We start from the raw sequence: 144,179 nt of genomic DNA, 5'->3' as shown, positions 1-144,179 counted from the left end.
CACACACACACACACAAAAAAACTTGAACATTTTCCAATTTTAATCATTCTGTACCCAGAATATATATTTAGTTTCATGTAACGTATCTAAAATTGTTTTATTTACACTTTATCTATAACTTTCTAGCAGCAGGTTTTTTTCTTTCCAACCGGTGTGAAATTAACCCTAGGACCTCCATTAGAGTGGATAAGATGTTGTTGTCTGAGTGGGCAGCTCGGCTCATTAAAGTGCCATTCTTCACAGACTTGTCACCATACACAAATCAACACCAAGGCTGCTGTATATTCATAAACAGTTAATTTCCAGCATATTCATATCATTACACATTAGGTTATTAAGAGAACCATATTTAAATCAGCTACAGTGGCATGTGAAAGTTTGGAACCCCTTGCAGAATCTGTGAAAATGTGAATAATTTTATCAAAATAAGAGAGATCATACAAAATGCATGTTATTTTTTATTTAGTACTGTCCTGAGTAAGATATTTTACAAAAAATATGTTTATATATATAATCCACAAGACAAAAAAAAATAGCTGAATTTATTAAAATTACCCCGTTCAAAAGTTTGTGAACCATTGGTTCTTAATACTGGGTGTGGTTACCTGATGATCTACGACTGCTTTTTTGTTTTGTGATGGTTGTTCATGAGTCCTTTGTTTGTCCTGAGCAGTTAAACTGAGCTCTGTTCTTCAGAAAAATCCTTCAGCTCCTGCAGATTCTTCAGTTTTCCACCATCTTTTGAGTATTTTAACCATTTCCAGCAGTGACTGAATGATTTTGAGATCCATCTTTTCACACTTAAGAGAACTGAGGGACTCAAACACATCTATTAAAAAAGGTTCAAACATTGACTGATGCTCTAGAAAGAAACATGGTGCATTAAGAGCCAGGGGGTGAAAACTTTTAAATTTGAAGATCAAGGTAAATTGTACTTAATTTGTCTTCTGGCAAACATTTAAGTGTCTTATGTTGCTTCTGAAGGGCAGTACTAAATGAAAAAAAAAAAAAAAAAAGAAAGAAAGAAATAAAAAGAAAAAGAAAAAATTGGACATCTTTATCCTGTTCAAAAGTTTTCACCCCCCGACTCTTAAAGCATCGTGTTTCTTTCTGGAGCATCAGTGAATGTTTGAACCTTTTTTAAAAGATGTGTTTGAGTCCCTCAGTTGTCTTAAGTGTGAAAGATGGATCTCAAAACCATACAGTCACTGCTGGAAAGGGTTCAAATATGCAAAAGATGCTGGAAATCTGATGAATCTGGTGAACCTGGAGGACTTTTCTAAAGAACAGAGCTCAGCTTAACTGCTCAGGACAAACAAGGGACTCATGAACAATCATCACAAAACAAAAAAGCAGTCGTAGATCATCCAGGTAACCACACACAGTATTAAGAATGAGTGGTTCCCAAACTTTTGAACGGGGTCATTATAATAAATTTTGCTATTTTTTTTGTCTTGTGGATTATATATAAACATATTTTTTTGTAAAATATCTTACTCAGGACAGTACTAAATAAAAAATAACATGCATTTTGTATGATCTCTTATTTTGATAAAATTATTCACATTTTCACAGATTCTGCAAGGGGTTCCCAAACTTTCGCATGCCACTGTATATGGGATTTTGGGAAGGGATTGCAATTGCAATATATTATTCATCAAAAAAAAAAAAAAAAACGTACACGCAACTATGTCAACACAACACGCATGTGTCGTGGTGCTCTCTTGAACATGCATTGGAGATTAATATTTTGTGGTAAAATAAAAATTGTGATTACTTTAATTTACCTTTCTGGGTAAAGTTCTCAGATTTAAAAAGATCTTCATTTGTGTTCTGAAGATGAACGAATGTCTTATGGGTTTGGAACGACATGAGGCCGAGCTATGTTCACACTGCAGCTAAATTCAGTTGTCAGACCAAAAAGCTCAACAAAACCCACCCAAACCAACAAAAAGCCACATAAAACTTTACCTGTCAAAATAATGTGATAGAATATTATTACCATATTAATCAAGGTTGCTATGGGCCATCAATAACCACTAAAAACTAAATAATGATGACAAAATAATAAACAAATAGCTAAATGTCCATGCAGGAAAAGGATCGAATCCAGGCAAATACATTAAAAAGAATTGACCCTTCACCGGGAGTTGATTGACAGGTGATCTAACCAATCATAACACCGAATCCACCATTTCGTCTGACAAAGCAGTCAGGGGATTTAGTAGATTAATGGCGGTGGACTTGAACTTGAAAAAAATGGTGTCTACTGACCTTATGATGTTTGTTCATGTTTATTTGATGCTATAAATTAACTAGTAGGAAGAAATGATTGGTTCACGAGCTGCTTGAACTGAGGTGCTACAGTGATCTGTCATGACACATTAAAGAGCCACAAAATGAAATTTATTGTTTAAATTTCTTTAAAAATTACAAAATGTGAAATTTGAAACTTTGTTTCATATCAGAAGTAACCTGCCTTGTCTTGCATGTTGATGCACTGTCAGTATCCTCTTTGCTCTGCAATGTATTTTTCACTGCGTGAGAACATGATGTGTGGCGTGAGAGCGGCATGGCTTGTCGGACGTAGCAACAGTAACTAAAGGGGGCAGGTCTTTACAAATGGTCAATTACCAAATATGACTAAAATGTCCAGGTAGACACTATGTCAAAACAGCAAAGAAATTAACCGATACCTCAGAAAAACACATGCATCATTTTCAGTGTCAACAGCACTAATCTAGGCCTATATTATAAAAATAATAATAATATAATCTCTATATAGATCAGTGGTTAACAGTCAGAATAAGCCAATTTAAACGCAAAAAGTGCCCAACACAGGTGATCGGAATAAGGAAGTAATTAACATGTCTTTTATATTTGTTCATGCACACACCATGACAGATTTGACTGTCATTCATTGATACTGTACATACTGTACGATAACCGGACAACAGAAAATTAACAACAAGGCACTTACCTTCGTGTTGCACTTCAACTACAGCACGTCTTTTGTGAAGTTCATATTGCAGAATGTAATACAGAACTTGGCACAGTCACAACTAATCAAGTCCAGCAGCTTTCAAGGATATCAGTCTGGACAGTTTAAAAGATGTCCTGATGCAGGACAGGATCGTGTAGTCCCATATTCAGTTTCGATTTTGATAATATTATGCTTTGATTTCAGAGTTACACTGCTATTAACAAAGAGCCTTGCGTCATTTCCCTCCACAGGTGTAATTCACGTTTTGAGAATAGAGTCACTCTCCTACTCTTTGGCCACTCTGGCATTGTGATCACTTGAATATCAGCTATTCTTTCAAAATCTGATCCCTTTTTGCGCTAAAAACCCATCACTTAGGAATCATCACATCCAACGTGATTGGCTAAAAGTAAGCGGACGACATCAATGCTAGCACCTGGAGAGGGTGCGTGTGTTAATATCATGGTGACTGATTGGATGCAGCTAGTACATCCACTTAGGTTTTGTTTTTTAACCAATTAGCCTATACAATTTAGATGTTTTGAAACCGTCCAACTGAGCCCAAACCTGGCCAAATTTTGTTCAGCCGCCCAAACCATTTTTTACCCACACAATCAAATTCAAAACTGGCCAATCTGGCATCACTGAACTCCATAAACCCAATCGCTTTATGAGCCAAGCTTAAACAACAAGCCCAAAACGCTTATAATGAGTGATCATGGCAACACAGAAAGATGCCTCCGTCAACTGTGCTTTAGTTAAATTGCTGAAAATAACAAGCATTTTGTCACTGTAATCCCAGCAAACATTTGGACATTTAATGGTCGTTGAAAAGACGTCCCTCTGACACGTACCATCATGACTGAAAAATAGTTCCAAAATGAAATTTGAACGGGCATCTTATATATTAACTTATTAAAGTATTATATATTTAACTACACATAGCTAAAAGTCAAAGGAACAATTATAAATGCAACCCCAGAGAATTGTAGTTATGTACAAATGTATCTGAATGCATTTTTTGGAAATTTTCTGCATTACATATTTTTACCGATTTATGCCGTTATACCGTGACAATTTTTGGCCAGGGACATAACGTTGCCGTCGTACCAATGTTTGCTAGGATATTACTTTGGTCACAATAACGGACACTAAACACACGAGACGGCAGAATGTTTATATAATGGTTTCCAAGCCATCAATCATTGCAGTTTCGAGAGTAACGAAACACGTAACGATAATTTAGGTGATTCACTCCTGAGACTTGCTCCTGAGAATTTTCATTTTGGGGTAAACTAACCCTTTAATCAAACAACAAAAGACAAAGAAATCACTCACTGATCTTAACTGAATAACCTTTGGAACTTTATTAAGGATTAATCTTTAATTTATACAGTGAAGATTATATGAAGTGTTATATGATTGTGATTACTTTATTCAATTTCTGTACCTGAAAACTACTGTTAGACTTACCCAAAAAGCACTATTTATTGCTCTTTTCTCTATTGTATTTATTTGTTCTACTGCTTATTTGTTCTCATTGTCCTTATTTTATATTTGACAGAAGTCCTTTTTTCTGAACATAGCATATACTGAACCGTAATGAAACCATGACCCTGAAACCGTGATACAAACCGAACCAAATCTCTAACATATAAACATGGAAACCCAATGTGTGTGTTACATACATAAACACATATAACACAAAAACTTGCACGTTGTTTGTTGAACACTTCAAGAATTATATGGAGGGAAATGAAGCACAAAGCTATAAAAATATCACTGAATCTTCTAGCGGTGAAACAAATACTGAAATAACATCAGCTCATATAAACCCACCGACAACTGATTTTTTTTGCCTCAAGACTATTTCCCAATATTCCTCCAACATCGGAATTAATAGCACGTTATAAAAACTAACAACCCCTCATATGAGACGTGTAACACATGCACTAAAAACCAGGTCAACCTAGATATGACTGCAACCATAAATCAGAAACAACTACAAACTGCACTGATTTATATGATGGATTGTGCTTTTTGTGCAGAATGAGATGAACTAATCACTAATCTTTTAGAGCAATATTTATGAGGTTCTGTCAGAAGTTTGATTTGTAAACATAGGTGGCTGGTGTGGAAGCAGAGGCCGGATTCATCCGGGCAGAGCTGATTTTCTGTGATGACAGGTGAAAGCTACACAGTCCGATCAAGATCTGTCTTACGGAAGATCTGCCAGACCACAAAAACACTCAACTGAGAACCAATCCTCTGCTACATAGCAACGGAGCTCTGCTGATATGAGCTTACAGCCTTTTTTACTGCCATTCTATTCAGACGGCTGCCATTTCCAATACAAAACGTCATAATGAAGAAACAGCTTTCTCTAAAGTTGGATAGGACACAAAAGAATAAATACATCAGGACAGAAGAGTCAAAATGAGAAGATTAAAATAGCTTATTTTCTACTAAAGAGAAAATCATGACGTAGTAGCTTATGTACAAAAATGACAGCATAGAAAACATTAAAAAAACAATAACTAGCATTCATTTTGGCTGCATCATAATAAATCAAGAGTGAAATAATTGCTTAAAATAGACCGGTAATGGCATACATTTTCAACTAGTCAACTATTTAGGTGCCCCATTTTCTATCAAAGAGAATTCTTCTTTTTGCATGTCTGAACAGGTGAAAACAGTTACATTATCATCTGTCTGAATCTTGTCTGCTCTGACATGAAACATTTAGCAGGCGTGAGTTACCTATCTGTTCTATTTCTTAATTGAATGTGTCCTGTCTAATCTTCTGTATGCATTCCAGGTGCAAAAACACAACTGCCTTCCCACAGCTGGGTACGATATGCTCACGGACTGCCACCATGTTCTGTGGAAGAGTGATGCCGCAGACGTGTCGCTAGGCATAATGTTTTTATAGACGCCTTGGGAGGTGAGAACCTTCTGACAGGAGAATGCATTCAACTCGACATCAGATCCCTAGGCTCCAGCAAACAGCTGCTCCGATCACCCTAACGCTGAGAAGCAACACCAGTGAGTCTGGCATTTGCCTAAAAATATAGTTTAATTACACAAGCAGACCTCCTTTGGGACATGGAATGCTTTTAAAAATGCCTGATTGCTGAGTGAGAGTATTCTCGCTCAATTTAGAGAATATGTTCCATGTAAAATTCAAGCTTTTCTTTTCTAATAGCGAATTTATTTGCAGGGTGTCAGCTCACACCCTGGGTACTGCATATGGGATATTAAAGCTCTTAAATCAAAAGTTTTCTTTTGGATCCCTTATGAATTTAAGAACATAAAGAAAAATATGTTTTGAAATTCATTTCAAATGACTACAACCAACAAATTTAATATAAAGTAAATGTAATAGCACTTTTCCTTTTTAGGAAAAGTGCTGGGTTTTAGGTTGTTCTTTTCTGTTAGGTTTTAGTCTGTTCTGACCCAGCTAAATAGAACCCGTCCAAAGTATGTCAAAATAAAATGTTGAAGGCGGAGACAATAAATAATGAATAAATACTCCTCTGTATAGAAAACTGACATAAACATGAAAATCTATCAATATTTCTCCAAATGTGCATGCTTTTAAGCTAAAAGTCTATATGAAATGCCATAGAGGTAACATAACTGTTCAGAGACTTTGTATCATAGAAATGCATTATATTTTAATAATAAAATACCATTATTTTAAATTGTAATAATATTTCACAGTATTGCTGTTTTTTCTGTATGTTTGATTTACATTATGATGAGCTTGAGACATGATCAACAGAGGGTTTTTTCACAGACTATCTGACTGAAAGGCCTCATTAATATGCAAGTCATTTCAGGTCATTATTATGTGATTCTTTTGTCTTCACTGGTGAGAATCACCCATTATTCATGATTATTCACACCTCCACAAATACTGTGTTTCTTGACCAAAGATGTTTTAGAAAATTTAAATCTCTCTATTGTTTTATATGAAGGAGTAGGAATGATAATTTTTACATAATTTTGAAGCAAAAACTCTAGTCTACAACCTCCAATACCCAGAAGTCTTGTGAACACAGATTTATATTTTTTGGCTTTATTTCAGTGACTTAAGTTTTTTGTTTTTTCAATAACCACACATAAACGTTCATTCCTTCAAAAATACAAACATGTGCATACATGTTCCTTACATATTATTGTAGCCTAGTTTGTGCTGAATACAGTGTAATGACACTTTTTCCATTAATATGTTTATGAACAACTGAAAAAAGCACAAATGTCAGGGCATGTCAAAACTTCTCCAGGCCCCAAATCAGCCTCAGACCTCTGAGGGTTAAAAAGTACATATCCTAGGAATCAATTTATATGCAAGTATTTAATTATATTATAGCACATGTTTTACCACTGGCCAAATTATACTTAATATTATTGTGTCCACATAATTAAGCTTGACAAGCTTTTAAAATCATGAAAATACATATATTTTTCCTTTATTTGCTTATTCACCAGTATAATTTAAAAAACGCTTGTAATTTTTACAGAAAAATAATACTACAGTAAAAACCTGTTAATTGGTTAACTCTGTTACCTTACCATATATGGTAAAAACTGTAAATGGTTTAACATTGAATTATATGCAGTTTCAACTTAAAATACAGCCCAGACAGCAACATAAGTGTTGGCCCAGATTCAGCCCACATCTGGCCCGCGTGGAATCCACACATACCAGATTTGGGCCGGATATGGGCCAACACTATGTTGCTGATTTGTGTTTTGAAAGTAAAAACTATGAATTACCCTATAATTTACAGTGAAAAATAGTAAAAGGACATTCCCAGAAGTCCCTGTGTCACACATCACAATACATTTTCAGTAATTTATTTACATTATATTTAATAATGTAACTTGTTCACACCAAGAACGATAAATATAAAGATAACGATAAAGATATAGTTCTAAAAAACTTTCTACATATAAAAGAATAGTGGAGTTCACACCACAGCTATAACGATAACAATATCGAGAAACAATATCATTAGGATCACTTTCAGACTGATTCTTCTCCAGCTGTTGAACGATAAAACACTGACAAACAAGCAGAATCCATTTGAATTGAAGGGCTTGCGTGTTTAAAATGCCAGATGACATTGCAGAGAAATTAATCGCAGAGGTCCAGAAAAATCCACCACTGTTGACAAGTCAAACTCCCTTTTTTAAGGATACTTTAAAGAAAAATGGATATATGGAAAACAATCGGTCATACCCTCGGAATAAATGGTGAGAGAAGTATTAACGGAGATGAGACCATTATGCCAGGCTAGCAAACAGTGTAACATAAAATTACCTCAGATATCCAGCTCTAGTTTTGACAACATTTTCACTGCAACTTCAAAGGAAGCAAGACAAAGACTAGCCGTCGTTTTTATTCCACTATATTGACTTCGTCAGCTAAATTCTCCATTAGGTTAGATTGATTACACTAGCTAGATTCACTCAAAACACAGCATGCTGAGGACATCACCTGGTTAAAGCCCTGTAAGTGCAACAAGAACAGCAACACATGTTTGATGTTGTACACACTTTGAAACCACAGCACACAAGCTTAGAATCATTTGTTGGTGTGGACTCAAACAAAGTTATCATTATAGATATCTTTATAGTTATCATTCTTGGTGTGAACAGGCCTTAAATCATTAATGTATATCAGTGTTTTGTGTTACATTTTCTGTCAAGGGGAAAATTCCTCCTGCAGTCAATAATTTTATCCCTTAATTCTCATCTTTGGTAATCAAAATGACATATTGTATTTAAACATATTTTCCCCCCCATGAAAATAACTTCTTCATGCCTTAAAATAGCTTGAATGTAACTCTACAGCATTGCTTCATTTAGTATAAGTGGAACCATGAATATACAAATTAGTCCTGTCTCCACTTAGTCACACCAGCTCAGAATAGGCATATCTGATCCACACTTTACTGTAGTAAACGCTAAACAATGGAAAGTGGAAATATTGGTTTAATTTACCCATATATGTTTGGACCAGAAATTTTTTGTACCCGATTTTTCCTGTCCTTTATAATAATAATAATAATAATAATAATAATAATAATAATAATAATAATAATGCATTTTATTTAACGGTGCCTTTCAAAACACCCAAGGTCACCTTACAGGTAAACAAGCAAAAACAATATATATATATACATTATATATTACAACAACTTAAAACACACATGCATCATAGAGACAATAAAATAAGTAGTAAATCATAAAAAAGCCTGGGTAAAAAGGTAGGTCTTAAGACGGGATTTAAAAGTATGCAGACTGTCACTATTAGAGATATCGAGAGGGAGAGAGTTCCATAGGCGAGGGGCTGCATGGCTAAAAGTTCTAGCTCCCATGGTAGTTAAGCATACACGTGGTAAGACAAGAGAGAGTGTGAGTGAGGATCTTAAAGTGCGTGAAGGGGTATAAATATGAAGAAAATCAGTAAGACATGGAGGAGCGAGACTGTGAAGTGCCTTGAATGTGAGAAGCAGGATTTTGAAGTCAATTCGATATTTCACTGGTAGCCAGTGAAGTCGCTGGAGAGTTGGTGAAATGTGCATGGTAGAAGGGGTTCTAGTAAGAACACGAGCCGCAGAGTTCTGAACCAACTGAAGTTTATAGAGAAGTTTGGAAGAAAGACCAGTAAGAAGAGCGTTGCAGTAATCAATACGTGAAGTAACCAGTGCATGGATGAGAATCGCAGTATTGTTCAATGAAAGGGAGAGACGAAGGCGATTAATATTACGCAGATGAAAGTATGCAGTACGTGTAATATTATTAACATGGGCTTCAAATGAAAGTGTGCTATCCAGAATAACACCCAAACTCTTAACCTGTGAAGAGGGATAAATGGGATGTTGATCGATATCCACAGAAAAACAGCGGATTTTGTCCCTACAAGTAGGACCTCGGTTTTATTACTATTAAGTTTTAGAAAGTTAGCTGAGAGACAGTCTTTAATTTCAGCTAAACAACGGGACAAAGAAGGTGGAGGAAAAGAGGGTTTGGAAGACAGGTAGAGCTGGGTGTCATTGGCGTAGCACTGAAAGTGAATACCATATTTCCTGAAAATGTGACCAAGTGGAAGTAGATAGATAATGAATAAAAGCGGGCCCAAAACAGAACCCTGAGGAACACCGGTAGTGACTGTAGATGATCTCGATCGAAAATGCTTTAATTGGACAAACTGAGTGCGACCAGAGCGATACGATGTAAACCAGGACAGGGGTGTGCCAGTGATCTCAATAGAAACTAACCTGTCAAGGAGTATCTTGTGCTAGATGGTATCAAAGGCCGCACTCAGGTTGAGAAGGACAAGTATGGTTAATAAACCAGAGTCAGCTGCCAGCAACAAGTCGTTAGTGATTTTGACAAGAGCTGTCTCTGTACTGTGGTGAGGATGGAAGCCAGATTGAAAAAGCTCAAACAGTTTATTATTGGAAAGATGGTCATGGACCTGTGTTGCAACACATTTTTCCAGGATTTTAGAGATGAATGGCAAATTAGAAATTGGATGGTAATTATCTAGGTTAGATGGATCAGCCCCTGGTTTCTTAAGGATTGGAGTAATAATAGCAGATTTGAAAGAGGAGGGTACAGAGCCAGAAGCAAGTGAACAGTGAATAACTTTAGTAATTAATGTACATAAAGATGGTAAGCAGGCTTTGACTAAGTGAGTTGATAAAGGGTCAAGCCAACAGGTAGTAGACTTGGATTCACGGATAAGACCCAGTATCTCCACATCAGTTGGTAATAAAAAAGTAGAGAAAACAGAGTGTGGGGACACTTGAAAAACTGAACAACAGAAATTATAACCTGTGTTACTAGCAAGTAATTGTTGGTGAATTCTTGGAATTCTTGTTGGTGTTCTTGTGCTCACTGTGGAAAAGCCCCACCCTGCACGTTGACAGGATTGGTTACATATTTGTAATGGTATAGGAAACGGGGGCGGTTTCAAACCACGTTTTTGAGACTGTCTTTGGTAAACTGCAGTAGAAAATAATCAGCAATGTGGTTGACTGATGAATTTGCACATGGTTTGTCTGAAAGTATATATATATATATATATATATATATATATATATATATATATATATATATATATATATATATATATATATATATATATATATATATATATATATATATATATATATATATATATATATATATAAAAAAAACCCAATAATAATAAAAACAGATATAAACAACATTAAAAACTTGAGGGTCTGCAATGGACAGGTGGCTTTCTCTTTTACCACCTGGACTTTTATTATGGTGGTTATATCAGTACATTTTAATTTTGATACTTCAGGTAGATGGCACAGCTGCCATCATTTAAAATCATGATTTTATCAGGATATTTTTAATAGAGTAGAACAGTCACTAATTAAGGTTTTAGGACTGTGTCCATTTTGTGGTGCCATCAGCCAATCAGTGCAACCTAGGTTATTTGATCTGCGACTACAGGTCCAAAGTATCGACTAACGAGAGAACCATTCAACTAGTCCGCACAACTGTCTTGTGCACTGGTTAATTATAATAAGGTGTTAATGAATAATAAAGATGTTAATGAACAAGCGTCAAGCCAGGATGTATTCCAAGAAGGCATATAGAAAGCCACAATGCATCCATTGTAGCCTCTTCCTAGAGCTGGAATTAGCACTTTCATTAGTAGAGATTACAATGTGTTTGTTTGAACTGGCTGGGGTCACATCAAATAATATGTTTGTTTGGAGCAGAAAGGGCTAGGGCACAGGGGACGAAGGGTCCTAGTTATGAGGAGCAGTGCTTATCTGCACAGCAAACAACCCGAGTGTATCAAAGATACACACATACACACTCACAATTTAATCTAGGTTTAATCTAAATTTAATCTAAGTGCAGAGCGACAGTGCTCGCTTGTAAACAAGTCTGTCCTCGGTATATTAACATTTAAGCTGTATCTGTCCTTGTCTACGGAATCTAAGGGGTAATTTCCTTTGCTGCAGTAACACACTCGGGCTATACACATCAAAAAGTGACTGTAATATTTGATCATATACCCCCTCCCCACCCCACTGAGAGACATATGAACATATTAATCTGCTGCCATATGTCTGATTCTCACAAAGCACTGGATTGTAAGGTCTTTACAAGCTAAGCCAAGAATAGGATTAAATGGCTGAGACCATTTGGAAGTCTCAGATCATATTAACTAAGTATGGTGGTCCCATGACTGCCATCTTCGCACACACACACACACACACACAAAAAAAAAAAAAGAGAGAGAGACAGAGAGAAAAAAATAGCATTATATCTGCATATAGAATACAGAAGAAGCTAATATGACAGGTAATATTAAAACCAACCCTATTATTACAGGCAGAATGGTGATAGATTTTCCGCCACTGTCTTTGAAAGTCACTGAGGAAATTACCCATCTCACATTCCTGAAGTATTTTCATTTGCAGAACATTGAGAAACTATGCATCAAGGAGTTTGGGTGTATTCTCTGATCCACTGAAAAATATGCTGAAAAGCTTGCCATTACTCATTCAGAAACTGTCCTAGTTTTTCATACAGGACTCCTTGAAATATGCAGCACCACATTTGTTGGCTTTTTACTAAAAAAACTCGCTGAATCTCAGTGCACTTTTCAACAGCCACAACAGAAAAAGAGAATAATGCAAAGTGAACTTTTCCCCATTCAGTCGCATTAATTAATATAACTGGGTATGAATCTCATTTTCAAGGTTAGACATTATTTCCTCACTTTGCCTGTTCTTAAAGTATGAATGCCTCATTAAAATTACTAAAATATTTAAAAAATAAAATAATAAAATAGCTCCGAGAAACAGACTTGAAGTCCTATTTCTCCATTAACAGAAAATTGATTAACACCAGAAGGAAAACACTTCCAGATTCAGCTCTCTTTCCCCACACGTTGGCTCCCTGAAGAATTTATTAGACGTAGCTTCTCTAACAGGAGGCTCAAGCGACTCCTCCTCACTGAATTATAGAGATCATTTCCCATTAACCAATGTAATTAAAAGCAAAAATTCAAGGGCTCTCTCAATGTTAAGATTATCACTTCAAAGACAAGCTGTTGACACACTGGAAACAGTTAACTCCTTAATGAATGATTCATGAGGGTGTGATGTGGTTGGAGAGAGCGTTCACTCCCTCCACCACTGCAGCCCAGACCTCACTCATCGCGGTCATCATTAATACAGTCAAAAGAGCGCTTTAGTGCGTCTTCATTCTGCCTATGTAAGAATAGATAGATCAGTGTTCTTCGCACACTCTGATAAATCAGGCACAAATCTTGGGTATGGCTCTGTTATCCTGAGCAATTAGGGTGGGATTCAGGGCGTCAGTTTCTAAAATGCAAGAGATCATTAACCTCTCATTATTTGTGAACGAGGCAGGAGAACACAGAGGACGTAATGATGAAAAAGATTAAAAAAAAAAAAAAACGCACACAGTCAAAAGCTGGGGAGTGACTGCCTGAAACTAGGTCTTGCTCACTGGATTCATAATGTCTTTAGTCAGCAAGCAAATGGAATTCATGAATTGGACATTTGTTTTGGTCCTGAAAGCCTGTTATGAACTTAATAAATGTTCTTCAGCCTCTTGTATGTGAAAGAGAAAACATAAGTTGTTGTGAGACATATAGTACAGGATAAAAGCACCGTTGTCAACCTGGCAATGGATGGAATATTATGTTTTTTTGCTTTTAAAAGGACTGTGTCTACTCATTCTACATACAAGTTGTCATCTTGAGTCATCTTTCAGCAGCTTAATTTAATCTAAAGTGTCTTCTGAATGCGTTATTAACCAATATTTGACTGGGGAGTTGCCAATAGCAACAGTTTCTGGCTTTGAGATAAAGAGAACACTTCAATGTAACAATGTAAAGAACAACTACTTCATATATATATACACACACACACACACACACACACACACACACGAAAGACACTCCAGACCAGCTTCTAACTTGTGTAAGAGACCAGAATGAGTCTTCATCTTGAATGCTCTATAAGAGTAAACAGCGGAGGAAGGTATAAATACTAAATTGATTTTGATGATAGAGACCCTTGTTATTTCTGTCCCATAGCTAAAACAATATAAATGCAATATAAAAGAGTCACAGTGAATGAAAGGGCCTCATTTTGTGGAGTGGGGTTTTCAAATGAAATTGACCTATTAGGAAGCATTTAATGAGCAAAAAGTCTGTGGGTGATCAATATGTGGCCATCAATTTTAAATTTTAAATAGAATCTGCACAACGTGCCCTCCATTAACTACAAAAACACACAAAAGAATCCTGCTATTCCTTAAAGAAGGAATCTAGCTGATTTTCATGACTTTATTCAAGGTGAAATAAGCTTTTCTTTATGAGCAAAATCTAAACTGCCCAAAAAGATCTAAATTGAATATTAATGAGGTCTTAATTAAATCATTACAATTACAGAGCTTTTTGAAACAAGCTAAGATAATAACTGCACATGAACAGATGCATTATCTTGGGAGTTACTGATCATTTTCTTCAAAGAACACCCGTGATTTGTAATTCCAGACATCGCTGCAACAAGACAACTTGCTTGTTTGAATCCTTGAGGAACGATAAAACACGGCTATGAGCGCTTCACCCTACGGTTCTGTGTATCACTTCTCAACACTCTTAGCAAAGTAAACTTTATAGTCTCAATTGATATTGTTCATTGACACTTACTGTATTATGTAGAAGAGTATTGTGAGAAAAAGATCGAGTGAGCGAGTTTATTACCTGCATTCAGATTCAGCATTTTCCTTCAAGTCAGTCCTATGTTCATGATAAAAAATCTGTTTTTGTCCGATGTATTATCTTTGCCTTTTATTAGTTAAGGGGTTTTCCCTTGACAGCGCTAATCAAAGCATTTGTCAGCTGCGTATTGTTCCGTGTTCACAACAATTCAGCCTTTTCAAAGTAAAAGTCTTTGCTAACTGACACACTCATAAAGACAGTCTTTGCTGTCATCTAATGGCGTAATAATGTAACTTCTGTTGCTGTTCACGGTCAGGGACTATTTTTTCCGGCGGAAGGAAGGCTTTAGTGAAAGTTTACTTCATGAAAGTTGCATTAATACTAGGGTGACCAGACGTCCCGTTTTTCCCGGGACAGTCCCGTATTTCAGCTCTATTTTTAGTGTCCCGACTTATTAAGAAAAAAATAATGTTTTGTCCCGTATTTCATCTTTCAACTGGGTGATGGAGTTCTGTCACACAAGAACAGCCTAATCAATTCGTCATAGAACAAAGTTACCATTCAATCACAATTCGTTATCGATTAGCGAAGGCGGGATAGGCGGAATCACGCTGAATAACACAGACCAGAAACCTCTCTCTCACGCACTCTCTCTCTCTTTCGCGCGATCAGTTCTCCTCGCGCCCGAATGGTCAAATGCACACATAGTTTTTCAAAATGTCCATCGTGTGGAGTATCTCACGTAAATACAGTCGGTTAAGTGGACGTAAACAGGTGGGTAAAAACAGGAAATGTGTCAGTAGCCTATATTACATCCATGGATTCGGTCTTAAAGGGACAGTAGCCTAATTAAATATTTGTCAGTATATTCAAATGTGAAAAAACAAGTTTAATCTTTAGTCGTATTTGTTGTATTGTTTGTAACTTGTTTGTAAATTTCTTTTTATATAACAATATATAACAAATATTTATATCTACACTGCCCTCCAAAAGTTTAGAAACACCCTAGAAAAGTGGGGTTTTGGACAATATTGGCATGAATCCTTTTTAATTTGTGATAATTTTGCACAGGTAAGGGACAACACAAATTATAAAAACACATTTTATTACATAAACAGTTTATACATAGAAAATTTTTGATTCATCAAAATATCCAGCATTAGCAGCTATCTGACCTAAACTGGGTTCTAATTATTTCATTGTATTCTAAACTTAATTGGCAATCAATTGTTGAAGCTATTAAGGTGTGCTGACCCAAAAATCTTTTACAAACCGGGGCCAAGTTTAAACCAGTAACCAGGCATCACAGCTGGCAAAGGGGCATGTCTGATTTTGACATGTATATACTGCCATTATTATGTAATGAAATGAAATGAACACATGAAAATTATTATTGCTGGATAATGTCAAGTTACTGTAATGTATTTGCACCAAAAAATTATAAGGATTTATGCTGATATCGTCCAAAACCAGACTTTTCCAGGGGTGTTTTCAAACTCTTGGAGGGCAGTGTATATATATATATATATATATATATATATATATATATATATATATATATATATATATATATAATATAGTGAAATAAAATTTCTTATATCATGGTCATATTGCGCACTCGTCCCGTATTCCACCATGAGAAATCTGGTCACCCTAATTAATACATATTTTTGGCTTTAATATTTGTATTATGTGGTAACTGTTTTATAAAAGCAATAAGGTACTCGATGCTAGTGCTGTATCATGAATAAGTCACGGCTAAAGGGCATGGCCGTATCTACCATTGAGGACACCGAGGTCATGTCCTCGGTATTTTTTCCCTAAATTTCAAATTAGTCAAAGCTGAAATCCAGCAGTGATGATAAATGCCAAACACAGAACCTGGTCCGTGTCCGAATCCATATGTCGTCTGTATTTTCCATGGGCGTTGGAACCATTGTATGTGGGTGGGACAAGACCCACCCGCTTTTTAAGACCAATGATATTGGACCCACTCACTTTTACCGTCTCTAATCCCCCCAGGTGTTGCTACTCCACAAACCACCAACAGAGCATAAAAAATATCACAAATAAAAATATTTTTTAAAACATCGCCAAGTAAAACGCTGCATTTATAAAGAAATGTCTCTTTACGACCACAATTACGGGACAATTTCAGACGCGCATTCCACCTTCGGCTCAGCGCCAGGCGCAAGTCAAACGAGCGCGGAAAATGTAGCTTCATTTGAACAACAGTGAACTGTGGTCAGATGAGATGTTGTCAGGCTATGTCAGTAAAACTCCAATCAGTTGTTAGGCTATAGCCTACTGTGCTCGAAGCGTGATCTCAAGAATTGCTCGCGCAAATGCGCGGCGCGTGCTGCATATTACTGCATTATAGTTTAACTAAAGCGCTAAAGAAACTACGGCCATGCACCATCATTATTCTGAGGTAAATGAAGTCATGGAATTACCAAACATGCGATTAAGCTGCCTCAAAACTGTGCATGCATGTATGTATTTGTTGACATGGTTTTAAAGCTATTGTTATCCACTTTGTTGGCCTTAAAACGTCTTAAAATGCATATATGTACATCAAGGAAATCAAAATGTTCAAGGGGGAGCATGCCCCCGAACCCCCCTAGCAAATTTTGTGACCTCGGTAAATATAAAACCCTGCGTACGGCCCTGCTAAAGGGGTTGCAGGCACTCTGCTTCGCGTCGTGCCTAATAACACCCTTCACCCTGACTTATTCATGATACAGCACAGCCTCGAGTACCTTATTGCTTACATATAATATTATAACATGTAGCTACTATACAGGGGAGACAGGGGCTTGTTGACACATAGTTATGTTGAACACAATAAATCTACACTGGCAGACATTCATCCAAGGAACAACTATATATAATGAAGATCTGTATTAACTGAAAGAATGACTGTTCTCAGGATGTTTATGGATATTTTTCATTTTTCCATTTTATGAATTTGCTTTACTATATGGTTTAATTTACTGTGTTAGTGTTTAAAGTGGTCATAATATTTGGTAGACAAAACAACATTTTAAATTAGTTTACCTTTTAAATGTAAATGAAAATATGCTGGTCATATTGCGACAACACTATAAAATTATTTTAATGATATATACATTTATTTTAAATAAATGTTAGGTTGTAACAACATTTTCTGGATGAAACAGCATTTTGATACAACTTATGGATAATTTTTAATAATTGTTAGGTCTGGGCAAATTGTCACAACATTGGTTTAAAATGTAAACTTAGCTGAAAAGTCTATTATAGGCTGTTTAATGGCAGGCTCCATATACTGTGACAGCATGCCCTCATTACTCATTCAAGACATTATGTTCCACATGCAGTGCATCTCAGATTTTGCTGATTCATTAAAACAAGCATCAAATCTACATCAGAATTCGAAACAAAATTCAGCCTCATTGTGTCTGGAGTCTTTAGGATTGGTGAGTATGACACCATGACAGACGGTACCGCCACTGCTAAGGTCAACAGCAGCTTGATGTGCACTGTTCTCCAGAGTTCCCAGAGCACAAAGTGGATCCAGCCACGTCCCCACTGACCGCTGTGATCTCTGGCCAAGCGGCGGCTCCCTCTGCCTGATCAGACGCCGCACCTCTTGTTGGATGGCCAACTGGCCACTTTCCCTGCAATCCAAGGCCAGGGCTCCTCCTGCTTCCGTATGCTCTCTCTTTTTTTGCCTTTTGACGGCCGTTGACCAGCCGGCCGTGTCTGTGCCCTGTCAGAGGCAGCCATGGAGACTAGGATTAAAGAGATTTTCCAAACGAGAACGGCTGAACATAATCACTTATAATCTCAAATTCTGGGCCTCTTGATAATGAAATTGGGACGCTTGTTGGCTGTGACGGTGGTCCCTTCAGTGTCCAATTTAGGAAGTTGGAGTGCTTCTACAACTGGCAAGAAACCCCAGAGGTCGAAAAGCCAGAACGGAGGCCACGTGACCGCTTAGTTGGAAAAATGCCTAATAGCAACCTTCAATCTAGCCGATAAAGGTATAATTTATTGATCTGCACAGCTGTTAGGGGTGTGGATAAAACGGAAACCGGAGATCTGCCGCCCCACGTAATGGAGTAGGGACAAAGTGGGTATATTAAATCAGATTGGCCCCAAAAAATAAATAAAAAATTCGGTGGCGCCCCATCAGAAGCGTCTCAAGCTGTCCATCTTTTACAAACTAGGAACTGTACTCTGTTTTATGCTGTTAGTCCTCCAGCATGCATGGTAAGTCTTCATTTGTGAAAACTCTCGGGGCTGAATCAGTTACCACATATGCCAATCGATGTGAGTCACTGACCACATGCAAGCGCTCAGAGGTACATGTGACCTTAGCGCTTTCCAGTGACCTCTGTTCGGTTAGCCATCATGAAAGTAACAGAGACTAAAGGGTGAGAGTGGGAGGACTAAAACGGGTAAAGACTTTCCAGACTGTCAGAGGTATCGATATCTGCATGACAGCCCAGGGTTGGGCCTTGGGTTGCCGCTGTTCTGGGAAGAAGAAAAAAAAAAGAGGGAAAAAAATCATAAAGAAAGGCTATGTAAGAAGTAGAGGTGTGAAAATTAAATGTCATTTCTTGACAGCAGTGTCAGAGAATGGTGGTGCTGGTGAAGTGTGACACGGGATTGTTGGCTGACAAGGCAAGAGGGGGGAATTGTCAACATTACCTCCTTCCCAGCATGCACAGCAGAGTGTGGTCTGGAGGAGGGGGGGACGCACCCACCACAGTCACATGCTCCAAGAGAGATGAAAAGAGTCTCTCTTGCACTCTTGCTATCTCTTATTCTCTCTATATATCTCTCAGAGTCTGTGTGTGTGCAGACAACGTCAGTCAAACTGAAAGATAAACAGAATCAGACAAAGAATATTTTCTATAATGTTTATATTTAGTTGAACACAATGGAAAAAATGCAAGTTTTCCATCTCCATTATATTTGCAAGCACACTAGTAAAAAGCCATAAAAAAAAAAAAAATATATATATATATATATAAAAAACAAGTGTGATAACAGTCTCAGCCTGGATTGCATCGGTTGGCATCAGCTTGAATAATGCGGCGGTGTCTCTCAGAGGTGTTGCTACATGCTAGATACTAAAATTCTGAGATTCCCTGTCTGTCCTGACCTGCTGTGTCTCCATGCAGAATTGATGTGACTTTTACCATGTCTCCTCGCTGCACTGCAGCCGTGCGATAGCCTGACTTTCCTGTACACTGTGGTTTAATTAAGCCGTACTCCACTGCGCTCTTGAACCTTCTCTGCTTTAGACAGGATGACAGGGATGATCTAAAGCGAGTCTGTTAATTAAAGACATGCTCCCTGAGTTCAGTGTGGGAAGTAGTATGTGTGTAAAGGACTAAAACCAGACAGTGTTGGCTTTTGCGTTCCTTTCCTTTAGTTATAATCAGCATTGTTATCAAAAGAGAAAGTCTGTGGGAGTTTGCAGCCTGCTAGGGGACGGAGTGGGATTCAGGAGAGACGGCAAGCTCGAGCGACGCTCCCGAAATGGGACGGCTCTCTTCTTCCTTTCAAAGATATGCTAATAGCACCAAGGCAGCACCTTGATGTCGTGCCTCGCCATCACTTCCTCTGATGCATCGCATGCCAATCAGAGGCGAGATCAGCTTTGATCAGTGGGCCACATTAACTGCCTCGGCTCGCCAGAATGGCTCCACTCAATTACAACTAGAGAAGCAGCTACTCCATTACATCCCCTATTCATGAATCATTAATCTGCAGTTATGGTCAATATGGGTTATCATAAAGCGCCAGGGGGGAAATGCATTCAATTGCTTCAGAAAGGAATCTTTGAGTCCCGAAACTGGACAATGAATGACCCTAGTAAAATAAAGAAACATATCTTGTTTTGTGCATTTTTCTCTCTAAATAACCCAATGGAAAATTGAAATCTTTATTAAACAACATTTCGGTCACATCTCGCCACCTCTATTTACATTAAACAATTATTATTATTATTAATATTTTTAAGGGGGCTAAGGAGAGTCTCTGCTCCAGTGCCTTGCTGTCTATCTGCCTCTTGCTCGCCTCATCTTCCTTGTCAAGTACATTCTTCATGACATTGACATGCCGCCTGTCACTGCTCTCTTACTTCCAGGACGCTTATTGCCTGCCCTTTGTTATTCACCCAGCATATTCATACACAGCAGGACTGACTTTTGTATTTTAAAGCACATGCGTACTTTAAGCGCTGATTTTGGATTGATTATAGTGCTCATCACTGTGTACTGTGTTTAAAGCAATTGTCTGAAATGAGCACTCTTAACTATTTTTCAAACAAAACCTTCCATAGAAAGAGAACAGAAATATGCCCTCTCAAAATGTCTGCAATCAACAATAGAGCAAGAGGGGAGTGATACACAATGTTTCAACAGTATTGTTTTTTTTCTTGGGGTGAATGACAAAGGGCAGGCAATAAGCTTCCTGGAAGTAAGAGAGCAGTGACAGGAGGCATGTCAGTGTCGTGAAGAATGTACTTGACAAGGAAGACGAGGTGAGCAGGAGGCAGATAGACAGGGAGGCACTGGACCAGAGCCACTCCAGTCTCAGCCCCCTTAAAAATATGCTAAAGCCCCGTTCCTCACTGGCTGCACATGTGTCTGCTTTAGCACTTCCTTCACACATAATGCACCAGAGAGAGAGAGAGAGAGAGAGAGAGAGAGAGAGAGAGAGAGAGAGAGAGAATACACACAATGAGGAAGAGACAGAAAAGCAAAGGAAATATAAAGAGAGATGAGGGCTCGTCTATGGGTAATATTAGAGAAAATTAAATTGATGAGTTCATCTCTGGCTCATTATTGCAGTGATGAATCAGATTGCAGGCTTCCCTCAAAGGCAGCTTAATGACTTGGTGACACACATCAGAATGACTTGTCTTCCATCACTGAGTCTTGCTCGGCACTGTGATGTGCTTAAACAAAATTGATAATTACCAAGTAGTTTTATCAAAGTAATGAATGATATCAAATGAGAGGCCATTTATGCTGCATTTTGCATGTTGAGTCTCATGATAGGTTATAAAAACCTGCTGTCAAAGTCAGTGTGAATTGCTGATTGTAAATCATTTTACTATTTCAAAATAAAATAGAAAAATGTGATTTGGAATTTAAAAGTAGATGTAACATAATGCAGGCTTAACTAATGAGTTTGCTAATGTAATATAATATTCATATCCAGGTTATTTTAGTGTTATTTATGTACTATTATAACATTTTGAATGAGCTGTTATTTTTTATTTCAGTTTTCATTTTAATTTTAGCAATTTTTGTTATTTTTCAATTCCCATAAATCATAAACAGTGTTTTAGAACAAGCCCGCCTATGACTGTTGACAGACAGACACTTATTAGCATAGACCCCGCCCTGAGGGAGTTGTACACAGTCTGCCATTGTCTCGACGCCGGAGAAGCTGTAGCAACAAGAATGTCTCGTAAGCGAATGAGGTGTTTTGTTGTTGGATGTAAGAGTGACAGTCTTCATTTACTCCCGACATCTGAGCCACTGAAGATGCAGTTGATTAGTTTTATTTTTGAAGGGAATGTGCCACAGATCTAATATACACATGCTATTTCTGTCCCTGCTGTTTACGTTCACAGACATAACCTACTGTTTATGTGAACTTTGTGTGCATTTGACAGTTTAAGCACAATAAAATGTGAAAGAGAAGTTAGTTTAATATTCATGAGACGTGCCGTCTGACAGCCAGTTTTCTGGGCGTGTGCTTCAGATGTGTGTGCTCAGAAAATGGTGTGGGTACAGTAGCTGTGGCCTATTGGTTAGAGAGTCGAACTTGTATCCTGAAGGTTGCAGGTTTGAGTCTCAGTACCGGCAGGGAATGTAGGTGGGGGAAGCGAATGAACAGAGCTCACTTCCACTCTCATTACCCACAACTGAGGTGCCCTTGAAGAAGGCTCCAAACCCCTAAGCCCCTAACCCCCCAATCACTCCCCGGCTGGGGCTCTCGGTTTGTGTTCAATGTGTGTGTTCAATACTCACTGCTGTGTGTTTGCACTTGGATGGGTAAAATGCCGAGCACAAATTCTGAGTATGGGACGCCATAGGCCCTGTCCCAAATGGCACTCTAAACACTCGCAGTCTTCCTACGACTCCGCACTTTTGTGACGTAATGCCGCTTTGACTGTCTGGAAGAAGTCACCAGCGTGGGCTCTGCAAAAGTGCGCATTGAGGACGCATATCGACCGCAAAGGGGGCGTTTGTGAGCACCCTTCTGAAACCTGAAATTGACAAATGGGTTAACCTACGGTCTCGTGGACTTAACGGACATATGCGCACCGCACCCACTGCAAGTCCAAAAGACCGAAAGTGCATTTGAAGTGTACCATTTGAGACAGGGCCATACTTGGCCACAGATTACGTCACTTTCACATAGCTTTAAAATGCATGCACATAATAAACTTTCATGATGAAGAACTACATTGTCCCTGAGCATGATCGTGATATGATGATAATCAAAACCAAGCAGATGTCTTGTTAGTATTTGGTAGAGTATGCGATGCATACAGGAGCTGCGAATGAAGGAAGAGCTATTCTGAGCAGCAGCTCATTTGCATTTAAAGACACATGCAAGAAAAGAGCATGTTTTTTCTAGCACTCAAAAAAAGAGTGTTTAAATGATCTGTAAGGTATTTTGAACTGAAACTTCACAGACACATACACTTAAATTACATCTTGTAAAAAGAGGCATAATAGGTCCCCTTTAAAGGTGCCCTAAATTCAAAAATTGAATTTACCTCGACATAGTTAAATAACAAGAGTTCAGTACATGGAAAAAACATACAGTGAGTCTCAAACTCCATTGTTTCCTCCTTCTTATATTACACTCATTTGTTTAAAAGACCTCCGAAGAACAGGCGAATCTCAACATAACACGTAACAGTCGGGGTGTACACCCCAATATTTGCATATGCCAGCCCATGTTCCCAACATTTTAAGAAAGGCATTAGACAAGGGCAGAACGTCTGGATCTGTGCAGAGCTGAATCAACAGACTAGGTAAGCAAGCAAGGACAACAGCAAAAAAATGGCAGATGGAGCAATAATAAGTGACATGATTCATGATAACATGATATTTTTAGTGATATTTGTAAATTGTCTTTCTAAATGTTTCATTAGCATGTTGCTAATGTACTGTTAAATGTGGTTAAAGTTACCATCGTTTCTTACTGTATTCACGGAGACAAGAGCCGTTGCTATTTTCATTTTTAAACACTTGCAGTCTGTATAAAGCATAAATACAACTTCATTCTTTATAAATCTCTCCAACAGTGTAACATTAGCCGTTAGCCACGGAGCATAGCACCTTTAAAATGTTGTCATTATTTATTCACCTTCATGATGTCCCAAACCTGTATGAGTTTCTTTCTTCGGCTGAACACAAAAGAAGATATTTTAAAGAATGTTGGTAACCAGACATTTGATGGTAGCCATTGACTTCCATAGTATTTTTTTCTTCTTCTTCATACCACAGAACTCAATGGCTACCGTCCATTGTTTGATTCTTTAAAATATCTTCTTTTGTGCTCAACAGAAGAAAGAAACTCATACAGGTTTGGAACAACTTGAGGGTGAGTAAATGCTAACAAAATTTTCTTTTCTTTTTTTCTTTTTCTTTTTTCCCCTTTAATACTTAGGCAACATTTCTAATTTTAAGATTTTTTTAAGAATCTTAACTTTTTCGTCTAATTTTTACATTTCATTTCAGCTTTATTTCAGTTAACAAAAACTATTTTTAATAGCTTTAGTTAACAATAACATTTATTCATGTTATATTTAGATTAGTCATCCAAAGAATACCATGGTCCTTTTTATAGGTAAGCAACATATATTTTACAGAAACTATAGCTTCCCCTTAGAAGTACAGTCATACAAGTTTACTAAACTACCCCTATGGCTCCCTTTGGATCCACACCATCATCATGCACATGTTCAATCTGAAGTTAGATGGCAGCATCACTGTAATTACAGTTGATGCTCATGGACCATGTCCCACAAAACATGCCCCCCCATCCTTCTTCTATCCCCTCTTGTTCTCCTCTCCTCATTTGTGTCGCTGACGTTGTTAATGCCTTGCCGCTAATGGGAATGGCGTCTATTCCGGCTGGCCTTAAAACTTCTGTCTGCCTCCTGTATCCTCTTACTTATCCAATAATGAGACCACATAAGGCGGTGTCTCTATTCATAATGGAGTCAGCGGAACTGTCTTGTGCTGTGTACACATCATAGGAGACAGTGGTAATATTAAGAGATAGATCTAATTGAGAGATGATTAAGGCCTTGTAGCTGACGGACTTCAGAAGCCATGGAGTTCTGTCTCTCTCTCAATAACATGGCAGTTAAGGAGTCTTTGAGGACATCTGAGGCTCCAGACAAGTTATGTATACTCCAAATGCACACCCAGATCCAGTTATTTAAAGCACGGGCTTTAGGGCAGTTAATAGTTTTGGTCTTCTGTTTTTTTTTTTTTTTCTTTTTTTTTTTCTGAGTGCTTTGTCTCAGATAGTAGTTGGCTCCATCCTGCCATTATCTTTCTTTCAGAGTCAATCATGCAGCAGACATTTGATTTGCTTATTTGAGAATGCCTCTAATTTCAGGAACAGATACATCAGCACTTTGAGCTTGTAATAATTGAGCTCATGCGATCTTGGTAATCATGAGGCCAAACATTCAAAAAGGTCAGTGACATATAAGGGTGTCCATGATAACAAAGCAACACATTTTTAAAAGGAAGAAAAAATGAAAACACATATGCTGAAATGTATTCATTGGAAAATGTTTGTTTTATATGGTTTCATGATTAGTTTACATGTCGGAAAATATTGGTTAAAATGAGTCATAAACTTGTGCAATGCACACACCTACCGACTTTGATCTACCTTTTAGGCTCTACTGACTGAGTTAAATCACTGAATATATTTCCTGTCACCTAGAGGCCCTGATTTGCATTATACTTGACAAACACTAGGCTCCAAATATCTGCTATATCTCTGCTATTAATCAAAAGGCACAAGAGGTTCCATGAAAGGTTTATTTGCATTCAACTAAAGCTCCCTCAGTACAGCCCATGCACCGGGTCCTTCAGTGAATTAGTCCGTGATATCATATGAAGGAGGAAGGCAGGAGTTGTTAAGTGGACTGACTCATCTCTTTATAAAGGAGATGTTAAGGGTCTTTTTAAGAAGGTGGAGGAAGGCCAGTGCCTGGCCGTGGGGACACAAACCATCTCTCTGCTTTGGACCATTTGAAATTGACCTCCAGCCCACATCTGCGAGAGCAGAGCAGGCATTTAGCAAACAGGCGATCAATTACAGCTTTTTAATTGGGCAGTTTTTTAATGAGGCTGCTGAATGCGGGAGCTACACCTCTGTCAACGCGGGTCTCACATAAGGGTGGACCCCATCAAAGCCATAGCGACTTACTGGACTTACATAACAACCATTATGCAAAAAGACACAGTGGAGCTTAAAGAAGCCGTTGTCCTTATGAATGCATCCTCTATCCTCTGTAAAGCTATGTTCTCATCCCCTTAGGGATTTTAGATTGCTTCAGTACAGTTATGGCAAAAGCCCTATGATGGAGACTAGGTAAAATCCAAGGCCATAATTTTTACATTTATTGCTGCTCTGAACTTTGCAAAGTTTAAAAATTTAGCTTAAGGTGTCTTTCAAAAAATGTTGTCAGTGGTCGTGTCTTCATGATTATCCTGGTTCTGCTGTTAATTCTTTGAAAACTCACTAAAGTTAATCTGAGGAAAATGCATTTCTTAAAGCAGTGGTTATCAAACCTGTCCTGGAAGACCCCCAACCAGTGGCGGCTGGTGCAAAAATCTTTTGGTGGGGCGCAATTTATTTTTTTTTTAATATATAAATGCAGGAATGAATAGGCTAATTGTTAAATAATCATTTAACAAGTGATATAATCATGTATCATTATTGATTATCTAAAAAGTGGAAAATTCAATATTTAAAGCATGCCATAGGGCTGGGATCTAAAAATACATATCTGTATTTATTTATTTATTTATTTTTAAATTCACATTCTGCCCAAGGTTGTCTTAGAAACAATGTTCATATTGAAGGCTATAAAAACCAAACATGAATGTAACTGTGTAGTATATGATATATTATGTGCAAAAAAGTGGGTCAAATCACATTAGGCCTAGGCTATATTCTAATATTCTAACTTTACAATCTAAAAACAAAATGTTTTTTAAAGCAGAAGTTAAATACACTAAACTAAAAATGAAAATAAATAAAAACAATAGAACAGACTAATTATTATTATGTTGATTACCCTATTAACAGTCACTTTACACAGTTAACTGCTATTGTACAAATACACTGTTGTATTTTAGAAATTCTACATATGGCATAATTATGTTTGCCAACAAAAACAAATTTTCAACAACAAATATTTTTAGCAAAATGTATTTGACTCAGATTGAACTCCGTCTGTTTGGCGTGCATACTCGCGGCGGCGCTCGTTCACGGAAGTTTGTGCTTGCTGAAGGCTCGTCCACGCCTGGCTGCAAAATGGAAATATTTTCTCGACTTTCTAACATTTGCAGATGGAGAATATACCTGTGAAATGTAAACATGCACAGAGGAAATTATTGGATGTCACTTCAGCTTAAAAAAATATTATTAATAGCGGTATGTTTGTTTCCAACAATCGCTGCACAAGTTAAGGTTACGTATGATGACGAAAGCACGTTAGTGCGAGCCCTCCCGGAACCCATAGAGAATGCATTGCAGTGCCTGCAGTTCGAAAAAAAAGTTTTTTGAATGGAAGTCTATGGGAGCACTCGGGGCAAATCTCGACCAGACTGAAATCGCCCAAAAAGAGGCGGTACTCCACAGAGCGTTACTCGACGCTGATTGGACTACATCCAGAGCATGATCCAGAGGCAGAACAAACAGCCTAGCAGTGACAGCTAGCGTAACTGTGGTTGAATGTGATTGAAAAATCCGTCCCTTTCTCACTTTGGTGGTGCGTTGCCCAATTGCCCTAATGAAGAAACCACCCCTGCCCCCAACCCTGCACATTTTGTATGTCTCCCTCATCTATCACACCTGATTCAACTCATGATGAGCTCATTAGTTGAGACAGCAAGACCTGAAATGGGTGTGTTAGATAGGGAGACTTACAAAATGTGCAGGGCTGGGGGTCCTCCAGGACAGGTTTGAAAACCACTGTCTTAAAGGGTTAGTTCACCCAAAAATAAAAATTCTGTCATTAATTACTCGCACTCATGTCGCTCCACACCCGTAAGACCTTTGTTCATCTTTGGAACACAAATTAAGGGACTCTGGCCAATACTGAGCTGATATTCTGATGTAAACATGAAAGGCTGCATAAGGATAATGACAGGGAAGAGATTGTTGAATAAAGTCATTATTTTTGTTTTGTTTTTGTGCACAAAATGTATTCTGATCACTTGCAGTCACGTTGACTATTTTAACAATGTCTTTAGTACCTTTATGGACTTTGAAAGTGGTGATTATATTACTGTCTATGGAGGAGTCATAGACCTCTCGGAATTCATCCAAAATATCTTAATTTGTGTTCCGAAGATAAACGAAGGTCTTACAGGAATGGAATGAGATGAGGGTGAGTAATTAATGACAGAAATTTAATTTTTGGGTGAACTAATATTCTAAAGGTTTTCAATGTAGGCTATGAAAGTATGAAGAGGACACAATGATACTCACACTTTTGAATGTGTAGCATTCATTCATGATAATAGAATGTACAAAGGGAAAAAAAGAGGAAGAAGAAGAACAACATTAAACATTTAGTACTGAATAATAATGATAATAATAAAGTAATAGTAAATAATAGTTTGTCAATAAAACAAGCTTGTTACTCAATTATATGTAAGCAATAAGGTACAAGAGGCTGTGCTGTATCGTGAATAAGTCACGGCTGAAGGCTGTTGTTAGGCAAGAAGCGGAGTGCCTGCAACCCCTTCAGCCGTGACTTAATCACAATACAGCACTAGCCTCGAGTACCTTATTGCTTTTTTAAAACGGTTACCACACAATACATATATTAAAGCCAAAAATATGTATCAATGCAACTTTCATGAAGTAAACTTTCACTAAAGCCTTCCTTCTGCCAGAATAAATAGTCCCTGACCGTGAACAGCAACAGAAGTTACATTATTACACCATTAGATGGCGGCAAAGACTGTCTTTATGAGTGTGTCAGTCAGTAGCGAAGACTTTTACATTGAAAAGACTGGATTGTTGTGAACATGGAACAAGACGCAACTGACAAATGCTTTGACTAGTGCTGCGTTCCAATTCGCCTACTTATACTACGCCCTAAAAGTATGTACTCTTTCTGTGAACAAAAAGTACTTACTTTTGAGTGTGTAGCAAAAGAGTAGACAAGCTTTGGGACATACTAACACGTCATATGTCGCATCCTGTCACCGTGAACTGGCCTGTCAATCATCTTACATCCTCCACATTTGATTTAGTTCATTTCCTATCGTATCGGAGAGAAATGCAGCACGTTGATCTGAAGTCGCGGGTCTTTCATGTGGAGAACTCTCCTCATTTTAATGCATAATGATGCATTTAAAAGTTAATGGATATTCGGATATTTATAAAAGTCCACATTGGTATTTGCAGATGAAAAATAGCACGGGTAACATTAAATATATATTTTCTATCAGGTTAAACTAATTATTAGTCACTCAAACCTCTCAGCGTCGAACGCGCGTATCCGCCATGTTTTGTAGTTTTTTTTACACTTTTTAATCGTGTTTGTAGTTCTGAACTGAATCCTCGTCCAATGCGCAATGGCTTGTGGGCAATATTAGCTTTTATAGTGTGCACGGATCTACACTTCAAAAATCTACCGGAAATAGTAGACCATCCGGGGACTTTTGGCATACTCTTTTCAACATACTATGCTTTGGGACACACTTATTTTAATCTCACATACTAATTAGGATGGATAGTATGGACATTGGAACGCAGGGTAGCTCTGTCAGTCAAGGGAAAACCCCTTAACTATTAAAAGGACAGGATAATACATCAGACATTTAAACAGATTTTTTTATTATGAACATAGGACTGACCTGAAGGAAAATGCTAAATCTGAAACTCGCTCACTCAATTTTTTTCTCACAGTACTCTTCTACATAATACAGTAAGCTTCAATGAACAATATCAATTGAGAACATGCAGTTTATGTTGCTAAGAGTGATTGCTAAGGGTGTTGTGTAGTGATACACAGAACCATAGGGTGAAGCAGTCATAGCCTTGTTTTATTGTGAATAAAACAGCTATTGACCAATCAGAATCAAGGACAGGAACTAACAGTTTTATAATATCTAATAATAATAATAATAATAATAATAATAATAATTAAGTTAACAGTCAACAACTTATGATAATAAAAACACAGTGTGCTAGTGATTTAACTGTCTAACATGACATCAGGAGATAACAAGGTGCATCTATGAGTCTCAGTTGTTTTACCAGAACTACAGATACAGATCCTAGTTAGTTAGGCATAAAAAATTCCTGGGATGCACTGCAGATATGTCTTTCCAGGTCAACACTCAACAAGATTGAAAAACTGAAATAACTCCATGTACACCATTTTTCAAGTTCAGTCCAGCATTGGTTTTATTACTTCAAAAAAAAAAAAAAAAAAATTTCCCCATGAAAAATTAGGATAATTACATACAAGGCCATAAAAGTAGGCAATGTAATTAAAAGTCACTGGCCAGTGTCTGTCTCCTCATTCATTTGAACAAAGTATGCTGGTCTCCATCACACCAAACAGTAATGGATATGGACAGGCATATTTGCATAGTTTGACAGAGAGTCTCAGACAAAGCAGATGAACAAAGAGAAAAAATGTAAATGTGCCACACTTAAACCAACTCTTCAGACCGCCAAAGTTAAAGCTCCGGCCTCATCTGCGCTTGACCAAAAGAGCTTGAGCATTTATTTATTTAAAATCAACCTGAATAAATGGTGCTGTCGCTTCATGTCTACTGAGCCAAAAAGTTAAAACCATGGAATTTCTTTGAAACCGTCTACACACCGGATGTTTTATGGAAGGTTTAACAGTAAAATGTAAAAGGCTCATTAGGTGCTTCTTGGTGCCATTCTGCACTTATGGGGCATATGCAATTCATATCTGAAGTGCCATGCGCCGTTCAAATAAGACAGAGGGAATTATGCCAGGGACTCAGTCAGCAGTGTTATTAAGCTGGTTCCAGAAAACTTTTTTTAAGTAGCAGAAGAGTCGAATACTAAAGAAGTCTCGCTAGCTAGAGACGAAGGAGGCTCAGCTCGCTCTCATGCCTTCAGCCCCAGGGCATACTGGGATGCCGAGGGTGACTGCAGGTAAACTGATAGGGCACATCATTACTGTCCCCACACACACCCCTGTGGAAACCATACCAAAGCATGAGAAAAGGAGAGATTCAACTTCCCATCTGCAATTCAGATGACCCTGCTGCTGCCTGGTTTGTGGGCGCAGAAGGTTTGTGTTCAGCCCGTCATGTCTGTATCCCTCGCCCGTGTGCCACGAAGGTGAGTGACAGCAGGTGGGGATGTGGACCAATTAAAAGCGGGCTGTTTGGTTTGATGAATGTCCCAGTCTGGTGGGCTTGGCGAGAAGCACAGGTGAGCAGAGGCAATGTGCTGCCCACAGCTGTCGCAGTGAATAAGAGCAAACATACTGAGGAGAGATCAGCCGTGCCGCAACACTCTGGAGAGGCGGTCTGCCTCTGTCCTGTCTTAAAAACTCTCCAGCTCCCTCACCTGTCTCTCCCTCTCTCCATTCCTTCAACAGCCTTATAAACATTGACAGTTATGCTCCAGTGTTAATGAGTACGGCGTAACCGACTGGCTGGGAGCTCCACATTCCTTCCCTCGACTTTGTATGGCAACCGGGGGAAATGAAACCACTGCCAAGCCTAAGAAAATAAACTCCTACTTTGATGCTTTTTCAACAAGTGTGAATTACATGCTAGTCACCGCCCTCTTTAACCTGTGACTCAGTGAGAAAAGAAGATGAACACGCTAAATATGCAGTCATTAAAGGGATAGTTTTATCCAAAAATAAATTATCCCATGATTTACTCACCCTCAAGTCATTTTGAAGCCCAAAAAATGCATCCATCCATTATAAAAAAATAATCCATACGGCTCCAGGGGGTTAATAAATCCCATTTGAAGAAAAATATACATATTTAATACTTTATAAATTCAAATAACTAGCTTCTGGTGGACGACCATATGCATACTGTGCAAGTCGACTTACGCCAAATGAGTAACCCCCGACGCAATGTATGACGTACGATGTAGGAGTAGCATAAAGTTTAAAATTTAAACTTTAAAAGTTTTAAACCTCCCCAAACCCCCTCACAACCATTATAAAGCTTGAAGGAGCAAATATATATTTTTAAATATATCTCCGATTGTGTTTATCTGAAAGAAGTCATATACAGCTAGGATGGCTTGGGGGTGAGTAAATTATGGTATGATTTTCATTTTTGACTAACCTTTTAAAAGTGCCCAAGAATGCTTTTTCACAAGATGTAATATAAGTCTAAGGTGTCTCACTGTTCTGTGAAGTTTCAGCTCAAAATACCCCATAGATTTTTTTTTTTTTTTTATAAATTTTTTTTTAACTGCCTATTTTGGGGCATCATTAACTATATACTGATTTTGGCAGCGCGCCGCCCCTTTAAATGGCGTGCTCCCTGCCACACGAGCTCTCGACTATATTACAGCGCATTTACAAAGTTCACACAGCTAATATAACCCTCAAATGGATCTTTACAAGATGTTCATCATGCATGCTGTATGCATGCTTCGAATTATGTGAGTAAAGTATTTATTTGGATGTTTACGTTTGATTCTTTATGATTTTGAGGCTGTGATCCGTGGCTAACGGCTAATGCTACACTGTTTGAGAAATTTATAAAGAATGAAGTTGTGTTTATGAATTATACAGACTGTAAGTGTTTAAAAATAAAAATAGCGACAACTCTCTTGCCTCCGTGAATACAGTAAGAAACGATGGTAACATTAACCACATTTAACAGTACATTAGCAACATGCTAACGAAACATTTAGAAAGACAATTTACAAATATCACTAAAAATATCATACTATCATGGATCATGTCAGTTATTGTTGCTCCATCTGCCATTTTTCGCTGTTGTTCTTGCTGGCTTACCTTGTCTGTGCACAGATCCAGACGTTAATACTGCCTTTCCTTGTCGAATGCCTTGAACATGGGCTGGCATATGAAAATATTGGGGTCATACATATTAATGATCCCGACTGTTACGTAATGTTGAGATTCACGTGTTTTCCGGAAGTCTTTTAAACAAATGAGATTTATATAAGAAGGAGGAAGCAATGGGGTTTGAAACTCAATGTATGTCTTTTCCATGTACTGAACTCTTGTTATTTAACTATGCCAATATAAATTAAATTTTTGATTCTAGGGCACCTTTAAGCTTTTATGGTGTCTATGGCACAGCAGAGATCAGACCATATAGTGTTTGCTCTGAAAACGGGTTCACTTTTCTCAGTTTAGCCAGGCTCAACTGCTATGTATCTCAGCACTGCCTAAAATAAAATTTCAGAAAATCAATTTTCATGTAAATTCAAGACATTAAAGCAAGCAAACAAAGTACTCAGGGAGATCTACTGCCAAAAAAATCTTGTCAAGGTAACGAAAAACTTTGTGACGCTATTGAACTGAATTAATGTCAGATCTTACAGTTAAAGATTCAGACATTGAAGTGCTATGAAAGCATAAAAACCAGAGTCTTGACAACACAGACTGAAATCTATAACAAATCTATCTATTAAACAAAGAGAGATAGGCACTGTAGTTCAGTTTCATCACTAGATTTTCTGACACCATCAGTCACTTACTGTCTAGTTTTGTGCCATTACTTCAATTCACACTTGAGTCATGTATCTGTTGCATTAAAAATGAAATAATCTGGCTGCATTGACTGATATTATTGACTTATCTCATGCACAATGAAGGCTTAATTATATCTACACCACATACTGAGGTGTTTTATGCTTTTTAATGTAATGCAGCCATGTGCTGTGTAGATCACTAATCATTATGAGGTGAGAAGGTAAGAGTAACATGCTAATTTTGCACTTCCCACTAACAACAAATGTTGAAAATAACACCATGTGGTTGATTTGTGGTCATGTATCCCACACACTTATTACACAAACGCTGATACATTCTTTACAAACAAACCATTATTTTTAAGCTCTGCATTCTAGGAGCAAAAAAACTAAGCTTCCACATAGCATGCTACTGCATACTGTGCAGTATACTGTGTATCATGCATTTTAAAAATGTACTACTACTACTGTATGTACTACTATTACGACTACTTCTATGAATAATAATTTACAGAATAAAAAATATTATTATTAATAAAAAAAAAAACCCAGCCATGAATCACGACGCTCATTAGACTATACATTTATGTAATTAAATCGCAGCCTTTTTGATTTGATGTTTGTAGCAACTGATGAAAATTACTGTTTCATATCCTAATCAACAACGTAGATTGTTACTCGCATTTGGTGCTTGGGAAGTGTTCATTTTAGACCCTGGCTGGGAGTTTCTAGACGCCACATTAGCTCTTGAGTGCATAAAAAAAATGCAGAATTTTGCATTATTTGCAATTTTCAAACACATCCCCCAATATGCACAGTATACATACTGCAGAAATAGCAAGTACATACAGTAGAATGCTATTCTGAATACAGGCAAGTGCTGATACCTAATGCAGTGAATCGAATTGGATTTCAGGGATGTACAGTGTTCTCCCTCACCTGCAACTCGACCCTGAGGTGAAGGTCGTTGGCCAGCCAGCGTCTGACAAGCCAAATCCCCTTTTCTGAGTGTTTGTGTCTACACACTAATCAGCATCCATTAGTGAATGCAGGGAGCAAAGACCGGCTGGCCTAATTTATGTGAACAGCAACAACAAAGCTTAACACAATCCCAAGGTGTCATCAAAGTGATCCATCTCTCTGGCTAAACACCTGCTGTCTGAATGAAGTCTCTCAGGTCCCATGGCGCGGCTTTCGAAAGCAGGAAGCCGTGTCAGTGGGAGTGAAGGCACTCAATGTGCATCACCTACACTGCATCTGTCAGGAGTCTCTGTACCAGTCACAACCATCCCTCGCCAGGCTCTCAGAGCTCTAAACATTATTTAATAGAGGAGATATTGATGTAAGAGGAAAACAACAGTTTCACCTTTCAAGGAAGGTAGTTTGTTTGCATGCAGCCAGGCGTGGGCAGGAACAAGAGAGTGTAGAATTTTAATATGAGGTCTAGTTTATCGGTTGTTTTACTCTCATTTGCTTTGACCCGAGTTTGCAGAACACAGTTGTGTTGGTAACAATCTGAGGCACTGATTGCTAATTACAGTACTTGCTCGGTTTGTATGGTAACATGTAGAGGGGACTTTGCTGGCGTTGATTACCCTGGGGAAGTGTTACATGTATACTGCCCCCTGGTGGTTCAATTCAAAATCAATGGGCACTGCATTTGTATTTAACTGCTGAGTGTTGCAACAAGGGAGACATAAACTGTTGACTTCAAAAACATCATTGATACTTGATTTCTTAACATGAGTTATAAAATGACAAATGATGTAAAAAGAGATAAAAGAAAAGACTGATTTCATCATGTTAGATTACAGCTTGAACACCATGTGCCAGGTGACCATAATAGCTGTCGAGAGGAGAAGATAAAAGATTTATTATGATATAGACAACAAACAAAATAAGATGTTAGGGTTTAAAATATATTCACCAGTCACCCATATTTGTTTCAGATTTGTTTCAGTGCACACAGCATGGTATTTGTTGCTCTCTCCTGCTGCTCAAATGCTGTTGACAGCAACCACGCTTTAATCCAAAAGAGTAAATCTCCTTCTATTCCCCATTCATGCTCCTTCACACATGGGTGACTGGCAGCTGCTTTTGTAAATAATTATAAAGTTCCTGGCAGAAAGCGATCGTGTGTTGGAGACATGTGTGTTCGGCCACGTATTAGACCCTCCCCTTTACCCAGCAGCCCCTTCAAAAACAGGTCTCTAAGAGCACTGCAGCCTGCAATATGCAATTAATGCTTGTGAGAGGGCTTTTGGATGGTCACAGAAAGGCTCATATCAAAGACTTCAAATGCAAAAGCCTCTAAGTGGCATCTGAAATTTTCTTCTAAAATCAGCATTTTTTATCAGGCTCCTATGCGTTTAGGTTTAGGTGTAATAAGTCATTTTCATTGCCATTAAAGTGAAATAAATGAAACATAAACATAGGTGTCTGATAAAAATTATCATTTTAGAAGAAAATTTCAGATGGCACTTAGAGGTTTTGCAATGGAACTCTTCAACTACACAAGAAAACAAAAACTGACAAAGCACGAATATGCATGATGTTCTCAGTGAGGTCTGACTGTACATGTCTAGCTAAAAACTAAATTATTTAGAACAGTGATCTCTCGACACAGAACTAAACGATGCACAATGTTGACATGCACGCAGACAAAATGTCCTAAAAGCAACAGCTGATATGTCATAATACTGCATCAGTGGGATAAATGGATTTAATAAATGATTAAATGAAGAATTAATGTTGAAAATGTAGCTGCATGACCTGCCTTGAATAATATATTAAAAATATGTGTGAGTACAGATGCCACTAACATGATTTTTTTTTTGCTATTAACATGACTTTTTTTCCACATGATGCATTGCAAGAAAAAAAATTGTGCATGGAGTCACAGATTAATGTTGTCACACCTGTTACGGTTGTGGTATGCTAGTCACAACAACTGTCACTCTCCCGTGAGACATCCACGGGTGTCAAGATATCATGACAAATACTTGTCAACAAAAACCCCTAAGTTTCCATCTCCCTTCCTCTCCATCTATATTTAAAGGCATAGTTCACCAAAAATTTAAAATGGTTGTCATTTACTCACTCTCATGTTCCAAACCTGTGAGAGTTTCTTCAGTATAAAGCAAAAATAGATGTTTAGCAGAATGTTCATTCTGTTCTTTTCAATACATTGGAAGTGAATGGTAAGCAAGGGCTGTCGACCTCCAAATATAATTAAAAGTAGTTGATACAACAAAAATCAAACCATTCACTAGCGTAACATGAGAAACAAGCCCAAACATAAGTCATATTCACTCTGACAGCTCTGACACAGCTATCAAATCTCATTCAAGTGAATTCAAATATGACACATTTGTTTTTGTAATGCCAAGTTTGATGTCAGTGATGCAAAACATCATTGGTTCTTGTGTCTTGTAACTAATGTGATGTGCAAAATTTGAATATGCACATATTCAAATCAGACAAATGAGTTTTGAGAGCTATAACAAAGGGAAAGAGTGAATAATAATAACTTTGTGTCAGTCTGTTTGTCTGAATAGTCTCATTTCTGTTTGTTTAACAGAAGAAAGATCATATGGGTTTCTTAGGGTAAGTAAATACTCAGCAAACATTTGGACATTTAATGACCATTGAAAAATAGTTTCAAGATGAAATATGAACGGACGTCTTTCACGTTATCTTATTAATTAAGTAATCAATTACTATATATTGAACTACACATTGCTAAAAGTCAAAGTAACAATTATACATGCAACCCCAGAGAACTGTAGACATGTACAAACGGAATGCATTTTTTGGAAATGTTTACATATTTTAAAGGTGCCCTAGAATCAAAAATTGTATTTATCTTCGCATAGTTAAATAATAAGAGTTCAGTACATGGAAAAGGCATACATTGAGTTTCAAACCCCATTGCTTCCTCCTTCTTATGTAAATCTCATTTGTTTAAAAGACCTCAGAAGAACAGGCGAATCTCAACATAACACCAACTGTTACGTAACAGTCGGGATCATTAATATGTATGACCCCAATATTTGCATAATGCCAGCCCATTCGAAGCATTAGACAAGGAAAGGCAGTATTAACGTCTGGATCTGTGCACAGACAAGGTAAGCCAGCAAGAACAACAGCGAAAAATGGCAGATGGAGCAACAATAACTGACATGATCCATGATAGCATGATATTTTTAGTGATATTTGTAAATTGTCTTTCTAAATGTTTCGTTAGCATGTTGCTAATGTACTGTTAAATGTGGTTAAAGTTACCATCGTTTCTTACTGTATTCACGGAGGCAAGAGAGCTGTCGCTATTTTTATTTTTAAACACTTGCAGTCTGTATAATTCATAAACACAACTTCATTCTTTATAAATTTCTCAAACAGTGTAGCATTAGCCGTTAGCCACGGATCACAGCCTCAAACTCATAAAGAATCAAACGTAAACATCCAAATAAATACTTTACTCACATAATTCGAAGCATGCATACAGCATGCATGACGAACATCTTGTAAAGATCCATTTGAGGGTTATATTAGCTGTGTTAACTTTGTAAATGCGCTGTAATATAGTCGAGAGCTTGTGTGGCAGGGAGCACGCGATTTAAAGGGGTGGCGCGCTGCCAAAATCAGTGTATAGTTAATGATGCCCCAAAATAGGCAGTTAAAAATAATAATAAAAAAAAATCTATGGGGTATTTTGAGCTGAAACTTCACAGACACATTCAGGAGACACCTTAGACTTATATTACATCTTGTGAAAAAGCATTCTTGGGCACCTTTAACCGATTTATGCCGTCCTACCGTGACTATTTTTGGCCAGGGACACAACGTTGCCGTCGGACCAATGTTTGCTGGCTAATGACAACATTTTTATTTTTGGGTAAAGTATCCCTTTAAATCTCACTCCTAAAATGTATTTTTAAATATAGGCTGCATATTTCTGTTTAAACATTTCTCACCTCACCTTCTCTGCAAAGAACAAACTCTTCCAGCTTCCAGCAGCTACGCAGGAACCACATTCACATTCCGACGAGACGAAGCACATGCTTCCTCTCATCGGAACCGTAGCACACACCTGTGCGTCTCATTGTGTGCATCCACGAGAGAGAGAGAGAGAGAGCAGCTATCTTCAGGCAGTCTTAGTTCACCTGACGCCTCGCAGGAATTAAATTACCACTTGGCCAAGGAGCCGGAGCCATACAGTAATGAACTGTACTCTTGCCATATGCACCAGTTATGAAGTCAAGATTAGCCGGACGAAAACAGGGGCCGTGTTGATTCGCGGCAGAATTAATAAGCAGAGCTCTAATAGCCCAGCGGTAGCAACATCTGAGCCGTGACTGGCTCTGACAGGCCTCCCCGTGTCGCTTCATAGATGTGTAGCCCTGTTTCACAGCGGAGCAAGTCTCATTTAGAGCGCATTTCAATAAGCCAGCTTTAAAAAGACGTGACACCCCTGCTTTTTAATTCACATATGTGGACAACGCTGTTTGGAATTTGGGTGTATTTCATTCTCACCCTTGGAAAACAAAGGCCCTGTTTCTGCAAAAACAAGCAGAAGCATTTTCACATTGAAAATTGGGAATACATTACTGCAGAAATGTGTCAAAGCCAAATATGGTTAAACTGGAACATTTACATGTTCTCACCAAGAGCACAAGCAGATGGTCGATAATTTGATTGGGTAAAAATATACTGACCTTCAAGAATGCGTCGTACGCCTTTTCTGACCACCACTGATTCTAATGATGTCAAAATGCTGTCTTTTGGTTTAGCACTGCTCTTAAAGCAGCTGAATATTTTGTACTATTTTATTAGAGATTTATTTATGCACACAATCACTGGAAGAGACATTATAATAACTGGAATGTCTTAGCTGTTCTGTACAACAGATTTATCATATCTGCCTGAGTCATGATGTGTTATTAAACTTTGAAGGAGACGAGGGTAACTTTTAGCACAAACACATAACTTGACATCTAGCATCCTACGGTTTACTCCATTGTGCCAAATCAACAGCATGCTGAGGGATTTCTGCTACACTCTGTGTGGTGTTCCTGTGTTACTTTAATAAATCTTTCATAAATCCACAGGTTCTATAGTTTGTTTAACAGGAGTTGATCAAACAATGCCTTCCTTTGACTTTGTATCTCTGTAAGCTTCTTCTTAAAAGTATAAATTTAAGCATTTGTTACGTATCTGGGTTGTGCCTTCATGTTAAGTCACACATCGCAAAAACTGTTAGTGTGACAACCGCATTTATTTGCAGTAGTAAATCCATATGTGCTATTTTATTTATAGCTATTATTCATCTATTTTAAATCAAACACTAGAGACCTTCTTGGCTAGATATTGCTAGTGATATAATCGGTGATAGATTGGTCATGGGCAATTTTTTGAGATTCTCCAATCATATTTCTAGCAGCCAATCACATGATCGGCTTGGAGATTTCAGAAAAAAAATTCAAACAAGATGGCCTCTCAGTGGCAGTGAAGTGAAGAAAAAGAGCATGAACTTATATCTTTTTACACTGGTAAGTTGTCATGTGTCAACCCAAAACAGGGAATTTACCTTGCTGTGAATGCTTAAAATACCAAGAGGTGTCCAATTTAATTTGCCTAGGCTGTAGTTTAGCCTTTGAATGTTTTCAGTTAAATACTAAAAAGACGTATTGTGTTTAATGTCTGTAGTGGTGTAGGCTGTGGGGCATATGGCATGTGAAAGTAGCTTTTGATGCGATCGACCCGGGTTCAAATCCGCCTTTTGCCAAATTCACTCTTCTCCCTTTTCTTATCACAAATCAGATCGGAAATGCATTTATATTTAATAAAAACAAAGAAAATATTTGAAAAGTTGAAATAAAGTGCCTAACAAGTGCTTATAATAAAGTATTTATTGGGTTGTCAATATATATGCTCCTTTCTAATTGGTTGCTGCCAACTGTCCGTTGCCCTGATTTGTGGCCCCGTGTATCATCACCCTAAGGCAGGGGTGGGGAACGTTGATCCTGGAAGGCCATTGTCCTGCAGAGTTTAGCTCCAACCCTGAAAAAAACACTCACCTGCCTGTAACTTTAGTAATCCTGAAGACTGTAATGCTGAATGTAGGCTCAGAGATGCACTAGTCCTGGGAGACATACCAGTGGAAATAAGAAACAATTGATTTTTAAGATGAGAAATCAAGTTTATTTTCTAAAATCAAAATAAAACTGAACACCTCAATGTTGCATTAAATCAAGGTCGACACAACAACATTTTAAACGTCTACAAACTCTCAAGTCTCAAGTCTCAGTTGGGCTCAGAAAAGCCATAACCATATCCTTCAAAACGTTCTTGTCAATATAGCGGATAAATAAAACAATGTTGAAGGAGAACTAAGTAACTTTTTTTACCTTCATAAATAGTAATAAAATCCTTACGATGGATAATTGACTTGTAGTGGTGTGTTTGAGGTGAGCACTAACCCCCTCTGGCATGTCTATGCCAGAAAACAGCTTCGCCGACCCGACACAATCTTGCCTCATGTTCACATTCATGCGAGAGTGACAAAATGCTTTACGGTAATTCAAAAACAATGTATATATTATGACTTTATAAGACAATTTCTAAAAATACCCACCTCCATCAAGCGTTGTAGTCATTGTAGTCCAGAGCTGTGCTTGGACTATTTACGACAGTGTGATTCAATGAAGGAACATGTAGAGGGAGCTTCGCAAATCTTGCTAAGTTCCGCTTTAAGTAAAATTAAATGGCCAAAGTCTACTGTATGTGCTGGTTTGAGCCTCATAACTAGCTGCAGTCATTTCCTCAGCTAATAAATAAAACATCTGCGATCAGCAACTACTTGCTAATGCGCTCATATTCACCTAAAGTATCCTTGTTGACAAGTTTTGGGTGAGTAAAGGCAAAATGCAAAAAGATATAGTACCTTCAATGCCCTTAGATGGTGTTATCGCTTCTTTATAGCAGAAATAAACTGCTGCAGAAAAAGTTAGCTGCCATGAAAAATGTAATTTGTAATTGCGTTACTCATCACAAATGTAGTGGAGTAAAAAGTACATTTACTTGCTCAAAAATGTAGTCAAGTAGAGAGTAAAAGTTGCCAATATCTTTGATACTCAGTACAACTACAAAGTAGCCAAAAAGACACTTAAGTACAGTAACTAATTACATTTACTCAAGTACTTCACACCTCTACTGATTAAACCCACTGCCTATCACTCAATAAAATAATCACATTGCTGAATGTTTTTGTATTTTGTTTGGTTTAATAATTAACATTACATTTGATTTGCGAGTATGACTCTCACTCGGCTTGTGAATGAGCATAACTTGCACACAGCCACTTCAAAACTGTTCACAACCTTCTATGGGATTGATTTTGGTTGTCATTTGTTGAAATAAATACAAAAAATTCAGTGTGACGGTGTCTGTCCGCTGAATGTGACCCCGCGATTCTCCGTGGCCATGTGGAGAAAGTGAATATTTACAAAGACAACGTTAAAACTAGTTACATTTACACCCTTCCAACAAAGAAATGGATCGCATTCTGTCAGCTTGGTGAATATTTTTTATTTGGACATTTTCTACCATATGATAGCTGCAGCATGTGACACTGTTTTCACGGGAACCAGATCAACATTGTGAACGGAATTCTACAAAACTGATCATGCAGTGGGATAAAATTGCTTCTCTTCCCTGCAAACGATACCATGAAGAATGTGAATATTTAACCAAGTCAAAAACAAAAAGGGTAAACAGGTATCCATAATAATTTCAGTATCATCAGATGCAAAATGCTATTAAAGGCGACAACTTTTAAAGTAAAAACAATAAAAGTTACGTAAGCTATAAAAGCTACTTGTGGTTTCTCGGTTTGATCGATTTGAGCAACCATAAAAGATGCAAAGCATTGGAATTTTGAGTTTGTGATAGTGATTCCTATATAGAAAAATCACTTCCCGCCCTCCAGCTGCATTTCACAGCCTATGAGACAGACTGGCATCAAAAATTTAGAATTAAAATAGACTCCATCTCTGATTTGCTAAATAACCTAGTCGTGTGTACAGAACTGGATTAAGCATTCAAAGGAGGCGTGACAACCGTAATTAGCTGTTTGTGGCCTTAGAGGCCACAATGACCTTCTCATGCTTGGTAGAGAAAAAAGATTGGTTGCTTTCTCTTTCCAATCTATTCTTTTCCTGTGACTATTAGGTAGACATTGAAACTACAAATGGACTCAGTGAATTAGGAAGATCAGAATTAACTGCATACATCTACATCAATATGTTCTTCTGAGACAGTAATGAGTTGTATGCCATAGGTCTATTAAAAAAACTATTTATTGATTAGTGAGCTCATGGGGACAAGACATTAAGAGAAAATGCTTTGTCTGTCTCTGTAAACTGACTTCCTTTATACCAGACATATATATTGGAATGACATTTAGTAAATCCACATATAAACAATGTGCATGGTATTTTCATCATTTCCAGAAAGAAGCTACCACAGCTGTCACAGAACTTGTGTTTACCTTCGGTTGTACTATTTTATTACACCACATTCATTATTTGATAGGTGTAAATTAGCCTGTTATGAGCACAAGCGAATTACCCAAAATGTTCAGCCAAATGTTATTTAAATTTAGTCTTTTAAACAACACATTGAGTCCTCTTGAGAGGGCATAAAATGCTTTCATGATTGTCATGTTTGTGTTCAACAAATTCATCAGCTAAAACTATTATTCTGTCTGAAAACAAGAACATATTTGTCTAAATACAAGTTCCAGATGATACTAATGGTTGGCAATAGCATTTGTGTCTATTTGATGTTGAGCGTCTTTGTTTGCAACATTGCATGACACATTGCATCATTTAGCTATGCTCAAGTGCAAGTAATTTCTGTCAAATGCATAAAATGAAATGTTAATAACATTGCATAATATCCCTGCTCAAGAAACAGCATTGCTGTTTTGGATACTGGTGCACTGGATCTCAACAAGACTTGTTTCTTATCTTAAGCATCTTCATTATAAGGATTCCTTGTCAAAGTTTTCTGGCAACAGCTTGTTCACAAGCCAGACCAAGCCATAATTCATACAAGACAGTGAAATTGTATGATAGATAGATTTTGCTATTACAGTCATGAATAGGTTTAGGTTGTATGTTTTTCTGATTTCTTCATATCATACTGTACGAATTATTACAAATATACACTACTGTTTAAAAGTTTGAGGTAGGTCAGTTTTTTGTTTTTGAAAGAAGTATATTGTGTTCACCATGGCTGCGTTTATTTCATACAGTGGGTACAGAAAGTATTCAGACCCCCTTAAATTTTTCACTCTTAGTTTTTTTTTTCCCTCATTAATGTACACACAGCACCCCATATTGACAGAAAAACACAGATTTGTTGACATTTTTGCAGATTTATTAAAAAATAAAAATAAAATAAAATATCACATGGTCCAAAGTATTCAGACCCTTTGCTCAGTATTTAGTAGAAACACCCTTTTGATTTAATAAAGCCATGAGTCTTTTTGGGAAAGATGCAACAAGTTTTTCACACCTGGATTTTGGTATCCTCTGCCATTCTTCCTTGCAGATCCTCTCCAGTTCTGTCAGGTTGGATGGTAAACGTTGGTGGACAGCCATTTTTAGGTCTCTCCAGAGATGCTCAATTGGGTTTAAGTCAGGGCTCTGGCTGGGCCATTCAAGAACAGTCACAGAGTTGTTGTGAAGCCACTCCTTCGTTATTTTAGCTGTGTGCTAAAGGGTCATTGTCCTGTTGGAAGGTAAACCTTCGGCCCAGTCTGAGGTCCTGAGCACTCTGGAGAAGGTTTTCGTCCAGGATATCCCTGTAGTTGGCCGTATTCATCTTTCCCTCGATTGCAACCAGTCATCCTGTCCCTTCAGCTGAAAAACACCCCCACAGCATGATGCTGCCACCACCATGCTTCACTGTTGGGACTGTATTGGACAGGTGATGAGCAGTGCCTGGTTTTCTCCACACATACTGCTTAGAATTGAGGCCAAATGGTTCTATCTTGGTCTCATCAGACCAGAGAATCTTATTTCTCACCATCTTGGCAAACTCCATGCGGGCTTTCATGTGTCTTGCACTGACGAGAGGCTTCCGCAGAGAGGCCACTCTGCCATAAAGCCCCGACTGGTGGATGGTTGCAGTGATGGTTGACTTTCTACAACTTTCTCCCATCTCCCGACTGCATCTCTGGAGCTCAGCCACAGTGATCTTTGGGTTCTTCTTTACCTCTCTCACCAAGGCTCTTCTCCCCCGATAGCTCAGTTTGGCCAGACGGCCAGCTCTAGGAAGGGTTCTGGTCATCCCAAACGTCTTCCATTTAAGGATTATGGAGGCCACTGTGCTCTTCGGAACCTTAAGTGCAGCAGAAATTTTTTTGTAACCTTGGCCAGATCTGTGCCTTGCCACAATTCTGTCTCTGAGCTCTTCAGACAGTTCCTTTGACCTCATGATTCTCATTTGCTCTGACATGCACTGTGAGCTTTAAGGTCTTATATAGACAGGTGTGTGGCTTTCCTAATCAAGTCCAATCAGTATAATCAAACACAGCTGGACTCAAATGAAGGTGTAGAACTATCCCAAGGATGGAAAGAAGAAATGGAAAAGCTGAGTTAAATATATGAGTGTCACAGAAAAGGGTCCGAATACTTCGGACCATGTGATATTTCAGTTTTTCTTTTTTAATAAATCTGCAAAAATGTCAACAATTCTGTGTTTTTCTGTCAATATGGGGTGCTGTGTGTACATTAATGAGGGAAAAAAAACTTAAATGATTTTAGCAAATGGCTGCAATATAACAAAGAGTGAAAAATGTAAGGGGGTCTGAATACTTTCCATACCCACTGTATATAGTAATAATAATAATAATAATAATATGTTTTATTTATTTAGCACCTTTCAGGAACCCAAGGATGCTTTACAGTAAGTTGCTATATAATATGAATAAATATAAGTATATAGCCAGTATACAACATGTGAACAACCAGATGGAACAGACAAAGAAGGTTACTCTACATTAAACTTACAAAAAACAAGCATAGTGCTGGAAAGTTGAGACAGACAATCAACTAACAAAACATAAAGTGAATAAGTGTGTTTTGAGGGCAGTTTTAAAGGTCTGAAGAGAAGAGATATCACGAAGACTTGTGGTAGTTTGTTCCAGAGCTTAGAAGCTGATATGCTGAAAGCCCTACCACCCACACTAGATAGACGGAACTTCTATTGGTGCTAAACCATGACAAACCTTAAAAACTAGAGTAAGAATCTTAAACTGGATGCGGTAACTAACAAGAAGCCAATGTAGTTGCTGTAAGACAGGGGTGATGTTAGCTGATATTTTGGTAAAAGTGAGGACCCGAGCAGCTGAATTCTGAATGAACTACAAGCGATTTATGACTTTTTTGGGTAGACCATAGAGCAAGGAGTTACAATAATCAAGACGTGAAGTTATAAAAGCGTGAACAACAGTTTCTGCATCTTTGTGATTTAGTGAGGGTCTTAAACGGACAATGTTGCGGAGATGGAAAAAACAGGACTTGACAAGCTGATTGATGTGGGGTTCAAAACTTAGCCTAGAATCGAACAACACACCAAGGTTTCGTATAGTGGAAGAGGGTTGAACCAGGACACCGTCAATGTAAACAGAAAAATCGTGTTGGGTGAGATCAAGGGATTTTCCATATTCAACATTAAGTAGTTTTGAGCCATCCATATTTTGAGATTGTGTAGGCAAGATGTTAAGGAAGGGGGAGGAAAAACAGAGTTAGGTTGTACAGTGAAATAAATTTCTGTGTCATGAGCATATCTGTGGAAATTAAAGCCATGGCCCCGGATGATCTGACCTAGGGGAAGTGTATAGATTAAGAAAAAAAGTGGACCAAGGACAGATCCTTGAGGCACTCCACGAGAGAAGGTAACGGAATGAGACTTGAATTTGTCAGTGCTAATGAACTGTTGCCTGTTTGTGAGATAAGAATTAAGCCATTGTAATGCCGTTTTTGAAATGCCGATTGCAGACAACCGGGACAAAAGTACAGAGTGGCAGACGGTGTCCAACGCTGAACTCAGGTCCAAAAGGACCAGAAGACTGAGGACACCAGAGTCAGTAAAAATTAATATTGTGAAATTTAAAATAACAATTTTCTATTTAAATATACTTTAAAGTTACAATATGTAACTTTAGTGGTTAAAAAAAACATGCGTGCATTTTGCAGAAGACAATTGTTTTGGTTGTGCATCAATTGCATAACTGTGCAGATGAATATGGTTCTTTCTCAAAACTAAAAGAGAGAGGGAGATTATCCCACTCAGTGTTGCCAATTCCACAGTTTTCCCGCGGTATTGGGCTACTTTAACACTGTTGCCGAGGGTTGTTTTCATGTCCGTGGTTTGAAGCGAGTCAAGCGACCCCAAATAACATGCTATTTAGCCCCTGGAATTTTACCAGGGTTACCCTGCCAAAAACACAGATTTTAACCCTCGGAATGCGATGTTTATACCCTCCCTCCCACCCAAAGAATTTGGGCTAGTTTTGGACTAGTTTTAAGTTGCAGTTGGGTGGGTTTTGTTGTGAACACCTGGCAACCCTACTGCTCATGAAACATTCAGTAATCAATACTATGCTTTAGAGATATAACCAGCTTAGATGGAAAGGAGCTCAAGTTGACTAGCTGAAGATAGATATAACAAGCTTAGATGGAAAGGAGCTCAACTATAGATGAAGATGTTACTGTAGCTATACCCATTAATAGATACTACTTCCTTGTAAATGAATTCCATCACAGCACTACAATTTATCTGTTCAATAAAATACCTTACTCACCTTTTGAGTAATAAAAATGCCATCTCCACGTCACCTTTACAACATTTTTTTTTTTAAATAGGTGATTCCCCGAAGGTTCGTGATTTAGCATGACCCATGTCATTTCTTGCATGTTGTGACAACTAACCTACCTTTATACCTATATAAAATGTAATTTATTCCATTAAGCTGAATTTTGAGCAACCATTACTCCAGTTTTTCAGTGTCAATATACTGATTTAGGGCTCAAGAAACATTTGTTATTATCGTCACTGAAAAAATATTATTTTTTACAAGAATTTTGGTGGCAATGGTTCTATGATCTAGGCTTACAATACTTTTAGGAAATGCAGCCCAGGAAATTTGTGATGACTTTTAGGAGGTATACTATAATACAAATATCTATACAAATATAACATTTGGATTTTGTAGTGCACATATGTGTAGGCGGAACAGGTGGTAGAAAACATTAGAAATGATGAAATAACGAAATGTGCTTTCCAAAAAAAAAAAAAAAAAAAAAAAATTCTAAAAAGGTCTGTGCCCTTCTTTTGAATGGTAATCAGATGTGCAAGTGTGACAGAAATGTTCAAGCCCCATGTAAAATCAGGGCAGGCTTAAATTATTCCACTTGAACATATTTAAGAATAAAAGCTTGTATTAGCTTAGATGTGAGCTGGAAAGACATGTTTAGAAACCAGCACACCACCTGATACCTACAACAAGGCTCCAAGCCAACACAGCTCATCCCCTCCGCATGAGGAATATAAAGACATCATTACAGAGTCAGAGAAATAGAGAGACAGATGCAGCCTTCATCCATTCCCTTTCGAATCAAAGCCAATTTCTATTCCTCCTTCACAGTGGCTTGTTGCAGAGTGGGCCATTACTCCAGGAAAAGATGTGCAACACCTCCATATCGCACTGTCACTCTCTCTCCCAGCATAAAACTCCTAGGCCTGACAACCGCCTTTCTACTAAGTTACAGCAGCGTGTTTATACACTGTTTCGGGTTGCAGCTGTCACTTGAAATGCAATATTCAATTTGATTCAATCTATCCGAGTACTTGACAACTGTCTGCCTTCACTTTAACTTAAAGCTCTATTTAGGTATTGATTTATAGTCCTTTTAATGGGCCCCAGACGGGCCCTTAGCATTGATTAATGCTGCAAACACCGCAGGTGAAAATTTGAACTTTGTGCAGTGTAAAATAGGATCTTTGATGTACGCTTTGGGACAAATTAATTCTGTCAAATGAACAAAAATGTTATCCGCTGCAATACTTTAAGGTTGTAATTTACTCCGATGCGCCCCCACAGATGGAGGGAGAACAGTGCTCGCGCCATTCCAGACAGAACGCGAGTTTGACTGATGACCCTGTGTGATTCAGTGGAGGGGGAAAAAGTGACAGCAAGGCTTCACAGTAACTGGGTAAGAAGTAACAGGCCTTACCTGCAGATAATACATTATCAGAGACATCACAGCCCTGACTGGCAGAGAAAAGTCAGTCTTTTTCTCTCTCTCTCTGCTGGAAGATTCTGGAGGGGAAGGATGCAGTGATACGGCACTTCTAAGTGAGCTCTCTGAGGCAGGCCGTGATTGGATCTTTAAGTGACTCTGTGGTTGAGAGTCTGCTCGCAGTCAAACATTACCCGCTATCCTATTTGAAATGCCATGGAGGATATTGCGAGAGGGTGCGTGCCTGCCAAGATTTGAGAGAGAAAGGTGATGATGCTTAATTATCATTTTGTTCCCATACAACGACACTGACTAAAATACACACGTTTGCACATGCATTCACAGGCTTTTCAGCTAAGCTGTGACAGTAATGCAACGGCAAATATTCTTAAGTATTTCATGACTAATCATCACGGTAAATGAAATTGTACTCCTCTTTGATCATCTCAGAGCAAAATAAAACTTCCTACTTGAATTACTTTCCAGCCATGGAAATGAATCACAAGAAGGCTATATTTTGAATGAACATCATCTTGTTTTTTTTAGCAGGAGGCAGCTGGCTTTGAGCTCATATTTTCAGTTTTGGATTTTGATTTGGGTGAGTGTGCTTTCGAACACAGTGAGGGAGAGGAAAGGAATACTCCATTACAAATGGGTTGATTAAGTGCCCTCTGCAGAGCGGCGTAAGTGGCCTTGTGCTAATACAGATCCTAAAGCTCCATCTCTCCCTCCGCCACCCATTCTCTGAATGCTCCCAAAGACATTTGTCTCTACTCTCATTTTCAGAGAAATGATTTCTTTCTCTCACTCCCTACGTCCTTTATTCGTATCTTGGGCCGTTAAGTAGTGAATTTGCTGGAATTTAGCGAAGCCATTTTGTATTCACTCTGGCTGGCTTATGTTCGGCTGAATGCAGATCTCTGCCTTCACTTCTCAAAGTCGGATACATTCATATTCTTAATAGAAATGATTACGGATTCAGCGGGAATCGGGGCTGTTTGAATAGGCCGAGCTGTAGGCCGATTTTGCCGTCAAAGAGAACAGAGGAGATCAGGCTTCATTGTCAAGACTGACAAGATTAAGCCGTCTCAAAACGCTGATGAAGCCCAGGCTGGCTCAGCGGGCTGCAGGCTGCATGGAGAATCAAAACCATAAACAAGAGGCTGATGTTGATGAGGACAGACTGGGGGGAAAGGTGGGTTATGATAAATGCATCAAAATAATCATTGTTGCAATAAACACATAGGGAAAACATATCTATTCATTTAGTTCCAGGAGGTCTGGTTTGTACATTTCCTTGCCAGCAAAAAGCCCCCAAAAATAAAATAAATAAAAAAAAAAAAAAGAAAAGAAAAAAATAATATAAAAATATAGCTGCGAGCAGCGATGGCGGGCCCAAGCCCGGTGGCACCGCCACCCCGGTGGCTTCAGGGCAACTGTGCACAGCGGGCAATAGGCACTTAAAACGGTTAAACATCAAAGGACTATGTCAAATTCACTCCACATTTACTGCACTACAAGGTGCCGCTATAGAGCCCCTCCTCCCTGCCCATTTTCAAAGGATTACATGTGCCAAGTTTTAACATTATTCTGATGAATTTTGAAGCAAATCAGGTAAAAATAAGAGGGTGATCTCAATGTATGCTGAAAGTGACACATTTTCTGCTTCCAGTTGGTGGCGCTATGACTTTGAATCACAATACTCAAATCCATGTGATCAGCCTTGTACAACGAAGACTAAGCCAAAGTTTCATCAAAATCAATTAATGTATGCAGAAGTTATAACACTTTGTTTCCCTTTTCTTGCCATAAATTCGTTGCCTCGCCACGGCCAAACCGTTTGAGATATCCAAAATCCGTTTGCAATTAAACAACTTCAATGTGTTAGCAACAAGTTAAAAAAGCTTGGTGTAAATTGGATAAACCCTGTAGGAGTAGTAGTATAAAATTCATAGCCTGTTTTTTCAAAAAATTAACATTCAAACCAAAATAGCTGACTTCCTGTTGGTCGGAGCTAATGAATGTAAATTAGAAAATTGTCCGGCTTGATGAGAATAATATGTGTACCGAGTTTGGTGTCTGTAGGAAAAACTAACCTCCCCACTTTTGTCAAAAGGTGGCGCTACTGAGCCCCTCCACCACGCCCATTTCTATGGCTTTGTCCATGTCTACTGGTTGACAATATTGATGTGTGTGTCGAGTTTCATGCAATTTGAAGCATGTTAAGAGCCTCAAAAACACTCAAGAATATTATTACAGTTTGACCTGTTGCCATGGCAACAATATTTCAAATATCAAAAATCCTGTCATAGGTCTACATCTGCTGTGTATTGACATTACACTGATGAAGTTTGAAGCAAATCAGGTAAAAATAAGAGGGTGATCTCAAAGCATTTTAAAAGTGATACACTTCTTGCTGCCATTTGGTGGCGCTATAACTTTGACTCACAATAGTTACATCCATGTGATCAGACTACTACAACCAACACACTCCTGAAGTTTCATAAACATCAATCAATGTATGCAGAAGTTATAACACATTTCCTGTTTCCTTTTTCTCGCCATAAATTCGTTGCCTCGCCACGGCCAAACCGTTTGAGATATCCAAAATCCGTTTGCAATTAAACAACTTCAATGTGTTCGCAACAAGTTAAAAAAAGCTTGGTGTAAATTGGATAAACCCTGTAGGAGTAGTAGTATAAAATTCATAGCCTGTTTTTTCAAAAAATTAACATTCAAACCAAAATAGCTGACTTCCTGTTGGTCGGAGCTAATGAATGTAAATTAGAAAATTGTCCGGCTTGATGAGAATAATATGTGTACCGAGTTTGGTGACTGTAGGAAAAACTAACCCCCCCACTTTTGTCAAAAGGTGGCGCTACTGAGCCCCTCCACCACGCCCATTTCTATGGCTTTGTCCATGTCTACTGGTTGACAATATTGATGTGTGTGTCGAGTTTCATGCAATTTGAAGCATGTTAAGAGCCTCAAAAACACTCAAGAATATTATTACAGTTTGACCTGTTGCCATGGCAACAATATTTCAAATATCAAAAATCCTGTCATAGGTCTACATCTGCTGTGTATTGACATTACACTGATGAAGTTTGAAGCAAATCAGGTAAAAATAAGAGGGTGATCTCAAAACATTTCAAAAAGTGATACACTTCCTGCTGCCAGTTGGTGGCGCTATAACTTTGACTCACAATAGTCACATCCATGTGATCAGACTCCTATAACGAACACACTCGTGAAGTTTCATAAAGATCAATATATGTATTAAGACGTTATAACACATTTCCTGTTTCCTTTTTCTCGCCATAAATTTGTTGCCTCGCCACGGCCAAACCGTTCGAGATATCAAAAATCCCCTGGCAATTTTTAATCATCAGTGTCTTGACTTCATGCTGACCGAGTTTGGTGGCGATCGGATTAATCGTCTAGGAGGAGTATATCAAATTCCAGAGCATGCGTTTTTCAAACAACCCTTAATAGCTGACTTCCTGTTGGCGTGGCGATTAACTTAGAGCGCGAAAGTTGTTCGGCCCGATGAGGTCTATATGTGTACCGAGTTTCATACTAATACGTGCAAGCATGTTTAATATATGGACCAAATTTTCAGACTTTTTTCAAGGGGGCGCTGTCGAGCCCCCCTGCCACGCCCGGGTACCAGCCTCTCCGGCGTCCTAATGGCCGCGGATTCCAATGTGTGTGCCAATTTTCAAGAGTTTTTGAGCATGTTAAGGCCCCCAAAAAGCCCCGGAAGACGGAAAAAAAAAAAAAAAAAAAAAAATAATAATAATCCTTAGAAGAACAAGAGGGCCCTGCGCGAATTTTCGCTTGGGCCCTAATAATAATAATAAAAAAATAATAAAATGCATGTCTCTATTAAAAAAAATAAGGGGTGTGCAATTATGTATTTACAATTATTTAAATAACATAATATTTACTATAAAACGGTTAGTTCATGTCCTTGATTCTGATTGGTTAATAGCTGTTTTATTCACGATAAACCCTACGGTTCTGTGTATCACTACACAACACCCTCAGCAACCACTCTTAGCAATGTAAACTGTTTGTTCTCAATTGATATTGTTCACTGAAGCTCACTGTATTATGTAGATTATTACCTGCATTCAGATTCAGCATTTTCCTTCAGGTCAGTCCTATTTTTATATTAAAAATATGTTTTAATGTCTGATGTATTATCTTGTCTTTTTAACAGTTAAGGGGTTTTCCCATGACTGACAGCGCTAGTCAAAGCATTTGTCAGTTGCGTCTTGTTCTGTGTTCACAACAATCCAGTCTTTCAATGTAAAAGTCTTCGCTACTGACTGACACACTCATGAAGACAGTCTTTGCCACCATCCAATGGCGTAATAATGTAACTTCTGTTGCTGTTCACGGTCAGGGACTATTTTTTCTGGCAGAAGGAAGGCTTTTAGTGAAAGTTCACTTCATGACAGTTGCATTGATACATATTTTTGCCTTTAATATTTGTATTGTGTGGTAACCGTTTTATAAAAGCAATAAGGTACTCAAGGCTAGTGCTGTATTGTGAATAAGTCACAGCTGAAAGGAGATGCAGGCACTCCGCTTCGCCTCATGCCTAACAAAGGCCTTCAGCTGTGACTTATTCACGATACAGCACAGCCTCTTGTACCTTTTTCTTTTATTTTATTCATGAATAAACTAGTTCTCTTTGCATTTGGTAATTAAGTGTAAATCAAAATATGAAACATACACTACTGTTCAAAACATTTTTAATAAATAAAGTTTTAGAAAAAAAAAAAGTCTGTTATGCTCACCAAGGCTGCATTTATTGTCAAGTTTTTGTCACAGCAGTCTAATTGAGAAATAGGATGACCAGGGGAGTTAATTGTATTGACAAGACACAGCACAAGGGTGAGGGTAATGAATGAAGATGATCCAAACAGTAGAAAAGGGCACACAACAGGAGAACAGGGGAAGGCAGTTGAGATCAGATTGGGCAATAATAGGCAGGAGAACTGAGGAGATGGAGCAGCACTAGACAGAATAACACTGGAGATCAGACAGTGGCCTGAGGAACCCGAGGCTTGACACTTGGAGCTGCAACTGAAGCTGCACCAGTCTAACTGCCAGGTCAGGAGAATCAGCCACCAGGGATCACACTGGAAGCATGGCAGGGCAGGAACCAACACAACACACCACACCACACACAAAACTCAAGACAAAACAATAGGACAGAGAACAAGAGCAAAATGAAAACTGACAAGAACTATGACTAGAGAAAACACAATAAAAAGAGTAACTAGAGCTACCAAAAACTAAAAGAGAAACAAGAAATAAATGCTAGAAATAACTGGAATAAAGGACTAGTTAGCAATAAAATGGAAATCAAAACCAAAAATAAGGCTTGGCAGAATTAAAGAAAAAAAAATATATATAGAAATATTTACTAGAAATAGACTAGAGCAAAACTTGAGCAGAACTCAAAATTAATTAAATACAAAGCTAGAACTATCTAATAAGACCTGTACAAGAAATGCTCAACACAAAGATTGTATGCAATGAACCAGCAGAGACATGAGGGAAAGGAACACAATATAAAGGGACACGATATAAAGAGTGGCCCATTTTATCTGAATTCACGCTACATTCTTTGACAAGTGCTTGTTAAACAAGACCTTTTTTCCCAAATGTCATCAGGTCACAATAATGAAACATGAGCAGAACGAATGTCTGTGTAAGCGCTTCTTAAAAAAAAAAAAAAAAAAAAAAAAAAGAAAAAAAATCTAAATGTCAAAAATTCAGAATGAGGTCCATTGTTTTTTTGACTGTTTGGAAATAGAAATCAGTCTATACATCTCTAAAATAAGTTATCAATGAAGTTGATGTCAATGCTTATGTTAAATTATGATTGTGCGCCTATGCATTTAACAAAGTCTAAATTCTCTGCTTAAGTACAAACATTTTTATAAGTATCTGAGAGCGCAGATATTTACAGGCTGCAGTTGTTTCAGAACCCTCCACTTAATTTCAGCACATCATTGAGATTTCCAGCAAAAAGAAAAACTCTCATTTCAATCCAAGAGCTTAGTTGCTCTGTTAATAGCTGTCACTTTTAAATTAATGTGGATATTAGTGCAACAGCTGTGAGGCTGCAGCAGAATGGAAGCTGGAATTACAACAGAGCCAGACAATGACCTAATAAATACACAGCATCACCAAAAAGTCCCCAATAAAATCCCCTCCAATCCCAAAGTGTTTACATCTCCAGGCTTCAACGATCTCCCTCCCCCTTGTGTTTGTGCGTTCTTTCGATGAAAGCCAAGTCATAGATTATGACATTAGTCGAGAATCTCTTGTGCAGTCACATATATTACGTTTCAACGATGCAGTCATGAATCTTGTTCAACATTTTCATCTCCAATGCAAATACAGCCCTGTGATCGTTCATCAGGCGAGCGTCTCCAAATGCTTACTGCTTCCGTCCGCAAGCATTAATATTTCATCTCGTGAACAAGTCTCGCTTATGAGGCAACACATTTTCATTCTGCTGGTTATCTCACACTGTGCTGGAATCAGGACAAACGCTTCCTCCATCACATACACAGTTCTTTAAACTAGACCTGAATTGTGTTCTTTATTCATTTGGCGAGTCAAAGCTTTTTTTGCAATAATCCACACTTCACTTTTTAATGGTGGTTGGATGTCTTCACTCGGCATGTGTTCATATTCCTGCAGGCATTTGCATTTAAAATGTTTCAAAAACTTTTTTGAATCTGATAGAGACTGTAAATCCTAAGTCACCTTTATTTCTATAGCGCTTTTTACACTACAGATTATCTAATTCCTGTGTATGTCTGCATTAACGTATATCTATCTATCTATCTATCTATCTATCTATCTATCTATCTATCTATCTATCTATCTATCTATCTATCTATCTATCTATCTATCTATCTATCTATCTATCTATCTATCTATCTATCTATCTATCTATCTATCTATCTATCTATCTATCTATCTATCTATCTATCTTAACCTATATAATGTTGTTGAGAATAGTAGGTGTATATATGAATAGTGGGAGTAACCAGGTTCATTCTGGGGGCCAGTCCCCTTTGGCCAACAAACCAACACTGTAAGAGGCGGGTCACAATTCAGAAGTCAGATTGGGATCGGAGCGTCTTGGAGCATTCAAATATTTAATTCTGTTCATTCTGGATAAAGATCGGATTCATCACACCAGTGTGGAGATGGGTTTTGCTGAGGATCTGTGCCGATGGCTGTCGTGTCAATGAGGCCTTCACAGGGGTTAGTCTAGCTGACAAAATCTCTGCTGACACTTCAGGGATGTGTTGTGCTCATGTTTAGGCGCAGGTCCTCCATCTGATCTGGATACGGCCCCTGATCTGCCTGACTACAGTAACCTTGGGGTAAAATGAGAGACTAATATTAGTTTAGATATGATGTATAGTGCATCGGGTGTTATAGGAAGTGTTCCCAGTTGTGGTTGACCTAATTTAGGCAGCCTACCAATCATTTAACTGATCTGAAAATGGAAATTTATAATGTGTTAGAGAGATGTGTTTTAAGTCTAGATTTAAAGTGTGTGTCTGCTTCCCGAACAATGCAAGGAAGATTATTCCAGAGTTTGGGTGCTAAATAGGAAAAGGTTCTACCACCTGCAGTTGAATTTGATTTTCTAGGTATTATCAACTGGCCAGAATTTTGAGATCGCAATACACTTGAAGGACTATAATGCATTAAGAGTTTGCTCAAGTACTAGGGAGCTAAACCATTTAGTGCTTTGTAAGTAATTAGCAATTTTTTTTTTTTAAATATATACAATGTTTAATAGGAAGCCAATGTAGTGTTGACAGAACCAGGCTAATATAGTCTTACTTCCTGGTTCTAGTAAGAACTATAGCTGCTGTGTTTTGGACCAGCTGAAGTTTGTTTATTAAGCATTCAGGGCAACCACCCAGTAGAGCATTACAGTAATCTAGCCTTAAAGGAACACTCCACTTTTTTTGAAAATAGGCTCATTTTCCAACTCTCCTAGAGTTAAACAGTTGAGTTTTACCGTTTTCGAATCCATTCAGTCGATCTCCGGTTCTGGCGTACCACTTTTAGCATAGCTTAGCATAGTTCATTGAATCTGATTAGACCGTTAGCATCGCGCTTAAAAATGACCAAAGAGTTTTGATATTTTTCCTATTTAAAACTTGACTCTTCTGTAGTTAAATCGTGTACTAAGACCGACAGAAAATGAAAAGTTGCAATTTTCTAGGCTGATATGGCTAGGAACTATACTCTCATTCAGGCGTAATAATCAAGGAACTTTGCTGCCGTATCATGGCTGCAGCAGGCGCAATGATATTACGCAGCGTCTCTCACAAACGTCTCCATGGTTGCAAGGCATGTTCCCTGTGCAAGCAGGGGCTCACGGGCGCTGCGTAATATCATTGCACTTCTGCAGCCATGGAACGGCAGCAAAGTTCCTTTATTATTACGCCTGAATGAGAGTATAGTTCCTAGCCATATCAGCCTAGAAAATCGCAACTTTTTATTTTCTGTCGGTCTTAGTACACGATGTAACTACAGAAGAGTCAAGTTTTAAATAGGAAAAATATCAAAACTCTTTCATTTTTAAGCGCGATGCTAACGGTCTAATCAGATTCAATGAACTATGCTAAGCTATGCTAAAAGTGGTACCGCCAGAACCGGAGATCGGCTGAATGGATTCAAAAACGGTAAAACTCAACTGTTTAACTCTAGGGGAGTTGGAAAATGAGCCTATTTTCAAAAAAAGTAGAGTGTTCCTTTAAGGTCATGAACGGTTGATCTAACTTTTCTGCATTTGTCATTGAGAGCATATGTCGTAGTTTTGATATATTTAAGTTGGAAGTATGCGGTTTTACAGATGCTAGACATGTGGCTTTCAAATGATACATCCACTGTTTATTGTCCAAAAACATGATACCACAATTTAATCCTTAAAATAAATAGAACATTTTAGAATTTTGATTTGTAAAGTCAGTCAGTCATTATCGCAATATAAACACCAGTGTGATAAAAACTCAGACAATAAATAAAGATGTGGAAATATCAATTTGAGTTCAAATATTTTATAATGCTGCCTGTATGTTATCTTAAAGTTTCAGCTAAGAGTAAAATAGTCCAGTAAAATGTACAAAATGCAACAAGACGAACACTGCAACAATTTTACAGTAATCTGCTTATACAGTAAAAGTTCTCTGAGGTCAGTGTACTACAATCAAACTGAGAAGCTAGATGATGTTTGTATGAAATGAAAGAATGAGTCCGCAGTCACATACTGAGACATGAAAGTAGTGCCAGTTTCAATTACCTAGGTGAGCAGAATGATATACAGTAGACTGTTATCATGGACAATGGCAAATATTTTAAAATATCTGACCTCTGAATGCAGCAGTTGACCAGAATCAGATCAGAATCAAGTATTCCAGAAATCCATGTAATATAATGTTACTTAAAGTTGTCACATAAAGATCACCAACCAAATAAGCAAAATTTGTGACATTGATCAACTGCTGTACAAAAGGTCATATATTCTTGCTTCCATTGAAGTATACATGACCACGAATTAGAAAGTGAGAGTAAAAAGCAAGAATGCATTCCAAAGTGATTTCAATACCCTGCATTCCCTGATTCTCTGGAAATTATATACAATTACCCAAGTATATAATTAAGAGAGAATGCAAAAGCATGGAAATATAATTCCACCTTGCCCCCCCAAAAAAACAAAACAAAAAAACCCACCAACCTTTACAACAAACATCAAAAGACATACTCACCTATTGCACATTTGCATTGTGCTGTCTCAGACAAATGCCTCAGTATAATAAATGAAATGTAATTAAATTCCTGCTCTTAATCTTGAAGTGCCAAACACTCTCTGGAGGTTTTAGCATCGCTTGTAAAGAACCTAGAGTAATTGAATACACCTGCATTTATTGACAGACTACACCGTTACCATCTGATCATCTTAAAGTGACAGAGCTTTAGCTACAATAACACTCGCAACCTCTCAAGGCGTTTACATGAGTCCTGACCCGAGAGACGTCTTGTGTCTCTGAAGCAGGTGTTTGGTTGTTGAGTTATTTAGTGTGTTACATGCAGACACGGTTTTGGCTGGCTGTCATCGCACTGATCGGAGCGGCATTACTGGCCCTGCATTAACACGGGGTAGAAACTGCCAATGGCGCACTTTGTCGAGCCCCCCTTAGGGCCCATAACTCACTTAGCAAGTTGGCTGACAATTGGCTAAGAAGCCGTGCACCATGGAGATGGGATAGCCTGTGAATGAAAGTGAATTAAAACATCAAAAGCCCACCTGATCAATGGAAAGGACTGGGTATTTTGTATGAAATCCATGAAGGCTGAATTTTCACAGCACTTGAGTGCATACAGTTTAATATTACTGCTTCTTTTTTTCAATACATGGATTGCCAACCAAAAGCCAACAGTAGAAGTACAAGCTTTACAATACTTTTCTTTATATAGAGTAAAGAGAATCCGAAAATGAATGGTACTGCCTAACTCTCTTTCTAGGGAACCCAGAGTCAATGAGCTCACTTCAGAATGCAGACACCTGGCCCAGTAATGAACCGCAGCCCAGAAGGGATGAGCTTAACTGGAGCAGAGACTTACGGTGGAGCCGAGCGAGGAACTGTGTCATCCATTGTGTTACTATAGTGAGGAAGCACTGTTATATCTGTATCTGTGTCTGTATTTCAAGTGTTGCTCACTGGGAAGCCTTTTTCCATCACTTGATTATTCTACATCTATTCTCTGAGTGAATAATCACTAATCAGCCGGTAAAAACGGTCGATAGCGATATTGCATTTCAGCAATGCATGAAGTTTGAGGGTCAACTAAATATTCAAATGACATGTCTTTTAATTCACCTCATCTAATCTGATAATGGAACTCCGATTGTGATTTCACAGCACCGCTGCATTACATCCTTTTGCCCGAGTCTATTAATGAAGCAGAATAAACCACATTATTTCACACATATCATGCATACAAATTCACAAAGATTTAAACTCATTACAATTCACTGCCACTTACGTATTATCTCACGTACATATTCTGTACCGTCCGACAGAGGCTTGTTTAATGCACCGGAACCTTACGTTACACTCCCACTAATTACGGAACAGTCCAAGGTGACACAGAGGATTTGATAGGAAGGGTGGGGGTGTCAATTCCTCATTCTAGCTGCAATTAATTAGGATGTCACATACTACAAGTGTCCTCAGTTTCATTTCTCTTAATTGATGATTGATAAGGAATTTTGAAAGGAAGCAGATCCTGTTTAATGAAGACTGGCAGCTGTTATTTTAGACCCGTAACTGATCCCCACGGCCTTCCTGAAGGTCACGCAGCTCTAATATGTGGTAATTAGGGGAGGTGACATAAGGTCAGTGCCTCAAGCCTGGAGCTTTAACTTCTGAAGAACGCCCTGCAGGGGTAAAACGACTATCACCTCTATGTAATTTCTCAAGTCTTAGGCTTTACAGCCACTACTGTAATGACAGCTATGTCAAGCAACAGACTTTGAACTGTGGGTTAAGCCAATGAGAGCAGCAGTGGCTTGTTTGAGAGCATCTGATCTCCAGTCATGGTGAAGACAAAGATTATGTGTGCTATGCAGTGCAAATGAGTCTACTGAGCTCACACATGCACAAACCAGCATAAATACAAAGCACACACATGTTTGCTCCACTGCAAATATTCCAGCAGCCAGACGTAAAACCCTACTAAACTCCTAATGACAGTCTCCAAGCAGATTAAAGCTCGTACACCCAAATGTGGCACAACGCTGTCAGCAGACAGAGGGTGTTAATCAAGGCCAGGCTGGGGCTCGCTCTCATCAGCTTCTATTCCAGAGAGGGTGGTCGAGTCGGCATTGGCCTAAACCTAAAGCGGGATCAACTGAAGAAACAAAGAATAATTTGCTTGCGTTGGATTGGCTAGCTTGCAAGGGTTAAACATGAGTGGATTAGACAGCCAGCACACATCCGTTTCCATACTGTAATCCTCTTAGTGCCCACTCCTAATGTGTTTTTATATCATTCCTATCTCTCACCGAGGTGAAATATCAGATTAGTTACCCAGCTTTGAGTATATCACATTACGTTCTTATCTAACAGCGAATGCACGTGAGGGATACGAGCAAGAAGTAAAAGACCAACGAGACCACACCGCCTTTGAGAATTACCTCCAAATGAGCCCCTTGCACTCCCATCGCCCTTTTGTTTTTTTTTAGATGGTTATGGGAGTTAATCTCTAAAATAGGTGATTTATTTATGATCCTCAGATTTAATGTTGGATTAGGCTCCCCTGCTCCTTTGTTTACCAGCGCTGGCAATGATCACCCCTGCCTTCAGTGGCGGTGTGCAACAGCCATGGATTGTTTGTGTATCTGTTTGTACGTGTGCGTGTGCAGACATTTTTCTCTTATGTTCTCTATAGGCAAAGCTATGCAGAGGCAATTCAGCCCTCCTCCCTTGTCCTGGGAGCCCACCCCGAGGGCAGAGAAAATCAGCCAGCACTGAATATGCACATACAGCAAGAGGAGATTAGTTAAAGCATTTACTGCAGCTCAAAGCCAGATTTAAAATGCTACGGTATCTCTTTTTCAGTCACATCTATCACAAGCGCCACCGTTTCAGTAAACAATGGCGAACGATGTTGGCCTTTCGCACCCACAATTTATCTCTTGTGATGGGGAAACACTACTGTTCTGGCCTTTGTGATCAAAAACTCAAATTTCTTTGGTCTCAGTGAGGGAGTATGACTGAAAAGAAACAGCCGCAGTTGGTGTTAAAACAAAGACCCTGGCACATGCTACTCACTAAAATGATTTGTCCCTGAGCGCTCTTGTGTAACATTTTAGCTTTAAAAAAGGAACATGTATAAAGCATGTGTAATTGTGTATGACAATCTGTTGCCCTGAAATTCAAGGTTTCTAGAAACCAAATTCATCTTCCTTTCCCGCTCCCCTTTCTTCTCAAACTATAAACTTTGATCTGTTGACTCATAAACTTACTAATAGGTAAATGCACAAATACACTAATAAAGCTACTACTTACAGTGTGAACCCTGCTGAAAAACATAGCATAACCTAGCATGTTGGTCCAGGCTGGTTTATGCTGGTTAGTACTGATATAGTGCTAGTCTAGATGGAGGACCAGCATAGTCATCTGAAATTTGGCAAAATGCAAATGATTGTTTATTCAAGACACAAAATAATAATCACCAGTAGTATGTAACTACAATTTTTTACATATCTTCTGTATTATGTTGCTGATTTGTAAGGACTTTCATGCACATTTGGGAACTATCATGTGTCAAAATCCAGCTGACAGCCGGAATACTTTTAAAAAGCACATAGCATGATATATATAATAGTGATAGCATGCACTTTTAACAATTGCTGAAAGTGAAATAATTTAATCAAAGTCAAGGGCCAAGTGGCCATGAAGGGAACATTAGTTATCATGATGGTGACAACAGACTTCAACTACTTTTGGATACACACCGTTTGTTCTGGTCTTGCTGGGACCAGAATCCAATTGACAAGATACAGTATGCTGAGGCCTGTTGCATGAAGCCAGTTTTGGTTTTTCCCCAGGTAAGTTTGCATTAGTTTGAGCAAAATCTAGTTTTATTCTGGGTTTGAGATCACAAACCAAAACTGGACCAATCAGCATGGGCAAAGTGACATATCATATGCAATAAACGGCACTTCCCCGTACCTCTCGCTCCAATTTAAAGCAGTTTACAGTGAACAAATTTTAGATACAAATTGCCCATCTTTTGCTGCTAACTATTCATTATATAGTCAGATATTTCCTTTCAACTGCCTTCTCAACCTTTTGCTGCAGCAACAGTGTTTATTCCTGCCTTGTAAATGCATTTCATTCATGATATCTTTCATAATCTCTTAATCTTCAACAGAGAAGCGAATTGTGCAGCTCTCTCGCAAGAGGTCAGTCAAACTGATGCTCTCGATGTTCCGTGCGATTGGCTGTTCACTGCACATGTGACACTTTCAGGTGCCCACGCTTCTGAGTTAAAAGATTAGTTCACCCAAAAATGATATTTCTGTCATTAAGTACTCACCCTCATGTCGTTCCAAACCCGTAAGACCTTCATTCATCTTCAGAACACAAATTAAGATATTTTTTGATAAAAACTGAGAGGTATCTGAACCACACATAGGCAGAAACCTCATTGCACTTTTCAAGGCCCAGAAAGTTAGCAAATACATTGTTAAAATAGTTCAAGTGACTACAGTGGTTCAGTGGCACAGAAGTGACGAGAATACTTTTTGAGTGCAAAAATGCAAAAATAACTTTATTAAAAAATTTTGTCTCTTCCCTGTCATTCTTCTGACATAGAACACAGAAGGGCTGCACTGTCTATACAACATAAACAGTGTAGGAGAATGACAGGGAAGAAACAAAATTTTTGAAAAAAGTCATTATTTTTGTTTTGATTTGCGCATAAAAAGTAATCACATGCCTTGAAACAGAGAAGTTGCGATTCACTTCTCGCAAGAGAATCAGCGTAATTCTTTATTCTGCTTAAGATTAAGAGATTGAAGAATATGAAGTATATAAATGCATTTTCACTGTAAGGAGAAAATATCTTGCAATATCAGTGCAAGTGAAAATTGTAAAGACAGTTTATATAGTTGATAAAAAAAAAATATAGGTATACAAAGACTCGAACACGTAAGCTCACAATGAGTAATTTTTAAAACTTTATCCATTGATTCCAAATCTTACACTGTAAAAAATGACAGTGATTTTAACAGTAAAAGACTGTAAAAATGCTGCGGTGAAAAATTGTCAATTGGTTTACAGAAACTTTCCATACTATATACGGTGAATAACTGTAATAGATCTAACGGTACATTTAATGTAATTTTACGGTAAAATACCGTTGAATTCACAGTTTTTGGAAGTGAAAAATAACAATTCATTGTAAAATTTATAATGAAAAAACGTAAATTGACATTCCCACAATTCCCTGCGTGACACTTCACATTTGATATATTTTCGTTTAAATAACTCTTCTTAGTAACTTTCTTCTTAGTTTTTCTAATTTTTTTCTAATCAGTTATGCACATTAGGGTTTTATGTTACATCTAATGTTGTTAAATTAATGTTTATTGCATTTTTAAAATTTCATGCATGTTACCATGATGGTGTTCAGTGTGTGTGTGAATGAGACTGTGTGCACCTTTTATATGTTAGTGTTGTCCTTTTCAGCTTGTGAAAAATCTGCTTGTGATGAAGTTTGATTTGTCATGTGACTCTTATCACCACTGTGTTTGGTGATTGTCAGTATATTATAAAGGTACAAAACAGATATTAGTACTTCATTAGGTTGGTAAATTAACATTATATCAGTTAATGAAATACGTTATTTTACCATAATTTAACAGATTTTTTTTTACGTTGCTACTGTATTTTTTACGGTAAAGTTCTGGCAATCACAGCTGCCGTTTTTTTACCGTAAATTTTACTGTGATTTTTTTTTACAGTGTATTTATATTAGACCTGCATATTATCAGCATATATTTATATTGATTTAAACAAAATGCTTAATAATAATTACTAAACTAAAATTGCTCATGTGTACAATATTAGTGGTACAATCATTATATAATAAATAATATATAAATCATATAAAATAATTATTTAAAAAAATAATCATCGCTAAAAGCCAGATAATTTTGCCAGAATCTTTTACTATGTAGTGACCTTTAAATTGGATCAAGAAAACTGGAAGAGTGACTATATTTTGTCAGAGATGTGTCACTTTGCGCACAGCTGATTGGTCCAGTTTCAGCTTGAGATCTCTATTTCAGAACATAACATGCCTCAGAGCAGGTTAGCCATGGAACTTAAGTAACTATGGCAATGAACACCACTAAAAGCCGAGCCACTTTCATGGTGCCTAAAACCCAGGGTTGGTACAAACTAAACTGAAACACACTTGGCTAGCCACCTTAACCGGCTTCATAGTATAGGCCCCAGCAAGCCAGCAACCAGTATCCCAAGCTGGTCCCAAAAAGCAATGCTGAATTTTTTCAGCAGGGAATGCATGCCATAAATTGACATTTTCTATGTGGATATAAAATCTGCTATAGTTAACAACAATCCTTCTCAACACTTCTGCTGTTTGAAAAATAGGCAGTTTTAACTGGCATTAATAATCGCTACTGATCTTCGAGGAGAGGGAGACAGCGCTTAGCTTGTTTTTAGCATCACATTATTTAAGAAAAGAATCAATATGTGTGTTACTGTTTTATAAGGAAAAAGCTTAAAAGGAGTTATCGGTGTGTCTGGGAGTTCTTAGAAAGTATTGTGTAGCAGAATATCATACCGACACAGACATCAACTTTACAGAGTGCCACTACAATAATTATAACAAATCAAGGATTCCTGGGGTGTTCTGTCTCTAGAAGGATATAGAAACAGCCGGGAAATGTCTTTGTAACCTTCAGTGATTCCGAGTTTGACAAAATGTCTTGTATATTTCGAGTATATTCTAGGATGAAACAGATGACAAAAAACACAAAGAAACACATCAAAAATTTAGAGCTGTCTTTCTTACAGCATCCATTCACAATGGGTTGTAAATAATGTTTTTATTGGGTAGTATGTTCTGAACTATTCTGTTGCTGTCAAATAAGCAAGCTGTTGGAAAGACAGACAAAATTTCTCTCCTTTTTATACTGTGTCTGTGTACGTGTGCGTGTGTGTTCCATTAGACTCTAGCTTTGGAAAAATTACAAGTGAACAAAACAAATGTTGACACTGAGGAATTCTATTCGTCTACACAGCCCACACGTTGGGACCCGAGGGTCTCGAAACCCTGTGATCCTCCCTTGTCCCTGAGGGATGAATAAACATTGGCTGCCACTGATAGTGAAGGAATTCCCATAACCCGAGGCCATCCCATCCTCCGTACGTGCTAATGCCTTTTACCTGCAAAGCCAGATAATGAAGCCAGCAGCCATCTCTGCCACAATTACCTTGCGAGAGCCAATGTTTACGAATGCACTTCGCCCCGAGGATATGCCTAGGTGGGGTGGACCACCTCAGATAAAAAAGCAGGGGATAAAAATAGACAGATCAATCTAGTAAAAGCCAACCCACTTTGACCCGTTCTCAGTGAATGCGCGCACAATGGGACTTCCTACCCTTTTAAGGAGCAGATATATTCATGCAAGCTGTTTCTGCTTGCATTATCAGGTTTAGCAATAAGCTAGTCTTGCTTGTATACCGCTACTACTGATCAAAGCTCAACAAAAATCTCATACAGAGAGTTTGCAGAGAGGAAAAGGAAGAAAAAGAGAGAGAAAATGGAAAATACGTACAAAAACCCCAATCTGCTCAGAACAGACTTTTTAATACTGGATGTGCAATTAGCGCACACTAAACAGCATGCTATGCCTCTCAGAAGCTATTTCCTTAATCCGTACAGCAGGGAGGAGAATGATCCTCCCAAGAAATGAAATCTCTATATCCCTCCGTTTGCAGTACAGCAGCTATCTGCAATGAAAACTGCCACCTTCTCATTGGCCCTTAAAGCACCTTAATCGTCTGAGGCATTATATGGGCTAATTTCCATATTAATTTCTTTCTTCTCTGCCTTCCCCTTTAATTCTTGCACCAACATGAGACTCATCCAATGGCAGAAGGGCAAATTGCATTGCAGGGTACATGTGTGGAATCTAAAAAGTCAGCCGAGACACCTATGAGAACAATGTACACGTAAACAACACAGAAGCCATTCATAACTCTTCTTTGGGAGCAGGGAATTGGATTGACAGTAGTCCCGACAGACAGCTAACTTTATTGATATGACCATCCAGATTGAAAAAAATGGCAATTCCCTGTCACATCATCTGGACGGGGGAGTCTGGCGGGGTCTGGTTGGCAAAACCTCTCCGGTTACAGCACACTACACAAAGCTGCTTTCTGCCAATGTTTGTCTGAGCTCTCTCATGGGTTTGTTGTTAGCTATTGTAGAGAGCAAACATTATGAGATCTGGAACAAAAATATGAAAGAAAAAAAAAAAAATATATATATATATATATATATATATATATATATATATATATGTGTCAGTGGGTGTAATACGCTGACTTGTCCAATATTCTGCAGCATCAATATTTGCTGCTGTGATTGTTACATTTACTTTCCTGAAATGTAGGTTTAGGTATACACTAAATTCGCCAATGTTTGCTAGGTTAGTGGCAATAAATCCTTCAAAATATGCACAAAAAGTTGTGTTTGAAGCACTAAGTAACAAATAAACTAGATAAGCAGAACTGCATATTTCACTTCATTTATGTTTGTGAAATAGTCTCATTGCACACAGATTAACACCATTATCAGTCTATTACATACTGTACTTATCACAGTTTATAATTGTGGTATATAATATTTCTGATTGCTCCTTAACCCTTTAAAGCCTGACATATGAAATAACAGTCATATAACGGGTCTTATATATATATATGTATGTGTGTGTGTGTGTGTGAGAGAGAGAGAGAGAGAGAGAGAGAGAGAGAGAGAGAGAAATAGTGAAAATATAGTGAACTATAGCTACACTCAATGAGGAAAATAGCTATTTAATGGCCTCGCAGTATATGACATGCGCATGTTCTGCTTCAAGTCAAATGATAATTGGTTAGTGCAGTGCCACATGAAGTCAAACACACCTGAAATGTAGTGCCGCATGGTTAGGGAAAATATATTACTTGATAGAGATCGCTTGTTTCTTTACCATGCATCTGGTTTAGGCCAAGACATAAAGGGATTGTTCACCCCCTCAAGTTCTTACAAATACATTTCTTTTGTTCTGCTGAACACAAAGGAAGACATTTGGAAGAATGTTTGTAACCAAGCAGATCTAGCCCTGCATTGACTACCATAAAAATTACGATGACAGTCAATAGGGGCGAGATCTGCTTGGTTACAAACATTCTTGCATATATCTTTCTTTGTGTTCAACAAAACAAATAAAAATTTAAACAGGTTTGCAACAACGTGAGGGGGAGTAAATTATGACATAATTTTCATTTTTGGGTGAAGTATCCCTTTAAAATGCATGCAGGAACAACGCAGAAAGTGCTTTCAACATATTCAGATGGTCTTGTTTAAGTGGGTGGTTTTTGGCCAAAATAAATGGAAAAAAGGTCTTTATGATGATAGTAAGAGTAGGTTTATATAACATTTACTGTATTGACCCTGGTGTAAAGAACTTTGAGGAATCAAAGAAATCAACATGCACTCAAGAAGAATTTTATGTGATTAAATAGGCTGATTATATAAAGCACTCAAAACTAACACATCCCTGAGCATAGTGTTTTAATTTATCTAACTATTGATGAAAGCTGATTCCCCCTGACCTGTAAGAGCACATAAACACTCTTAGTTTCATTCAGAGCGATGACTTGCACTCTACTCAATACATTTTTTTTTTTTCTGTGGATTAAGCTAACAATTGACTGGAGAGACTGAAGGAGATTTGCAGTAATATGAGGGATAAAGCTGGCCCAGCTACTCAAAAATATATATATTTAGATATTAGATTAGACAGAGATTTAGAAGGAAAATAAACAACAGCAATATGTCATTCCCTGTTAAGCCCTTGTGAATAAATACACTTGATGTCACATATGTTCTCTTACCATACTGTCAAGCTGTGCCCGAGACCAATTCATGTCTGTGCCCTGTTTTCGATTATGTTTTCACCACCCACTGGCTTTCATTTACCTGAAATGATCTGATCTGATCTGAACAGAACACAAAAACACATAGGCGTACAAACCTCCTTTGCAAACACATAAAAAAGTGTCTGAAGTGGCCTAATGGCTTATACTCTACTAATTTGTCTTGACTAGAGAACAGCTGTAAACACACACCCAGGGGGACAAGGGCTGATAAGCTCTCCATCCTGCTGATGCTATCAGACAAAGGGCTGCCCCGCCCAGGGCTGCACATTTCCAGGTGTTTTAGCCTACATGTTCTGACATCAATCAGACCCTGAACTTAAAAATAAGGGATGAAAAATAATCATAAAATCATACTAATTGACCATAGTACAGGTGATTCCGTCGAGCACACCAGGCTACTGTATTTTTGAGTGGTTATGATTGTGCGAGGTGGTCTTTGCTGACTACTAAACAAAGGGCACTGATTTCTGCATATAGTGGTAATCAAGACTGGAATTCCAGTCACTTATGGTGTATTGAATACATGATTATGCACATTGTCTGGGTAGTGTGAGGTGAGAAAAGAATGCTAAACATTGGCGTTCAAATGGAAAACTGGGAACTGTAAAAACTGGGCCTTTCAGAGTCTTTATCATCTGATGCTGAAAGCCAGTGAACTTGTAAATAAGGTGTGTCTAGAAGAACCAACATTTGACATGAAAATGTGATGGCTATTATGCTGTGTACAATTCAAAGTTGGATGTTAGATATTCCTACCTGATATTTCTAAACATTGCCCAGAATGCTCAGAAGATAAGGTGTAAAAAATGACAATGCTAGTTTTGCAGGTGTTCAGTTGTTTCCTAAGCAGAAGTTTACAATGCTATGCAAGGCTTTCATTTGTGTTACAGGTGTAAGATTATGACATACGCCATTTACACAGAGGTCTGTGCAAACACGTTTTAGCAGTATAGGCTTATGTAATGTGGGAACTTCATGTACTGTATGCTATTTATTAGCTAAAAAGTTAAGGTTTAACTGTTTTCATAAATGTTCATCTCTGTGAAATCTAGCCTAGTTAAAAAAAAAAAAAAAAAAAAGGAAAAAAGAAAACTGCACTCAAATGATTTCATAGGCCCTGAAAGGGGTCACCTAAAAAAAAAAAAAAAAAAATCTGTCATAATGAACCCTTTAATTCCGAACCAAAATGATCAAATGTATTGCCTTTTGTTGAATGGACAAAGAAGAAGAAGAAGAAAAAAACATTGAGTGTGTGTGTGTGTGTTTCACAAAAAAAAAAAAAAAAAAAAAAAAATGAAATACATTTAGATTTAAATGATTTTTTGGAACTATCCCTTTGAGATTAATCAATTGCTATTGTCTCCATCGCTATTGAATTATTTCCTTAAAATTCACCATCAAGAGGTATGTAGTAAAAGCCATTACAGCAATTAGAGAAACATGACACTTACAGGGATTAAATTTGGCATAAAGTTGGTGGAACTACATGTATTAATTGCTATCTAAATGCTGAAATATTCAAATTAATCTTGCATAAATAGAGCACAGTGCACTTAAACACGTCATACTGAAGGCAAATGGGATGTTGGGTTACTAATTATTAGTCTCAATTGCAGCCGTCATAAGTTCCACAATGAAGTGTGAATACAGCTCAATCTTGTTTGGGCCTAGAGTGGAGTGAAATCTAATTGGTTGCAGCTGTGCCGAGTGCCAGTTACAGTGATGAATCCTACGACGTGACTGGCACCACTGTGTACATTTCATCCCTTGAGTATTGCCTCTCCAGCTCTTGCTGATAGCTAGTCTTTGACATTATGAGGCCGAGCTGGCCATATTATTTCAATAATTTAAATTGACTAATTGCTTATAATTTAGCGTTAATCTAATAGCATAGTACATGTTGTCAATTTAAATACAAACAAACACATTTATGACTTTTCATTTTCAATAGTCATTCATTTTTGCACATGACTGCAATTTAATTCACTATAAAAATTAAATATCTTCAAAGTAAAACATCTGTAAAAACATGACACAATATACACTGTTGAAAAATGATGACTGAGGCAAATGGTTTTCTGGTATTATGCCAGTCTTAACTCAGGCTGTGTAAACAGTTGCCAACAACCGTTAACAGCAGTTTCATTTCACACTATAAACATTCTTTTTCTTCCTAATGAAATCTTAAATACAGCCATCGCTAAAACCTCTCAGCGTCTTATAATAGCTTTTAAAGGTTCCAGTGGAAACAGTTGTTGTATTTAAAGCAACATGTTAATATCACGTATCAATTGTTAAACAGTTCTCCATCTGGCCAGCTATGGCAAAATGAGACAAGGCAAGGCTACAACGCCGGAGAATTATTCCTGTATACTTTCTACAGTCAATAAAACTTTTAAAGATGCGCTTCAAGGTCCTCATCAGCAATGCAGGGTAGATCGGCTCAACAGACCAAATCTTTTATCATGATCTCCGCTTAATAGTTTGTGCCAGACAAAGTGTAATGGAAGCAAGCTAGTAGAGCTGTGCGAGTAAACCTCACTCCACTGGCCTCAAGAAGTACACTAGTGAGGCTGTGGTCTTTAACGTCCTTGTTAGCGTGCCTGCCTCCCATACCAGAGACGCCGGTTTGAGTCCCGCTCAGAGCAGTTACATTTGATGCCGTGACCTGGATGGTAGTGAGGTTTAGGGGGTTGAGTTTACCAGAAGCAAGCTAGTAGAGCTGTGCGAGTAAACCTCACTCCCCTGGCCTCAAGAGATGCACTCGTGACTGCCGCTAGAGGCTGCAGTCTTTAGCATCCTTTTTAGCGGGCCCGTCTCCCATACCGGAGACGCCGGTTCGAGTCCTGGTCAGAGGGGGTTGAGTAGGACCGGTTACATTTGGTGCCGTGACCTGGGTGGGAGTGAGGTTTGGAGGGTGAGTGTAATGGAAGCAAGCCAGTAAGAGCTGTGCGAGTAAATCTCACTCTTCTGGCCTCAAGAGGTGCACTAGTGACTGCCGCTAGAGGCTTCGGCCTTTAGCGTCCTTGTGTGAGTGCCCACCTCCCATACCAGAGACGTCGGTTTGAGTTCTGCTCCAAGCGGGTTGAGTAGGAACAGTTACATTTGGTGCCGTGACCTGGGTGGAAGTGGGGATTAGGGGGGTGAGTGTAACGGAAGCAAGCTAGTAAGTAAACCTCACTCCCCTGGCCTTAAGAAGCACAATAGTGACTAACTTTAGTGGCTGCGTTCTTGTTAGTTTGCCCGCCTCCCATAGTGGAGACTCCGGTTTGAGTCCCGCTTTGGAGCGGGTCGAGTAGGACCAGATGGTAATAGTGCTCTCAATCTACTAATAAATCCATGCATATGAAACCAAAGTAAAATATTTAGATACAAACACAAACAATGTGCTAAAAATTAATAATTTATAATTCAAATCTCTTAAATAAATGTAAATTAAAAAAAAACTGCCCTTTGTCACTACACTTTACCAAGAGACAAACAACAAGCATTTAAATATTGAGAGCTCCATCACTGATGCAACAGAGCCCTCCCAGCTTCACAGGGGGGCTCAGATGGAGAGAGGATGTTTTAACACAATGTATCAAGGCACAGATAGCAGGACATGGCTACACTGAAGATGGGCTTGTCAGTCATATTGCTGTCTGCTTCCAGCCACAATCATTAGAGGAAATCAAATGCCTGAAAAACCCTAAGATGAAGACAATAATGGAGTAGTCCTCTTTGTAGCCACATCCAGCCAAAGAAAGAGCCTCCATCTTGTCTAAAATCGAATAAATCATGCTCTTTCCTTCCCCTCTCTCTCTCTCTCTCTGTCTTCCAAAGAACACCTGTAGATCTGAGTCTCGGTGAGCACCCATGCTATTCAGTATAAGGTAGGCTGCTGCACACTAAGAGTAATAAGGCAGCAAAATATCAGCCGAGCTCAGATATTCTTTTCAAAGTGAGCAGAAGGGACTGGCTACAGAAGTATGCCATGCTTTAGCAGCAAAATATAGCATCAAATCAGTTATTCTCTATGTACTGTGGAAAGTGTTGGCTCAAGGCTTGGAGCAAAAAAAGTGTCTTAAAAAGTTCAAAACCACTGCATGATTGAGTGGCTCCCGCTGCACAAAGTAGCTTGGACTGCAGACTGTATGCACCTTTGAGCTACTTTACTTAACAATTCACACAAAGGGTCCTAGCAGTTAGAGGGGTACTGGGCCGAAAACACTGCAGCAACAGTGCTAAGAAAGCATTATATATACGAAAATATATTTGGACAGCTTGATAGATATAAAGACAAATTCCCCCACTCTTCTTGATCGCTTTCTAACTAACTAACGTTTTACTCCATTTCCAAGAACTGGAAAGCATTGGTTTGCCATGCAATGTTATTATTTATTCGAGAGCCGTTGCTGCTTTTTTTGATGCAGGGTCCATTTTATTCTGTCTCTCACCATTGAGCTGAAACTACTCCATCTTTGATGGTCATTTCTCTTTCATTACAATGAATAGAACACAGCAAGATTAAAAACCCCATCTATATGCATCACTTATTGCAGAATAAAAATCTCTACATGCTGTTGTCATATCAAAGAGAATTCTAAGAAAGGAGGAAATCAGAAAGAAAGAAATTTTGCACAACAATTATCAACAAAAATCTTCATTTGGTATCAATCAACAATTTGGTTTCCTTTTGAGCATAATGGCAAGAAAACTCATAATGCATTCTGGTGTTTGTTGACATTGACAAAACAGCTAAATCTATTAACCTTGATGTCAAAAGTGAAGGTGCATGTCAAAACATGTGAGCTTGTTTTGCGTGAGGAAAGTAAGATAACAAACAACTTGTCAATGCAGTCCATTGCACACATATAACCCTTCCTCCAGAGTTTTACTGAAGGAACACACTCATTTTAAAAGGCTAGAGGCAAAACAACAGTCACTCTTGATCTTTCTACACCAAGATGATAAACTAGCTGTAAAAATACATCTTAGTATTTTGCTTTGGCCAGGGTTCAACCATCAGCAACAGGTTTGACAGCTGCCCTTAAAGAATTTCAAGCTGGAAACAAACATGAACTGGAATATTTAAAGATGATGACATCTGTGCTTGCTCATGAATATGACTGCTTGAGAGCTTTCATGGCTGTATGGCAAATAAATAAGAGATATCTCTGGTCAGTCATCCTCCTATATATAGCATTCAGGCATTAAGTTGAAAATTCAGTCACAAAAAAAAAAAAAAAAAAAAAAAAACTATTTTCTTGGCGGCCGCAAGGTGTCAGCCTTGTGACTTTAAACACGATTTACCCTCAACATGCTGTCATGTGTGCATGACTCCTGACTCTTTGTGCGTTCATGAGCTAGATACAGAGGAATTTAAATAATATAAAAAAGGCCTATGTAATAACCGATATAATATTGACAAGGAATGTTGAGTAATGACAAAAATAAATAATAATTAATAATAATAATGCGATATCAATTATAATAACTAATTCTACTAATACTAATGAATATTATTTGTCCTTCAGTCTCATAGCATTTCATATCATGTTACGCCCGAGCGCGCCTCTATTTCTTTCGGTCTATGTGTGTCAAAGAGAGAGAGGGAGACCGAGAGGGGGGGTCACTGACATGTTGTGGTCGTCATCAGTGATGGAAACGAAAGGCAGCTCCCTGAAAGATTCGTAATTAGCGCTACAAACGCTATAATTTCAAGCCCGACTATTGTGTTGATTTGGTGCTCTTAAATTCATATGCATGTATGTCATTAATATTAATAACATAGCTACTATTAGCGCAACATGTGCATCACCTTTACATCTTACTGAATCTCGTACAGACAAGTTAGTAAAAACGCGAGCTATTTGCTGAAAGTAAGTTAAACAGGCTCGTGTTGGGCGTCATGATGTGGATACGGACTGATCTAAAATTAGACAAACAATACATTTGATATTCTGAATGCTAAAGGGTCCTTCCTGCCAGTGGACACATTGTTTTAGGTCAAGAAAATTTAAAATAGATTATTTTTTAATTCTGATTAGGTAGGTATAAACCTATCCATTCAATTATGCTTGAGAATAATTATCGTCAACTTTTGGATGAATACACATAGTATTATTTATTTATTTGTATCGTTATTTTATTATCGTTTAACTTAAATCGCAAAACTAAGTTTAATCGAGAACGGAAATCGCGGAAAGAAATTGTGGAGGAAACCATAGCAACAACAGCCCACTGGAGCGCCATCAGTTAGGATTATTATCGGACGAAACATTAGACAAAATAATAATAATAATAATAATTTAATAATGTAAATATTAAATACTACATATTGGAAACAAAAAGGTTCTGTCTACAAAGTACAAGGAGTATAGAATGCAAAAACGTCAAAAAGCTCAATATCTCAAAACTGCTCAGAATGCTGATAGAACTAGGTGTATATATATATATATATATATATATATATATATATATATATATATATATATATATATATATATATATATATATATCATATACAAAACAAGAACTTTAGCGTTTAAAAAGACATTATCTACCTCAACTAATTGCTCCTCGAAAATTTCTCACGGTAACATATCTCATAAAAAGTTGACCCTTCTGAAAATCAATTGCTACATAACTGGCACGCGTAACATACACTGTGTGTTGCATGAACTAGAGCTAGTTGGCCGAGTTCATATCTGTAGTTTTGCCCCACCCACCAGCAAATCCAGCTCTCCAGTGTAACCTCTGATTGGCTGTGGGGATTGCGGGTCCTGAGACTGAGCGCGAGACACTGAGCTGTGCATTCGACAGTATGCGCTGAGGATGAGCGCCGTGCGTTTACCTCAGTGAGCCACATTTAAGAACTATATCAAGAACTATTTCGCTTCATCCAGAGGCTGGATATTTCAGACCGGACGCATTTATTACGACGAGACGATCCCAGCTGCACTTATAAATGCTTGATTTTTCTTCACTTATCTTTTATCAGTGTTTTATTCGGATTTAGTGTCATTCTTTCTGGACTAAAGCCAGATGAAATACCTCCATACAAGAAATTTACGCTTGTTGAGAGAAATCTTCGGTGGACAAGACACCCACCTCTTGCTCGACTGGGAATATCACTGAATTGTGGACTGGACTGATATTTTAATAATATTGGTTTTCTAGTTTCAGAGATTGTTTTCCTTCTGAAATTGGAATCACTGTGGTTTCAGTTGGATATGTGCATGGACGTAAATGCGGATCAAGGAGACATCCTAACTTCACATCATTATATGGATTGATTAGGCATGAGCGATGTTTTAACTCAATTTCAAGTGTTCATCGCGAATCATGGTACCGAGAGCAAATATTTTTGAATTGGATCCTTCCTTTCGTTCATTCATAAGTTGAGGACCTTCCAGCGGACATTTAGCCTACATTTGTTTTGAATATTTCGTTCACTGGCTCAAAATGGTCGGTTTACATCTCGGTTACCCTGAACTACGCAAATGTTCATGTTGAAGCCATGTTTTTCGTTCACAATGTTTTCACATTCGTTATATGAAGAATTATTCACGAGTTTTCTTCATATGTTTTTCAAAAATAATACAAGACATGGGTGGCCTGATAAGGTTTCGATAAAGTAAATGGAAGTTATCAACTGCGTAATCATTAAGTCAGATGAATGATGAATCATCGCAGATATAAACATTTTGGTTCATTTTAAAGGATATCTACCAAACTGTGATTTTTTTTTTTTTTTTTTCGTTTGACTTATTGGAGCTTTTTTTTTTTTTTACGTCGCACCGAATGTAAATGTTAATAAGAGATCATGCAAATGAGCGTGTGAAGACAGACATCAACAGGTATAATGCATTCCAAGGACATGGATTTCGTACAAATGTTATTGTGCTTTCTCTTGTGCTGGACTGGAGTCAGTGCCGTTTTCAATTTGAAATACACCGTGGAAGAAGAGCTGCGTCCAGGCACAAAGATAGCCAACGTGACGGCGGACGCAAAAGTTGCGGGTTTTGCACTGGGAAACCGACAGCCTTATTTACGGGTTATCTCCAATTCCGAGCCGCGATGGGTTAATCTGAGCCCCGCCGGACTGCTCATCACAAAGCAAAAAATCGATCGGGACGCTGTTTGCCGGCAGACACCGAAGTGTTTTATTTCGTTGGAGGTGATGTCGAACTCGATGGAGATCTGCGTGATTAAAATTGAGATTATCGACGTAAACGACAACGCGCCCCGCTTCCCCACCAACCACATTGACATAGAAATCTCGGAAAATGCCGCTCCCGGTACCAGATTTCCCCTAGAGGGGGCAAGCGATCCGGACTCGGGGAGCAACGGCATCCAGACGTACACAATTACCCCTAATGATATTTTCGGTCTTGAGATTAAGACGAGGGGAGACGGGTCCAAAATCGCAGAACTTGTGGTGGAAAAGACTTTAGACAGAGAGACGCAGTCTCGTTACACGTTTGAACTCACAGCGGAGGATGGTGGAGACCCCCCAAAGTCTGGGACTGTGCAACTTAACATCAAAGTCATTGACTCCAACGATAACAACCCCGTTTTCGATGAGCCAGTATACACTGTAAACGTGCTGGAGAATTCTCCCATTAACACTCTAGTCATAGACTTGAACGCCACGGACCCAGACGAGGGAACCAATGGCGAGGTGGTCTACTCGTTCATAAACTTCGTCTCCAACCTGACCAAACAAATGTTTAAAATCGACCCCAAAACAGGCGTAATCACCGTGAACGGCGTTTTGGACCACGAGGAATTGCACGTCCACGAAATTGATGTACAAGCCAAAGATCTGGGTCCAAATTCAATCCCTGCCCACTGCAAAGTGATTGTTAATGTAATCGACATAAACGACAACGCGCCAGAAATCAAACTGTTGTCAGAAAACAGCGAGATGGTAGAGGTGAGCGAAAACGCTCCTCTCGGATATGTAATAGCTCTGGTGAGAGTCTCGGACAACGATTCGGGAGCGAATGGAAAAGTGCAGTGCAGACTGCAAGGCAATGTGCCTTTTAGACTCAACGAGTTTGAGAGCTTTTCCACCTTACTTGTTGATGGCCGTCTGGATAGGGAACAGAGAGACATGTACAATTTAACCATTCTAGCCGAGGACAGCGGATATCCCCCGCTGAGAAGCTCGAAATCTTTTGCAGTGAAAGTGACGGATGAAAACGACAATCCCCCGTACTTCACCAAGCCACATTATCAAGCCATGGTGCTAGAAAATAACGTCCCGGGTGCGTTTCTACTGGCGGTGTCCGCCAGGGACCCTGACCTGGGCATGAACGGCACTGTGTCGTATGAAATCATCAAATCGGAGGTGCGGGGCATGTCTGTGGAATCTTACGTTACTGTGAACTCAAACGGCGAAATATACGGCGTTAGGGCTTTTAATCACGAAGATACGCGGACCTTTGAGTTTAAAGTCTCTGCGAAGGATGGGGGAGATCCGCCTTTGACCAGCAACGCCACCGTGCGCATTGTTGTACTGGATGTAAATGACAACACACCTGTAATGACCACCCCGCCCCTGGTGAATGGCACCGCGGAGGTGTCAATTCCTAAAAATGCTGGAGTTGGTTATTTGGTTACACAAATAAAAGCTGATGATTACGACGAGGGGGAAAATGGAAGGTTAACGTATTCGATTTCAGAAGGAGACATGGCATACTTTGAAATAGACCAGATAAACGGCGAGGTGCGAACCACAAAGACGTTTGGGGAGAACGCGAAACCATCCTATCAAATAACTGTGGTGGCGCACGACCACGGCCAAACTTCTCTATCTGCCTCTGCCTATATTGTCATTTATCTCTCCCCTGATCTCAATGCACAGGAGCAAATCGGACCCGTCAACCTCTCTCTCATTTTCATCATTGCCCTGGGTTCTATTGCAGTCATCCTGTTTGTCACAATGATCTTTGTGGCAGTCAAGTGCAAAAGGGATAACAAGGAAATCCGAACATACAACTGCAGGTACCCCAACAATTTTTGATACATCCTTTTAAGTTACACACAACCTAGTTCAGTGTGCGAATTATTCACTGACCTTATAGGGGAAATAAAAGGCCTAACCATAAAAGTTAGATTGCGCTAAACACTCGCTCACCAACAGAAACTGCATAGCTACCTGAGGTGGTAACCATAGCAACAATACGTTGCTAGAAGTGTTTTCGTTAGGGCAGTTTGGAATATTGGACAAATATTAATATTAAATGCAGGCCTACTGTTTGTTTTATCACATTAACCGTTCATCACTTTAGCCATAGATTATTTTCAAAAGTAAATAACAAAAAAAGGTTGTTTATTTCAAACATCTTTAAGTAGTTGAATGTTAGCTGTGCTAGGGGCGCCAAAGAACAATTTTGGTGCGCGAGACAGACAAACCTCCAATAATTGGCTTTGAAAATTACTGACAGAAATTCATAGTTGTTTTAAGAAGAAGAAAGAATTAAATACGAGATCTGTAAAATATGTAGAGGCCTACACAAATAATTTACTTGTGGCCTTACTTGTGGCGTCAGACTTCATCAACCCTTCAATAATTCGCACTCTGGTCTAGTTGACTATCCTGCATATAATCATATTTGTACTAGAAAACAATCAGCATACAAGGATTAATGAATGACACAATGATTAAGGCATTGGAGAGCATGTTTGATGTGTATCTTGGCTGTGCACGCGCTGCGTCGTCAACTGTGCATGCGCTTCAGGCCTTGCTAGCTTGCTCTGCTGCTGCCAGAAAAAAAGCACAACAGAAGATCATTTTAGTAATTACAGCTGTTAATCCTGATTATTATTTTTACACTATCATAAACATTTCTTCTTACAAAGCTGAATCAATTTCTCTTTATTCCTCAATTATAAAGATGTATATGAGAGCCTCACATGAGTTTAATAAATTACAAAACATGTAGTAAATAAATAGCAGATACAATAGCAATACCAAAACAAATATTTATGCTCAAACATGTCATAATTTTCTTCTAACAACATCTTTGTTTTCAACCATTCCAACTTGTATAATGTGTCATTTGTACTCGATTTTGAATTTCTATCATTTCAGTTCAACTGTGTTTTTCATAATTCAATTCAAAGTGGTAGAAAAATGCTTATACTTAATGTAAGTAGCAATTTAACCAATGTTTAGTGGGTTTATTTTTTTATTTTATTTTTTTTTTTACAGTGATTTTGTCACTAAGCCATCTCTGAAATAAGTAAACAAGAGAAAAAAAAGCTAAATGATAGGGCGCAATCAACTTGTTATATACGTACCCTTTCTTACTTGGTAACTGATGCATTCTATGTAAGAAAGCACAGGCCTTTCCTCATACACACCATCTGCACTGAGACTGGCGCCTGCATAAATTATTGGTTAAATTGTATGACCTTTAGGTCCTCTATCAAATTTACTCTAATCAAAATATTGAGTAGAAAACACATTTAAAGATTTTGTTTATGGGTTGACAACATATTATGATCGTAGAGGTCACTATATCACAATACAAGAGCAAGGGCATAGTAACTAAATGTTGCTGTGGCAACAATTACACTTTCACAAAAACAATTATGCTCATAAAAGGTAAATTATGCAACTGTAGAACTGTAATAGTCTTTGACACATAGTGTGTAGGGGAGAATATTATTTTGTTAATCTACTGTAATATAAATACTTATCAATCTGTAACATTGGCCACTGTGTTGATTTCCCTCTGCTACATTACTACTCAACATTTCCATATAAATTGCTTTTGCAAATTTAACCTGAAACCATTACCATATTTTACCCTAAATTGTTGTTGATGTTTCTGTCTTGTAATGCAGCAGCATACAGTAAATGATCCATTTTAACAGAGATGTATGCAAGTGAACATTCTGAAGAAGGCTAGATCGTGATTTCGATGGTTAGGCGTGCAGAGTATGTATACCTTGCCGTGATCGTGAGATGGCCTGTGTTTAGATTGCTGTCGTTAACATTTATTTTCCTCTCCAGATAGAAACCTGATGGAAGCTTTCAGCTCTCCCAACAGGGGGTTAGTGAGAGTGCTTGATACGGTTTTCTTCTGCTGTGCTCACTGACTCTCCTTTCTGGCTCATCTGAGATTTTTTGGATTGTATTCACTGCGACGAGAGCCAAACACATACAGTATGACCAAACAGACCGTAGAGACATGTGTTTATTAACACAGTTAAATAAAATACCCTGATGCTGTTGCAGTTTCCAGAAGAAAAACAACACAGACAACTAAAAATATTCATAATAATATTAATAATTAACGTCATCATAAATATAAAGAGCCACTTTAAATCTCTTCTCACATATTTGCAGTTTAATATCTTTTAACAAAAGAAACAAATTTACTAATCCATCGACAACATTTTTTCGACCAGTTATTAAACATGACTTGGACTGCCTAACTTTTTTTTTAATGTGTGCTTTAACTCGCACAGAGGAAAAAATGCCTATAGATGCCTCCTAAAAAGATAAGGTCCTGCACCGTTATCATTTTTTCAAGCCAGAAAAAAGTAACAAGCAGGGAGACACAGGCTGAATCCAAATGAAAAGCACAGAAAGAGGAGCTTTGTGTTGTGCAGGCAGAGTCAGTGTACCATTAAGCTAAAGTCTTATGTTACGATGAATGTGTGCCCTTCAAATGACTCAAAAAGAAATAAGTGTAAGATTGTTTCAGGCTACAAAATGTAATGATCCTTATGGAAAAAAGAGAGAGGGGTCAGTGGGGAATTGCTCAGACAAAAACTACACTAACTCTCTTTATGAGCTCATAAGTTTATGTTTAGATTGCAACTTAAGCATCCTTCGGGGTAAGATCTCAAAGTTTCTCATTTACTGTGATTAGAATCAAAACCCTCAAATCAAGTTAGCAGTAGCCACAGAGCGTAGCTCAGAGAATTGAAATTCACAACCCACCTGCCAGTGGGCTTCTTTGTAACACAAGCGAAAAAAAAAAGCAGACGAATGTGGGCTAAATTTTGAATATTATTGCTTACACTTGCTATGATGCTTAGTATCATTTGTTGCTGTATGTGCTTCTGTGGTTTAGCATGTTTGCATTGTGTATGTGTTTGTGACAAGTCGAATCGCCGAGCATGGAAATGCAAGCAAATGAGGGATGTCGGCTCCATTGGCGGCCGGAGGTCGCTCAAATGTGGCCGTCGCTCTCTCTTGTGCCGCCAATGAATATGAATCTGGCACCTCAGCCCGAGCCAGGCGAGGACCTGGTGCCGGCTGTGTGTGCAGTGAGGAAGGCAGAGCACTGCTTTATTGAGTCTGTTCAGTTTCTTGTACCTGCGCAGGGTGGCGGAGTACTCCTACGGCAACCAGAAGAAGTCCAGCAAGAAGAAGAAGCTGAGCAAGAACGACATCCGGCTGGTGCCGCGGGACGTGGAGGAGACTGACAAGATGAATGTGGTGAGTTGTTCGTCTCTCACCTCTTCGCTCAACTACTTCGACTACCACCAGCAGACTCTGCCGCTGGGCTGCAGGCGCTCCGAGAGCACCTTCCTCAACGTGGAGAACCAGAACTCCAGGAATGCTGCACCCAACCATGGCTACCACCATACCTTCACAGGGCAGGGCCCTCAGCAGCCTGACCTCATCATCAACGGCATGCCGCTGCCTGAGGTGAGATTTGCTCCAGTCTGCTCCATCCTTCAGCCTGCCACGGCTACCAGCGGCAAGGGAGGGTGGGGTCGAGGGAAATCCGTCGTAGGGCTGCTAACCCAACCTAGTCAAAAAGGCTAAATTTGCTTACTGATAGCTAGCGGTTTCTTTCACTCAGGTGCTTTGTTCTTGTTTGTTTTTCACTACAATACTGGAAAACTGAAATATGGTTTCTTTTAACTAAGCCTGCATACCCATCCATGTTTGCATTATTTGTCGGTGTTGGAAACCTAAGTATAATTATTATAAAAAAGTGAGCCAGCCAATGTTGGACAGTTGCCAAAGTGGATTATTTGGCCACCTCTGTTTCTGCTCTCTGTTTTTCATGCTGAGCAAAAGAGCTGTAGCCTGAACATCTGCCAAATGCACTGACCTGGCTAATCGGCAGCGCTGCATGTAATTTCAGGTGCAACCATTTAGAACAATCATTGCCGAAACAACTATTCGCACCTAAGTTCTCGTTCTTAATGGGTGGCATGCAGTGGTTTGTGGTGGACATTTGAAATGAAAAGGCAAAGTTTGCTGTAGAGTTACACAATAAGTAGGCTTTATCCTGATGGCAGGGGTAGTCAACAGTGACGTAATCAACCAATTGCTTTAGGACCTCAAAACTAGACACTATGATACATCTTATTTTTCTAATGCTAAAAAAATTCAGATTCTCTAAGAGAATAATTTATTATTTAGAAAAATAAGATAGATCATAAACATTTTAGTACTGTCCTGATATTCTAGATATTTTTTGACATCTATTTCACAAGAAAAAAAAATTATGAATTAATAAAACTTAATGTACACAGATGATTCTTGGTTCTTATGATGGCGTGTAGCTTCCTCAATGATCAACAACTGTTTGCATGTTTGTGACAAGTGTGCATAAGTCCCTGATTTGTCCTGAGTAATGAAGCTGGCCACTGAAAAATTAAAAAACCTCCAGCTACTGCATGTTTTTTGACTTTCCAGAATCTTTTGCACATTTAAGATGAGGGACTCCTGCACAATTATTACAAAAGGTGCCAACATTCATTGACGCTCAATAAGGCAAAATAATGCATTAAAAAATAAGGGGATGTACACTGTTGAGGATCACTTGTCATTTGGTACTACTGAATAAAAAAGACCTTATAGCTTATTTGGTATACATTTTGCAAAGGCCATTCAAACGTAAGCACTCAACTGTATATTGTAATGTCAATTATAGTGGAATGGCTGTTTGAATTGTCAGATGTTACACAAACAGTGACACCTTTTTTGTTACACGTTTCACTGCTGGCAAAATGAGAGAAGATAAATTTGCACCAATTCATTGATTGGCTGATTTATCCCTTTTCATTGTTTGTAAAGCCTGAGAAAATCAATGGAATGCAGTTATAGCACTACTATACTGAACCTGTCACTAGATGCTCAGCTAAAATTGAGGATATATTGAATATTGAGGATTTCAAATCCAGCTTTTGAATGAAGGAACATACAGACAGAGCTCTACATACCATCATCTAGTACTTCAGACTACACAGAGGTTAACGCAAGACTTAAAGCTGCACGCTGGCTGGACAAGGGAATTACGGAGTGTAACGGCAAATGTAGTAGCTAGGCATGGTAGCGTAATCCTTTAATAAAACTACCTAAGCAGCAGGATTAAAGAACATCTATTTTTCTCAACTGATGAAAAGACAAAGAATTAAGGAAGGGGGTGGTGTGGGCTAAATAAGCCTGTAGATTGAGTGTGATAGTTCAATAAACTCTAAAGCAAAGCTTTGTTGTTTCACTGCAGCACTAGTAGAGAGAGTAAGAGAGGCGGCGTATATATATATGTGCCCATTGGGTTAAATTTTTAAATGCATTTTTTAACCCAGCGGTTGGGTTTGTCCATATTTGACCCAAATTTGGGTTAAAACAACCCAGCATTTTTTAGAGTGTAATGTTAGAAGTCTGGGCATATAACACATTTTCCAATTCCGTATAGGCCAATGATTGGCCTGATAAAGGAATGGGTTTATTTGTATGCTGGTTTCATCATGCGCGGCGCTCCACCTGACATTAACAAACATCTCTTTGACCACATTTCTGCATATTTCTCCACCAGACCCTGAGGATGAGCAGACTACAGAGTCGCCCATATCCATTTCCCCTTCTGTGTGACATTTGCAAAATACAGTGACTCCCTATTCAACATGCTGTATATGAAAAATGTTGTCAGTGTAATTACGCATCCATTTATGTGGGGCACAATCAAACATTGCAGCTGTGAAATGACCGATAATAGCTCTGTCACGCATTACGAGCCTGGGCTTGGAAGCATTTGACTCTACAAGTCAGGGTTTCCCAGAGGTCCGCTGAGGACACACTGGTTGGTACACAGTTGTGATTAACCGTGCATTTCCTTGCCCTGAAATATCAAGGCCTGAGGGCTGTTTTCCAGCATTTTGTGATTCAGATAAGATTTTGAGATGTGGTTTGTTTGTTTACTTGACAGTCCCAGTTGGAGCTTATACTCTGAAAATGCATGTTTGGAAGAGTGCTATGCCAATTTTCTTTCTGCAAGGGAAGACATATTGCATAGTTTTAATTAAAATTACACACTGTCGGCTTATTGATAATGAAACTAATCTGATAATCTAGATAGTAGATGCATACTGATGCTATCGATAGTGTGCTTTTTTGTGGACATGCAGAGCACAACACAACAGCAGTGGCAGATATACTTGTGGTACAGAATAAGGCCACCATTGAACAACGCACATAACAAGGCTGATTATCCAAAGTGACTTACAAATGAGGAATACAATGACTTCTAATAAGGCAGTAACATGAGGGTAGAGCATGATAGAGGATAATATGTATTATATATATACAGTATATAGTGATAATAGCAATTTGTATCTCAGGGCTCCAGCAAAGCTCTGTGTTTATGATGCTGACTCTCTGGAGATGGTTCTGTGGTCCCAGTCTCTGAGGAGTCACATTGTTTTTAGAAAGCCATGTGGTTAACCTGTCTGTGGTTGTCTCCAAAATAAGGTTCAGGCCGCAGTAGAGATGTGGCTCAGTACAAGATCAGTAATGAATCTTGCAGCATAAGCACACATGATAGTCTGCTCAAACTAAAATGAGGCTTCTCTCCATCCATGACACTGATAATAAGCTAAAAATCTACCAAGTATTGATCTGCTTTGCCTTAGTGCTTGGAGAACGCGTCCTGCTATTTCATGTACTATAGTTCCCTAAAAAAGATGAATGTTTTAAAGAGAGTGTGAAAAAGAAAACTCAATATTTGTTTTATTTTACTAGTACCACTGTCAGAGTTTCTGCTGGAGAATGCCTGTCTCTGGTTTTGGAACAATAATTTAAGTACTGTTCGTCCAGATGCTAGCATTCTGTTACCGAAGAAATTAGCTCATAAATCCCACTGCTAGCATATGGTACTCAGACACATTTTAATATTTGAGATAAGCCTGTCAATAAGGATCTTTACATTTGATTAGATTAATTACATATATGGTGATGCAGACATAATTATGATATTTGTCTTTTCATTATAATGAAGCAAAGCTATGCATGCATTCACTTTGTGTTATGCTATGTTAGCCCTATTCTCCAGGGTGTCAAACTAATCAGTTGCATATCCAGCATGCACTTCACAATAAGGCTTCTCTGCGCAAGACTCATTCTCGAGTATACAAAGCAATGTCATGCCATGCTTAGACTCTATCTTCTGAAAGAGTGGTTGTTGAATACATTAGCCACTATTAGTGTAGTTAAACCTTTGTTGGAGAACTTTTTGTTTGCCAAACCCTCAAAATTATACCAGAGCTGTCCGTTGTATTTTATTGTTTGTCGGATCACAATAGCCTCGCATTCCTGAAAAGTCATGCAAGAATTTTAATTTCTTCTCCATCATTAGGTTGTTTTGTAAAACAAAATGGCTTTTTAAAAATCATTTGTTTCATCTTTCAGGTCAGGGTTTTGAAAATGTTTTGACTTAACTGAACCGCTGGGGTTTTGTGTTTCTCTGACTTTTGTCAGACTAAGCCAATTAATCATTCTAAATCCCATACACGATAAGGTAAAGGCCACAGCATGTTGCCTCCCTGAAGGGCTTTCAGAAAGGCTCCACTGAACTGGGCTGCTCTGATGAAGAACTTGGATTTAGCCACTTTCAATTAGGTGGGGAATTAGTAAACAGAAAGAAAGAAATGAATGAAAGAAATGCTGAAAAACAACAGACTGTCAGCTATACAGACTGCCTAAACATGAAATATTTGTTATCAACTTGAGTTCTCCTGTTCTTTCTTTTTCTTTATGTGCCAAAGAGAAAAATAGACAGTACGAGAGACAGAGCAGGAAGAAAAGGGATAAGGAAGTGAGAGATGTGCCTTATCTCAAGTACCTTGCGATGCGTTCTGATTGCATTCTGGCAGATGAAGATGGCAGTTTTCAAAGGTTATATTTGTAAGCCACAGACTCTGCTGGCATTCTGCCTTCAAGAGTCGCCTACTAACAGGAACATTTCTGGATCTAATAAAAGGGCCACAGTTCCATTATAGTACGAATGTTCAACCATTCGCTGAACTCTGACGTTCTAGTGAGACATTATTAGAGAAATATAGTCAAGCAAATGCATTCTCTTTAAACCGCCTTACTGTAGCCCGCAGATGAGGCATTCTTTGCCTCATCTGGAATGAGAAAAACCCCTAATGCTATCTTTGTGACTCCAGTCATGAGCTGACATAAGCACTCTCATTTGATGTCCGCTCTCAAACATTTAGGACAAAAAGCTGACAATGTTTAAAAAAAAAAGAAAAAGGAGAGAGTGAGAGAATGAAGAGCAAAAAAGCACCCTAATATGAGAACATTTGCAAAGTGACACACGTTAAAAACAGACATGGAAGACAAAACTTCTTGTACATTCAAACAAAATTTTTGGTTCAGCCATCTCTATGAAAGTTATTTTTTGAAGTTTAGATCAGTTATCATGAAACAACCTGTAGAGAGATCAGAGGATTCATGCGTTAAAACAGTGGCGGCTGGTGCAAAACATTTTTGGGGGGCGCAAAAAAAAATAAAAATTAGAAATGCAGGAATGAATAGGCTAATTGTTGAATAACCATTTAACAAGTGATATAATAATGTATCAATACTGCTTATCTAAAACAGGGAAAATTCAGTATTTAAAGCATGCCATAGGGCTGGGATCTAAAAAAAAAAAAAAATCTGTATTTAATTAAAAAAAACTGTTATTTCACATCCTGCCCAATATTGTCCTTGAAACAGTGTTCATATTGAAGGCTATAAAAACAAACATGAATGTAACCTTGTACTATATGCTATATTATGTGCAAAAAAGGGGTCAAATCACATTAGGCCTAGGCTATATTCTAAAATTTTAAATGTTTTTTATAGTAGAAGTTAAATACACTCAACTAAAAATGAAATTAAATAAAAACAAAAGAACAGACTAATTAGGCTATTTTGATTACTCTACAACAGTCACTTTACACAGTTACTGCTATCGTACAAATACACTTAGTTGTAGGTTCAAAATTCTACATATGGCATAATTATTATGTTCGCCAAAAAAACAAAAACACATTTTCAACAACAAATATTTTTAACAAAATGTATTTTACTCAGATTGAACTCCGTCTGTTTGGCGCGCATGCGCGCGGCGGCGCTCGTTCACGGAAGTTTGTGCTTGCTGAAGCTCGTCCAAGCCTGACTGCAAAATGGAAATATTTTCTCGACTTTCTAATATTTACAGATGGAGAATATGTCTGTGAAATGTAAGTTATGCACTGAGGAAATTATTGGATGTCACTTCAGCTTAAAAAAAATATTAATAGAGATATCGTTTCCACCAATCGCAGCACAAGTTAAGGTTACGTATGATGACGAAAGCACGTTAGTGCGAGCCCTCCCGGAACCCATAGAGATAGCATTGCAGTGCCTGCAGTTCGAAAAAAAAGTTTTTTGAATGGAAGTCTATGGGAGCACTCGGGGCAAATCTCCGCCAGACTGAAATGCCCAAAAAGAGGCGGTACTCCACAGAGCGTGACTCGACGCTGATTGGACTACATCCAGAGGCAGAACAAACAGCCTAGCAGTGATAGCTAGCGTAACTCTGTGGTTTAATGTGATTGAAAAATGCGTCCTTTTCTCACTTTTGGTGGTGCGTCGCCCAATTGCCCTAATGAAGAAACCACCCCTGTGTTAAAATATTACTTTCAGAATATAGTAGCAATTTAAAATTACCCTGGTGATACATGCTTATGAGAACACAAAATTTACTAGAACCAGAATTGACTGTTACATAATTTACAGAGCTTTACTTGGATTCTTTGGAATGGTTATGACAGCATCTTTTATAGCCATTCATGTTTGGAATTTTGATATTCTCTTAGAAGGTTAACTTTGAAATCACTTTTCATAAAAAATAGAAAGAAAGAAAAACAGTTGAAGAAGAACAGAATTTTTTCACACTTTTGCGAAGTAACACTTAATGTGTGATATCGCTTAGATCAGGGCGACAAGATGGAACCTGTGAAAAAGGACTTCTGATGGATAAGTAGCTGGCCAGATACAGATACAGTTGAGACCCACAAGAGAGGAAAATAACTTTATAAATGATTTTCTCTCTCTCTTAGCCTCATCTCTCATTAACACAGATTTAGCTGCCAGCACTGAAAATGCCTGTGGTTAAATTAATAGGATGGGAAAGGTCGGCCTACATTCTCTAACACAAGGCATTGCCACAGGGAATGACGAACAGACAACTTTCTACATGGTTTATCAGAATACTAGTGGATTCGTTAAATTATATGGACAAGGCACACCATTGTTTGCTTATTTTAACTTGCAGACTGCATGCAATGTTCACAGTTACATGTGTAGTGCACTGACATGTGTTCAAACGGAGAACACAAAAGAAAATACAAGAAAATCCTAGCGGGTGCAATTCAAACTGGTGGGATTTATGTGTATCTGCAAACTATCAGATTTGTGAGAGCAGATGTCCTTCCAAATATTTTATACCTACTTGCCAATTAAACTACCAAGGGATCTGCACATGGATAGACCTTTTAGGGAAATTGAATATCTATTTAACTCTCTGTTTTTTCACGATCAGTAATTTGCATTACCGTATAAATGTCTGAATCATCTGAAAGTGGGATGCTATAAATATGCCCAAGTACAGAGGTGGAAAGTGCTTTTACAGAACATGATCTTAAGCAACATGTAGCTTATTCATTTGCAGTTCACAGTCAGTTGGTGGCCAGTTACTCTGGAGTTTAACAGGATGTTCCCTATAACCCCAGTAGAAAAGGATACAAAACACATTTGGAAGTATAGGCATATTCCTTTGCCATTATAACAAAACAAAAAAAGAAAAGAATAGCCATTATAAATTTTGATTTCCCAGCTAAAATCTCATACAAACACAACCTTTGAACTGAATTTGTTTCTTCACCTTCACTTTAAATTGTTCTCTCAGTGCCAGGAACTGCATTCATTATCATAAGTTGGATATATGAAAGATAGATAGAAAGAAAGTTTACCTTAACAGCACTTTTATCTCCAGTGTTCCGTGTTACAAAAGCCTTGTGCCGTTTGTAAGAATGTGTTATATTGCCTTTTTGGTTGGTTTTTGCACATTTATTTTCACAGATTAATTTCAGAACGTAATTGTTTATGTATTGATCTGTGCTTGCCTCACTTTTCTGCGCCTAATACAAACTTCTGATGTATCGAGTCAATTACATATCAAGAACCCACCCTTATTCCTCGCTGCTATTATATTTATGAAAGGGAAAAAAAGACTTTCTTGAGAGAATGTGTACCATATATTGGCTGAGATTAATTTCTGCATTCACTGGGTTTACAAGAGTAAGAATAACCAGCCCCTTTGTGGGTCTATTGGCAACCGGGTTATTTGTCTAGTAGGCAGGGTGTGCTGAGTGTGTGTTGAGGTGGTTTAATGAACAGCGAGATTGTTGGCAGGCAGGCTGCTGTATAGCTGCAGCGCTGAGAAAACAGCAGGCCAACATAATTGTGCATTGTTCAGCCATAGAACAGGAGGCAGAGCATGTAATGAGCTGTAGCACCCGCTCACGTCTTTCCTAATGGGCTATGACCAGGTTCATCCTTCCAGGGGCCTTAGCCACTCCAGTCGTTGCTATCGCCCATTCCCCCTTGACTTTCTTTCAAAGACTTCAATATTCCCCTCTTCCTCCATACCGCTTCTGGCTGTTCTTTGTGTTGTCTTAAAGGGATATTTCACCCGAAGAGGAAAATTGTGTCATCATTTACTCACCCTCATGTCGTTCCAAACCCGTACAACTTCTTTTCTTTGAAGGAAAGTCATGAGGGTGAGTAAATGAAAGCCTTGACACAGGCCAATGAGAATTTTGGAAACAAAGTTCAAGTTTACTGAGAAATATGTTGATGGTATTGGCAAGATGCTGTGAGAATTTTCCTCTGGCTTGTTTGTTTTTCGAGGGGTTGGAAAGGTTTGATCCTGTTTTGCATTTTGATTGCTCAAGCCTCCTGCATAAATGGGATTCCAGTAGGCCTACTTCACTGACACGATTTGCTGTTTCTAGGGTTTTTTTTATATTATTTTACCTGAAAGCCTGAGACATGCAGAGTCAAAAGTGCTAGAAAACCCAACTTACCAAAATAAACATCTGCTAGTGAAAAGCTCCTGAAATTGAATGTCTATGATGCAACAGAAAAAGCAAAAACGATTTAAAGCTGCCTTTTTTGGGGGGGGAGACCACTCCACAAGACACAATGGAGGTTTGCTTTGACTCTCTTGTCACGTCCAGCGTTTGATGTCCTGCAGCCAGAGAGCCAAAGTTAATGAATGAGATCGGTGTGTTCTGATTTGCTGCTCTGTTTCTGGGCGCTGTGCTCTCAGCATGGGCTGCAGCCTCTCTAACCACATTCTGACAAGACAGCTGCTCTGAAAGAAAGAATGATGAAGAATGTGAGACTGGAATTGCATAGGGTTGACGAGTCTTGCTTCTCTGCTGTAATGATAAGGGCTTAATTTGTCCTTGGGGGTAGCAGGTCACTTTAAAGACCTGTGTTCGGCGGCCCCAACTTTTGAGACGTCGTTAGCCTAAAGCGAACCGACAGAGCCCGTTATAGCGACAAAAGCCCACAAAGACGCCCCCGAATGCACGAGTTGATCTGTCATAAATATCGCCCGAGGGGGTGGTGTATGGTGCGGAGGGGTGTTATTCTCTGTTGGTCTCTTGTTTATTATGTCTTGGGTGTTTCATATAACAAATGGAGAGAGACAGTTTTCTCTCAGGGGTTCTTAGCTTCTCCCCACAGAGCGTGATTAATTGTTATTGTGGTCTATTTTTATGTCGTGTCCTGAAATACGAAGGTGCAGGGAGGTAGCTTGACAATGTAGCTCTGGGCTCTTGCTGACAGTGTTTGCTTTATGGTATTTTCATATTTTATGGCCTCTGCTGATTTAGTTACTTCAAAACATCGCTCGCCATTAGATAGAACACAGGTACTAGCGAGCCCTTCCTGCCATCGATAGCCCTGCAGCCCTGAGCATGTTTTATAGGCGTGCTAATGCACCACAGACAAGCCTGGCTGACAGATTAGGGGACGTCGGAGAGACTCTCAGACTCTCTCGTGTCTTAATAATGATTACTCTACAGGCTTAAGACCAGATTGGTTGTGCCCGAGACAACTCACCCTAGTTCAGAGGAATGCCTGAGGTTTAGCCGCTAGAAGGAACGAGCTTCCAGGATGGAGAAATTGAGACCATGGGCAGACAACTGCTCAGAGATAGTAAAGAGGTGCTACCTGGGTGCTGCTTACTGGGCTGGATAGGGAAAGAAAGAGAGACAGGGAGTGTTTCTAATTATAATGCTCCAGTCGCAGTGCTGTGGTGGGCTGTAGGTTGCATGAGCAACCACAGAAAGCTGACTTTTGGTTTAATTTGGACGACTAGCAATAATCCAGACTAAATCTCTTAAAGCTGCAGCTTCCCCTCTGTCGGATTAAGGGGCAGTCTTAAAAGGATAAGAGCTGCTTATCAGTGCTTCCCTCAACACTTCCCAGTGACTTCCAAAAAAAGTGTATATATGAAACTGGTTACAGTCAGATAATGTGGCCATTTATTAGCGATCATGTGTCACCAGAATACACGTATAAGCAAGCAGAAAGTACTGAGATCGTATATTGTTGGAGTAAATGAGTAAAACAAGCAGTAGTAAGCTATTAATTCCAAAGGCAGGAAAACAGCATGTTAGGAAGCGTAAAGCAGTTTTCAGTTTGATAACTTTTTCTAAATATTCTGTAATTCCATCTCCCAAAGGTCACAGCCTATAGTCTAGCTTCTTGAAAATCAGTAGGACATGTTTTATATCTGTGTTACTAATTAGACATTCATATTTGACTCTATTTCTAATTCCTAAAGGTATAGTACAGCTAAAAATAATTTCATCACCCTCATGTCGTTCCATCCTGTATGACTTTCTTTCTTCTGTGAAAAAACAGATAATAGTCAATAATGGTAATAATACTACACTAGCATTGTTTTAAATGTTACATGAAACAACTAAGTTTTAAGGAATGATTTAAAAACTCCTAAAAAGATGATATTTTAAAGAATGTTTTAATGTTTTTGTTTGTCCATACAAAAAGAAACCCCACATCCATTCTTTGGACTAAAAAACATAGACATTTTTGCAAAATATCTTCTTTTGTGTGCCAGAAGAAAGAAAGGAACATGAAGGGGGAGTAAATGATGACAAAATTTCCAGTTTTTGATTAACTATCCCTTTAACTAACTCTTAAGAAGGTCATATTCATAAGAATTGGTAAAATGAATGAAAAATGAATGTGTTAATTTTGTTATAGACATTTATTTATTATTAATTAAACCTTTACATTCATTTGTAAATAGTAAGGCAACAAAATACAACCATAAAAGCTGCATTTAGGGAAAAAAAAAAAAAAAAAAAAAAATCCTTTTCATAATCCCAGACACAGCTGTTTAGCTATGGCTATATTTATTTATTTATCTACAGGAAGTGGATTGACAGGATTGCATATGTACAGCCTTTCAGTTTTCACTTGGATACAATTCTTATTCGGAACGATGGCAAGACAGCTGGAAGTTTTATTTACTTGCTTGATACAACACCACAAAACAAGCATTTGTAAAGTAGATAACTCTTAGATCTGAAAGGAAGTTGGTGAACAAAGGCTGCGGTTGTCATTACTTGAATTATTTATCTACTTTTTCTTTTTTTTATTTTGCAGCAGCAAGGCACAGAGCAAAATGCGAATGTATCCAAATTGAGCTTGTTTGTTTAAAGCTCAATAAATTAAGTTCTGTTTTTTTTTTTTTTTTTTTTTGCCTGTCTCACTTTCAGGGCTGCTAGGGCAACAAGCACTTATCCAGCACGTCATGATATGTGTTGTTTGAAATTGCATGAAAGCGAGAGGCTCCCATGTGTCTCACGGGGGTGAAGAGTGAGAGAAATAGGACTCCGCAGGGGCAAAGGCACAGAGAGCACAACCTTTTTTGGTCTAGAAAAGCGAGTATCCAGTGGGGAGACAATCACTAAGGGAGCGATGCAAAAATAGAGGTGTGTGTGTTTGTAGATTCTTGTTTACAAGGTGACACCTTTTTAACCTCCTATTATCTGCATGCTCCCGAGAGCATCTGTTCTCCACCGGGAGAGGGACGTCACTTGGCTCTTTCTTTCTGAATTCACCTTAAAGTTACTTTCTGGGTGTTAATTAACAAAGAATCCAACCGCGCCGATCTGTACACGTTTTAATTAGCAAATCTAGCAATATACGAGAAATCCATTTCAAAAATCACTACATATTGGTTGTGAAGGAACAAAAGGAGAGATAAATGCTCTCTCTCTTCAAAACCGATACCCCATATTGTTTAGGCTGACCTCGTCTCTAGTCTAACTAATGATCTCTATTAAAGCGGGCCTGTTAACCAGGACAGTAATTATGCCGCATTTATCTGAGGGGCTGTTTGCCAGTCTTGGCAGGTTTGTCAAACTACACTCTCAGTATGGACATCTATAAAAGGTAGACAGTTGATTGTGATAATTATAATGATAATAATAGAGAGAATAACAAGGATTTGAGTCATTAAATGTAAAAATCAGCTTCACTTTCCATATTAGGGCAGTTTGTTGGCATAAAACTGGGATGGATATGTGGAGTATTTTCAGACAACACAAGGATTTAGAAGACAAATTCAGTCCAAGAACAAAACAGCATATTTTGTGTCAATAATTACCTGAGGGAAAGCATCTAAAATCCCCATCAAATTCCCACTGTAGATGTTACAACCCCATTTTAAAGAATCATTTTCAAAAAATGTCTTAAATTGGTTATTAACCTAGAGCCCAGGACCCCCAGGTGTCAGATCTTCTCTGTTTCTGCTAATCAGGGGAAGTGCTATTTTTCAAAGCTTGAACTGAACAAAATTGGAGCTGCTGGAGAACTCTTAGGTTGGCATTATTCTCATGTAATGAGTGTAAGAGAGCCCAATTATTTCACTTGCCATCAAAACAGAGGAAGATTAACTCTTCTCCACTTTGACACTCTCCAGCAGTACTATCTTTTTATAGATGTTCGCACTCTTGATCTGTCTATGCTGCACTGATGTTGTTGTTTTTTTTCTTCCCTAGCAGCCGCTGCATGTGTGCATGTGTGTGGCATTGCTTTGCTTTTTTAGTGCACGATAGCTTCAATCAACAAGCCTGCCACCTGAACAAAAACAAAATGAGAATCCCGTGGCTCCTCATGCAAAATGGCTACGACTTTCTCCGGAGAGTGGCATTAAAATGTTAAATTAGAGATACAGCCACGCTGCGCATACGGAGGGGGAACCATTTTCGCCCAAGCTTAGCTTGAATCCCAGTTAAGTATTGGGTTTTGAAGCTTAAAACTGTAGAGGGATTTCACCGCTTTGCTTTTGAAAAAACATCATGTATGTAGATTAAATAGAAAGGCCACAGTTGGAACCCTCTGAATAAATAAAAAGAGTCCAACTCTATAGGATATCACATTTTTTATCAGCCTGCAAGGAATGAAATTGGTTGCTAATCAGGAGGAGCCAAATAACAAGAGATGAATGAAATGGTTCGCCACTGCTCTGACACAAAGACAAACTAACACAATTTGAATCTGTACAGACACACACTGAGCCTCCGAAAACCGCTTTGCTCAAGCAAAAATACACAAGCACACCCACGTATGCATGCACACGAATGCACCCTGATGTCTTTGATAAGAGACAATTACCACGTATTGTTTTTGGCGCAAGCCAAATGACTTCAGCTCTTTATTTCGAGGAAGTCTTGGTGACAATAGTGTGACAAAAGGTGTGCTATTACTGTCGTTATACTGGCACAATGCCAAATACCAATCTGATCTTTAACAGCATGAATGCAGATGTTTGAAGCACTGTGGGGGTGATGTGCCATCCGTATGCTGTTGTTTTTTTTGTTTATTTTTGGTCCACAACCCCCTTTCCATGCTCTCCTCCCCCTAAACCTGTTTGGCCCTAAAGATGGTCTAATACAAATTAAATTAAAGAAAGTCAGTACAGATAATCCTGGTGTGTTTCAGCTGCTGTGGCGGCATGGGGTCAAGCCCGCAGCATCTGGCCCTCCTCGCCACAGCAAGCCCACAAGCTGCTCTGCTCTCTCTGGGAGCTGGAGCAGAGTACCACCCCTAATGGCCAACTTATGAAAGTGTGTGTGCGTACATATGCGGTCAGGCACCAGGATGTGGTAATGTAAAACAAGGGTGTGAGCCTGTCAGCACGCATGTAAAGTGGGTTGCTGCTTCTGCGGGTTTATTTGTTTGTACAGTGTTAAAGGAGTGTAGGGAAGGGTGTTAAATAGGTGCCGAAGTGTAGTTGAGAGAAGGTTTTGAAGCAAATTGCTAATTGAAAATCCAAAGAAATGTATGCTTGAATTAGGCCCATATCTGTCAGCAGTCCCTCGTGTAATGCACAGCGCAATGGTGTGAAGGGACGTTGCTGTGGAGTGGTGATGGCAGACTGTCAGCACCCTGATTAACATCTGCTCATTGGTCTACAGATGAGCCACTGATGTGTGGCAAGGTAAAGCATTGCTCTCGATCCCGATGCTGACAGCTGCTAAAAAAGGCCATTTCAAATATTAGGAGCAGATGTGTCCAGTGTGCTAACTACTCTTATAGTATTGCATCATGAATTATGCTGATTGGGTCAAGCTTGTTATGATTACAGTGGAGTTTTTATCCACCCATCTGTCCATTAGGGCATTGCGGGAGTGCCCAGCCACTATTACGCCTGTCATCCAGCAGCACGTACAAGGTGGTAAAGTGCAAAAGGGGGAGCTTGGAGGAATGGTTTTTGCATCTTTGCAGTCTTTTATTACAGTGGTTTTGGGTTGTTTTTGTTGTTGTTGTTTTTTTTTTGCTGGAAAAACAGAGCAAAATATGTGACCCATGCTGGCAAAATGAGTCACAATGAGCAATTTATCTCTCATTCTCAAATTTATTCTCACATTCCATAAAAAAAAAAAAAAAAAAAAAAAAACATTCAAAATGATGTATGATTTGTTGGAATCTGACAAAAAATGACTGAGAAAAATCAGTTATTTTAAGGAAAATCGAGTTTTTTATCGATCATCTAGCAACCATTCCTTAAAATCCCTGGCAATACCACCAAATTTGGTACAAACCAAGTCAAAACCCTTATCTTATAGGAAAAATATATACATTCAACTTTTTCCGATTCCACAATTGTTTGATTAACATTAACAAAACAGATATCCTATTAAGACCTACTGTACCACATGGATCTAAAATAATGTTACACATCCGATTTTTTTCCCCAACAGTTAACCAAACATTCACTTAAGACATAACAGATAATGTTTGTGTGAATACTCGCCAAGACAGATTTTTTTGAAATACTGTAATTCTGTGTAAATGTGTATATCAGGATATCATCTTTGTGCGCTTGATTAGGATCTGTCACTCAGTGCGAGTGGGATCATTTTATTTACATCAGCATGAGTTTAAAATCACATTTCATTGGTTCATACTCATGCCATTGAGAATTTGCTTTGAATATTCACAAAGTTGGAATGCTATGCTTTACAACTATACCAAACTTGTGCTGAGAAGAAGCACCAATTGTCCAGAAACGTGCAGAGAAAAACTGCATTTTTCATGGTCAAATGAAAAGGTACTCCTCTCAGAAAACGTACAAATAATGATACTTTTAGATGTTTATTTGCTATTTGGAGCACTGGGATGGCTAGACGTGGGCTTAATGAACTAATTTTTGTGTGAACCTCAATTTCAACCAAAATTTACATTTTTTCACTTGTTTTGCCTGTAGCTAGAATAATCAGCCCTTAAGCATTCAGACTCATTTTGCCAAAACAGGTCACAAATTGTTACAAAATGTAGCCACCTAATAATGAGTAATAATAAAAAATACAAATACATTATTTAGCAGATGATTTTGTCCAAAAATAAATAAAAAATCCCCAAAAGTAAAAAAAAAAATAATAAAAAAAATAAATAAAAAAGCCAACAGTATTAGCAGGGCAGGTAAGTTTAAATTCTTATTTATTTATTTTTTTAAACCAAATAAATATTAACTTAGCATTTTCACTTGTCACATTATCAGTAGGCTTAAAAAATATATTTGAATCATTTAAATGATAAAAATGCATTTAAAAAAGAAAGCAAGAGAGCAAGAAAGAAAAAGAAAGAAAGAGAGCAAGAAAGAAAGAAAGAGATACTGCATTGCAATAACCATATTAAAGGGTAAGTTCACCCAAAATGTCTGTCAATATTTACTCAATTTTATAATGTTTTAACACAAAAGATGGATGAGGGATAAGACATTATTAACAACATAGAAGGAGAAACAAAACTATGCAGGGTTTTTGCATGTATCGTTAAAGCAGCTGATTTGAATGTGAAGAAGTGAATGATTTTTGAGAACCTCTTATGAGAACCACAGTTAAATTGTTACATATTGGAAAGAGAGAGAGGCTTGAATCTGTCATTCGTATTAGCATCACCTCAAAATGTCTAGACCATGTGGTAACTGCTACACCGTAGCTCTGGAGCCTGGGAACCGAAGCCAAGTATTCAGTAAACACTGTTTGTTTGAATAAGTGGGGAAGGTTGGAGGGATTAGTGAAAGATGATGAAGTTCCACCTGCATTCTACCGCACTGCTTCCTGTTTGCACATTGCATCTCAACGCATCTCATCTGTTAGGGATGTCAGTAAGAAGATGTCAATAAGGAGGCTGGCTCAATCCATCTTAGAGAGGGGGAAAAGAGAGAGATGAAAAAAACAGAGTGAGAAAGAGAAAGTGCACTTGAGGCAGAGACAGACAGGGAGTATATCCGGGGAGACTAAGAGTCTGTAATGAGTAGCTGCAAATTTCCATCCACAGGAAAAAGAAAAAAAAATCCTGGAATGATGCTTTTGTGCCTTGTCATTGTGAAAAGGTGTCACACTTTTGGCGAGGGAAGCAAATGGGCTGAAGGCATGGGGGAGGGTGGCATGGTCTGTTAGACATCTCAGTACGTTGACAGATATTTGGGAGGATATACCCCTAGATACTATGTCATTATTTTGGATCAAAGTGTCAAGCGAGTATATGATTTACACTCATAACAAAAGCAGCATCCAGAATGGATGAGTCGGCACTCTCCCTGCTGGAGCCCAGTGCTGGATATTACACTGATGTAAAGGTGTTCACATCGCTCATCTCCACTCACGCCCGCCGAATGAGTCTCTGTGTGTATTAGCGAGTGTGTCAGTGAGGGAGAGAGAAACAGAAAGATGCATGACTATGGTGTAAAATGGCTCAATGGTGCTCATCCTGAGCTGTGAATATAACAGGCGAAGCACTCACTCTCTTCATGTTCAACAGTGCAACCAGAGTCATTTGGCACCTGCCTGCCTGTCTGTCGGTCTGTCTATCTATCTGTCTGTCTATATATCTATCTATCATGAGCAAACCTTTTAAGAATAGGCAAATTAACAAGCACCATTAAATATGCTAGACATGTTACAAACAGTGCTGTTTAAGTATTTAGATTAAAAGAAAACTTTAAAAACCTATAGAATTGTTTGAAAATTAGTTTATATGATTATGATATATTTATACTTTATAATATTTATGATTCATTTACACTACTGTTCAAAAATTGGGGGTCAGTAAGATTTTTCTTAAAGAAATTTATACTTTTATTGAGCGAGGATGCATTAAATTGATCAAAAGTGACAGTAAAGACTTTTAAGATCAATGTTTTGTCATATTCTGATCATTCTGGAGCACCACATCAGCATATTAGAAAGATTTCTGAAGGATCATGTGACACTGAAAACTGGAGTAATGATGCTGAAAATTCAGCTTTGCCATCACAGGAATAAATTGCATTCTAAAATATAATGAAACAGAAAACAGTTATTTTAAATTAATATTTCACTCAAATGATCAGATAAATGATGAGTATAAGACACTTCTTTCAAAAACATAAAAAATTACTAACCACAATCTTTTGAACAGTAATGTATTCATTATAGATTTCCTAATAATACTAAGAGCCAGAATTGAAATAAAATTCCCCTAATTCAGTAGGAAAACAAAGACTGTACCTCAATAACCTGTGCGTGTCACATCCTTTTATCTGAAGGCTAGTAAACCAACACAGGTTTGTACATTCCGCTATTATCCCGATGACTCTCCTTTTCCATCCCAGGTGACGCCAGGTGGATGCGAGGAGCCTTTTGAATGAAGGGAGTGAATCTGTTTTAGTCCAAGCATTTGAATTCGAATAAAATCCCACAGGACTGACTTCTGCTAGTAGCGACCATTCGAGTTTCATTAGTTTCTATGTCTAAACTGTCCTTTGAAAATGCAACATGATAGCCAAGGTCCCCCACCCACACACCACCACAATCACACACACACACACCTTCTCTTCTATTAAGACCAGTCTGCTTCCTGTAAAACATCCAAGCAGATTGTGAATCTGTGAAATACACAGAGACACGCTGCGGGTTGAAAAGGATATTGTAACGTCCAAAGAGCTATTTATAGTGGACAGAGTATCTGATCAATTCCCAAACACCACAGGCCAACAACAAACAACCCAAGTCTTCTTGTAAAAGAGAAATATCAAAGTTCACATGCTCACATATACAGTAGATCACAAATGAGTGTCACAGTAGGAATGTGGGCCTAAAGTTAGCAAACAACATAACAGTATGATCCTCCTTGGAGGAATGCATATATGCATGATAGGAAAGGTTATTTAAATCTTTTTATCATGCTAAAAGGCAGAGAGTTCTGACATATGACGACCTTATGAATTATTAACATAGCTGCTATTAATGTATGCATAATTAATCACACACAAACTGAATGGAGCCTATAGCCCTTAGCAAATGTAGATTGAGTCTTTTACAGGATCAAACAGAAGGGCATTTTCTTTTTCCCTTTTCTGTTAACGGGTGATCTGGGAAAAACCCATTTCTCCTTTGGTTGTTTATGAGAGCTTTCTTAAAGGAAATATATCTACTACACTTCACAGAAAAAAAAAAACTATGTTGAATGAATGAGGTAGGGAAGCATATTGTGTTTACTCATTTGTAACACATTGTTTTGTCCCCATGGAGCACTGCTTTAGTTAGAGGAATAATGCGAAGCCGGTATGGTAAGGTTACCGTAGGATACAGACTTTTTTGAAAGTACAAATCACTTTGACTGGGTGTTTTTTTTTTTTTCCTTTTTAACAATAACATACAGCAAGTTTAAAGCTCCAAAAGCGTTTATACTCGGAAATGGCTTCATAATAAGATGGATTTGCAACGAGCCAAACTGGGTTGAGTGTGAATTGACAGGTGATGAAGTGGAATGATCTCGAGGATATGGCAGATTATTTGTCACATGGGCTCCCGTAGCGATTGATTCATTATAATTTGTGTTTGTAGGTAGCCGGCTTCTATTAAACGACAACAAGTCCTGATATTCATCACGGTTCCTTCCGAAGAGGCAGAAATAGAAAACGTAATCTCATCCCGATGCCAGGGCGAGCCTGAGGCACTCCTTCACCTCGCTTTTTACTGTCGAGCCTCCCCTAGGGCTCACACGGTCTGGAAGAGAAGGGAGGGAAATCTATAATATAGCAGATGGCAGAGGATCTATGGGAAATTCTATAATCAGGGGTTGGCAACCTAACACCGGGCTGAGGAGTGCTGTCTTTCTCTGAGCTGGGAAAGGAAGGATAAATCCACTCCTACCAGGTGCGAAGATGAAGCCGCGGTGGTCCGTTCCTGCCTTCACGGGTGCCGTGTGGAACGAGACGAGCGGCTTAGAGATGCTGCAGACCCACCAAAAAGATGGCAGGGTGAAAAGAGAAGGCTTCAAGGGAGTAGGAGGCAAGAAAACAATGAAAATGAAAGTTAAGGAAGGCCTGCATGTCATAGAAGGAAAAAGGGAAAGTGTGTGATGTCTGTGCAGAGTGAATCCATGTTGAGATTGGCTTTCAATGTGCCGGCGGGTGTGAGACTCCCCTGCTCCATTCGCAGAGTCAAACAGCACACACGTAATTTCTCTGCAGCCTCACTGCAGCACTACATTTGTAGACATATAGACATCTCCTAAGCCTCCGTGGAAAATGCCACCCTTGCTACAGGCTCATTTCTGCTCCTATCACTAAGCCCTGCTCAACAAAGCCTGTCTCCAGTTTTTTTTTTTTTTTTTTTAAACAAGAAAATAGCTATGCACTACCTGCCTTTGCCTCATGATAACCTCTCCTCAGTAAGCTCCTTGTGGATGGAGGTAAATAAACAACAGGGCTCATTATGAGTACTGATTTCCTCCCAGCACTCTGGGGACTGTGTAAATAAGCCATAAGATGACTGAAGAGTCAGCTTCCAAATAACAGCGAACACCAAACTGCTATTAAAATGAGTTAATGGAATGGTTTTATTTTAATTGAGGTCCTTCATATTGCTTTTTTAGTTCATCTAATACATAATCCTTTTTTTTTTTTTTTTTTTAATACAATAATTTTATTTAGCCGCAGCATTTGTATTCGTGGAAGTGCAGTGAGAATATGCTTTTCCACCTCTGACTGTGACATATTAGGAGCATTTGAACTTTAGTGGAGTTAGAAAGAAGAAAAAGGGACTCGCTTGATCTTCAAGACACCTTTTTCTTTGTCCCTAAAATGCTTTGCGCTTTAATTTAACTCGTTTTTTGTCCTGAAATGAATTAAAATCAGATTTAATAGGCATTTTATCTACGGCGGTGAAAACAAGGGTAGAGTCTGATAATTATTAATCGCCGTTCTAGCGTGCAGTTTGAATTAGTGCATAATTTGCATGTGTAAATGTAAGTACGGTCTGATGTATCAGTCTTAGTAGAGATAATACATAAATTGCAGCAGAGGTGTGACAAGTATGTTTTTTTCCCCATTGCTTTACCACCTGAAGAACTCGCTCGTTGCATCTGGCCCCTGTACAATGAACACTCTTGCATCCGGACTACGGAACCAATTGTCACGCTGGGAAGAAGGCAAATCAAATCTCACAGTGGCAACTAAGCGAGGAGATTGCTTTTCCTCTCCGCTGGCTGGAGTTGGAAGAGTTTGGTTGGGGTTAGAGGCTGCAGGTTAGAGAGAGAGAGAGAGAGAGAAAAAAATGAGGTTAGGGTGTCGCCTTGCTCTCTGAAGGTCTCGTTAACCGCCCCCTTTCCATTACTTTCCTCTCCAGCTTTTCAGCCTTCACTCACAGAGCTCTTAGGGTGCGATTTGCCCCGCCGGACCCTTAAGTATGTGGGAAGAAACACAACAATAATTACGGGGATAAGGTGACACTGGCCGCCAAACTGGGGCCGCTCGGATCATAACAACACATTGTAGAACCTGATTAAGTAGCCATTTGTGGCAGCTCGTCTGTAGTTTAAGCAGCCCTCATCTCTGAGCCTGAAACCCAACCTCTGTGAAAGAAATATTGATAGTCCTTATGATTTGATGGCGGTCAGTGGTGTAGGCATACAGTACATTACTTTACAGGAAGATTGCCGCTAATGCATGGAAGCTCTCTGGCATAAAGACCTCTATGGGCCAAGGGCGCCTCTTAAATGCCCTCTGGCCATCAACCTGAATTAATGAAAAACACAAGAACGTTGTGCAATACAATTGATATCCCTTTTTGATGGAAGCTTACTAATTATCATGATCCATTAGCGAATCATCACCACACATCAATAGATGCTTTTGTTGTTGAATAATGGCACTCATATATCACGTTCTTCAAAGAACATGTTGATATCTGCTCGAATACAGTACTGAAGCATATTTCGTAATATCTATCAGTGAGACGTCTCTATGGAACAGCAGCTGCATTTGCATAACTGAAGCTATTACTCCAATTAGCCCACTCTGATATAAGCAGAGAGATCAAAATGTCAACAGAAGGAAATCTGCTGAGATGACGGAGCCTGCATCATCGATAGCGACTCTTCTCGTAAAAGGGTTAGTGATCCGTGCAGTGTAACTGCGTTTCAACAGTGCTCTCATTTGTTTTAAGTGCCGTGGCCGAGGAGAGTGAGAGCATCGCTTCATATGTGTAGATACACAAGGAGGACTCTCGCTCTCCCAGCAGAGATCTGGATAAGGCTGCTCAGAACCAATTATGGGCTGGCCACATAGAGGCACATCATTTGGAAATTTGTATACTGTCTTTTTTTTAATGAAGCCTTCCCCTTGTTATTCAGTGCATTGCTATTCATTAGTCTTTTTGTGGATGACTGTAGAGATGGAAAGGCTCTGTAATGAGTTCTCACAGGGACTAAAGTAGAGCACAGGTGGCATAAAAAACCCAAACTCTTTGCATATATATATATATATATATATATATATATATATATATATATATATATATATATATATATATATAATACACACACACACACACCTGCCTTGTTAGAGTTCTGAAATAATTGCTCATGCCTATTACTTTGATATTAATCAAGTCAAGACGGACATGAACAAAGAGGCAAATAACTGCAGCGAGAACAAACAAGAGTATGTTCCAAATTGAGGTCTGCTAATATAATGTTAATTAAAATGGCTTTTTACAAATGATCTCCTTGATTACAATGACTTAAGGTTTAATTACAGCCATAGCAAACACACACAGGCAAAAAAAACCTCCCCCCCAAACACACACACACACACACACACACACACACACACACACACACACACACACATAAAAGAGGACATTAACCTTCAATGGGTCCAGATTTCAGCAGCCCAAACATCTCAATTAGACTTCTGGTCAGCCGTCACTTGTAATTAAAATATTATCATGCGTGGAGGCAATTAAGAAGTGTGGAGGTGAAGTGGTAAGCTGCAGCTTATTTTGACTGAAGATGGAAGAAGGTCTGAGGTCGACAGTGATGAGCATTACTACACTACAAAAACAAAGTCAAAATTAGTAAAAAAAAAATTAAATATTATTTAATAATATAATATATTTAACAGGCTTTCTTACATATATATATATATATATATATATATATATATATATATATATATATATATATATATATATATATATATATATATATATATTGTTAAAATTAATTCAATCATGACAACTATCAAAATCATTTTGGCACGTTAATAATATGGCAACGTTAATGTATTTGGTCTTAGTGGACATAACAATGTTTGCATAATATAATAAACAGTACTGTGCAAAAGTCTTAGGCCACCATTATATGTTGTTTTAATTATGTCTTTTTATTAGAATATAACCAAAAAAATACAGGAAATTTGTATGCAGTATTAAAAAAAAATCAGGACAAAAAAAAGGCTTCTACAAGCTAAAGTGGCAAGTATTTAGTGACCTCCTCTTACACTTGAACAATAACAGGAACCTGGCTCTCTTAAACCTAATGGAATGGAAAAGGACTGGAAGGCCAAGAAAACTTTCAAAATCTGATGAGAAGTTTTCTATAAGAAACTGAAAGAAGTCCAAGAGGTCACAGTAAATAATAGTTTTGCTTAAAGAAGCCATTTTGTTCTTTTTTTTTTTCTTTTCTTTTTTTTTTTAACAGATTTCCTGTATTTTCTGTTTTTAACTTTATAAAGATACAGAGAAATAAATATATATGGTCATTAAAACATTTATAAAACAACAAATCTGGTGGTGGCCTAAGAACTATAATATAATAGTTAAAAAAAATAATAAAAAAAAAACAGTAAAAGTTCACGAAGTACGATCTAATAAATCCATTGTGAAATAATTTCCACTAACGTCACTTTTATGTATTTACAGTTGTAACTTTTTGTGCTGTAGGGATCTCCTAGTCACTGGTGATATATGGTGGGAATTGGAAAGGAAATGGGCATGTGTTTGGGATCATAGATTTATGCAGAGTTATTCTGTATGTGATTATGATAGCTTGTATCTGTCTCCCAGCAGCTAGTCTGGAGGTCCCTGGCTGGCAGCATAATCATTGGTCTTGTTGCACCGTCTGCATTAACCTTCTTATCGTCTGGGTGACTGCTGTTGTCAGAGGGGCTGATGGCTAGACATACCCCTGGAAGGAAGCCACTGAATTCTTTTCTATCTCGGTTTAGAATCAGCTGAAGTTGAATCTGAGAGGCAGGTTTCTCCCAATGGAAAATACATGCATGTGTAGTAGCCAGTTAGATTGAAAATGTTTAATCCAAAAAGGAAATCAGCCAGATTGTTTTCACTAAATGAAGATAATACTATTTCTTAACATTATATGCACTAACTGAGCAACAGTCATTTACAGTGAAAATAAAATGTGAATGTTTTATACTATTCATTTTAAATATGAAAAATGCAATGTGGAGACTTTTTGACCATGCAAATGAATCGTTGAATAAAGTTCCAATTCACATTAAAGTTATTCATGGAAATTAATTGAACTTACCAACATGACTTGGGAGCATATCTGTCTTCACACTCTAATTCCTGCAAGTTACAAGTCAAAGAGGATTGTGAAATTAGTCATGCTGTTTACAAAATTTAATGACCAAATATGAAGGGCATTAAAGTCTTTGCATTATTCATATTTATGTTGCTTAATTTCAGAACACCAGCAATACCACCACAAATATACTGCAGATACTCGATAAATATATTACCCAGCTCTACAGCACACTTCTAGTCTTTTATTCAGAAAGCAATGCCTTCCAGAAGACTCTGAAGTGTCTTTTTCAATGTGGGTCAAAGAGTCATCAAATGCAGATCGAGGCTTTTTCATCTGCAATTGCAAAGTTAAAAAATCCCCTGACATGCTCTTAATTTCCTCCCTCCGTTTATTTATTTCTTTGATATTTCCCCATTAGCATCCTCAAAAGTGTTGTGAGGAAAAGCAGTACTCGAAGAGAGGAAACTTTCTTCTCTAACCCCCAAACCCCTCCTCTATTCCCCAGTCTGGCTTAATGACATTTTGAAGAGCGTGGTCTGACTAAGGATGGTTTTGTGGGTGGGGGAGGCTGGAGGAGTGACGACAGGAGCAGACTCACTGCAGCAGAACAGGCCACATGTGCTTAGAAAGAGAATGGGGGAGTTTGCTTTTGAAAGCCCAGAAAGCTAACTAGAGTCTTTGTGTAAAATAACATTTATATTGAAAGGCAATTACTGGTGACATTATTTTGGTTACTGCATAATTAAATTCATTTTTGTTCTCTCTCTCTCTTTCTTTCTCTCTCCCTCCCTCCCTCTTTAATTCTGTCTCTTTCCCCCAGACGGAGAATTATTCCATTGACTCCAGTTATGTAAACAGCAGAGCACACCTAATTAAAAGGTATGTCTTTATAAAGCAATCAGATTAACTTATCTCACTTATTTAGATGTGTTCTTAAAGCGGACAGATCATAGTTTCTTTTTTTTCTTCATATTTTCTTTTGTAGTATGCTAAACACCCTATTTGCATGTGCAATACTAGTAATTTAGTACAAATTCTGCCTTTTCCACATTGACTGGGTGTACCAAGTGTCAGATATTTTGCATATTAGTTTCAGTGGATGAACATACAATTAAACTTTAGTGCCACCGTACAGCACTCTCTTTATCTTAAAAATATACGGCCCTTTTAAAATGCCTTTTCTCATTACAAATTACCAATAAATAAAGTCTTAGGGTTGGCCACATATTGTGGGTAAGATATTAATGCTCAAAATGTTTATAAATGGCCAGTGTTAAGTGTTAATAATTCAGTATTATAAGTGATTTAGCACATCCTCATCAAGTATTTCTTCTTTTTTCCCTAATATGAATAATTCCATCAAATCCCTGCAAAGTGTATACATATTACATGTTAGAGAATATTAAAGCTGTAGCCCAGAGCGGAGGAGGCTTGGGTGGTTAAGCTACATCTGTGTAGATGTTAATCAGATAGCTAAATCTACATGAATTTTAATCCTGGAATTCCAGGGGATTCTTCCTCAGTGCATACAAGGAGGGCTTTGTAAGGCCACAGAGATAAGGAAAAGGTAACGTTATTACGCATTTTTGAAGAAAGGAGCAAGGACAATAGATCCTTTGTACTGGCAGGACTTGGCCAGCATTCCTCAGTCCACCTAAAAGGAGGCTATTGACTGGCATGGACCATTGGCATGCAGATATGCTACGGATGTGCGCCGGGACTGTAATGCCTCTCTTACCTGAAGCAAAAGAACATTCCGGTTTACCTCAGTACCGCATTTTTCAAACCAATTACAGCAATTTTATCTTCTGAAGAAAGCACTGCCTATGTTTACATAAACGAAGAGTATTCAAGTGTCGGCTGTTTGGCTCTGCGACACTACAAAGAAATCCCCTCTGGAGCCTGTGGGCGCACAGACTGGGACAGGTGCAATTAGACTGATAAAATCAGAGGCTGCAGTACCACCATTGCAGTGACATTGCTAGAACCCCCCTTTCTCTCTCCCTCCTCTCTTTCTACTTAGAAGAGGCTACAGAGATGCTTTTGTCTATGTAAGTCAGTGTGTGTTTGTGTATGCATGCGTTTCTGATCCTCGCTGTTGCTTCAGAAGCTGAATGTGTTCCACTGGGCTAACTATCAAATTAAGGGAAATCAGGCTTGTGCACTACAGCTGTCAATTTGCAGCTTCTTTTTTTACCCCTCTCGCTCTTTCAAGTCATTGAATGTAGGTGAAGAGGGAAAGCATAGTTTGCTCAAATTATTACACCTCTTTTTTAAAACTTCCAGGGGTTTATGTGACCAACAAGTTTTCCTCAATAAGTGGCCTGATTTTGTTTACGTTAAAAAACCTATGCAATAAAAGAATCATAGCTCGGCGCACGAATGAACGGGTGTTGATAAATGTGGCGGCTGAAAACAATCGTCATTTAAATATCACGCCCCAAATTTTAGAAGCCTCGCCCTATATTTTACGACACAGAGAAACATAAGCCGGCCATGAAGAGGAAGTAATCACATTAAAAATAGATTTATCTTACTCTAAAAACACCCCTGAACCTCATAATTGTAATCAATACAATTAATTTAAATAAAAAAAAAAAACTAATTAAAAAAACGTAAATAAAACTAATAATTTGACAAATTAATTTGACATTTTAATCATGTCATTTAATGGTTAATGATTAGTGAGTGATTGTTGGTCAGGAAAATCATCTAAATGTTCTCATAACAATTCTCCACCAGATTTACTATGCTTCACGCAAGTTCCCGCTGACTCAAAAACGTGCGTACACGAGCTGAGACTTCACGTGAGATTTGATCGTAGCCACCTCTCACGCTCATATTGATAAATGCCAAATTTTGCGTGCAAACAAGCGTACGTACAGTTTTCTGGCATACGATCATTTGATAAATGAGGGCCATAGTTCTGTTATCATTTACTCACTCCCTGGCTCCATTAGTTAACACTGGTTAAAAAATAAAAATGAGCTATCAAAAATAGCTAAGATTAAAAAATGCTTTAGAAGCATTTTTTTATTTTTATTATTATTATTATTATTGTTTTTTCCATTTTATTGTAAAGTGTTACAGTGAATTTTAAGAATATCCTTTTGTCAATACCATGAAAGTGAAAGGCAATCAAGTTTTAAAAGACAAAAAAGAATCATAAAAGTATTTCAGACAAATCATTTTGTATATTATTCTGGAGAAATTAAAAATATTAACCTCTAATGACTTAATCATCACCATAATATGCCTTTATTTTGGTCTGTTCCTCACACAAATCCATCATATGCATCGCTTTTATAATACATTTTTTATTTTTATTTTTTTCATTTTGGATTTTGACAACCCTAATCCTCATTCACTTACATTAGAGAGCAGTCAAGATATTTTTCAATATCCACCTTTTGTGTTACATAGATAAAAGAAAACCAGAGCTTGAGAGTTTGACATAAGGGTGAGTAAATGATGACAAAGTTTTCATTTTTGGGTCAACTATCCTATAAATGCATCTGCAATCCACAGATATACAAGACGTATTCCTGAAAGCGTCTATAGAAAATGTAGGAACATGCAGGCCATTGTAGTTCACTCAAATGTAGTGAGTGCAGGCCATTGACCCCTGATCCTTTATCCCACCATATAAGAATCTTAGTAAAACCACCTCTTTCCAGCTACACCAAAGGTGTAGCTAGAAGACAAATAGAGGTAGCATGGGGTGAAGAGAGAGAGAGTGATGAAACCAAAGTTGACAGACAAATAACACTATCCTTCTTTCTCGTCTTTTCTCCTTCACCTGGCTGTAGCACGTCAACATTCAAGGACATGGAAGGAAACAGTCTGAAGGACAGCGGGCATGAGGAGAGCGACCAAACCGACAGCGAACATGATGTTCAGAGAGGGCACTACGCTGACACGGCTGTCAACGATGTCCTGAATATGACCGTACCCCCCAACAACTCGCAGCTACCTGACCAAGGTAAGACAGAAAGATCTTGACTAGCTGAAAGCATATAAGAAAAAAAAAAAAATCAAGACGTAGCTTCGCTGGCAGAGTTGGCCTTGAGGCGCCTAGCTAATGCACAGGCAGCACTTCTCTTCCTGGAGTGTCTTTGATACGAAGCCCAGGAACATTATTGACGGATGTGAGCCGCGTCTGCAGTCGACTGCAACACTTCAGATCTAGACCTAAATGGCAGCAATTAGGCTGACAAAGGTTGAAGGTGGAAATCTACATATCACGCAGTCTCCTCATGCATAATTCACACGGATCATTTAGCAGGGAATTAATGTTGATGTTTCTTTTTCTTTTTTCTTTTTTTTGACTGCCGTTAAAGACATCCGGTATGATGGCAGGAGTCAGTAGGAGGTCATGTTCACTCTCAGCTACTGTCACTCAATGCTACAAAGTTATAGAGAGACGAGTGGCAGCGCTACTGAGGATCAAAGCGCGGAGAAGACCAAAAGAGGGCTCTGAATGGTTTTATTGCACCGATTGTTTTGTGTTGTCATGCTCAATCAGCCTTTGATCTATGTAATTTAGGACAATTGAACACCTCCAGTGGCCACTAATAGTCAATACCGAAAACTCTATTCTTGTGGGATGGAAATTAGTCAACCAATTTTCTGAATTACAATGAGAGCTTGACATTTGCTGAAAAGAAAAAAAAAAATAAATAAATTATAATAAAAAATAAAGAATAAAGAGCAGAATAAAGAATAAATGTAGAATAAAGAGCATTTCTGAGGGAAATGAGGTCATTAAAATCAACAGAACGATCACTCAGATTGGAGTTTAAAGAACGTGACGCATTATGGCACGCCTGCGACGCGTTAAATCAAGCCTGGCTGCGTCTGACTCATGGTACTGCTGCTTACAGATCTCTGTGTCTTGCTTGGGGAAGAAGAGCCTAATAAGAGAGCTAAGGATGAGAAAAGACCAAGTTAACGGCTATAAAATAATTTAGCTTGTTCTTCCTCATTGTGTTTTTTCCCCTCTGTAAAGCAGGAGCCTGAATTATGTAGAATTGGCAGGTGAACCAATTAAGATCTCATTTGGTCCAGATCGTGTGCTCTATGGCTAATTCCAGCAGGCTAATTAACTGGCTTGTTCTCCAGATAAATCGCAAGACGTATGGCTACTTGGCAACCGGAGGGAGGAAATGTTCTCCCATTTAAATTTTATATGTAAACATGTCGGATGCATCAGCAGATTTGTTTGAACATTGCTAGGCTCACCGTGGCGTCCATGTGTTGTCTGCGCTATGGAAAACGCTGAGAGGAATTACAAGCCTCTGGGTTTCCATGATGGAGATCTTTCTGCATTTCTTCCACCGCCAACTTCCTGTCAATGTGTGATGAACAATTAGTAAGTCTCCTGACTACAGTTTAAGTTGTTGTAGACGTCTCTCTGTAAGAGAAATGCATATATAGGACTCATAAAATGCATTCTGACATACCCTCCAGCTTGGCACTCACATACTGTATTGGACACAATTAGAAAAATGTACACAGAGAATGTTACAAATAGATGAAGCTTTTCCAGGTCAGCCATTTTATCATTAGCAAAGCTCTTATCTGGCCATGAGCAAGCAAACATTGAAAATAAAGGATAGCAGATAAGCAAAATGAGCAAGCACTTCAACATCGCTGTCATCGGTTTTAACCAAAGCCATTAGATGGTGACAAGTATCAGATACTAATGTCATTTTGAGGCATGTCTTCTATCATATTATTCAGCAGAAGTTACAGGCCCATTTACCCCAGTGAAAAACAATGCAGTGCACAGACAGCTCTCATTTAAGTCCTTTAAAAGTCTATAGCCGCGGATGTATCATAGCCTGTTGATAATTATGAAATGAACTGACCATGGACATTACATATGCAGAAACATAATGGAATTCTTCTGCCATTACAGTCTCTGCAGTCTTATAGAGTGCAACTGTTGGGTGCCAGAAATAAAAATTCCTGTCATTTTCTGATTTTTATTGAAACCATCAACTCATGTTATTTAAATGTATTTTTTTAAAATAACCATGTTTAATAGCAAAATTCCTAGTAAAAAACTTCATTACCCATTATTCTGCAAAAAAATCTCCAATCAGAGAATTAGGATGACTAGTTTTATATTTCTTTAGATGAATAATTGCACATTTCTCTGTTGTTTTTTAAAGGATTAGTTCACTTTAAAATGAAAATTACTCCATGATTTACTCACCCTCAAGCCATCTTAGGTGTATATGACTTTCTTCTTTCAGATGAATACAATCAGAGTTATATTAATAATCACCCTGATTAGCACCCTAGGCTTTATAATGGCAGCGAATGGAAACTACCTGTTTGAAGCTCAAGAACATGCATCCACCCATCATAAACATACTCCACACGGCTCTGGGGAGTTAATAAAGGCCTTCTGAAGTGAAGCGATGCTTTGTGTAAGAAAAATATCCATATTTACCACATTACAAAGTAAGATAACTAACTTCCACCAGACCGCCTTCCATATTCATCTCACAGAAAAAATAGAAAATGTTTCATAAATTGAATATGGAAGGCGTAAGACATAGTGTAAGTGTTTTGATCTGCGTGAGGCATCGCACTTTCTTCGTAAGTTAAATCTGAAAGCAGTCTGGCAGAAGCTAGATATTTTACTTTATAACGTGTTAAATATGTATATTTTTCTTACACAAATGCATTGCTTCACTTCAGAAGGCCTTTATTAACCCCCCGGAGCTGTATGTAGTACGTTTATGATGGATGGATGCACTTTCGTAAGTTTCAAACAGGTGGTTTCCGTGCACTGCCATTAAAAATCTTAGGAGCATCAGAGTGATTATTAATATAACCCTGATTGTATTCGCCTGAAAGAAGAAAGTCATATACACCTAGGATGGCTTGAGGCTGAGTAAAGCTTGAGGTAATTTTCATTTTAAAGTGAACTAATCCTTTAGGTTAATTGTCATTTGCAATGCTTCATGGCATTGTAGTTTTTTTCCCCTTCAAAGTTTGCCGCTTTTGTGATTCACCTCATAGCTTATTTGGTTTAACTCTTTTAATCCCTATGGGAAACTACATCTGGAACGAAGGCTACTGAAAAAGTGGGCGGAAACTTTATTGCACTTTATTATTTGCTGAAGAGTGCTTGCTGAAACCTCAGGTGGACTTTTTGCTGGAAGTTCTGAGATCCTCATGTTTAGCGGCTCTTGTAGCTTATTTTATATCATAAAAGGTGCTACACTAGAGTTTGGTGTTAGTTTGGTTTCTTACAGATTCACCAAAAACCAACCAGAGGCTGAATTTCCAGCTAGGAAATAGACACACTCATTCACCAAGACACTAAAGCATACAGCGTTTCTAGTGGGAATACCTCTGATCTACCCTTTAACTGTTCTAGTACAGTGAAACAACTTTAAACTGCAATTGCCAGAGGAGATAAACAGAGATTCTGGATATAAAAACTCTCCTTTGTTTCCCCTTTTTGCTTTTGTTTTTATGTCCCCCCCCCACTCCCCACTCGTTCTTCCTGGAAACAGACAGAGGCAGGAAGTTGAGGGATAGTTAAGCTCCCTCCTGTCTCATTCCCCAGGCTGCCAAGCAGTGTAAATGCTTATGATTCACGCAGCTCTTTGAAAAGGTAACGTTTGCACCAGGGACACAGTGTTACCTCCGATTTAAAAAGGCTCCTCCCCAACTTTTCTTCTATTGTGAGATGTAGTGTGAGAACGGGGGAAAAAAGCCCTCTTAGGACTGTAGTCTCTTAATACACAATACACAAACTTCCTCAGGGGTGCTTCCTTCATAGCCTTTTTATTCTATTACCATGATCTATGCCTATTTCCTGCAGTTTGCACTCTTTATTTCAAGAATACGGCAATTTATGGAGGCTTCTATGGCATGAAACGTTGCACTTATTTGGAGATGGCACGTTCTTGACAGCATGGGAGACGGTGCTTATGCTACTGTAGCAGGCTGAGGGCTGTGGTGGTCAAGAGTCAAGACTAATGATCGAATTAGGGCAGAATTACCTACAGTGCTCAGTGAAATGGTGATGAATGCATTATGGCGTGGACTTCGTTGCCTGAACCCTTCCCTCTGTGTTTAAAGCCTTCCTGTGTTGAATTATACATCAGTTTAGTAGCAAAAGACTCTTGAGGATGATGGTACCTGATAGAAATAGCATATAAACATGAAAAATACTTCTGCATTTACTTTCCACATCCCTTCAAGAGCATTTACGGCCCGTGCGGGCCCAAACAAATCTGTGAATCTCGAGGAATGACTGCTGATTTTGTTTGTTCTAGGCCAGAGGTCTGGTTGAAGGCTATTTGTAGAGTTCCCAGTCCCACCAGACAAAATGACAGTCACCATTAAGCTCTTCTTCTCCTCTCTCTTTTTTCCCACCCCCAGAGGAGATTGAAGAGCTTTGGCAGCTCAATTTGCAGCTGCTGAGTTCCAGCATGTTCCACTCAGAGTGTCCCCGACCCCGGGAGTCTTTTATTCATCAATTCCTCTTTCCCCACGGGCTTGTATCTCCTCCCATGCCCCAGGATTTTACACTCCCTCCTCCACCCAGTGCCCCATCAGTAGACTCTGGCTTCTAATTGATTTTGATGAAATTGATAAAAGAGTTTCCCTTTTTGTCTCCACCACCCCCCATGGACCCCCTCACCCATCACAAACTCCTCCTCTTTAGTCGTCCTCTCCTTCTCTCCAACCCGTTACAGGCAAGATCTGTGTACACACTGTACTGCTCAACTTTCCTGCCAGTTTTTCTGATATTAAAATAATTGACAACTATAAATAACAGTTTTTGCACTCCAGTCTCGCCCCAAACTTTTAGGTGAACATTTTTTTCTTTTCTTTTTCTTTTTTTTTTTTGTGTGTGTGGGGGGGTCTCTGATCGCCTAATGCAAATGCTGACAGATGTCAAAATGAAGACGGGTACAGAGAAAGACAGAGAGAGGACTCTGAGTCAGGTAAGCAGGGTGCAGAGAGCAGGAGAAATGATGTCTTTGACAGTCTACTGCGGTTTTCTCTTGACTCTGAACTGAACTGCAGCCTCAAGGGTGCATCATGACAGCTGACTTCTCTTAAAAACTAATATTAACATTTGACTGAATCAGACATTAAAGGCTCACTGAGTTTCTGCCTCATATGAAACACACAGGTATACATGGTTATATAATTTGGACTTATTGCATTTAATTACATTTCTATAGTGTGTAATTAATGAAAATGATATGAAAAACATATTAATCAAAATGCCACACATTTTTGCCTTTAATGGGCTAAGTGCAGTGTTAAATTAGTCAATGAAATTACTGATGAAAATGGATGTTAATGAAGGGTTTTGATTTTGTCAATGATAATGGAGATGACAAATGCACATCATGACAATAATTAAAACTATTTCAAGGAAAACAAACTATAATAACAATAACAATTCAATAACAAAGATTTTGAAAAAAGAATCTAGAAAGAATACTATTGTTTAGATAATCCAATCATACATTTAAATTAATACATTTTGCGTTTGTTATTTTTGTTGACTAAAACTTCCAAGTGAAACTGACTAAAATGAATGAATACGACATGATAAAATATAAATAAGTATTCTGTATATTCATCAAAAGTAAAAGACTAAAAGACCAAGACTACAAAAAACAAACAAACAAACAAACAAAAACTTAAAATTAGCATTAACATTGTCTGTGTATGATGCATTCTTGTGTTAAAAACACAAGCTAGGCGGAGCGCAATACATTTGAACAGAACGTATTTATTGGCCAGGTCCATCTATGTGTAGAATAGACTAGCGATTAAAAAATAGCCCAGATGGAGTGCCTGTGTGAACGTCCTCTTAAACGTGCTGTTTACTTGCCTGCATTAAAGCATTTTTCTCTCTATAAGGTGTCAGAGTATTACTGCAAGGCATTGAAGCTTAGCACTGCAGCAGTTACCTTCACAACACTGTGTAAAAATGGGGAAATTAATCGTGTTTTTATTCAGTGCTTTCACACCATACTCTGGTTGGCAGGCCTTGAGGTCATTCTCTTTGAAGGCGTGCCTTCCTCTCAAAAACATGAAAACATCTCAGACAATCACATAACTCTGGATAGCACTGCTCTGTCTTGAGCCCCCAATCTCCAAAACCCTTCCTCTGAATACTGGGAATGGGGTTTAATCAGCTCAAGAGGGGCCTTCTTATCTTTCTGCACTTGTTATGGGTGGCTTATTGAACATATCAAAGGGGGGAAAAAAGGAGCGGTTCATTATTTCTAGGGTTGGCAATGAGGCTGATGTATCTCATTCTGAACCCTCAGTTGACAGCTCATTTTCTAGACAATCCTAGCTTTGATTCACAGAAAGTGAGAAAGAGAGTGGAATGGTTAGGAAAAGAAGGCTTAGGATTCCATTGCTTATTCAGGACCAACGCTCCTCGGCTGTTTGTTAATAATCTCCTCAGAAAACAAGCTGAATCCCAATTGTTTGTTGAACACGTATGTAACTGGGTGCAATACTGCGTAGATAGGAATGCTGGGAGATTGGCCTTGTGCTCAACACAGAGGAGAAGATTAAGGCAGCAAGGTAATGTGCTGTTTAATAGTCACGGTGAGAAAGAACTGCTCCTCTTCAATCTCAAGTCAATTTGGGAGACTAAAAGGAGGGAGAAATGAAAAAGTGTGCATCGAAGGGTTAATGAGAGAGGGACTGTGCAAAAGGAAAAGCATTGAGTTAGGGTTTTATCCGGATAGACAGATAGGTCAGCTGAAACGCGGCACCGCTCTGTCTGCAGTGTGCCAAATTGTGCTATCCTGATTGATCTGTGTTTTTGGAGAGTTGTCTTTAACTACGTTGGATTTCTTGGCCACACAAGTTTCCTCCTCATGTCCATCTGCTCCGTACCCCCTGGCCCTTCCTGACTCATGGCCCTCATCCAAACCTGCATTACTTTCTCTCACAGTCATGAAAATCCACAAGTAACAAAGCCCAGGAGCAAAGCATCCTCTAGGGTGCAGAAGGTAAAATGAAGCTAACCACATCGCATCCCCAGCTGTGCTCTAACTGGAACGTAACTAATAGTGAGGTGAGACAAAGTCCATCCCAGTGGAGGGCTCTGGGACTGTAATGGGCTCATTGTAACAACTGCTACTGGGGTGCCCAGGTCTCCAAGTAAGCATTTCTTACAACCTGCACCATATTCTCCTACCCGGGTGGGAAAGAGCAGGGCTCAAAAATAAGGATGGCCCACTAGTCAGCATCAGAGACTTTTGGGCTAGTTGACAGGATCATCACTTTTCCTTTCAGGCATTTCACTTCCACTGAAAAGTTTACATTCAGTGATCTTCATTTTTTGCCTTGTGAACGTAGATGTTTGGGTTTTCTCTGATTTATTTTACATTGTTGTTGCAAATTCTGCCACTGAAACCATTTCCCATCATTTTCCAGAAAAAGTGCATTTATGAATTTATGGATATGTTACATTGTATACATTTCCAGTTTGTTGCAAATTTTCATTTGTCAAAGGAAAAAAAGTTATATAAAAAATGCAAATAAAAATATATTTAAAAAAAAAATGTGTAAAAAAAAAAAAGTAAAAGTCTTTTGTGTCGGGTTAGTAAAAATATGAGCAGAGACAGAAAAAAAAAAAAAACCTTATTGTTGAATCCCATAGGGGTCACGTAAATTGCAGATCACACACCGAGTGCTAGGAAATTCATCCAATCAGCGGCATCCCATCAGCACTGATGCTGAGCTGAACCAGACCCTCATCCTCACAGCCGCTCTGTTTGACAGGGATTGGATTGGACTGTGTGGCAAGTGCTGCCAAAAAGTGAGCCTCGATTGGTAGGCAGTCGGTTTAATAGATGGCAGGATGAGATCCCTGCTGGCATGAAGCCCACAGCACCCACAGCAAGTCCAACTCCACAGTCAACTCCATTAACTCCCATTAAAATAGCTCAGCTCGCTTCACTAAAACTCGTAATTCCTGATTCACGCTTACAGACAAAACTACACGTGTGTCCACCGAAATGCGCGCTGATTAAAAGAGCGTTCTGAACTCACAAAACACACTCGCTCTTATACAAACATGATAATCTGTAGCACACATTATTTACTTTAGCAAATGTCAATTGCGTATTGCTTTTTTTTTTTTTTTCTAGGACAGCTGGGGTTCGCTCACTCAAGGAAAGATTACGAATAGGAAAAACTCTGTAGCGGTAAAGGAAAAAAAAAAAAAAATCAGCTGTCTTCTGACAAGTACATTGTACCCGGCAGTTTTCTGTCCAGAATACAAAGAGACATTTATCACTGCAGCTGGGTAGAAAAGAGAGAGGGGGGTGTGAGTGAATGAGAGAGAGAAAAGAGAGAGGAGAAAAAGATACAAGGGAGAACTGGCTGCTCTGTCACTGCGGCAGTTCGAGAATTTCTCTTTTAACCCCCTTCCTATTAACGCAGCATGCATTTGAGTGAATAGAAGCCGTCCTCCATTCCCTTTCCATGTTATATTTCCCTGTTTTGTCTTTAATACACCCCATTATGGCATTGCATTTCTTCCATATTACGACTCATCCTGAATCGTAACACTAAAATGATGCCTCCTGCTCGTCTGAGGTAATTACAGCCATTACGAAAAGGTTAAAACCCTGGGCAGTTGCCCTTTCTGTATCCTGTCACTCTGATGTATATTCATTTGCCCTGGTGTAAACATGAAATGATCGGCTGAAATGCATACGCAGACGTACCATCAAAGCAATGACTGTGCTGTGGGGAACGACTGACCGGGTTCACAGGGATGCCTTCATCTCGTCACTGCTTTATCCTTCTGTCCTCACTGCATCTTCACTCGCTCCATTGCAGATGATCTCAGTAGGTTAAAATTCAGTTCAGTTTCTTCCTGCATAAAAATGACCTCAGTCAGGCAGATTATCAGCTATTGATGAAAGATTAAAGACAGGGACTGGTGAGTGAGATCAGTTACGGCCACAAACCCTGGGAGTCTCCCCACTTTGCCCAAAGGCTTTATCTCTGTCAGCTTCACAAAGCAGAAAACCTCAGCAAACCTTTTACGTGCAAATACTCTCCTTTCTTTCTCTCAAAGCGGTCAGCCCTCCCCAGAGCTTAAACAGTCGTTTTCCTCAGAGGAAAATAAAAGACAGTGTGGCATGCATTCTGAGCATGCCACTGCAACAGACTTTGTTTTCCTCTATGCCACCCCTACGGTCTGATTTCAAGGCTTTCAAAAAGAGGAGATTGAACTCAATCACTCCATCCTCTGGGTAGCCAATTAACCTTCATGGTTTTAGGGCCCTTGCCCCCAACCCCTTAAAAAGGAGTATAAAAACTAATGGGGAAGGCTGGCTGTTAAGTTTAATGGGAGACAGGGAGGCCTCAAAATGGGTTTTTTAATGATGCTCCCCTACTCTTGCGCACTATCCATTAAAGAGTAGGCTGGAATAGGCTGCTGCACTGCAAGACTGGAGATCAACACAATCAAATGGGCCAAACATCACAGCGGGGACTCAGACCCTTTGTTAAAGGATAATATGCAATCTTGATCATCATTTCTGTCACATTAACATCACAAAAGTTCAGGCTAATATGTCTCCATCCAAATCTGAGCTGTCACTTACACAATTTCGCATTGGTGATAGATGTCTAATTTAATCTTTGGCCTTTATGGGATCATTAGCTCCCATGTTGAGCTCCTCTCCTGGGCTTTGCTTCTGAGCCTCAAGCAAGACCGCTTCCCTGTTGTGAAATACAGTAAAAATATATGGATATCTTTTCATTATACAACAAAATGTCAAAACAAGCGGCATTTATTTTAAAGAATATAAATAACACAAGCACACCTTTCAATCAAAACTTTTCACAAAAAGTTTTTACGTTTCAAAATATGAACCAATAGATACATTGTTCAGAATGAAGGCAAAAAGGCTTGGAGGCTTTCTGGTTGCCAAACTTGCCGAGAAGTTTTATATTAAAAAAAAAAAAAAAAAAAAAAAAGAACTAACCAGGGGTTATTCTTCTCGAACACCTGTGTGAACTTCATATGAACTGACTCAAAGTTTGGGGTCAGTAAGATTTTTTATGTTTTTAGAATATGTATCTTATGCCCAAGACTGCATTATAAATGTCTTTACTGTCACTTTTGATCAATTTAATGTAATGCATCCCTGCTGGATAAAAAAAATAATAATAATTTATTAAAAAAAAAAGAAAAAAAATCTTACTGACCCCAAACTTCTGAACGGTAGCACACATCCATGAAAAAAAAAAAAAAAAAATGAATTGAAAAGTAAATTTAGTTCTGCTAGCATCATTGCAGATGTCATGTTTGCAGATGCCATTTGGATTAATATTCTTAAATGAAATTCATACCTTTTTAAGTGTGACTAAATTTCCTAATAGTTTCTTGGGCTACTTTATAGCATGCCAAACTCAAGCTGCCCACCCCTGCAGTCCAGTTCTGCCCCAGTTGAGCTGGAATTGTGAAAGAGCACATGAGGTGACTGGGGACTGTCAGTAAGGCTTCTTAAGACTAGTGGCTTTCTCTGTACTTGGTCTTATTCTTCTGTCATAGATAAGGGCATTTAATGTCACGGCCCCGCATGTGGCCAAGAGTGGGCACCAAGGAAATCCAATTAACTTCAGCCACAGCAACACTGCCCACATTGTGCCTTTCGCAATCCCACCCGCCATTCTGGCACAACCGGGTGCCTTCCATCGCCAATGACCCACTAACTTCCTTTGACTCATCTCGAGTCTGACATTAGTCTGTGCTGTTTTTCTTCTTGTTTGTGATCTCAGGGTTTTCACTGAGGAATACGCCCCTCTGCTGAGTCTCTGCTCGGTGCGTGACTCATGCTTTCTTTAAGGTAAGCTTTTGCAGCATATAGATGAGCAATCACATATGTCCCCTCCCTACCGTCTGGCTGCGATTCAAGGCAAGGTCTGCTGCCATTTCAGCTGCAGTGCCGCTCCGCCTGTCAATTTTACTCAATATTACACAGCATTTCGCATTGGTTGGCCAGAGCTGCTGTTTTGGGCATGTGAGGAGTGAATACTATTGAAATACTAATAAAAAGGGAGACTGTAAGCATCCATAGGGATGTGAAAACAAAACGGGGTGTGGCGTCCCTGGTGAGAGGCCAGACGGTTACCGACTTAGAGGTGGCACGGCTATACTGCACCTGGACCTGGAATTCAATGCTGTATATCGACGGTTCAATAAGCATCAGGTGAGCCAGCAGGGCTCCTCCTCTTGGCTGCCGACTCTTGTCATGCCGGGCTATGATAATATGATGGAAGGCGGTTCTTCTGTTACAGGTAGCACTTTCACAACCGTCATTATATGCGTAGGAAAATCTACTCTGAAAAATAAAGACAAATGGAACGTTAACAAGCAGTCAAACAGTGTACACTCTCCCTGCATTATCTGAAAAGATAGAATGTGAAAGAAGGAGAGAGGCTGAAGGGCCAATGTGGGAAATAATGAGGGAGTCGGTTAAAAGAAAGTAGGAGAAAGAGGCAGACGGGCATGAAGAAGAGAATGAGAGACAGAAGAAAAGAAAGACAAAAGAACGAAAGAAAGCGAATGAGATAGGCCAGCTTGAAAAAAAGAAAAGAAAAAAAAAATCAAGATGAAACAGAATATAAAACGCATAGCCAAGGCTGACACAGTGAACATGTCTGAATGAGAAGGCACACTGCATTAATTATGTAACACAGTCTATGCAAGCAGGCCGCTCACAAGCGTCTCACAGGGAACGACAGTCTGGAGATATTAGTATTCGGCTTACGCAGTTGGGCCCAGCTGTTGAAGAGAAGACACTGATTTTAGGCACTCAGGTTGCATTGTGTCCAGGTACATTTCTGTCAGTCTTAGCTTGACAGGAACAGGGCATCTGCTTTATTTCCACTGAATAAAAAATAACACAATTGGAGGAAAATGAAGCAATAGCATAGTTTGTGGGAAAGGATGTTAAGATTTTTTTTTTAAGTTGACTCTTTTTTTTATTTATTATTATTTAAATACCCACTTCTGCTTTGGTCAGTCCATGAATCATGTGGCTTTTGATTATGTATAACATATATATTTATATGCACTACCTTTTAAACGTTCAAGGTCAGTAAGATTCACTTTAGTCCTTTATTCAGCGAGGATGCATTGAATTGATCAGAAGTGACAGTGAAGACGTTACAAAGGATTTCTATTTAAAGAAATGTTGTTCTTTTTAGTCAACAAAGAGTTTTAACAAAGAATGTTTTGTGGTTTTCACAAAAAAATATTAATACAAATACTCTTACTTTGATAATAATAAGAATTATTTCTTGAGCATTTCTGAAGGATTTTGTGTCACTGAAGTAATGACTGCTGAAAATTCGGCTTTGCCATTACAGGAATAAATTAAATTTTAAAATGTATTCAAATAGAAAACAGTTATTTTAAATTGTAATAATTATAATAATATTAATAGTTTCAAAAAATAGTATGTTTTTATGGTACTTTTGATCAATTCAATGCAACCTTGGTGAGCACAAGAGACTTAATCAAAAAAAAAAAAAACCTTCAGACCGCAAGCATTTGAAAAATATTATAATATATATATATATATATATATATATATATATATATCATAATGAATTATTCTTTTTATTTTTATCAGCTCAAATGCAAGCAGTATATAGTATAAATACAGTATTTATGCTTTTTCAGCATATAAATGAGCAATCACATATGTCCCCTCCCTACCATATATATTGTAATGAATTATTCTTTTTATTTTTATCAGCTCAAATGCAAGCAGTAATTGAATTAAGAACTTAAAAGAATGAAGGTCAAGAGACACAGAATAAATAGAAGGAAAACTGTACATTCATTCACCCACAAATCTATTTTTGCCACCCCTGCCCTGAAGCCAGTTACATTTTCTAGGCTGGATGCTTTATGAATAGCAAATAAAGCCCTAATAGGAGAATATCTCTTAGGCTTGCTTCAAGAAAAGAGGCTGGCCTGCAGATTTCAGAGGGGTTCACCGACTTCGGCAATGTGCTTCTCACAGATGATTTAATTTGCTGCAGCCAGTGAGTTTGCGTCCTCCGTTTCACTCCCCCCTCCCCACCCATCCAAACCCTCAACCCCCAAAGCCCAGCCCGTCCCCTCACAGATGTAATTTACTGTCTGCTTTGTCCCTCTCGCTCTTCTCAGACTCAAGGGTTTCTGAGTAAATTAGCTACATTGCTCGGTCAAGCTTAAACACAGAATACAGCATTTGTAACAGAGTATTTAAAGATGTCCTCCACAAACCAATCCTTTTGGAAAAGAAGAGCCCGCTCTTGCGACTGGCTGCCTTAGAGTGCGTGCCTTGGTGGCTGCCAGATCTATGAGTCAGGTTCATTTTGGGACCGCCATTATCAAGAAAACTCTGGGGTTGAGTACCACTATAATGGCCTTCTTTGTGCTTCTGTAATTTCCAAACCCAGAGACATAATATCCTGTTTTCTGTCAGATATTCCCCATGTTTTATATCAGTGGTCTCTAAGAGGTCACTTCACCCTATGTTAGCATGCTATCTACTTTTTTCATGCCATGACACATCCACTGGAGAGCTTTAAGTGTGCAGTGGCACGACAACAGGGACATGGCATAGGTCTCTGGTCATCCTCAAGGGATTCTAACCCTTTAGTTCAGCTCCTCATAGCGGCAATGAAGCTTTCTATGCAATAAAGAGCAGAAAGACAGTAACTGCATCCTTCATAATCAACCTTTTCATTTCAATGATTAAATTAAATAAGGTCAGATATACTGTCGACCATTATGACTAAACTATTCTTAAGATGTCTTACCCACAAAATGGCTCCAAGTTATCACATGCTGATACTTTCAGCTTAGGATTTAGTCACGAAATTCAGTAGCTTGCAAACTGAGGGTAAGCAGAATTTTTTTTATTATTATTATTTTTGTTGGCAATGAGTGTGGGCAAGCAGAAAGGGCCACAAAAACAGAATAAAAATAAATCAATATAATAGCAATACATTAATAATAATTTAATAGCAATATAGAGAATTTGACATTGACATTATTGTTGCATTCTGCTTACAAATGATTTTTTGGTTTCTCATTTATACATCTAAATAGAAAATTATACACTGCCAGCTAATTAAAAAGTATATATTTATATATATATTATCCTATTATATTTAGAATAATTTATTTTTCACTGTATTAATGGGTGTTTATACATGAAAATATATAGCTACCTTCATACTTTACGAAGGGGGTCTCTTGAAAGCAGGTCATCATATTTGTTGGACCATTAAAAACCTTTAAAATCCCTGACCTAGTTAAAGGATTAGTTCACTTTAGAATTAAAGTTTCCTGATAATTTACCTCACCCCTATGTCACCCAAGATGTTTATGTCCAGGATTTTTCTCCATATAGTGGACTTCAACAGTTTCCAACGGTTGAAGGTCCAAATTGTTGTTTAAATGAAGCTTCAAATGCCTCTACACATCCCAGCTGAGGAATAAGAGTCTTATCTAGCAAAACAATCGGCCAAAAAATAAAATAAATAATAATCATGTTGGAAAAGTCACACATGACATAGGCGGTACCAAGCAAGTGTTTACAAAGTGAATGTGCAAAGACTAAGTCAAAAGGCCTTAACGTAAAAAAGTTTAACGAGTTTGTTTGCCCATATAATCTTTAGGGTATTAGGTTAGCTAATTTGGCTGGCTGTCCACTGATGAGGGGTTTTTGAAGTCGAAGGAGAAAATGAGATGGAGATTTCCACCCTACCGGGGTACTTCTGCCTACGTCACGCATGACCTTTCCAACGTGATTACGTAATTGCAGAGCTAGTGCAAGACGAGCATTTATGGTTAAAAAGTATATACATTTTTATTTTTATTTAGAAAATGACCAATTGTTTCTCTAGATAATACCCTTATTCCTCATCTGGGAACATGTAGAGCCCTTTGAAGCTGCATTGAAACTACAATTTGGACCTTCAACAGAGTGAAGTCCACTATATGGACAAAAATCCTGAAATGTTTTCCTCAAAAACCATAATTGCTTTTCGACTGAAGAAAGTAAGTCATAAACATCTTGGATGACATGGTTGTGAGTAAATTATCAGGAATTTTAAATTCTGAAGTGAACTAATCCTTTAATAGTAAATGTTAGCAAGAGATGGATCACAACAGAATAATATAGCCTTATATAAACTGGATTTGTAACAACAATTATATCGTAATGCTGTTGCAAACAAATAATGCTACTAAACAGTCTCTCGCTATAAAGAAATATATTCTACCTGCGTGAGGCACATGCTCAGCTCATTACCGAAACATCAAGCAGTCCATTTGCCTCCATCCTCCTCTTCTCCAACATAAAGCAGCTCATTTTTGCTTCAAAGTGATTCATAATACAGCATCACTGTGTCATTTTTCCTCATGTACTTACACAGCTGTTAAGCAGATACTGTTTGTACCAATCTATGGCTACTGCATTGTTTGTCAGCACCAGTTTAGAAATTCATTCTTTAACTAGGACCAGCCACAGAGGGTCTGATGGGGCGGGAGGAGAGGCGGAGAGACATATTTTGGAGCTGTGCTACTAATTCACACAAAGGCTACAGTCGGAAAAGAACGACGCAGTGGTAAACCACAGATATAAGTTAAGCTGTCAGTGTGGGTTTGAGATTAAAGAAGTGCAGATGGCTTCACCGAGGAGACTGGCTGTCAGACACACTTACCAGAGCGGGATAGACCAGACCCTGATTTACTTCCTGATAAATTGACTGGTACTAATCTTAAGACACAGACGCAGACACAGGGAACCCTTGATTTGCCATCCGTGTGACAGTCCTTAACAAGGCTAAGGAGCAAGTATTAGATCCTCAATAATTAATATCCGAGCCAAAGGAAGACAGAGGATGTCAAGGTCACTTTCCTGAAGGAGTCACAGAAACTGAGGGGAGAAGACAGAGGAAAGCAGACGTACAGGTGTAAAACTGAAACAGACTAATATTCCAAATGGTGTGAAAGAGGGAAGGAGAAAAAAGAGAAAGACAAGGAGCGAGCAGATGGAGTGAGAATGCTAGAGAGCTGCTCTAGATGGCAAGGTCTCTGCACCGAGTGCCGTCTTCGTGGCTCAGTGATGCATCCTCCTCCACTGTTTGTAAAAACAAGACCATCACACTCCATCTTGTGGTCCCGCAGGGCTGAGGGCTCGCGGCTGATTTATGGTGCACAGACTGAATTGCCTGGCTGGGATGACAGCAGCACTTGGACTCTCCCTCGTGGGAAGCCCCCAGCGTCTGCCTGGCTTGTCGTAGCCTGTGCATGGCAGCTTGCGATAGTGTTAGAGTGGAGACAAGGTTCCCAACATGACCCTCATCCTGGACGGATGCGCTGCAAAGTCACCCAGGACCTCCTGGCCACTTCCTGTGCCTCCAACAAATGACGTGAATGAGATGAACAATTTTTACATTTATTTAAGTCTCACGTATAGCCAAATTAACATGGCACACGGTTTAATGTGCCACCTATTGCAAAGTGTTGGTAAGCAGAAAGGTCCAGCGATAATAAATATAAAAAAAATGATAAATAATAGAGGGGTAATAAATAAAAGTAAAATAACAAAATTCAATAATAATAATAACAAAATGTGCAAAATTTGACATTATTACTGTTTCATTCTGCTTTCTAAAGACCAGCAGGAAATCATTAATAATATCTTGTAATATTTAATTTATCATTTAATTAAAAAATAATACAAATGTTATTATTTATTATTATTAAATAATAAATAATGTGCCACCTATTTTCTTTCAAGCCATTGCCAAGTGCTTGTTCCACAAAGGTACATACAAAATAAATAAGAATAAATAATAAATAAAGACATGTAGTATTATTATTATTATTATAAGTAGTAGTAGTAGTACTGTAGTACCCTATTAAATAATAATAATAAATAAGAAACAAAATTTGACAGTTTCATTTAGCTTTCTAAACACTGGTGGGAAATCATGAAATTAAACAGAAAAGTACTATTTATTATTATACGAATAATAAAAAAATAGAGTGAAAAAGTGAGCGTCACAACCGATGTCTGCCCTCTCACTCAGTACATTATTTCTCACAGGAGTCGGCTGCAGCTGAATTGTTTCATCAGTCTACACTGAACAACAATAGAGAGAGACTAACAAGAAGAAAAATATGCTTTTTGAGGCAGAATGCGTCTAAATGTGATTTATACGATCTTTATGCTCAAAACCGCATCAAAACAAGCTCAAGTTTAATTTAGTTAATCTTTAAACCGATGCATCATGTAGCTCAGAACAGTTTGATATATTAGGAACGTCTTGCTTGTTTCTTTGGCTGTTTCACCTTGTTCCTCAAAGAAATGACATTCTTTCCCCAAGCCCGTAAATCCAAAGTGACTGAATAGTGTCACAGTGAAAACTGCAGGGCCCCGTGGTTGCAATTACTTCCACAGTCGCAGAGTATGTTTGAGAGCGAGTGAGTATGCCCACTTTCCCTCATATACTCTCTGAGCCCGGGTCTACTTAAACAGGTACATTAGTTGCATTTTCTCTAGCCCTCTCTCGCATTACATCAACAATGCATACCTCGAGCACTCGTGCCCAAATTTTTGGAGAGAAAAGAAAGTGCGTTTTCCAAGATGGATCATAATAGCTTCCAAACAAGATAAAAGTCTGGCAGTGACACAAAAGATGTTAATTTTTTCCAAATTAAAAGCCAATGTGAAACTCAGCCCACCCACAAATTTAGCTCATTTAGTCATGTTTATGACAACAGACATTTTAATGGATCAAAATCCCTCTTTAAGGTAGCAGTGTTGTGCGGAATTTTGATTTCAGGCAGTTGAATTAGAATTGGAGTGACATCTATCTATCTATCTATCTATCTATCTATCTATCTATCTATCTATCTATCTATCTATCTATCTATCTATCTATCTATCTATCTATCTATCTATCTATCTATCTATCTATCTATCTATCTATCTATCTATCTATCTATCTATCTATCCATCCATCCATCCATCCATCCATCCATCCATCCATCCATCCATCCATCCATCCATCCATCCATCCATCCATCCATCCATCCGAACGGATGTTGTTCTACTACAAGCTGACAGCAGTGGTGGGTTATTATAAAATGAGCCTTTGCATTACAAGTGGCACTATTTATTATTCTTCAGCCTTGCAGAATGCAGATCGCGGTACACATATTTAAAACATTTCCAAACACCTTGTGCATTCTTTCATCCTCTCAGTGCAAAAATTAAATCCCAATATTTCCAATACTCAGCACTGCTGTGGGACTTTCATCCCCGTGACATTTTTTTTTATAAACCGTGTGCTTTACTTACAAATGTGGGAGAGTGAGAAAACATAGACGCTTCCGCCTCCAACTAGAGCCAAGACCATAATTAGTAGGCTTTAAATCCTAGACAGCAAATGTTCCTTCTGACATAGTGCTCCGGACTTTATTTTAAATCTTTTCCCGGAACTGATTGGCAAGTGTATTTTCCTGATGACTTTCAATAGTCATTCTCTGTAGGAGGGCTGTCTGCCTTTCACTGCTCTCTTCTGCAAAACTCAAAGATCAGCTGCATTGAAGCTTTAATTGCTTCATTTGTTGGCATTATATTTATATCTCTCGTATGGCAAAAAAAGATAGGAAGAGATTCTTGTTTTGTCACGGGTCGACAGGCTGTCATGTCTTACTGCAATTTGTTATGTGGTTAGCACAGATCTTTGAGAGAAACATCTGTGAGTTTTGTGGATGAACCACTGACAGGATGCGAGAGAGCTGTTAATGGCGTTCTGCATTCACAGCGATGTAATTTACAAGAGAATCGCTCCGCGGGAGTCCCCTTAAAGGACAGAGGCTGAAAAAGACGACAACATTCAATGTATGTATGTGTCCCTCCTGTCATAAGGAAGGGGAATTGGAAAATTCAGTCTATTTTTGTGTGTTGCCCATTCAAGAGGTGAAAACGATTTGAATCTTGTTAAAGTGCTTCCTATTGATCTACAGGATGCAGATAAATCCATGCTTCTGTAGAAAAGCCGATTCTTATGAAATGAAAGGAGGAATTCTGGGTAGGCAGATTGCACCGTGGCAGGTGTGGTGTCCTCGGCAGTCGCTCGCTGTATATGTGGATAATGGTGAGACTCACCCTTGTTGCTATGGTGATAACATTGACTTTTGGTGATGAAAAACACTTTTGAAGATGTGGACTTGTGTGTGTGTTCACAGGGCTTGGTAATTATGGGATAAATTTGAGCCACTTGAGATACCGTAGTCAATCCGGAGCTTTACTTTTCAATTTATTTTTTACTTTTTCAATTTAATTTCTCCATTCTCCCTGCTGCTCACCTGAGTTTTAGTATGAGGAAGTATGCACGTGAGTGACGGTCTGGGTGTGAATGTTGCCGTCTATATATTTGGGTCCAATCTCTCTTATAGTCACAAATACACAAACACACAGGAGCTCTCATTTTTTCACATGTGCCGCAGGAGATGCGGAGTGTCTCCAGACTTCAGTTAGTAATCTGTCAATCTCATTAGATCACATTTTAAGGGTGACAGTTTTGGCAGTGGAGATCTTGGAAAGCAACGCTCCAATCTTTAAATATTGATTCAGGCCCCAAAGCTGTGTTGTCCCTCAGAGTCCTGAAAGAGCAGGAAAAGCAGATAATTAGTGATTTTAATTGGATGATCCGTCAAGCTCGGAGTGCCAGATGTAAATGTGTGAATCCTTCCCACAATCTCTCACTGTCACCGAGGGCTAAAAGTATGTAGCAAGGTCTCAACCTTTGGGCTGATTTACCAATAGGGAAGCTGACCAGATGTGTCAACAAACATCTGTGTGGCAGATTATCTGTCTATTTTGGGTGATAGCATGTGAACTTGTCATGCAGTGAATCATTTGGTGACAATCAACAATAACAGGTGTTCTCTGGCTTTAAAATTACTGCAAACACTATAACAACATTCATCAAAGTGACTTTGGATCATCACACTTTAGGAATACACATATGTTGGTACTATGTCAGTTATTTATTTGTTTTTACACATGCAAATTTTTTATATATATAAATTATAATGCTATTATATATTTTGTATGTATAAATGTTGTGAAACTATAAAACTAGTTTCAATATAAGTAATTTATTGGTTATCAGCGATCTAAAAATAATTCATATTATTGCTATTGGCCAGAATTAATAGTGCATCCCTAATTATGCTCTTATTTATTATATGTTAGTGGTGCATGTGGAAACAGCAATCTGAGGAAGCGATTTTGTTATGCAAATGCCATTTGTGTATATTAGCAAACATTTAAGCAGAGAGAGTGCCCTTGTTGTGCTTGTCTATCCAGATGGCCAATAATGAAATATGTATGGAGTCAAAAGGACTCACGCAGAAAGCTGTTTTGGGCTGACTGCTAATAAAAAGAGAGCTGCCTTGATTATTACAGATGCATCTCTTTTAAATAAAAGGGATGGGAAAGAGGCAGACAGCTCCTCAACTTGAGGAGAGAGAGAGCTTGGCTTTTTTTGTTGTTATAATGATACAAAAAACAGCTTGAAAGCTCTTCCCTCCAACACAACAAAGGACAGATCTGTAGTAATACTGGCTCACACAAATCTTTTTTTTTCTTTTTCTTTTTTTTTTAACAGCTTTAAAACATCATTACATATTTATAACTGCCAGCTAGATGACAGAGACAGAGCACAATGTTCAGCATTTAACAATGAGGCTACTTTGCCAGTGTCCCTCACTGTGAAATCTCTGATTGCACTGTCTAAACCCTCCTTTCATCAAGCCTGGCAACAGAGTGAAACAATTACTCACAAGATGGTGATCCACTTTTGATTTAACAATGCACCCTTTAATTGGTTTATTAAAAGGCCCTCGAAAGTTCTAGCATTAAAACTTGTTGAAGCAGTGGTGCCAGCTTACATTAAAATGGAGCAGAGCTCTTCAGCATGACGGAGTCTTTTTTTTTCCCATTTCCAGCTCTGACATGTGCTGGAAAGATGAAAGCACCAAAACAAACTACATCTGAAATCCATGAAAGAAACCACAAATAAGCAAAAAGCTGTGCAAACGGCATAGTTTAGACCAGTGGTTCCCAAAGTTTTCCATTTCAGAACCCACCTAGACAAGTATAATCTCAAGATTTTCAAGTGAAGTATGGGGGAGGGGGAAAGTTCTGTTTACGTAAAATAATCCATCGTTCATGATAAGACATACCGCTGTATAGTAACATATATTTATTTTCAAAGAGGCATGATTAAATATGTGCGTGTACACTGTGCTGGTTCACGTTTGGAGCATTAGAGTAGATAAAATATGTCAATAAAAAACCTTGCTCCAGTCTGGATATGAACTGTGCGCTTTAATGCTTGTTCTGTGTGTACATGTAAAATACTTTTTACATGTTTATTATTTTCTTTATGTGTTGGTAGGTAGCCAAATGCATGTGGGGGAACACAGAGAAAGCACAATCATGTTTCTGAAAGACGACAGACCTGAACAGACCTGAAACAGCCTTTTACTGACATTTGAATTCTCCGGTGCAATGCGAACAAGTATCGTTAATAATGTGCACCGAGCTGCTTAATAATGAAACGAGCCACTTTGAGATGCAGAAAAGTTTTTACAATTCGCAAACGCACTTCCCTATGTAACACGTTGCAATTTAGCTGCATCAAGTAACTGTGTCTGAAAACCCCTGGTTTAGACAACACAACTAACACATTCTCTCTCTTTCTCTCTCTCTCTGTGCAGATCAGTCAGAGGGTTTCCACTGCCAAGACGAATGTCGTATCCTGGGCCACTCTGATCGCTGCTGGATGCCCCGGGTGCCGATGCCAGCGAAAGCGAAGTCTCCTGAACACGGCCGCAACGTCATCGCTCTGTCCATCGAGGCCACAACCGTGGACGTACCTCATTATGAGGACTGTGGCACCACCAAAAGGACTTTTGCCACCTTTGGCAAAGACGGGCCGGACGAAGAGCGGGCTGAACAGAGGGGCAGGCGACAAACGGCAGAGCCGGCCGTCTGCAGCCCCAAGACCAACGGCACAGTCCGCGAGGCGGGAAACGGCCGGGAGGCAGTTAGCCCCATCACCTCCCCTGTGCACCTGAAGAGCCCCCAGTCCAAACCACCCTCCGCTTACAACACGCTGAAATGCCGGGACGTAGAGCGCATAGCCAACCACAGCCTGCTGCGACAGCCGGAGGGGAAAGACAGTGAGCCGGCTATGCGGGAGATCAACACGCTCTTGCAGGACGGCCGTGAGAAGGAATCCCCCGGCAGCAAGCGGCTGAAGGACATCGTGCTTTAACCGGCTCCCACGTGTACACAGAAAGCATACACTACTACGAGTGTGTGCCGACGTGTGCGTTTGTGTGTATTTGTGTGCTTTTGTGAGCGTTGAGCCGAACGGGCCTGGGGAAAGAAGGGGGAGACACGTGCAGCACAATGTATTCTCCAGAGACCGAACAAACTAAGCTGAAAATGTGTCTGCGAGCTCAGACTGTCATTGTGGCTTGGTAGTAACAACAATGCTTGTACGTTCGTCGCAATCGTCTATCTGCAGTGAACAGGCTGGTTACTGTGTGCTGCGTGACACGCACCACCCTGCTCTCACGTCTTACCCTTAGAGGAGAAAGACCTTTCAGGGCACCACCGGTGACACCTGAGTACAGTCATGCCTTGTAGACTCAAAAGAGACTTCTAACTTTCTTCTAATGCCTTCTTTGGTATGCAGTTTTTGCTTCAGCTGCCAAACCGCTCACTGTTCCCGAAGAGGACGTGGGTCTCTCTGACGCTACAGATTAGCGAGACTCTTCCCGTCTGACGCAAGCCGTTCGATTGCGGGAGAGCGCACAGGAACACTCCCGCAGATTTCATTTCATTTCAGTGACTTCTCACTGGTCTGATAAGACAACCCTTCTCTGTTTCCCTCAAGACATTCCAATGTCAGCAAACCATGAGGTCGTTACAGTGCTTATTTTTTATCACAGATGGAGCTAAATGAAGTTGCGCTATCAGCTCAAGCTCACCGAAAAACTGGAATAGGGAGAGACCGATCCCCCAGACTTACCAGCCAGATATAAATATATATATATATACAGATAAAAAGAAGAAAAAAAAAAACACATAAGACTTGTTGCTTTTGAAATCTCCTGTGCCCTTTCCTGATTGTAGCCAGTGGAGCGCAGTTTACTAGAACTTTGTGCTCTGGTCTTGTACTTTTTTGGATTTTGACTATGGGGCTAGGATAGAAGGGGTCGTCACTTACGTCTTGCTATGTGAAACTCTGTTTAGGGTTTACTACTATCATTTTTAATAATCTGTTGTTATGTGACAATCCCTTTAATGTTTTGTTGCGAAAGTAAAAAAAAAAAAAAATAAACATTGGTGTTCAACTAAAGCTACAGTAGCGTTTGTACACAAACACAAAAAGGAAAAAAAAACATATATGCCAAAATATATTTTATAAATAATTTAAAATGTATAATGAGAATATTTAATGCTGTGTAGTTATTTTATCAGTAAGTTATACTTGAAATTAACTGGCTTTTTTCTTTATTTGTCCCCTTTTTATTGACTATGTTATTCCTTTTTTTTTTTTTTTTTTTTACATTTTCAATTGATCTTGAATTTTTGTTCACTGTGTTACCCCTGGCAACTGTTGATTGCAGTCTACCTTGTTGTAAAAGAGTTTCTTATTGGTCAGTTCTTGTGCCATCAAGTTTCTGTGTGGGCAAAAAAAAAGAGAAAAAGACAAAAAAAAAAAAAAAAAAAACTTAACACCAACAGTAGTGTGTCAGTACAATGAGCTTAGAGTGAGATAGCAAAAGAAACCAAAAAACTGCGACAAACATTAAACTTTCAAGATAACAGGTTGTTGTTTAATCTTAATACTCAAGTAAGGGTAAGAGTAACACTACCATTTTGAGTCACTCAAAGTGGTTCCACTCATTTCTGAAGTGTTTGAGAGGCGCTAAATGGTTCCATGTAAAGTAAACCCAGATGCTCTGAAACAGACTTGCTTTGCTATCTATCATCAAGTACAGCCCTCCATATTTCCAGATCATTTAAGAATGCTGTACCAAGCCCAACCAAACAAGTTTGTTTTACTGCAGGAGAAAAAAAACAAAACAAAAAAAAACAAAAACTGATTTGGTGGAATTGCAATAGCGGGTGATGGAGAAAAATTGCAAAATCAGTTTCTTTGCAATACTCATTTTTATAATGTGGGAAGTACAAACAGCAGCAATGTGTGAAAAAGATATAGATCTAGTAGCTGAATGTTTTTGCTGGTCTCACCAAACAGCTTCTGGCAACATGAAAAACGGAATTATCACTGAATGTATACTGCAGCTTATTATTAAACTATTAAATGTTCTCCACTTTGTCTCCTTGTCTAAATTCATCAGTTCTGCATGTTTCCATCACACTCTTTTTAATTTACCATCAAATGGTTCATAATGGAATAGATCCGTCTCGATTGGAGAGGAAGAGAGCGAGACGGCATTGTTGAAAAGTAATGAGCGCAACCCGAGTTCAGCATACAGCAATTATCCTTTCTTAAGCGATCTTTTGTCTTGCCATAATTCATTAAAATCTTTAATGTGATATGAATATCTACTGTTAATTTTCCTTGAAAGTAATATGCTAATGTGTGTGGCAATGGCGGCTGCTGTGATGACAATCAAATGAAAATTAGTTTTCGCCGAGGTCCAATCTGAATGCTTTTCTACAAAATCATTCTGCAACATCATTTTTACATATCCTGATTCGGACTAATTGCAAAAATTAAAAACGACAGCAGAAAATACACCTAATGCTGCCAAATAAAGCAGCCGTTTGGGAATCATCCAACTGAGGAGTGTCAATTTCAAATGGCTGGTCGTTCTAATTTGCTGAAGTGGATGATGCACACAACTGGCCAAGTACATCATTACTTGGATGCATACCCAGTGCAATGCGATGCTACTTATCTGTCAAAACAACATCTGACAAAAGACTGAAAATGACACAGAGAAAGGGGCGCATCGTTGCAACTTTCAAGCAGGACATGGACCACAAAATTCAAACACACAATGGACTGCCTATAGTGACGGCACTGCACTATATTATGTTGTTTTAATGAATCAGGGTCACTAATAGGACACTACACTTAACCCCAGGCTTTAAAGTCAAGCATCTAATTTAAAAAGGCTTGTAGGCCTCATCATTAGTACTGCAAACAAACTCAATGTAATGACCGACAAATGCGTTCTTCCTCCGACTATTAAATCTGTTCCAATGGCAGCGCACACTGCTCTGAGCTACAAATGAATTAAAAGACATGCCCAAATGAGCCTCGTCACCTCATGTTTAATTACTCTAGATTCCTGTTGGTCAGGGTGAATTCATCCCATTATAGAGAGATTTATCTCAAAGGTTACCGGGACACACATCCTATTAACGACCTATTAATGTTTCAATTATCATTTTGCCAAATGGTAGAAGAGGGAATCAGAGAGCACTTTAAATGATTTATTCTAGACGCCGACATGCAAAGAAATAAAAGCGGGAGGAGGGAAAGGGGGGAGGGTGCCACTTTTTTTTTTTCCACCAATACAAAATAGTTTGTACCTTATTTCTTTGAATAGGCCCCTCAATCAGTTCCAGCCATCTCCATTCTTGAATTGACCTCATTCTATCAAAAGGAGTGCAGCTGCTCCAGCAGTGGGGAAAGGGCTCATTGTGACCCACTGTTCATTCAGGCCAACCTCTGGGACCAGTTCTGTATCCCATGCCCATCAAGCAATAGCTGGAGGGCAAACTGAAATTCATGTAGAAAAAGAAAAAATCATCTTTAACAATTAAATTTACAAGACTAAAAGTTATTTTTCAATATTTATTGAGTGTAAAAAAGTATGTCAAAACCAACTGCTGTGCTTAATAATTTAGACATACCCTTTACTGTGGTCAAAAAGCGCTTGGAATGTCAGTACTGGGCTATAACCCAGTCACCCTGCTGTGCCCTTTGTGGGAGAGCATTTTGGGACAAGGCAGTAAATCTCAGGGCTAATGTTCTTTCTTTATACTCTTAATTTGGATGCTAATTGTGGAACACATCATGGCATAGAACTGCAAATAACGACTGGGCCACAGCGGGTGTACTAGCAGCACAGTAAAGGATGTCTTAAAGGAACATTAACCCAAAAATAAAAATTCTGTCATCATTTACCCTCATGTTATTCCAAATATAACATTCTTTTGTGAAATAAGAAGAGAATTTAAAAAAAAAAAATTGATGATCTTTTCCATGCATTGATTAAAAAAAATAAAAAAATAAAAAAATATTACTCACCCTCATATCGTTCCACACCCTTAATACCTTCGTTCAACTTCGGAACACAAATGAAGACATTGCTGATGAAATCCGATGGCTCAGTGAAGCCTCTATAGAGAGCAAAGCCATTCAAACTCTCAAGGTCCATAAATTTAATAAAAACATATTTGAAACAGTTCATGTGAGTTCAGTGGTTCTATCTTAATAGTATAAAGTGACATGAATACTTTTTGTGCGCCAAAAAAACAAAATAAAGACTTTTCAACAATATCTATATGGGCTGATTTCAAAACACTGCTTTAGAGCTTTACAAATCGAATCATTGAATCGGAGCACCAAAGTCACGTGATTTCAGCAGCTTAGCCGTTTGATAGGAGATCCGAATCACTAATTTTAAACAAAAGATTCATAAAGCTCAGAAGCTTCATGAAGCAGTGTTTTGAAAACGGCCCATACAGGTATGGGTGAAAAGTCATTATTTTGTTTTTTTGGTGCACTTTATAATATTAAGATAGAACCACTGAACTCTCATGAACTGTTTCAAATATGTTTTTAGTATCAACATGAGACATGAGAGTGAGTAATTAATGACATTTTCATTTTTGGCTGAACTAATCCTTTAATAAGGTTAGACCAACAAAACTAAATTTAACAGATTAATTCACTTTCAAATGAAAATTACCCCAAGCTTTACTCACCCTCATCCTAGGTGTATTTGACTTCCTTCTTTCTGATGAACACAATCGGAGAAATATTAATAAATATCCTGACGCATCCAAGATTTATAATGGCGGTAAGCGTTACCAAACGATTATGAGCTGAAGAAAGTGTCTCCATCCGCATCCATCCACCATAACCATATTCCACACGGCTCCAGGGGGTTAATAAAGGCCTTCTGAAGTGAATATTTAAAAATATTAAAAAAGTTATGAAGTAAAATATCTAGCTTCTGCCAGACCGCCTCAGTTACACTTTTTCTGTAAGTTGAATAGGGAAGGCGTAGAAAGTAGAGTAAGCTTTTTGAACTGCGAGAGTTTTACACTTTCTTCTTCGAATACATAAAGCGGTCTGGTGGAGGCTAGATATTTTACTTAATAACTTGTTATTTTTCCGATTGTGTTTATCAGAAAGAAGAAAGTCATATATCTATAAGCTCAGTCCCTAATTACTTGCATTGTATAGGCAAGAATAGGCTTGTGTGTTCCACCAAAGAAAAAATACTATATTACATTCAATGGCTGGCTGTCTCTCTGCAACACTCTATGCTCCATAAAAACAAAGGTGCATTATTTACCATCAGCATTCTAGGATATTGTCATTTTATCAAGTGCATGTGGTATACTGATGTGCAACTGCGACTGGTACCTTTCTGCTCTAGACACTATCGCCTTGTGCAGAAGACCAAGGAGGACATGTTGGGCAGATAATGGCCTCTCCTAAAGATCCACACCTTCAGGCAAGGCCATTATCCTCACCACAGGAGAGTAATCGGATCGACCTGAAACCAGCACAGAGCCTACCTGCATGCAGCCATACAGCCCATCTGCATGAGGTGCAGGGATGCCTGGGGTGCACAGTAGGTTGGAGGAGGAGTGCCTCTGTGCTGGAAGGTCAGACTCATTTGAAAGTGATGAACACTGGGAATTGTGGTATTAACAAAGAACTGAAAAGCCCATGTGTGATGTCAATGAGGATACAAATCAAAGGCCTAAAGAAGCAGAGGTGACCCTTTGTGTGATCAATTGTCTGACTCACAGAGCTATGTACTGGCCTAGCCTTGCATAGCGTCTCAGTGAGGAAAGATCCTGCACCTGCATAAAGCGGGAACCTAAACTTAGCTGCAATATGGATCAGATTTCTTGGCTCTGAAGACTCTTCATGTTAAGTGCCTCCTATTCTCTTCCCTGTAGTCATCTTATAACTCTGACATTCTTCAAATGAAGGATCCGGGAGTGTGAATTGCAGGAAGTCAGAGTTCATTACAATAGAGAATAGGTTTATGGATTTACAAGTTGCAAAATAATGGGTTCAAAGTGTATGGAAGGAAGGAAAAGATGGTCTGCCAGGAGATGTAGCCATATAATGTGGCTAATACTAATTCTAAATTTATATAGCCAGGCTTGAAATCCAGTGCCAAAAAAATGATCTCTACACTGTATTGAGACACTGCATTTATAACTTGTTCTACCACAAGCAACATTGTATATGACAGAATTTTGCAAAACAGTGTCTGAGGACCTCTGGAGGTAAACATTTTTATTTACATTTTGTAAATAAAATCAAACATAAAAAAGAGCCATAGAGCCAAATAGAGCAGCACATTCATACAAAAACTAACTTTTTTTGAAAATTCAGAACTGAAGATCTAGCTCACTTTTAATTAATGAATTGAATAAGCCACAACCCACTGGAATGACAGGAAGATGAATTCAACACTTTCTGGGAAATTAAGCATACTTCTACTTTGGTCTAAAAATGTTTAATTAATAAATATGATAAAAAATACATAAACTAAATTAAACCAAAGATAGTCACATTTCTGTAAGTGGTATTTCAAACGTAAATCCATAATTCCATCAATCAAACTTTCAGGCTTTGGATTTTTTTTTTTTTCCTTTTCAAACTTTCATACAAGGCTTTGGCAAGTGAACATTCATTACAATTCATGATCATTGTACAAAGATCAAATTTTGAGTTTTTTAAGCCGTCTCACAAATTTTAAACAAACCAAATCTTACACTACAGGACTGGATTCAATTAAAACAGTAAAGACATTCTTCAAAGTACCAGGCAAACCAGTTATAGGGTGTCGTGGAAATTCTCAATACAAATCAAGACTTCACCACTGACAATTTAAACAACTCCTAGTTATTAATACAACAGTACAGTATCTCAAGGTAATTCCCTGAATTTCTGAATACTTACAATACAATACAATACTTCCCTGAAGTATGGTGACGGCGTACCATCAAGAGGCTACTATCACTACCTCAATCACACTTGGCTGTTACTTTTGTTGTCTTTTGAGTGTAGAATCTTTAGTAGGCTACTTATATTCCTCACTACCTCAATCACACTTTAGCTGTTACTTTTGTTGTCTTTTGAGCGTAGGATCTTCTATTTCTTAGCTGTGAAGCATATACCTGACATGACTTTCAAGTTGCTCTTTGTAGAAATGAAGTTTTATTTACGGCCGGGAGATCACTGGTCACAACAACCAAGTGAGTCTAAATGAATAGAAAGATACATGCACATTTAAGTCTTACAGTTGAGTAAAAATCAATGTCTTCATCACTGTGATTTGTTCTGGTGATTGGTTTGTAATGATCTAAGGTAATAATATGACTGGTCTTTGACCTGAGCATCCTTAGTCTGCATTTTCTGTACATTTCATGTTGACATAAAATATTTCTATCACAAGGGATGGAGCCGGCATACATCGAGGGGCATATATTTCTAGGGGGTGTCAGCAACTGCCGAAATCGCAACACAGACTCATTGGAAAAACGTACCTGTGTCAACATTTTTGCAAAGCGTCAAATACATACCAATGCATACATATCACTGCAGTTTCTAGCAAAAATGAACACTAGATTACGGATTAATAAAGACTTGTTTTCATGTGACGCCTTGCACTTTAATGTTATGACCTCAAAACACTTTTTACCATAGTGCATGATTTGTAAACAAATATATTTTGGAGTTTTATCACCCACCCAGCTCCAGAGGTTCAGTTTTACTGATGTAAGCTCAGCTGGTATAGAATTGTACTTGCGATGCGAAAAGCTCGGGTATGAATCCCATGAAAGACGTTCGAGTCACGGTAAAATAGCTCAAAAACAAGAGTTCAAAAACAAGCTAAAATGCCATGGTTATGTTTGCGTATTCATGTTACATTTGCTTTTGTTAACACTATCGGTAGGTTTAAGGTTTAGTGTAGGTGTACGTTATTAAACATGAAAGAGCATTAAGCTTTTAAGGCAACTCACTGGACATTATCAATTCAGAACTGCGGTGATACGTACAAACTCTAACGCACTAAAACGTTGCCATATTCACCTTCATCTGTTCCAGAAAAGAAAAAAAAACAACAACACACTTTTATTGCCACTCACTGGACATTTCACTTTGAAACTGTCGCAAAACGTGCACGATCCAACGTATTTTGCGTTTGGCAAAAATGTTGACACAGGTACGTTTTTCTAATGAGCCTGGGCTGCGAAATCATGTTCAGCCGGGGAGATTGAGGGGGGGGTGGGGGGGGGGGGTGTTTGATGGGTTAATTTCACGAATTTGTAATCACTTTTGAATGCATGCTCACTTTTCGCTTTCACTTTTCTCAATTGGTGTCGGCCCTGAATAGGGATATGTACTTATTTGTAGCAATGCAAAAAAGTGAGAAGTTATTCTAGCGAGGCTAAATGCTTAGGCACATCATTAAGAGAAGCATCACAGGAGAATTTGCTCTTTGTTTATACACGAACAGGACCTGAGGTCGATCATTACCGTCAGTCACAAGGATGATTAGCCTTTCCATTTCTCATCCACCATTACAAATCTGACAAACACTGCCTCATCTGTATGTAGTCCCCACAATATAACCCTAATCAGCCCTGCAAATGAGAAATGACACAGTGTTTTGTGTTTACTGCAGGCTGCCCAGATTCATTGTGGCACCGGGAGGAAGCCACCACACAGTAATTGGGCTAAAGGCAGACAGATGATATCATAACCACGCCTGATTCCCTGATAGCTGCGACTCCCTCAGCCTTGACTGTCTGAGAAAAGTGGCCTTTAGAGAAGCCAGTCTTGAGCTGACGTACTCACTGTCTGACCCAAGCCACCTCTCTCAGTCCAGGGCATGTCTGACATGGGCCAAAGATCCAAGGAAACAGCTGTCAATGCCCCCTCTCGAGAGTACAAAAGAGCCAATAGAAAAGTTGAAAATTAAAGTCTGGCCGTTCACAGTTTGCATTATCCACCACGCCAATCGGGGTAAAGGATCTCTCATGCTAGCCCGGCAGAAGTACAGTATGGAGAGATTGATTAGTTGACCTAAGCTTTCTGCATGTCAGTGAAATAGTCATATATGTCAGACACTTGGTATAATCTGAAAGGAAGAGGAAAGAAAAGAAAGCATGAGAGGTGACTACATCCTCCATGTAGCAAAAGACTAGATGGCAGATATGCCAGACTGCCTTATACACAGAAGGAGAATCACACACTAAAAGAACAAGAGCACCTGAGGCTTTTGTATTGACAGGGATCGAATGATCCTTTGAGGTCTTTCCATCTTCCCTGTTTGAATCAAAGCTCTTATGTTCATTTCTTTCTTGGCCAACAGCCTTTTATACAAACCCAAAAGTGACAATGGAGTGGGCTGAAAACTGATTTGGACTATTCTTCCAACATTACAGTAATTCGACAAGATGGATTGCACTCTCATGCAAGATCAGAAATGTGCAAGGGCTAGCTAAAAATCACTAGGCATGTCATTTAACTTGTCCCCATACATATAAGGCTGCTGTATGTTAACAGAGAGGAGAGATTTTGCTTTTATTCTTTAGCTGATTCTTATTTCTAAAATATCCTATTATTTGTTACATCTTGTACCCCTCAGATATTTTCAAAATTATTCAGATCTCAAATCAATTCTCTAATATAATATAATATAATATAATATAATATAATATAATATAATATAATATAATATAATATAATATAATATAATATAATATAATATAATTAATATAATTAATATAATATAATATAATATAATATAATATAATTAATATAATATAATATAATATAATATAATATAATATAATATAATATAATATAATATAATATAATATAATATAATATAATATAATATAATATAATAATTACATTTTTCTATATATTTCAGGTTAGTCTTAGAAACCCTGTTGCAAGTCTATTTATCGCATCTATTCTTAAAAATGTGTTATCTTGGGAGATTTATTTGAAATACTTGAATTTTGGATAAATATAAGCAATCAAACGATTAGTTTATCATCTTTACAACCATTTACTTGTAAAATTATAAAAAGTTGAGTTGTCACGGGGACCATTCAGACCATTCCCCCCCTAAAATGTGATGCATGAAGCGCATACTCGCCAGCACCAAGATCATTGTCAGCTTCAACATTAAATGTGTTTAGATTACCATTCTTCTTCCTTTGTGCAAATGAGTCATTACAGTCGTGATGACTTGTATTAATAGCTTTTTATTCTAGGTCTTATTTTAGGCAAGGTTTATTACACATCTGTGTGCCATAGTACTGGTAACAAAGCCAACATAATTCACACTGCTTGGTTATGGTTCTCATTAATTATCATGTTCATTACAAGGGGACTGGGGTCTTGAGTTGGCCCAAGGTTAGAACGAGCCTGGGGTGTACGTGATACAATACGGAGGTGAACAGCACTGGGTTGGGGAGATTTGGATGGCAGGCAAGGTTTTTTGGCAGGGTTTTGGACCATGTGTTAATGGCTGAACCCCAGGGATAGCTTATGTAAGGAATGATTAGTATTCACTCATTCTGAGACTAGATCAAAGCATCATCATCATACCTGCATCTAAAAAACAACACTTATTTTGCATTGCAACACTGCAAGCTTGCTTTGATTAAATAAACAATAGGCGTAACAGATTATTCATACAAATTAAGCTGTCATGTTTATGTTCCTAAATTATGGTGTCATATAAAACCTTGCCATTCCATATGAAAGCAGGAGATCAATCAAGTTTCAAGAAGACCAATCAAATTTGAAGTTAGCCTGTTGCTACGCTAACTTCATAAATAATACTGGGTAGTCAATTTTAGTTAAACTGAAATACATTCACAAAGAATATTTTAACTAGCATAAACAAATAATACTGGGTAGTCAATTTTAGTTCAACTGAAATTCATTCACAAAGAATATTTTTTTCACAAAATAAATATTTTTATGTAACTCTTTGCAATGCATTTTGGGGCAGCCAAATTCAAAGGATAAAAAGAGACATCTTATGAATACTTCTCATAACTGAATGAAATATAAGAATATAACCTGTCCACTATCTTAAATGTATTTTTAATGGAGCTCATTGCATTGCACTCAGGAATTGCATAATTCACAAAGTATAAATGTTTACCAGAACAACACTTGTTGGGGTCCCCTTGAAACATTTCT

General features: G+C 38.5%; 1 protein-coding gene across 4 annotated transcripts; it reads left to right on the top strand.

The window, feature by feature from the left end:
• Positions 1-76,655: 76,655 nt before the first annotated feature.
• Positions 76,656-134,988, top strand: pcdh19 (protocadherin 19). Of its 4 annotated transcripts, none has more exons than XM_067380905.1 (5): positions 76,656-78,844; positions 82,184-82,298; positions 107,386-107,444; positions 110,375-110,547; positions 132,415-134,988. In XM_067380905.1, the coding sequence occupies exons 1-5, from the start codon at positions 76,698-76,700 to the stop codon at positions 132,972-132,974; spliced, it is 3,054 nt and encodes a 1,017-aa protein (XP_067237006.1). In that variant the 5' UTR covers positions 76,656-76,697; the 3' UTR covers positions 132,975-134,988. The 4 variants fall into 4 exon arrangements, with proteins under 4 accessions (XP_067237006.1, XP_067236991.1, XP_067236998.1 ...); XM_067380890.1 differs by having other exon boundaries at positions 82,184-82,511; XM_067380897.1 differs by having other exon boundaries at positions 82,166-82,298.
• The last annotated feature ends 9,191 nt before the right edge of the window (positions 134,989-144,179 follow it).

The sequence above is a fragment of the Chanodichthys erythropterus genome, chromosome 1 (genome assembly GCF_024489055.1).
Source record: "Chanodichthys erythropterus isolate Z2021 chromosome 1, ASM2448905v1, whole genome shotgun sequence".
NCBI lineage: Eukaryota > Metazoa > Chordata > Actinopteri > Cypriniformes > Xenocyprididae > Chanodichthys > Chanodichthys erythropterus.
Note: the sequence above shows the minus strand (reverse complement) of the source record. Positions and strands in the feature narration are given on the sequence as shown.

Bases quoted from the DNA above. Each gene is read 5' to 3' on its own strand.
- pcdh19 (XM_067380881.1), top strand. From the start codon at position 76,698: ATGCATTCCAAGGACATGGATTTCGTACAAATGTTATTGTGCTTTCTC. The intron at 82,512-107,385 runs GTGAGATTTGCT...TCTTTCCCCCAG, and splicing joins ACGGCATGCCGCTGCCTGAG to ACGGAGAATTATTCCATTGA. The intron at 110,548-132,414 runs GTAAGACAGAAA...CTCTCTGTGCAG, and splicing joins CTCGCAGCTACCTGACCAAG to ATCAGTCAGAGGGTTTCCAC.